Here is a 139,618-nt window from a genome sequence, read left to right as displayed (position 1 = left end):
CAACGGCTGCCCGCGCGCCCCCAACGGCCGCCCGTAACGGCCGTCCGCAACGGCCGCCGCGGCGCCCGGCTGCCCCAAGCCCCGCAGGCCCGGCCCGGCCGTGCCTACCTCGATGTAGCCGGCGAGCGTGGCCGCCGGGGCGGCGAGCCCCAGGAGGAGCAGCAGGGGGAAGCGCAGCGCGGAGCCCATCGCCGCCGCCGTCGCCATCCGCCGCCGCCCAAGCGCTACTGCGGCCTCAGCGCCCCCCTCGGCGCGGCGCCGGGAGCCGCCTCGCCAAGCCCCGCCCCCGCCCCGCGAAGCGACCAATCACAGGCCCCGGAGGAGGGACGGCCCGCACGGCCCCCTGATAGGGACCAATCGCGGCGCCGGCGGGGAAGCCAGCCCCCGCCCCCGAGTGAGTAAAGGAGGCCGGGCGGGGAAGCCCCGCCCACCTCCCCCGCACCAGCCAATCCGCGCGGTTCTGGCGGGAGGCTGCTCCGCCCATGGGGGGGCGAGCGCCCCGCTGCCTGCTGGGAAATGGCGACCGAGCCCTAGTGGGGGAGAAGATCCYAGGGGGCAATTTTGGGGGGAAAAAACACCCCAGAGGGTTTTTCCCCCTTCTTTTAGGCTGACAGAGCAATAAACTGCCAGTACCGAAACGTCATTATACAGAGGAGCCTAGAGCGAAGGCATTGTGGGGATATATGGGGGTATATATGTTACCATTTCGGTGACATATAGACAAAAATCCCTCTTCCCCACCACCACATCAATAAGTTTTATAGTCTGAAAACGCAACGGTCTGTACATCTACCAGGCTTGACAGGTTGATGATACAGCGTCCTTTCCAGAAGTGAGAACCACTTTATTCCTTATTAATAGTTCTTTGGCTTTCCCAATGGTGAGGACGTATTTCAAACAAATCAAGGACAGCAAACGCCCGCCTTGAAGCAGTAACAGCCAAAGCTCCCCTTCGTTCCAATGACATGAACATTTTTCCCCCCACAGATTTCAAATACAACACCTTTAAAAAGCTGATATAAACCAATACATTTTAAACATTTTTTTTTTTTAAGAGTAAAGGTCAGAATTATGTCAAGAAGGTAGTATCATATATATCTATATATTCACTTTCATTTTTTGCATGGAAATACACATGGTGCTTACATGAGGTGGAGGAAAAACATCTTTGTACAAAATGTCACATAGTTATAAAACATTTACACTCTAACTTCCATATTCTTTAGTGTCTCTTACAAGTGCTATTTTCTGAAATGGTTGAAGGGAATATTGCTAAAGTGTTGGAGATGAGGGTAAATCTGTACTATAGATCAATAAGCAGCCCAGTTTTAATTAAAACTGCTGACTGGTCCACTAGTCACTTATTATAGTCTCTCTCTTTTTATAGTATTTGAAAGCCTTTAAATCTCTTTTATTGCAGTCCTCTGGCATATGTAATTTTCTTTTCAACTTGGCCAAATTCAGTTGGAAAATTGATTCAGTGAGTTTTTTTGAAGACTAATACACTTTAATGTAAATATTTTATTGAGCAATATGAATATACAAGTAAATAGCTGAGCATATTCTGAGTTAAGCTTCTGCCTTTAAAAAAAAAAGATTTTTCCTTCTCTTCAGGCCAAAAAGTACAAGCTGTTTATAAATCCTTGGATAGAGCCTTTCATTTGAAAGTATTTTAAAGTACTATATAAGTTAATACACTTTTAATACTTAATATTTACGTAGTGCTTTGTGAGTATCAATTAATGTTCACAACTCCTCTGGGAGGCAATGCATTTTGCACACTGCAAAAAGGCTGTGAGAAAAAAGAAAGAACAGTGTCAGTTTTTAAGGGCTTGTTAAAATTCGGGGTATGCAAAGACTTGAGTGTTTGGGGCACAGCAGGAACTGAGATATTTAGCTACAGGTTACCAAGTACCTCTTGAAATCAAGTCACAAACCTCTTAAGTACAGAGGCATGCAAAATATGAGGGCCTTCATGAGAGTCTGAATTTCTATCGCCACACACGGCACTACTGCCAGAGGTCAGATCTGCAGTAAAACTAGGATATACCTAGTCCTCTGTCCCATGCCCTGTCTATTGGATCACCTATAATACTTTATGGTAGGAGTGGCTGTTAACACAAAGACAGCAGTATGCATGCAGACAGACATACCAAGCAGATACTTGATTCMCTCTGGAATATTTTTACTGAGACAGGGTTGATTAGAACAGCATGGTTATCCTCATTYTTCTGAAAAGCAATTTCAGTTTGATTAAGCTTATGGAGGTCTCACAGATAAGCACAAGGCATGGCCTTAGCTTCAGTTCTCACCTCCAGTAGCATAGCCTTCTCCTAGTGCTACACTGCAGGAACAGCAAGGTCTAAGAGCTGAAGTCCTGGCATGAGACTAGAACACAGCATATTCCAGTTCAAAACAAAGACCAATAGTGCTGTCAGTTTTACCACCTAAAAACAAAAAGATAAATTAAAATTTGAACTCATTAAGAATGACAGACTCCCCTTCATATAGGGATCCAACTCCCCTGCATCTTCCCCAGAAAAAAAAATGTCTTTTTCTTTCCCTGATAGTCACCAAGAGCTCCAGATGCAACTAAATTCATGTGACCATGGGGAGAAAAAAATGCAAGACTGAGATAGGGAGTACAGACCTCTAAATTGCTATGTAACACCAGCACCACAGAACATATGACAGTGAAAGGAGAAACTGTACAATAAGTAGATTTGCTGCTGCCGTAATCCATCAGCTATCATACAATTTGCATGGAACAGGAGTGCCAGATAGTTGTGTGTCAGCCTGCAGCAATGGCTGAAAATTAACTTCTAAAGCCCGTCAATGATACTTCAACTCCTGCAGAATCACTTTGCACCAAGCTGTGCGACCCCATGAAAGTCACTCTAGGGCTGTCTCATTTTGCTTGGCAGTACTGGGGAGACAGTGTTTATTGTCTACTCAGTGAGGCATAGGAAGATTTCATTAATGGCAGTAAAACCCTGTAAGATCCTCAGGTGAAAGGTTCTGCAGAAGTGCAAATAACTAACCATACTTTACCTTGTCTAAAGTCTCTTTACTCTTTTAGTCCAGTAGCTGCAAACATCTAGAGCTTTCTATAGTTCTGGGATGAGTTTCCCTACTATGAAGCAAAGAAACACAGCCCAGACCTGAGCCAGTAGCCTCATGGAGCATCTTCTGGCTCTGCTGATAGACAGCTGTTCTGAGAGCCATCCCCATCCTAATGCGGATGGTCGTCCAGAGCTGCCTAACAGCATGTTTACACAGCAAAATGCAAATGCAAATCTAGCAGCTGGAATCACTGAAACCAGCAGGGATGCTGAAAGGCTTTGGTGGTGGCCACTTGCAGATGACAGCTAGTTCAACACAGTAGCAGCAGATTAAGCTACGACAGGTACGCTGACACATGCAGCGGTCATGGCTCCATTTTCTCTGTAGATATATTCCAGATTAGAACTGCTAGTTATCTGTTGCCTGTGACAACAATACCACTTTGAATTGCTGCAAGGCTGCAGCATTGCCTAAAACACCTTTCCTGTTCTTAACTCCGCTGTATATGTGCAGCTTTCGTTTTCTTCCCAGAACTCTATTTTATAGGCTTGGTTCTAGATTCTCTAGTGCTTCCCCCCCCCCTCCCCCCAACACATCAGTGCTAAAGAAGCACCAAGAATTTCATCCTCAGCTTGGGCCAGACTGGAGAGAAAAATCCTCCAGGGCTTTTATTCTCTAAGTAATGTTTCAAAWGAACCTCTCTATCCATTATCACTGGCAAGACCACAACTGTTAAATAGAAAGAGCATATTTATGATTGCAAAAATCCACCCCAAAAGGGCAACGTTAAACTCTTGATAAAAAGGGTCAGTGTAYAGGATGTGTCTGGTACCAGTACAGTCACTGAGAGCAGCAACTTCAGCAAACATTTGCTGAGATCCAGCCAGTACTTGGAGGATAAGTTCATAGCAAGAAAGTCCTTGAATAYTCTCACCATTCTCTTAAACTCCACAAATGAAAGGATAAAATCAAACTGGCCTACGGACAGTAATGTTATGCAGCTCTTAAAAGCTTGATTGAAGATTTAAGTGGTGGATCATGTCACTTGGACTAGCTCTAAATGAGACACACATGCAACTTAGAGGCCGCAGAGGTAGAGCCGAGCCAGCCTTGGTTTTAGGAGGCAGAATGCAAACTGACCTAAGAAAATGACTGCGACCTGGTGTGGTAGAATCCGAGTGCAAAGGGAAACTCTTGGACTTGGTATTCAGGCACAATTCGGTAAATTCATATTAAACAGTGCTTCCAGAAAAAAAATACTAACCTACCTGCCAGAATGAAATATGGTTAGCTGCCACAACTCATCAAGAGCCATATTGTGCTTAGGACAAGACTTCAGGCTGTTAACAAGCCTGTTCAGGAGACATAAAGCAATGAAAAAACTTTATTAGTCAACTAAAACTTGATTCAACATCCAGCTATATAATAGCCTTTGGGAAAAATAAATAACATCAGAAAATTGCCAGCCTACTTTGGAACTGGACTTCTACACCTGGCAGCAAAATTTGATCGTGAAAGTCTAAGGTTCTTGCAGTTTTGGAATTTAATCTCCCATACGTAACCCGAAAAGACAACACATGGCAGACAAGGTGCAGAAAGTCCATCAGGGTGACATCAGTGAAGGAAGCTTCACTGAAGAAACTGAGGTTAAAATGTAAGATATGCACAGAGGATGAAGCTGTTACATAGAAAAAGGGGCAACAGAAAAGGTACATGGACCTCCTATGCCTTGAAAGATAACACAGTGCAGGCAGTTTATAAAGAAAAGTTGACTTCTACTGGAAGGCAATGAGGTTTAGAAGAGTGAGCGGACAGAGAGGAAATAAGAACAGATGTATTGCAAGTGCAGCTGTACCTCAAAAACAAGGATAAATGTAGTAATTGCAGACATGATGAAAACCAGCACAGGAACACGTGAAAAGGAAGCAATATAGTAAGTGGTAGTGAACAACTGTATTTGCGGACAGTAACAAGCCTTTCTGTTTCTRCTCAGAGGTGTATTTAAAGGGCCTGACAGGGAAGGAAGGAAAAGTCTACCCTGCACTATCTCAAAGAATCCTTAACTCTTGAAGGGCATTTTCCTGCTGCTCTGTTCTGTGCCTAAAGCGGTGCCATGAATTTGGCTTTCACATAGGAACTTCATGGGGTTATTTTAAGATTTTTTGGGGAGAATTTAAGCAGCAGTTTGTGTTAAGTTAATTGCTGACAGCAAGATGCTGGCCTACACCATAGAGCAGATTAAGGAAATAACCCTAACAACCTCTCTCATAAGGRCAAACTCTAAAGTCATCCCTATTTTGGATTTAGACATGCTACTTTGCCAGCTGAAGCATATCAGCACACAAAAGTTAGCAAAGCATTTGAAAATGAGAAGTACATCTATCGAGGGTGCTTAAGCCTAGTACAAGARCGTGGCTGATAAAGGAAGCTGCTGCTCCCTCAATACTCGGCATGTGCCTCTYAACATCCAGAAAGTACAGCAAGTCTACAATTTCTTCTCCTTTTCTAGAATGAGGACAAAAACAATGATCATGGGGAGTTTAACTGGATGATTCACTAGTTTGAAGAGGAAGATTGCCCAAGACAAAAGCAGCAGCTGAAAGATGCAAKTCTTCCTGCTTGGAACAGATCTGCACGTCTGTAGGATTCACTGTCCAGGAAAGGAAATTGTCTCACCCATACATTTCAATTGAGTCATGAACCCGTGCTCAGATAGTTAGAATCCCACAAGCAAAAACAGAGAGCCCAGCCACCTTTTTAGCTAATCAGAAGTTTTCAACATACACAAACTTGGTGTTACACTGCTCCTTTTGGTCTCCAGACAGATCCATGACTTTGGGCACTAGCGGCATCTCCAGACAGAATAAGGCCTGATGCATTTTCCAAGAGCTGTAACAAGCACTTGACCCAAAACCTGGAACTCAAAACTCGGGGGCTCTGGAAACATGGCATAGTCAAGAAATGACACTGGGGGAAGAGCAACATTACAGAAGATAATTAGTTAGCTCTCACCCTTTTTGACCATCACTCCTTCCTACAATGGGATGAAGGTTTCCCGTGACCATTCTCTCTTCCAGTCTGCCTATGAAGATGGAAATGTCATTTAGCCTCTGAAAACAGTGGGATCAGTTGTCCACATAGAGGCCAAAGAAACCATTTCAACTTAAATTGAGCAATACAGTTTGTGGTAGAGMGATCATATTAAGCTTAAAGAAAAAACAATTTAAAAAAACAACAACTGAGCATATTTTGCACAGATACTGGCTCTTTACAGAGCTGGGATGTCTGTTGTCCTTGGACAACATTTCTTTCCTCTCCCCACGTTTGCTTGCCAGTTTTACTCAGACTGTCTCATTTCACTGATGTGAAAGGTTGCTYATTTTGTAGAGGTCTTTCAGATGAAAGATCCAATTTCAAATGTGTTATAATTAGCTGCGATTCCAGAGAAGACAGTATTATTGCATCTTTTATATTAGATCTGAATTTGTCCCACAAATGTGTGTAAAATATTACAGCAGACTGTTTAATGGTATCACACAACAGAAGGATTAAGCATTGATGCCAGAGTATTGCTTTAGAAGAACAATTTTAACTTCTTTCCACTTTATTTATTTTTGTCCTGTACAGTAAAGGAAACCTGAAATTGAAAATAAAAATGGCTTGCATTACTGGCAAGCAAAGGAAGAGATCTGATTCATGACCGAATTCTTCATTCCGTATTCATTGGTGGATTAAACGCCAAATCATCTTAACAAATGACACTGCAATGAACACCACAGAATATAAAAACCTCAGGACTTGTCCTGCTGAATAAATGTAGAATCATTTGCAGCAGCTTTGAAGATAAGGGCAATTCAACATCAAGAAAATTCCACCCCTCCCTCCACAATCAGATCTGATTCAGTGCCTATTACATCAGGCAGCACAGACGAACCTGTGCTAACAAGCTGTTTTATGGCACTCTGAACTTGCCTCTTATTTTTCCCCATCATTTGTTTGTGCAGTTACCCAGTTTGCAAGCAACAGGGTGTGTTAAGTAGTAATGTATGACACAGGGACAGACAATAAGGAATTTTAAAAAGTCTAGCAGATGTCTCATGTCTGAGATTGCAAAGCTTTTATTTATTGCTAGGAACTGCTCTTGTGTCAGCTGCATGATACTTTTAAGCACTTATTTTTCTGCTGCACTTAAAAGCAAAGTAACTCCACAGAAAACCCTCCTTATTCACTTGCGTTGGATATCAGCATAGACACCTGCAGTTGGTATCATTCCATTTAAACAGATATAAGGATACATTTCCTGTTATAATCATCTTTAGAAGCCTCACGGCTTTCAACTACCCATTCGTTCTTCATATGTCAGCACAGAAATATTTCAGTTTCTTGAAGTGAGAACCTTGGAGACAAGGGAGTTTTGCACAAGGTGACATGGTGAAGAACAGGACCTAGAAGCTTTGGCTTCCAGTTCCAGTCACCAGACCACATTTTGGCAAGGAGTCAAGGGTCTTGTGCTAATTAGCAGTCTAGTCTTCAACTGCAATTTAACAGGGAATTGGCGGGATTTTGGAATTCCCAGGTACAAGAAATCATATTAGCAGACCTCACTCCAAAATTGGGACTGAGTTATTTTTTTGAATGCCTCAAATACAGAGAGTACTCCAGCACTATTATTTATAAACTAATTTAAAAGAGTGGCTTCATATTCTGCACTGGAGTTTTTATAGCCTTTGAAAGGTGTAATTCTTTGGAGGACTACAGGAAAATAAGGAGCAGCCATACTTCAGCAGCCTTCAGACTCCTAAGGCAGAAACAAAAGTCAGAAAATAGATTCTCTTGGCAGTAAGAAATAAATACATGTGTTTGAAGTCTACTTTAGTCGAATAAAGACATACAGCAAGACACAGCTGAAAGGAACTGCGACATTTGACTACGAGATGAATCCCAGTGTCTCCAAGGGAAGGAGTGGGCCGCCTACAGCTTCCACCCACAAACCTATGGCCTGAGGGGGAGAGCAGCCCACYTGGCTTTCCTGAATCACAGTTTCTCAGAAGATGAGTCAGCCCTCAAGAGATTTTTGTTTCAAGGAAGCCCATGTCGCTTCTCCTGCAACTTTCCTATTGTTGTTGCTCCTGTCTTGAAAAGGGCCGAATTCAAAGTTTGTCTTTATTTCACAGCTGCTTGCTATGGCTTTTCCTCATGTACCGGAGGGGAGAGCAGCCCTGTGATCTAGCCATCCTGGTCCACCAAAGGTTGAAGGTCCTTTCCCCCCCCCGCAACAAGACAGACATTCTGCTTCACAAAAACACCTATTCGCAGCATCGTGTCCCACAGCTACCAACACATCCTGCATTTTATAAAGCAAATTACAAGGCTGCTTCTGAGCCTAAGTTTTCCTGACTTGTCTCAGTCGTTTGGGTGACTGCCTAAGGCCTCTATCAAGATGCAGCTCGCTGGCTAAATTACATAAAGAAAGCCTTAAGCAGAGCACTCCATCGAGGTTTGAGTTTTCCCTTTAAAATGCAAATGGCTGGTAGATAATTCCCTTTTGGGACTTAACAGCCAAATTTAAAATGAACGATGATACAAAAATATACTTCAGAAAGCATTGCAGTATAAGTAATGTAATGTTTGCTACATGAATACGGATTCTTCTGGTCAGGCAGACATCTTCATTTATCTGCATTTTAATAATTTCCCTCAAAACTGCTCTTGGCTAAAGTTTTCCTCAACATGCAACCCGGTGCAATCTCAGCAGGATACAGGGAGGGCAAAGTTTGACCACATCTGTTTTGTAAAATCTCATATCAGCACATTTAAACATATCAATATTCTATCAGGTATTACAACTATCTCCTTCTGCATTAGAAAGTCTAATGAGACCTTTTCTATACTTGCTATTCTTCCAGATTTTCTTAAAATCGGGAAGCTATAGCTGGATGACAGACCTGTTTGCCAGCTTCTTTATTGATTGAAAAAGGCTAAAAAGCTATCCAAGAAAGCATCTAACAGATTTTTAAGCCACTATTTACTTGCTAATTTCAAAAGGAATATCTTCCACCTCATTCTTTTTTGTAATTACCAGTTTACTTTTAAGGAAGAAAAATAAACACATCATTACATACTCAAATCAATTTATGCTTAAACACATACATATACATGTGCATACCCAGACACACCCCTACAGCCTTACACAGATTTGGGTAGGCAAAGTGCTCTACCCTGCATTTACAATTCAGAGTGCTGCACTCCTCGCAGGATCAGGCCCCAAGTAGCTCAACTGGATTCCTTGCATTTGTTCTCTCTGCTGGAAAATATACCTTTACATAACCTTTCAAAAGAATTCATTTCTGTGCACATGGACACCGACACAAACATATACACCAGTTTTAATAAACCTTATGCCAAAGGATGGGATTGCGTCACCACAACAGGAAACCCACAGATCACATTATTTAAAAGGGAACAGCAAAGTTCCCGGTCCATGCCTACAAGAGCCTAACACTACTATCAAGTTAAAGAACTACAAGTTTGTTTTTGGATATCAGCATGTGCTGCTTCCTTTACAGAGCGGGTGCAAAGCGGGAGCTGGGCCAGAAAAATGTATGCAGTGGTGTGAAACAGGAGCAGGCTCCTGTCTGCATGAAAAGGGACAGAAAATATCAAATACTCAAACTTGTTTTTCTGCCTTCCTTTGGTTTCCACATTTTTCTGCTAATTGCTTATCATAAAAGCTCTCCAGGCTCTGTTCTCTTTATTGCTACAGAGAGGCTTGAATCAAACTTGAGGTCTAGAAAGCCTCCAAACAACCAACAAAGAATGTATTTCAGTACGTTAAATTTGAGAAGTCACAATAAGGACTGTGGTATAATACTGTGCGATATCACCAACAAAGGACTATTACTTCATTGTGGATGAAAACAGCATCTGGCTTCAGGCAGGAAATAATCAAAAAGAATCCAAATATTAGAGAAAAACTAAAATGAAAAACAAGAATAAAATGAGTTTATGGCTACATGAGTTGTTCTCTTCTTTCAAGGTTCCTCCATTGTAAAAATGTTTCTTTAAAGTGAGGAAGGGAAGAATAACACACATGGTAGGYCTTTTTTTCTCCTTCATCTCCAGGGCTTGCCAATAGCTTTTCAACAATTGCATGATTCACTATTGAGTATTTCATCATCAAGGAACCCTACACTCTGTACAGCAGAGGGCTCTTTCATTCATTTTTGTTTTGTATTTATTTTATCAACCAAGATGTCAGCTGTTAAAAATTGATGAAAGACTAGGAAAGTCGGTAAATGTGAAAGGAATACTGTAGTGTCTTTTAGTAAAAAAGACATTGAAAACAACTAAGACTATATTGCATTTGCTCTATTTATTGTAATAGTATTGTGTAAATAKTTTTGCTAGTTTCTTCAACCAGAATAAGAGAAAGTGAATGAGTGAAGAAAATAAAAGCAAAGTGATGTAACTCATTTTTTGCAATTTCAAGTTTGGCATTGTTTTTATTTAGCTTTGAAAACAAGTAAAAAGCAAACCCAACCTGATACTATGAAAAGTAAATGAGGTTTAAGTAATTCCTTCACAGGAAGCAAATGAAGAGTTTACAATCTGTCAGAATGTTACCACATTGATTTTAATACACAGCTAGCACTAAGTAGTTGCATTAGTTTTACTGGCTTTCCACTTCCACAGTATCAACTTCAACAGGAGTTTTGCCCTAGGAAAGGCCAAAGTATCAAGACCGTGCTCTAAGCAGTCTGAATTAAAAGCAAGCATTTTCTTCACACATTTATTGCAAGTTCCCTGTTACCTTCTACCCTCTAGGAAGAGGACGGGATTGTGGTTACTAGCACACCCGTGCCTTGGAGGGGTGCTCTCACACTGACCACAGCAGTCCATTACCCCTCTGCCTCCTCCTCGTTGGAGGCAGCAATGCCCGTAGGTGTTTGGTAAATTGGAATGATAAAGGTAACACAGCTAGTCCAAAACCTGTGGGGCAGCGTGCAAGTACTGCTTTGGGATTATCACGAGCCAGGTATGCTCTCTGGCATTTACCAGAAGGGGTGCCTGAACCTAGAGGGACAAGTTTTCCTCTTATGTATTGCCCATGCAGTCAAAAAATGCTCCTCCTGTGAAATCAATAATATCACAGCTTACCTAGGTCTGAAGTTGGCCTACCGTGTCTGCTGTTTTCTCCTTTTTAGTCAGTAAGCACAGAAGGTTAAGTACAGCGGAGTAAGATTTAAGTTCATCAACATGCTCGAGTCACAGGACAAGAGCCACAACCCAGGTCAGGGCTAAGCGGAACAGTTTGCCCGTTATTACAGTTTCTGTAGAGCCCAGGTTGGTGTGAGAATCCTGACTCAACTCAGCCCTAGAGAAAAAAGTGCCCCTGCTGTGCTGGCACATTTTGATCCGGGTCAGTAAAACTAGCTCTTAAAGCAACCAGCAGCACACTCAGCTCCTCAGGTCACTGACCATCTAGCAAAAGCATGTGGAAAAAAACAAAACAATAACAAAAACCACGGAGTCCCTGCTCTCGGTGCACTCAGAGCTAGTGACCACATCAAGCGCTTGAGCCAGCAGGAGGGACATCAGAGTGGAGGAGACACCGCCCCAGGTACAACACTGGAGAGAGGCTTCATCTCCTTGTTCCACTAAGGCAACCACTTGCGATCATCTGTACCTACACAACAGGCTGGAAAAGCAAGAGCCATAGTCTTAGCTCCGTGTTCAAACAGCTTTTGGCCTGGGAGTTTCTACAGTTTTAAAGTAGCATGGGGTGTTTTGAGGTACCGGGGAGGGAAGAGGGAAACAAAAACCGACATTGCAAGGCAGTTACCTGGAGTTGTGCAGGGAATTAGTGAGCTGAGAGTGGAGAGGAGTCAGGCTCTGGAATTCATTAGACTAGTACAGAAGGAGGAGTTTCATTACAACCTTCGGCATTTTAGGAGGACTGCAAGGACATGAAGTGGCTCATTCAACTTAATAGGATATCTTTGGATGATACAGAACTTACTAGGGAGATGAATTCAGCCTTATCCAACTACTCTGAGAAGTGTAAAATGACCTAATCATCATAGGCATTTTCCCCCTCCTTTACCTTCCTAAATAACTCAGCACCTAAAGAAAAAACTTTTGAGACCATCTTACCATGGCAGAGGGGAGACATTTCAGTGATAAAACTGGCTATGATTGGATGGGCCTGCAGCTGGCAAGTCTCTTGATCCAAATGACTCCAAATTAGCTTTAAGATACCTTTGCTATTACTGTGGCATTCTGATATTCAGTGCAAATTCACTGAGCAAAGAATTTTTGAGCATTTTGAACACCGAGGGTCAAATACTAGAATCCTTTGATAAAACTTACAGCTCTACATGCCCTCCCAATCTAGTTTATCGACTTTAAAGGCAATCTTCTTGAACAAATGGATTTTAGAGCACTGCAAAAATATCAGCTCCACTCAGAGTAAAACTCTTGATACAAATTTCCAGAAAGATCTCTGCAAAATTAAGTCAGAGAAAACCTAATATGCTGCAGGAGACACAAGGACTCTCAGCTGGAACCGCAGCAAATACTTTATTGAACTGCAGCCTCTTGTTCAAGCTAGCAAATCTGTTTTTTCCACTCTATGCAGACTGAGGTTACAGAAGTTCAAAGCAACAGTTGAACAATTCCATAATTACGGAGAAATGCTAGATCTGTTGTAGCTGTGTTTGAAAGTACAAATGCTCTCCTTACCTTGTAAATCTGCTTCTTGGAAGAAAACACCCTTGTTTTGGATCCAGCACAGGGCTGGCCACATCTCAGGGCATGCTTGGCTTACATCACGTTTGGATGCACCTGAACGATATCACATGAGCTTTGACAATCAGAAGTACATTTCCTGTAATAAAAACTAACAGAAGAAAAAGTAAAGAAAAAGAAAGAAACTAGGTAAGAATAACCATCCCGCTTGTATTCTGCTTACTACGCTAAGGATACTGGGGAAGCAGAGTCAAACATTATTTCTTAAAAGAGTACAATATCCAAATCCTTTATACAACATCATTTATCTAAAGCATGATCCAGGATCTGCCAGAATTCCTGGCTCCAGGCAGCACTTCACTCTTCCTCCATGCAGCTAGTTTCCACGTTTTCCCTGCCTGGCTGGCAGCAGAGGTTTTTCATCTGAAGCCATCTACACCGGGGCAGAGGCGGCAGCTTCAGTCTTAATGTCTGTCTCAAATAATACCATTTTCTTTTTGTCAGCTTTAGAGATAAGGCAGCATTGAACTCACTGACAAATCTTGGCACTTGTTATACATTTACTCCATTTGATACCTACTGTTCTAAGACACTTGTTTTCAAAGGCATTCAGATATCTGTCTATACCGTGGGTGGAATACGCTTATCTTTCAAACTCAGTTTAGCTTCAAAACATCCCTTCCTTTAAACTAATCAGTCACCAAAATAAACATAGGTCTTCTACCAAGACAACTATCCTCTTGAAGGACATATCCAACTGCAAAGAACTGCTCAGCAAAAGTGTTTTGAGCATAATCCAAAATGACATCTAAATCAATGGAGCCCCGTGCTGCTGCAGGTGCCTGCTTGCACAGCGCTCGCCGCAGGGTCAGTTAATCACACAGGACACCGCAGTCTCAAGCGCTGAAGATGCTGGTAACACTATGCTGTGCAATAGTTAATACTCTTACCACAAGCTTTTGAAGTTATACAAACAGGGAAGGCTTCCCTCTTTTCCTTTTCAAAGGGCCAGCTTTTTAACCCTTAGGACCAGAAAGCTGGGAAAAAACTTGCCAGCACTGTAGAGAGCAGCTCAAACCCCTGAAAAAGAGCATCTATAAGAGCAGAGCACACAATGCCCCCCAAAAGCCTAGGCTGCTTTTCTGAGCTGTGCCTGTAATTTTGCAGCATTGGGATAATATTAACAATGCCATGACAGAACTGAAAAAAAACCTACCAAAATAACCATTACCCTAGACAGGATTACAGTGAGAAGAAAAGCTAACCTGCAGCACTCAGGCAAAAACATACCACACTGCTGACGACCTGACTGCATTAATAGGGTGGTCTTAATGGCCCTGACCAGTCTCACCTGGGGCTTCCACCCACCCATGGCCCCCGGAGTCCTATTTAAGCTCAGCCCTGGGCAGTTCATCCCTGTCTGAGCTATTGTGTAGGACTAATAGTTTTTAGCTCAGCTATAGCTAGCTCTGTGCCCAGCTGTAGGACTTCATTGTTAGGAGCTTGACCTCCGAGCTGGGCATCACCGTGAACTTGCCTGATGACCTGGACTCTTGGCTGCACCTAGACATCACCTTGGTGTGCTCACCTTGCTCAGGTATTGTGGGTTGGGGCTTTGAGGGATATGGTTATCTTCTCTAGCTCTTCAGCCCTTGCTGTGCCTTGGTGCATACACTGATAAGCCCCCTTGAGCAAATGTGACAGGGGAAGAGGCAGTGCAGATACTGAGTATAGCTATGCCATGGGCCTCTGTTTGGGCACCTGCTTTCCTGCAGCTGTACTGAGGAGCAGGGTGACCAGGCACCCTCTCAGTGGCAATCCCCACCACTCTGCTGAGGGCTTTCACCAGCTGGGAGAGATCTCCATTTGGAAGAGATCTAGAGACTTTCAAGCATGACTCTTTTTTTCTCCCTTTCCTCAGAAATCAACAGAGGTTTCTAAAGTCACTTTAGAAAGTGTGCCATATAAAATGAAAGCTTCCCTTCTGATGCCCTATTGCATTATCCCAGTTGAGGGGGCCAGTAAGACAAGCTGGAGACTGGAGAGCATGTAGTACAAGAGAAGACTAAATGAACCTAGCTTGCTTCCTCTAACAAAACAAAGTCCAGGAGAGGATGTGACTGCTGCCTATAAATACATCAGGAGAATAAACACCGGGGAAAGAAAAAAAATCCTCTATTTAAACCACAGAAAAATGTTGGCACAAGAACAAATAAGCAGGAATGGGCCTTGAATGAATTTTGGCTTGCTAATCCTCAGGCTGACTTTCCAGAGTCTCCTGGTCAAGGCTGCAAGAGTGAAAATCTCAGTGGCTTTTAAGAGAGCATCTGCTCAGGTTATAGGACACAGTGCCTGTGATCAGAGGACATACTGGCTGGGATGACTGCCCCTCTGCCCTTCAAATCCTACATCCCTGAGGAGGATCTGATTTTTTTTTTTTTCATTTTTCACCTTCTGGGGAGAGGAAAGACCTACCATTCTGCAGAACTGTATTTTTATCTTGATTCACATTAAAAACAATTCCCCCAGGTAGGGGGAGATGCAATTTTCAGGCTGACAAAAAGGCCAGACAGAGGCTGTAGTTAGCACATTGGCTAAATTAGGCCATCAGATGTGATTGCTAGAAAGATAATATCTGCTATTTAAATATCTAACAGAAGCTATCAYTGAGAAGGCTTTTACAAATTAGCTTCTTTACTAAATGTATCTGTAAGTAGAAAACATATCTGAAGATCCATTCTTTCCCTGAAGAGGTTGGGTGAGACTGATGCTACATGATCTCACTGTCTTTTTTTTCCTTTGACAGGCACTATCAGAAGGAAATGTATTAACAGGTCCTTTTTCAGGTTTGGAGATGGGGAAACAATGATCCTTTAATCTAAATATTTCATTATAATGCCTAGATACAGTACTAATTTTAATAGAAAATGTGTAACACTTCTATTTCTGTTAATTCAACTTTATAACAAGCTCAGAAATATCAAAAAGCATCATTATTAGGGTTCTGAGTCATCCTAGTCTGCTTAATGGAGAGAAACAAAAATAGCCATTGTGTTTACTTTGCAGTTGATGCACAAATATCTCCTCCTAATGACAGCGCTTCTGCATAATCAGAAATGAATAGCTGCAACACCCAAACTTGAGCAAACAATTGGCCAACAAAGTTCCAGATACTTTCAAGAGTTGCAGGGCTAATTACTTCATGGTATAACATGTTTCCCAGGGAATAGATAGGCATGTACTAAATAAAGAGTAATCCCAGATGAGGGGTGGGCGGTAGCTGACCTGGATTTGGAGTTGAACTACATCTGTCTGCTGCAGATTCCTGGGAACTGTTCCAATAATTGAAAAGTCCTGAAACAAACTCCGCTGCATCGATGTTCCTGTGCTTGCGGGGTGTTTACTGGTGCCACAGCAGAGCTGTGCTGCCTTGCTTATAGGCCAGGACTCTGCAGCAGGAGCTGTGCAAAAAAACAACAAAAACGTGGTCCTTACCCCTAAGCAGCCTGCAAACCAAGGCAGTTTTCATCAAAACTAGTGAAATACTGGATTTTCTTGGTTGATTCCACCTTCCTCTGAACCCAAAGAGACTTCAAAGCTACCATCAGAAGGAGCAGCCTTAATAAATGTCATTATAATGGAGCCAGGGAGATACTGGCATGGAAGGGGCAAAGCGTTTTCCACACAGGGGATCTTGACCAGTTCCTACAGCAYGGCTTCGTATGCCAAACATTTTCAAGGTGAACTGGCAATCCCAGCTTTCCTATGACTTGATGCACTGTTTACCAAATGCACAGCAAAGATTATTATGGGATTATGTCAATTACTTCCTCATTTATTATTTTGCCTGTTGCCTATATTTTTTTAAATTCAATATTGGGAAACAAACAACAACTGTCTGTGCACAGACCAAGCAAAAGGGGTAGCCAACAACGAATGTGTGAGTGAGAAAATGCTTTCTTTAATGGTATGGTTTTCATTCAGTGTTAAGTCAAAGAACTTTTTTTAATTGTGATTACTAGGTAGATGCTATTAAACCACTTACACCCATAATTTTTWAATGAAATTTTTGTTTGCAGAGTAAGGGGATTAATTTACCTTGTTATAAAGAAACTAAACTGGTTTGGGGAGGAGGAAAAAAAAGAAAGCTCTGAGAACCAATATAGGAAAAAAGCTTTGTTAAATCTGTATGTGTCTTTGATGCAGTAATCCCCTTAATTAAATTTATGCTGGCTTGCTCTAAATCAGTAAACTTGTATCACCACCTTTTCCATGCTTGGTATTCTCCGTGCGAGATATAAAGTAATCACATTTCAGTTGCATTATAATTTAAAAGGTTCTAACAGAAGCATGAAGAGAGCTGAAGTTTTTCCATCTTCTAGATTGCTGCTTTAAATTAGACAGCCACTGACTTGCAGAAGGGAAGTTAAAAGATGGGCACTGTAATGCACAGTCCAATTCAGTGCAATTTGGAAATCTCGATGAAAGTACCTACTTGTCATGCACAGATGTAGCCCGGTGAGGTCAACGGGGCTCGTCGGGCACGGCCTGCTTACATAGCTCAAATGAGTTTACAGCATTCGAGCATTGTTCTCTGGCATGTTTTAATCTACATCTTCTCAGAATTAGACAATGTCACTAAGAAAAAAAAAATCAAATAGCTGCAGCAAGCCCAGAAACAAAGAGGTACACACAGGAAAAGAACAAGGGCTTTCTAGGAGAGCTGGGATGAGATGGAGGGTTAGTGAGCAGCTTTGGGGAAAACGGATCCAGATGACAGGAGGTTTGGGGGGTTTCTGTGCCTTTTTTTGCCTTTTTTTTTTTTTTTTTTTTGGCAAGCATGTCTTGTGGCAGGTCTTTCACTAGGCAAAAGCAATGGATGAAGAAGTTCAAGCAGCCAAGTTAGGTCAAAAAGATATTTCAGGGTAAATGAAAAAGGGGGAGGATGCGGCTGCAGCAGCCTTTTCCAGCTGGAGTCGGAGAGAGCAGCGCTCGCCGGGAGGATGTCGGCACGCACGTTTCTGCGTGGGAGAAGGTGCTGCAGTCCAGAGAAACCAGCCTCGCAGCGGCCACCGGGAGGACAAAATAGGCAAAAGCGGCGGAGGCCGTGATGAAACAGCAGCGCATGAAGGAGGTGATGCAGCGATGAAGATGCAGATCTGAAGACCCAGGAGAGGGGATGAAAGAGGAYCCAGCTGAGGGTTACAGCGCTGCTCCAGATGAGACAGGCGAACGGGAAATTATTTATGTTGCTTATTCTGTCTACAAAGGCTAGAAAAGAATAAATTAACCGAACATGGAGACCTCCCTCTCTCTTTCTCTCTGACAACACGAGGCTATTGGAAAAATGAAGCTTATGCTGGAGCATCAGAAACAGCCCATTAAATGGGGAAATGCAGGAGACATTACATCAGATTCCAGATCCTGCGGATGACGAATCAGAGCAGCGTGCGTTTTCTACACCTGGCAGCTGGTTATAGCCTCTCTCCACTTGCACCAAATCACTCTTTCCAGGCTAAGGAGGGAAAGGAAGAAAAATACTGGCAGAGTAACTTTCAGAAGGTGACCGAAGTACCAGGAGGRGAAAGGCTGGCTCGGGACCCTGCCCTGCTCTCTGTGCAGGGCTGGAAAATGACCCGTTTGCATAAAAACATGACACAATTGGGTGTTTGTATCTAAGTYGGTGTTACAATATTGCAAGTCTTCAAAACACTAGGGAGAAGGTCTCCGCAATCCCAGATGAAAATACAACATTCTGAAAATACTTTTTTTTTAACTAATAGGAATAGCTGTTGAGACTCAAGGGAATAAAGCAGTTTTGGTCTTGTGTACTTCCTTGTGCTATTTGCTATCTAAACACTTCAGCTCTGTGCAGCGAAATCTGAAACTGTTTTTATGGGACGGGGAGGAAACTGCCTCCATACCTCCTTCCATCAGTGACAAGGAGAGGACTGCACAGAGGAGTTGAGCAGTATTGKGAAAAACAAAACAAAACTTACTGCTCCTAATTGGTTAATTATTTCTGCTCTCTTCAGTTTCAGAAACTGTCTTTTATAATAGTTTAAGGTTAAGTTACCAGGCACAAGCTAGACAATTTGCATCTCTGATTTTTATCTTGATTACTTGTGGGAGGGACACTGTCAGTACAACAGGAGATGATTTTGGCATACACCTGTGCCTTTTAATTTAAAATGTTGTAACAGGCTTTAAAAAGACAGACCTACTAGAGATGTGCTTAATTGCACCCAGATCTGACCCCCTCGCTAGTCTCCTAGAGGAGAGTATGAGCAGAGCCAGTTTTTAAAAAGCAGTAATTTGCTTGCATTGTTAACCAAAATTTACCCTTCCATTATCGGGTTCTGGGTCAACAGGCTGCAATTGCAGGGTCTGAAACGGCCCACGCTTCAGTGCAACCACGTTTGTTTATGTGTGCACATGCTGCTCACACAGCAATTTGGAATAAACTGAAAAGGAAAGGTGCTAAAAGCAGGGATGCTCTTATTGAAGAAATATCTCCTAAGCTGCCAGGTGAAACAGCCGCCTGAGCGTACGCTAAGCGCAAATAAGGGGTCAGAAAAGCGGTATTTTCCTGTGCCCCCATAATGCGAACACCTTTTTAAGAAAACYAGCAACCACAGCACAGCGGTAGCCCCCCTGGAATGACAAATCCGCTAAATTCCCAAGCAGCAGCGGCTGCGACCCTTCTTGGAGCTGCTGTTTAGGGCTCAGGTGGGAGCGCGGTGCAGGGGAGCAGCAGAGCGTGCGGCGGAGCCGCCCCGCCAGCAGGGGGCGCTGCTCGCTGCCCCCCCCACCGCCTCCCCCAGCGGGGGGGGCGGAGCGCCGCGATAAGAGGCGCGCTCCGATTGGCCCGAGGGCCCCCGGCGGAGGGGAGAGAGGATGAGAGCGGCGCTCTGATTGGCGAAAGGMATCCGGCGGGGGGAGTGAAGGCCCGCGTAGGGGTTTCCCCCCCCCTTCCCCGTGGATTGGGGGGCCCCTTTGCTCCCCCGGCCCCCTGACCTGGCCTCCTCCGAGTCTTTTCTGGCGGACTTTTGTGCCCCATCTTCGCGGGCAGAAGCGTTTTAGCCAATCAGCATGCGGCGTCGCGGACTGTTGCCAGGCAGATTATGGTAATGAGGTCCGGGCGGCCGCCCCCCCCTCCCGCTCTGCAGCTACCATTGTGAGGTGAGGACAGGTGGGGGGGTTTGGGGCTGCAGCGGGGCCGGCGGCGGCGGCCGGGACGCGGCACCCGCACGGGACCCCCTCAGGTAACGCGATGGGACGGTCCGGGAGGGAAGCCCGATCCGGGGGCACCGCGGGGACCCGCCAGGGGTTTTGGACTTGTTGTTTTAGTCGCACCCAAGATGGCGCCCGGAGCTGGCGGCTCCTTAGTGCTGGGGCCGGGATAAACCGTTCGCTCCCGCGAGTGGGGGGGGGAGCAGGGCGCAGTCATTCCCCTTCCCCCCCCGCGGGAGAGGTACAGTCCGTTTTCCCCCCCCTCCCTGCCCTAGTCGGGATCCCCCACCCGCCCCGGACAGAGGGAGAAGGGGCTGCCCCGACCCTTGTTCCCCCCCTCCCCGGATGGTACAGTCCGGATCCCGGCACCTCAGTGGCGCGGGGGGGGCTGCTGGAGCCATCTTGCTGCCCCCCAGCGCGGCGGGCGTTTCACCCCCRCTCCCCGCTATGGTGGGCCGCTCGTTCCCCTTGCCCCGTGGTCAGATCGCCTCCCCCTCCCCTCGGCTGCGGCGTCGTTCCCTCGCCCCTGCCCTCGCAGCGCGCCCTCTCGCCGGCAGCCCGCACCCCCTTCCTTTCCCCCCCCCCCACTCCCCCCATTTCTGGAGTGGTTGGGGCTGAGTGACCGTTGGGCACCAGCGCGGGGGGCTCATGGCGCCTCACGCTTTCTCGGGCCGGGGGGGGGGGGCACGGTCGTTATTCGCACTGGGGAACGGTGGCGGCGTGGGGGGGGGGCACCTGCGGCTCCTGATTGGCCGGGTGCCTCGCGCCCCTTTCTCCCATTGGCCTCGTTAGGGGAGGGGGGGGGGCGTCGCACCCCCTGCCCCTGATTGGCTGCCGTTGATGGAGATGGTGGGGCGCGGAGGGTATATAAGGGGGAGCAGGTGGGTGCTGCCAGACCTGCCTGGGAAGGGTTGGGGGAGGCTGGTGGTCGTGCCCTGCTTGGGGGTCTTGGGCCCCTTTTGGCCAGGGCCTGGCCTGAGGGTGGCTCTTGGGGGTCCCTTGGGTGGAAGGGCTCGAGTAGGGGCTGCCCTGGGGGCTTAGGGATGGCTGTTCCCACGTCAGGGCCTCGTGTGTGGGAGTTGTGCGTGGATGGGCTCTTCCAGGGCAGAGCGGGAGCAGGCCCGGGGAGGCAGCTTGGGCCTCGCCTCCGCCACCTCCGACCGTATGAGGTTGTCCAGTCCCCGAGGAAAGACCAAAACCCACGTGCGGACAAAAGTAATTTCAAGAAGTGAAAGCTGTGATTTTTTGCCACTGCCAAGGTGATACTGAGCTTTGTGACAGCTGTGCGGTTTGCTGCTGTCACATACACCTGTTCTCATGCTCTGTGATATGGTTACAGCATGTGGCTATCTGAACTTTCTGGTCTCTAGCTATACAGGTCTCTGGTGTTGTGTGGCTATGGCTGTTCCTGTGCCACTGTTGCATTAAAAAATTGGAAGCCTTAAAGTTGTTAAGCTGTAATAGAAAAATGAAATTTTGATTCTCTTTCAGGCCTACTGGTCCTTCTAAAGGACCCTTCTAAATAACCCTTTATAGGAAATTTCAAGCCATGTGCAAATCACCCTTTTATCTTAATTGCTCTCTGTAGACTCTTTACAAGGGGTCTTCCAGCAGTTTGTAGAGCCCAGATAAAAACAAAAAACCCCTATGACTTAGGCTATTGAACTTCATAATTCCAAGAATGAAATGGAAAGCTGGTATTTGTGATGTACTTTTTGGTATCTGTACACCAACCTGTCTCGTATATTGCTAATACATACATGGTTCTTGCAGACTTTTAAAGGATGAGCAAGTGTGAGGCTGGGTATCTTTATAAAATGCCTGCCCATGTTTCACTTCCAGTGTTTTAGTGGAAATAGTCTATGCTGAACTCTTGCTTTGTCATCTCTCTCTTTTTTTCAGTGTCCCCTCCCCCTTCATTGGTTAAACTACAAGATGAAATGCTAATGAATCATCAACTGATTTTTAAGAGGTCTCTTCATGAGTCTTATGTGGAAAAATGTAAGAAGGTGTATTTCCTAACTCAGTCCTATAATGGCTAACTTACCTGCTGAATTATGATGCTTTGGGGGATTTTGCATATGCTTCTCTTGTTAGGTGTTTAAAAAGACAATTTTATTACCCTTATAGGTATAGAATGAGCTATTGATGTAACTGTTAATATTACTATCTGGTGGAATAATTAACAACTTGTTTGTGAAGTGAATTTGGTGTGTGTTCTCGCTTGCTGTCCTCTGACACCCTTACTGCTAGCCTGCAAGGAACATCCCTAGATGAGCTCCTTATGTTAATTTGCTCTGTAGTTAGCAGCTACTTTTGAGTGTGTTTCTGGCCACCTGCAGCTGCCCTCAGCTGTGTAAACTGAATTTTAATTGACTTAAATGCAGCTAATTGTGGAGGCTGTTTTAATATTATGAGTTTTGTTTTAACTTAAACATGAGGTCAGATCCATTTGCCCATTTTATTTTCATGTTAGTAAAACATCCAGAAATAGAAGCTGTGTTGTAGCCTTTAACTGGCATTGTATGTTAAGTCACTACCTACTTTAAGATACAGATGCCTAAATTGTTCTCTGTGGTCTATAGTATTTCAGACAAACAAATGTTTTGAAAGATGCAAGTTGTTTATCTGCAGAAATAAGGTGATCTTGTTTTCTGAATTTTAAGAGCTTGAAGTAGTATAGTGATTTAATCAAGAGAAGATATGCAAAGCGGTGGGAGAGGAAGGGAAGAAGCAGCACAATTTGAAGAGTTGCCTGAGCAGGAAAAGGAATAGGAGACAAAAAATGACAAAAGGAGACTGGAGTGACACTGAGCAATGTAGTGCTGTTGGTAGGTTTTTGTTTTCTTTCAATGCTTTCTTGAAAGCTGTATACACAGCAGTGTAGCGCACAAGTTGGTAAAGACCTTTTACTTTCCTTTTTTGTTCATGTTATACTCTGACACAATGTGTTTTCCCTGTTATCTGCTTTATCATACTTCTCCCTCTATAGTTATAAACCAAATCAATTAAGTAGACAGGGTCACTGACTCGCACGGCTGAAGCCTGAGAGTTGCGGTGTATCGCAGTAGCAGAAGGTGATACTGTAGCGACCTCAGAATATGAAATATTTGAAAGGAGAGAAGAAGATGGTAACAAATTTTAGTGGCCTGCAAAAGTTCATGGAGCTGAGGATGGGAGGAAGAAATCAGTCATTGGAGTGAGTATGTAGCTGTTTARCAAATGGAAAGACAGGTGACTAATAACAGCCCGGACATAGCCAGAAATTTGATGAACTTGTCTCTTAGCCTGCTCGGAGAGTCACGAATGGGTATCGTGAGAAACAGCTGGTTATACAAGAATTAGGACTAAACAAAAATGTGCTCAGAGAGGGTGCTCATCTCTGAGTAGATCTCTAGCCTAATCCACAGTAGTCCCCCAGTGGGGTGTTAATCTCTCTTCTTGGAGTTCACCTGGAGTGCTTGATTATCTTCTGTATTTTGTGTTGTAAAGGGTTAGACTGTTAGCTACTTATCTGATACTTTGTGAACAAATAGTTGCAACATAATATCACTTTTGGTGCTTGGGCAATGTCCGTTTATGGAAAGGGTTATGTGATGCGTTGGACACAGTAGCAGAGGACTAGCCTTGAAGATCTAAGAGGTCTCTTCCAGCTCATTGTTGCTTTGATGATGGATGTGATATAATGAATCGATCTATCTACATCCTTATACGCAATTTGAGTAAAGAGTGAGTTTGTGTTTGGCTGAGTTATTCTATTTATTATATGACTAAATAAATTGAAGCAATATTTCCTTTTGTGGAAATAAATAGTCTTTGCTGTCCCAGCCCTATGTATGATTTCCATCTCTAACTCACCAGTAAAACATAAATATTGTGGTCATATATTACCTGATTACTAACATTCAGCCAAAATGCACAAGAGCCAGGGTTCCTTGAAACAATATGTGCTTCTGATGAATGAGAATGCAGAGGAAAAGACAGCAGTTGCGACTCAGCAGTCAATGAGGTTAGAAACCTAGTGCACTTCCCAGCCTTCTTGCTGCAAAGAAAGCATATTCTTGCCAAAGGATCTCAGGAAATGCACCAGCTCTGCCTTCTAGGCAAGCTGGGGTAATTAACTTAAGTGTGGGATATAGCTTTTGCAGGCACATGTGATGTTCCTTTTGAGCATAATAAATCAGTTTCATATTAAAAGCTGGAGGAAGACCCGTAGTCATAAAACCTCCTTTTGTAGCAATCTTGCTGTCCTTGCATATGGTTAGCACTGAAAAAGAGTGGTCAGTGAGCTCAGTACTTAAAGGATTAAGCTAATAACTGCTGCTATTATTGCTGCAGGGAACCCCCATCTATATGCAAGCCTCTTTTACACTAGAGAGTAAATCACATTAGCTGCTTTATGCACCATTATTGTAAAGTGGATTCTCATTTGAGATACTGCAGTGGCTTTATGACTCCCTGAGCAGGGAAGTGGACTTTTTCCCCTTGCCCAGCTTTAATATTCTCTCATCCTTGTTGTTTCAGAGAAGGGACAAAAGTGAATGTTTGACAGCCACTGGGTGATGCTTTCTAGGCAGAATATCCTTAATTAGACTCGGAGAGGTTGCTGCAGATGAAGTCCCCGGAGTTTTTGTCTCTGTATCTTCTTGTGTAGTTGCAGCATTGAAAGCAAGTATCTTTTCCTAATAGCATGTTTGCAAAGAAATTGGTCTCTTAAAAAAAAAAAAATATATATATATATATACACACACGCACACGTATGTATGTATGTGTATATATATATAGTTATAGTTATTGTTGATCTCTTCTTGGTGATGCTTTTTTCTGAATTTCAGAGCTGAGTTTTCCATTGAAGCACTGTACTGGAGGAGTCTTATTTCATCAAAAATCCTTGCATACCAAATAAAAAAGAATACTGGCTTCACTGTTATCTGAGGTCTTCTCTTAAAGCACCATTTGCTCCCATTGCAGCTCTGACCCCATAGCTGTAATGGGTTATAGGTGCACTGAAGAGGTGACATGGCATGGATGCTGTGATGCTGTCAGAGGTTAGATCTTCATAGGTACTGTCACCCTCTGGGAGTTGGCTATGGGGGTGGGCATCACCCACTGAGGACAGCAAGGCTAACAAGGACATTGGTGTTGGATAGGGAGCAAATGAGGTGCTTTGCCCCTGAGCGGTGCTTTCTCATCCTCCGGAGCAGAATGCAGGGAAGGGGGAAAGCTGCTGAATTAATAATACAGCTTCAGATAAAGCAACGTGCTGCAGAAATCGGAGAGAGGGGTTAGAGTGTATCGGAGAGATCAAAAGGAGTTCTCAAGTGAGATTTCCAAAACGATGAAGAACTGTTCAGACAGTGACACAAAGAAGCTTTCCGGGCATCGGGAGCTGCAGAAGAGAAGCATCACAGTTAATGAGATTTTTGGATTGAATGTAAAAGACAAGAACTGAAAAGGAAGGCCATAGGTCTTGGACACCAGCAGGTCCCCAGTGCATACTAAGAAAAGGAAGGTAAATGTGAACTGCATACTGAAATGAATGAGGAACCTGTTTTGGCTTGAGGAGTTTGACTTGCTTGCGCTTATCTGATGAGGCAGGCAGCTGGATTTTAGGGGTGCACAGACATCCAGGAGCATACTCCTCCTGCCCTCTGTGTCTGCTGACCAGGCTCCAACTCTGAATTGGATGCCCTGGGATTATGGTTAGCACCAAGCTGTTTCTGCGCTGTTAAGCCTCGCTGAGGGACAGGCACAGCATAGGCTAGCGTAGCTGCCCAGCTCAGAGCGTGGCTGTTCCTACCTGTGAAAACATGTAGGCACATCATAGGGGGCTCAAGGACTGGGCCTGTGGGTGCTATAACAGATTGAGCTCCATAATCGGAGCTCCAGTAAGCAGAAGCCCGGAAGAGCTTATCTGCTCATTGGGGTAGATACTTTGTGTGTCAGGATGTGCACCAGAATTTGGATATGTGCAGGGTGACATCAGCATTGAATTTAAATGGACCTTTCTTTTAAAGTAGTGGGAGCTGGGTGAGATCCTGATTCTCATTATATATTGCAGTGTTGTTTACGCTGCGTATTGTCACTMCCTTGCCCCTCTGACGCACCAGGGTGATACTGGATTAGATTTGTATCTATTATCATTTCAGCTTATGTCATCACCCAGTGTGGACTGGGTGAGGCATGCCTGCTCTTTTGAGGAAGAAAATGCTGTCGTCTTAGTTACTGTAAGTGGTTTAGCATCTTGCATATTGGCATTGCTTCCTGCTTATGCTCATGCTGCTTCTGAGGTTGTATGTAAATGTTGGGGAGGTGACAGAATGCAGCCAATGCATTGGGTGGCAGGTCTCATTGCGTGCGCGTGCGGCCCCTCGGACACAGCAGAGCCTCCCGGCGACGTGCTTGCCTTCTGAAAATGTCCAGTGCCTGTGATATGTTTGGGGGGAAAAAAAATCAACAGTTCCAAGGGATTCATGGGCAAGTAGCGTGCAGAGCAAGCAGAGAGTATTCCCTTGTATGCCAGCTGTGCGGCAATAACTGTACTTTGACGCTTATTCCTGAAGTTTTACACTTATTGCTGCTGGGAAACTAACAAAGCTTCCAACCAAATCCTTCAAAGGAAAAGGTAGTTTCTTTACATATATCTCCATAACTGCTGTTGCTAACAGGTTTAACGTAGACACTGCATACCCTAACATAGTAATCGTGATTCCTCTGCAGCTAATTTAAAAAAAATATTGTGGCCGTGTGCTAAGTTGGACATCTGTTGCTTCCTTGTGCASTGAGACATCTCTGCTGAGAGAAGACCATAGGGAAATCTTTAAGATATTGAGACACCGTGGCTGTCAGTGTCATAACTGTAGTGGATTTTGATGAGAGGATTTAAAGAAGAAAATAAGGTCATGTGGGATTAATTAGGGAGAGTGTCCTATGCAGAAGGACGAGTTGGGAAAGTTAGTTCAGTCTTTTCTGTCATCAGTGTTTGGAAACTTACTCGGGTGTTTGTGTTTCTTGGCAGTTTCCTTGTCCCTGACTTCGGGGCAGACGATGCTTTCCAACTCAACTGTTTCTAAATATCCTAGCCATAAGGGCGGATCTTGTTTTTGCTGTTGCCTTTTGTACCAGCTAAACTTCAGTGCTTGCTCCTGCCATCCTGGTTGGTGCCTGTGGTTCCAAGTTTYTGGGGAAATATGCTTTCCTGTGTATTTTGGTGGTGATAACAGAAATGATAAGATTAAATGGAGATCCAGTCTTTGGTAGGAATGCACGCTGGAGGGATAGATCTTAAGATGTGTTTTAAAATGCGTAATTTGAAAGCTTCGGCAAATTCTGCAGCTTCTAAAATTGGCTGTTAGTGTTACATGAATGGCTGGGCGCAGGGTATATTTTCTTCACTTCTGTGAAGAACAGCAATAATGTGATGGTGACATTTATAGAAACTGCACCACCGAGGCACTGAATTTGGCTCAACCTTGCCTTTTTTTCTGAGATTCGAGATCAGTGCTAACCTTTAGAACCATGACAAACCTGAAATATACTATCTTCTGCTTTCTCTTCCAATTTTTTGAGCCCCTTTTTTTTTTTTTTTTGAGATTTGAAGTTTAATGTCCAGTTTCATCTCTTAAAGACCTCTTTAGTCTCCTTTCTACTCAAGGTGTAGGAGTTACTTGTGCCAAAATGAGTCAGCAGGAGAGAGTCAGCATCTTCCTTCAGACCGCCAATAAATAGCTGTTTGTCGGGAAAGTCAGCCAAAAATTCTGCTACCTGTTGCACCGTGTGGATTTGGCCATAACTCTGTTTTTCTCTTAATTCAATTACTGGCTGGTTTAATTGAATTTGTACTAACTAGATGATTATATTAAAAACAAAAATCGTTGAAACCTCTAGCATTTATTTTCATTGTTCTAAGCAATTAGGTCCAGGGTAATGGATTAAACTATTGGCTTTTGTTATTGCAATTACCTGAATGGGTTCTTGGTTAATAATGACAACAGTGGAGAGACAGAGCTGTTTGGGGTAAACAGAGCCAAACAAGACTGACAGGATAGACTGTTAATTTTCTGCCAGGGTGGTTCAGATTTTGGTGCTGACACAAATGCTGTCGTGTTTCATGCAGGCTCTTCTAGACCTCTTGGTGACCATATAGCTAACAAAATGAGGGGTGGAGGTCAGTGGAAGGGACAGGATTAGATGTGTGGAAATGCCTGAATTAATACTTGATGATATAGCAAGGGGCTTTGAGATAGCTGGATGAAAGGTACTATGGCAGGACAGGTAATATTTATATATTGGAGCCTATGTGTGCCRGAGACCCTAGCTTTCAGCACTTGGAGAGCAGGGTGAGGTGTTTACCAGTCCTAAGCACTGTTCATTTTTCCTCACTAATGAGATCCTCTAGCTAAAATGTTGCACACGGATACAACACTGTAATTTTTTTTTTTCCTTTTCTCTCCTGCACTTTGTCTGGAGCTTTTATCTAAAGTAATAGCTATAGAGAACATAGCTATAAAGAGATRTATAACAGAGAGCCTATATAATAGCTATAGAGAGCTATTGAGATAGCATTTCTGTTCCTTTATCCCAGAATCTAATGATAAGAGTCTAACGTGAAGTCCAAGCAACCATCACACCTCTCCTCGGTCACCCCTTTTGTGGGAGATCACATGGTACATATATAGTATTTTGGTCAGCATGAGAAAGCCAATGTTTGGCTGCRGTCGCCAACAGCGGCATGACTTACTGTCTAAAATTGCCCAGAAGTAACTTTCCCAAAGTGTTTCTTAGTATATGTGGAAGTAACGTGATTTTTCCCACTGTTCAGTTCAGTGACGTTATCCTGAGATGTCTCTGTACTATTGATTTATATGTTCTGGCTAAGACCAGTGGTACAGTCAGTGCTCAGGTCTGCAAAGCTTATTCGTTGCTGGTGAAATCAGCAGAAGGCAGAAAGTGCCTGCTTCTTTCTCCCTTATCTTTTTTTAGCTTGTCAGTGACAAGCCAACTGCTAGCATTTATGGGAATAAATTATGACTAAAATAATTTGCATTTAAAATGCAAATGAATGAAAGCGTCAGCGAGGAGCCTTCTGCTTTCTTGCTGGTGCACAGACGGGGTAGTGGCATTGGCTCAGCCCAGCGAGGCACTCGGTATAAAATCAAKTTAATTGGTCTAGCTGAAAAATGAAATGGGCTCAGCCTCATGCTAATTCCTGGGCCTGTGATTTAATATGACATTAGAGACGAAGGATTGGGAAGGTGCTGAACCACTGACTAAACCAATCACCTTCGCTGTAAATTACACTTCTGCGATTCCCAATGGCAGATTGAGGGGCTCCGATAAAATTGTAAGAGGTGAATAAAACCTAGCATAGAAGCAATTTGTCAGGATCTTCAGGCTTACATCAGTTAGAGTTTGAATTTCATTGTTTTTCTAAAAGTCATCTATTGCACCACTGTCTGAACACCAACYGGAACTGCAGCTTTGTACAAGGCGAAAACTGCTTGTAAATGTAAAGCTGTTTGATTCTTGGGGAAAAAAGAACTCTTTCAGATGAACAGAGAAAACAGTGATGTCTCTGAACTTTGTCTTTTCTTGTTAGAAACTTAGGTTCAATTTTCTGCATTGTTTATTGATTTCTAGGCATTTAGATGCCAGAAGGGCTGTGCTAAGAGGTCAGGACAAGAGGCAATGGATGCAAACTGAAACACAGGAATTCCATCTGAATAGAAGAAAAGTGGGGGGGGGGTGTTTGTTTTTTCTGTGAGGGTGACTGAGCACTGGAACAGGTTGCTCAGAGTGGTTGTGGAGTTGCCATCCTTGGAGATATTGAGAAGCTGTCTGGACGTGATCCTGGGCAATCTGCTTTAGGTGACCCTGCTGGAGGAGGAAGGTTGGACTAGATTTCCAGAGGTCCCTTGGAACCTCAACCGTTCTGTGATTTAGTGAAGAATATTCTGTGACTGCTTGTGGCTGAGCTGGGAAGCGCAGGAGGAATTCGGTATAGCCCCTCAGTGCAGTTGTTGCAATTCTTGGCTTGTTTSCTCCTCAGTAGGACGTGGAAAGTATTATACAGCAGAACCTGAGAATGGGAGATGAGAATGCACGTGTTCATAAAGCCAAGGCTGCTTTACTCTAGCAGTCTGTTCCTGCGGTGCAGTAGCTGATAACACCACACATCCCCTTTTAATCGCAGCCAAAACTGATTGATTGTGTTGTACTCTGTTTTAATATCTCAGTCTCTTCTTTCTTTATAGCCATGTTACTGAAGATCATCTTGTCCTCTGGAAGTAGAAACACAGTGAACAGATGAATCTATTCAGCCAGACATTCCTCCAGTAGATATCATCATGGAGCACCACAGCAGGGAGGAGATGGACTCGAAAGAGGAAAGTCCTCAGGTGTGGGCTGACTCTGCTGAGCAGGAACAGAATACTGCTCAGGTGACTAGTGCCTTCCAGAGCTCTCGGCATCTGCTTGGAYGGAGTCGGGCTTGCTGCAGTGGCTTAGTGAGCAGGTGTTCCCATTTGCTGTCTTGTAGTCTAGAAACTCAGCTTTCATTTGAGAAGAACTGTAAAGATGTCTGTGATGATTTCGAATGAAAGGTTCAGAAAGTGAACTGCGTACACCACTGCAGTGAGTACACAGGCATCTGAAACTCGAGCTAAATGAAACCTGCCAGTGGCTGTATAAGTGTCAGTGTCTAAATATATGTATAAGCATGTGAGAAAGTGACAGGGTATTCAGATTAATGAATATTAACAAAATCTGTGGTCGGTGGCAGCCCATTTTGACGGCATCAGTTGAATCAGTTTGAGTTGTGGGTGGACCTTGGGAAAGTAATAAGAATAATTTTTTTCCAGTGAGACATCTGGACAGTGGGGAAGAGAAATGTTAATTGTCAGTGACTAAACGTCAAATTCTTATTTATGCAGTTAGCTACTCTGTTTCTGAGACAATGCAGCTGAGAATTTCTAGAGGACTGTTAGCTGGCTTGTGCTTATGAACATCTTATGAAAAGAGGGTGCTGCATGACAGTCAACCCACAATCCTAGAAATCCTGGCTTTCCTGATAATTTTCAGCTTTGAAATTTGCAAAGAAAGACAATTTCCGATGGCCTGTTTCCTTTATCTGTAGGGTGGGATAACCGTACTGTTCCTCGCACATGGCTGTTACAAGGTTTGCAGTGTTCCCTCCAAATGTGAAGCGCTGCATGCATYGTTACCGTAGGGTTTGCATGAGGAGTTATTGTACAGAATCGRTACTTAGCATCCCTGTAAGAGCACTAGGTGTCTTCTGAGACATAGTCTGAAAGGTGAAGCAAAGAAAACAAAATATGTAACRGTGGTTTCATTTTATGTGAAAATACAATATTTGCATATTGATCTGTGAGGATACTTTGAATATGGATATTAAACTAGTTTCCTGCTAACTGTCCCATTTTTGCCATGTGGTAAAAATACTTTGCAATGTGTAAAGGGCATCAAAAGGTAAACATGCTTCTATTACCATTGGAGTTAAGTATTGTAGCTCATTTCARGTAGGCCACTGATTATTATTTGTGATCATAATTTTTGGTCAAAAGCAATTTGGATTTGAACTGCTGCCCTGGAGAGAACTTGTTCTAGTAGTCCTTGGAATCATTGCTTAATGCTTTCAGTTATATGTTTCTGTATTTAAACAGTTGAATTTTTCTACTGATACTGCATGTTCCTGCTACAAGGAAAGCAATCAAGCACATGCTGTTGCTGCCTCATCATAGGTACAATACTATTACTTGAAGTAGCGTCAGAAAGTTAATACAGTGTTAGCCATTCATCAAGCAACAAAATAATTACCTCTAACTACAGAGCTAGCTGAATAAAAGTAATAACATCATAAACCCAGAAAACAATATGGAAAGAAAGAGGGGGAAAAAAACACACCAATAAATCCCACAGGTACACGAGTTCAAATCTGAACTTCCTTTAAAACAATCTATAGCAGAAGTAGTGATCCAAGGACTTTTAGAAGGTGCTCTTTATAGCGGATAGGTCTTGAGTTAAAATGCAGAGTAAAAGAGAGAAAGTGGTGGTAGTTTTTATGTCTGGATTTCTATGTTGCTGGCATCATTTAGATGAGGCTTTTAGTATGAATTATATAATAAGTTTTATGTTGTTTCCAAAACAATTGGCTAGGTAGTTGGGACACAGAGTATTTCCTACTTTCCAAGACGCTTCTGCAGCTTGCGCTTTTAGTGTGGTTTCCCAAAGGCGTATGTCTGCAGAAATTTCAGCATAGGATCTGTTTTTCTTCCAGGTGCACTTTGTCCCTGAAGGGGGGACAGTGGCACAGATTGTGTACAGTGATGACCAGGACCGTCCCTCGCAGCAAGTGGTCTACACGGCAGATGGCACCTCCTACACCTCCGTGGACACCTCGGAGCACACGCTAGTTTACATCCATCCCGTGGAAGCTACGCAGGCATGTGTGGTCCTGAGCCCACCCCTTTCTGGCCCCCTGAAAGAGAAACAGYCTTGTTCAAAACTAAAGCCAGCTCCCAGCCAAGTGAGGTGACTGGAAAATGGCTGGCAGTCGCACTTGCGATGCTTCTATCTGCCCATTGGTGAATAGAGGCTTCACACTGTTGGTTCCAGTCTGATGTGCAAATGTAGTAATCAAAGGATGCTGGGCTATAAACTATGAAATGCTGGTTATTTTGCTAGAGGTGGACGAGATTGTAATTAGATCAAAGGTGTTTTCAAAAGCACTGATAATCTCTCCAGAAATTCTGCCTCTGTTGTATTCAGTAAAAAGCTAATTGATTCAGACATCAATGGCTATAAGAAGGACCCGTGCTTCTTCTGGAAGAGGAGTCCTTGTTTTGCACAGTGCTGTCCTCATAATTAATAGTAGCAATAAGTCTTCTGTTTTTGCAGAGGATCCCAGCATATTTAATCTAATTTTGCAGTCTTTATTCAGAGAAGGTGTTGATTTCATAGGCCTAGGCTTTGTTTTATATAATTATATTAAATATCAAATAGCTTTTGTCTCTGACGGCATGTATTTATCCGGGGAGTTAACACGGGATGCATCCGTACCTCTGTGTGGATAGATAAGAGTGAGGAGCAGACGGATTTTGTCAGGAATGTTTCTGCTGACGTGACAGATCAGTAGCACTACAAAGGGCGCATACTTGACACTCGAAGCCGCACTGGCATAGCCTTGTGTGCCGTGGTCTGTCTGTTGTGCAGTTCCTAGCTAGTACATGAAAGAAATTTTCCTGTGGTGGGATGATCTGAGAGGGTAAGATATTATAAGATATTGTACCTCCGAGGAAGTTACTGACCAAGTTACTCCAAACCTTTTTGGCTTTTATCTTTTTGTCCGAAAGACCTGGAGTGTACTAGTAAGAGACTAACGTACAATGGAGAACAAATCATCAGAAAGCACTAATGGAATTCTTATTATGCAATGTTTTATTTTGTAGGAGCCAGGAGCTCTGGTATTTTCCAGTTTTGGAAAAGTGAGCAAGGCTGACCTCAGTCAATGCTTAGTTTTCCCCTGAGTCTTGCTCTTCCCAGACCCTGTAAGTGGTTGTGATGATTCAATGAGGGCTAATCTTGCAGACTACTGAAAGAGCATTGGAGTTGCCATCTCTTCTATGAAATTGAAAAACAATTTAATGACCATAGCAAATTCACATGTAGGACATATCTGTTACCCGATGCTTTTTTCTGAGGAGGTCTCTTGTGAACTGGCAGAAAGATAAAGTTAATAATTATCTTCTGTCCTGCTCTCAATTATTGTGTAGCTTCCATGCATCTTCTGCATTTCATCCTGTTGAATTGATTCACATCGGCAATCGGCAGTGATTTTTCCATTTTAAAAAAATCTTGTGAAGCTCTGAGTATATGGATGACAAGTGCCGTATAAATATGATACTATCTTTTTATGGAATACTGCCTAATTTTAGTCTAATTTTGATGTATGTAGGCTCACTTGGGTAAGTTGAATTAATTTGCTGTGGTGATAGGCACACTAACAATTAGCAGAATAAATTATTTGTACGTAGATTGTTTCTTGGCGATAGCGCAATTCTTGTGCGAGTTGGGAATAACCAACCCCAAGGCTGGTTTGATAAGCCTTTTTCACTTTGTCTAGACTCTGTTTACAGATCCGTCCCAAGTGGCTTACGTCCAGCAGGATGCTACCACGCAGCAGGTAAGAGACATTGTTTCTCTTGGGCCTGAAACTATAAGGGAACTGTCGTAGAAGGTAAAGGGACATTGTTGTGGTGGTGGAGACAGATAAGCTACTTCTGAATTTGTCAAGTGACAGTCTTCATTCATTTACTGTCATCCCAGTGATAATGAGCAAAAAGCTTACAATAACGAGGCTGTATTATCTTGGCTACCTTGTGCATGAATGGCAGTAAGCTCGGACTCTCTAAACTTTTTAAGCTTTTAAATTCGCGTGCCACAAAAATTCTAATTTCCTGCCCCAGATATTAAGAGAAGTCTTCCAACAGTGTCCCTTTAAATGACTTAATAAACCGATGTGACTAACTTTATTTTAACGTCATTCTGGAAGGACTGGGATTGCAGTTGTCCTCATATGGATTCTGATCCAAATACCTTGAAGTCTATGAAAGACTTTCGAGGGAGAGAAATTGTTTTTGGATCAAGTTCTATATTTATTGGAAATTTCTTAGGGAAGCAGCTGCAAAACCTGAAGAAGTTCAATTACTGGGTCCCATAGCTTACCTCGGTGTCCCAGGTGTTCTGCCTGGTCTTCTCACTAGTATGAAGTGGACTAGAAACAGAATGAAACTGGAGGCTGTTATGAGGTTTTGATAATACAAGATTTTAATTGCCTTTCTCCTGCATGGATGTGAAGGATTTGTTCTTAATTTTAACTAGCATCTTTGAGGACTGGATGGTGATAATCAGGTATAGGTGCTTTCAGATCAAGATCTCTAGTTCAAATTCTACTTGTCGTATTGACTTGAAATCATTGCTGATAGATGACTTTTTGGTGGCATGTGTGAATTGATGTTTTAGATCTGAATCATTACTAAAGTCACTAAAATGCATATCTGTTGGCATGCCTGGGGAGGAATGAAGGGTTAAATATGCATTGTCAATAAGCTTTTTAACTGCTAAAAGGAGACCACCTAAACTGTTGTGGCACCGGCAGGAAACCATGTGACTGACACAATAAAGGTGTGTCGTCTTGTTCTTTGAATGTRTTTGGAGGTGTCACTTTGAATTTTTTTTGCCAGATCAAACTTCTTTCATAAAGAAGCCAAGAAATCCCACTTAACTGTTTTAAACCACGCTTTTCCAACAAGCGTTACTGGTAAATACATGATCCAATTAACTGAATGGCTGTTATATATGCRGTGCACGTGACCCACTGACGTAGCAGCAGAGTTTGGGAGCTGTTACTCTCATATGTTGAATATCAAGGGCAAAAGTACTTGTCTGTATGTTCTCAGCCTGTCCTTCCTCCCTTCCAGCGTGGTCTATGACAGCAGTCCCAGCAGAGATGGTCTTTTGCTTGTGAACAGTTAGTATATCGTTAGAGCAGCTACTGCTTTTTCAGGTGTTTGATTTATACATGTCATGTGTGACACCCCCCGACTAATCATGAATCTTAATAACYAAAATTCCTCCTGTCTTTCAAAATAAACATTAGAGGGAATTTAAAAGGGATTCAGAGGTTTTTCAAAATGATGCCTGTATTTCTTGCAGTGTCTGACATGGAAAAGAAAGGAAAGATGCCTTTGAAGTGCGATTAGTAGTAGGAAATGCTAACGTGTGGTACAAATAGACACAAGCTTGTACGAACTTCTCGTTGCTGGCAGGCCTGGAGGTGTGCCACCGCATAATGATGCCTTTTCTATTGCCACTTGGCATCGGGAATGTCAATACCAGGCACTTAGGTTCAGCTGTTGTCTTGGCGGCTTCCTGTTCACTTTGACACTGTTCCCTGAAGTCTTTTTGCTGTAGTTTTCAAGCAGTTTCATAAATTACTCTTATTACCCCTTTAAACAAAACAACCAGATTCAAAGTTTTAGGACTGTATCTGCTTATGTTTTGGATTTTCTTGCCTGCTCCTTGAGAATGCAGGTTCTGGGYCAGGCTTTTGAAGAACTGGACTGAGTTACTGCTCTGTAATGTCCTGACTTATGTTTCCTCTGAGTTACTGCTCTATAATGTCCTGACTGGTGTTTGCTCTCAGCTGTGTCTGCTCTCACCCACCCTGGAATCTGGGCTGTGCTGTTGTTGCCCCAAAAAAACCAGAATTTCTCCCTTCTGTCTGTCTGGCGGCACGCTTCACTGCTCTCTTTTATTTTATATTTATTAAACTCTGTAGAGGGGCAAGGGCTTTTCTTTTAGTCCAAAAGCTGTTTAACAGTCAGAGACAAACTAGAGCCCACACAATGTTAAGCACAGAGAAGGATGAAAAAGCACTTGGGAAAACAGTGCTGATACCTGTATAGATAAGCAGAACTCAAAAGGCAGGAAAGATAATTCCTGGGATCTTAATTTTGCTTTGGTTTATTGCTGAATAGATGGGAGCAGCAAATTAATGTGTGTAATAGTATTCATTAATTTTCATGTTACTACACAAGGAAATGAGTAGAAAAACAGAACCAAAAATGTGCAGTGTAGCTGAATAACATAATGAAAAATGAGAGGATTCCAGCAATTATTTTTCGAGTGCTTGATCTTCCAACCAGGTTAATACACCCTTTTGTTTCTATGATGTATCCTGGTTTGCTTGACAAAAAGAAACATAGGAAAAGGTAGGAGATATCTCTTGGGATTTTTTGTTTGTTTGTTCCTCTCCCCTAAAGGAAAAAGGGAAAAAGGAGGAGGAAAATTTGGAGAGAGAGGAAAAACCGAAGACTCCATTCACTAGCTTTACCAAGAGCTAAAGAGCTCCTCGCACTTGTTTCTAGTGCAGTTTGAATTCCAGGCTGGATAGGAGCTTAAGTTAAAGCTAAAAGTGGGAGACAGGAGATTCAAAAGCTGCAAAAGCTGGATTGAGCTTTGAAGCCTTTTCCTTTGTCCCAAATGCTTTTTCCCAGACTTGGATGTGTTTGGATCTGCAGGTTTTGTCTGAGCCCATCACMCCTACTAAAAACACCCTTAAAATGCTGCATTTGGGGCCTAGTGTAGGATTCCAGGGAGTTTTGCATGCAGGGCACTGCCCGTATGTAAGTGATTGATGGGAATGACGCAGTGCTAAAATGAGTGCCTATAATTTTAGGTAACTGTGCTCTTGCCTGCTGCTGCTCAGAGCATGAATCCCACCAACCTGTCCGTGCTCGGCAACGTTGCCGAATCCCCCCAGCAAATGGCTCTGGAGCAGGGTCCACAAGCAGATAGAGTAAGTTGCCAGGCACCCTTTTCTTTTAAATGTGAAAGTACACTGATTTCATTGCTGCACTGTCTCAGGTGATGAAGCATGTCTGAGTGATACGGGAGGCGATGCAAGAAAGTTCTAGCATAGGTTTGTACTGTCTTTCGTAGTCTCATCATGGAGTGTGGGKTTTTTTTAGGAGAGATCATGTAGCTAACGTACAGAGGAACCTGTTCTACAGATTGTTTTATCTTGAGCAACCACGTTAAAATATTCCTTTCAGCTTCGAAAATCAAATTTAGCAGAGGGCATAACTCTTGACTGTCACATAGGACCAATATCCTCTGTGTCTCTTTGCCACTCTCTTAAAACAGCTTTACTGTGTATAGTATTTCTTGTTCTCTGAGAAACCTGCGTGAGTGATGGAGTATTCTGTGCATACACATCAATTTATTTTTGCTTTCTTTGTAGGGAAAGTGAAGGAAAATCTTTATTAAAATTAGAGAGAAAATACAATCCCCTTAACTGTCCTCCATGTCTCATAGTTCATATCTAATCCTGGTGTTATCTCCTCCCTTATTGATCTCTACATGTGTGCTCTGGGGATTGTTTTCATTTGATTGTAAAATAGGAGACAAAAGATCGTGTGCCAAAGTGCAGGGTTCTTGCACTTTTACTGAAGAAGCTAAAACATAGCTTTTAGGCTCTGGATAATTTCCACGAGCGTGAGTAGGGCCTGGGCTTTGTTTCAGATCTCCTCTGATTTCAGTTTGCTGTCCTGAGAAATCGGTCCCTGTCCGGGTAAAGCAGGTAGCAACACAGAGCTGTTCTGAGTGAGATTCTCAGCAGCGGAGATGTGAAAGATCCCTCTGCAATCGTTTATCATGCAGTTTCCCTTGCCCTTCTTTCCATTACCAAAGGAAATAGAAAGAGGAGACTAGCAAGAGCTTTCATTGCTTGTCTTTGTGCGAGTGTGTTTTTTACTTTCTCAACGGGGAACTGACTTTGACTGTTTGACTGTTTTGTCCTCAGGCATCACTACCGGTGCATAACCAGGTGTTACCTCCTATGGAGGCAGTGGATGGTTCTGACCCTTTAGCACCTTTGCAGAATCAAATGGGAAGGATGGAAACAAAAGAGGAAGATGAAGATGATGAAGATGAGGATGAAGACGGGGAAGACACTGACATGGATGAATGGGATCCAGATCCACCTCGACCTTTTGATCCCAATGATCTGTGTAAGCATATCAGGAAGCATAYAGTGTATTAGCTGCCCCTTGCCTTTCTTCTCCCTCTTCCCCTAGCCTGTTAGAAAATGGAGGTAAAGGCCATTCAGATTTTAGCAGTAATAACTGGTTCCCTGAATTATACCCAGAAACGTATACTCATATTGGGCTGCCTCATTCAAAGACAGGATTCTCTCTTAGGTGGAGTCTCCAAGCAGCTTTATTCTTTACTTTGCAGAAGGCTGCCCTGTCTAATGTTTTAAAACGTAGACAGGCTATTGGAATAAATGTTCCTACAGCTGAGCCAAAGATGTTTAGAGAAAGATAATGCTGTTAAAATGTTTCTGAGCTGGTGCCTGAATATCTGCCTGATATTCGTGTCCTCTTTGACTTTGTGTTGTAGGGTGTGAGGAGTGTAATAACGCGCATCCCTCTGTGTGTCCAAAACATGGACCTCTGCATCCAATCCCAAACCGGCCCGTGCTGACCAGGGCAAGAGCCAGCCTCCCCCTGGTGCTGTATATAGACAGATTTCTGGGAGGTGTGTTCTCCAAAAGGCGTATCCCTAAACGCACGCAGTTTGGACCTGTGGAAGGACCCCTGGTTAGACAAACCGAACTCAAAGACTGCTACATCCATTTGAAGGTGTGTGTATATGTATGTGTGAGAGAAAAAGGGAGGAATTTGTGCCTAAATTTTGATTTCCGTGGGTTTGAATCTGTTGCTTTGACTTGATCAGTTACTTCACCGGAGACCTTCTGTTACTTCCATCTCTTACTGTAATTCAGCAACACCCAGCTTGCTTTGATGTGAAATCTACAGCTACTCATGTTATTCATGGAGACACAGTCACGGTGAATACTGTGACATTATGGTGGTATGATGTATAGGACTCATAATATTGAATGCAGTGAATCACTCTCACATGGGCTGAAGCAGCATCTGGACATAAAAATAGTTGCTCTATCTCAGGATGTTTTGCAGCCGTAATTTTGTGTCATGCTGTAATTTAAGTTAAAAATATTTCTTCTTCCGCTTTCCCTCCTTCATCCCCCAGGATGTAGGAGAGAGGAGAGCCCCTCTCCTCTCACCCCCACCAAGTCTGTTTGCATGAGGTATAATGGATTTGACTAACTCTGATCTGTTTATTTACTGGTCTGATTATAGCAGTTGGTCCTTTATTTGATGGAGATAAGGTACACAATCCCTAGAGGGACCAGTACCTCTTAAGACAGTGCTTCTATGACAGTCAGTGTCCGACAAAGAAGTCATGACCCCCGGCAGATTCACGAACCCAACAGAAGTTGGGTTGCAGAAGCAGTGCTTCCAGCTTGAGGTGGTGTCATGAGCCAGGAAAGAAAAGGAGAAGTGGGGCTGCCAGTAAGAAACATCTGACAACTGACGCCATATAGCCTACTAGAGCTCCAGCTTCTTGTGCCTCGTCTGTAGTTATGTGCCAAGTACTGAGCCTGACCATTTTGATGAATGCTTCTTCCCCTTGAAAGCCATGGAAGGGCCCACCGTGTCTCCCTAGTTAAATCGGTATCAGTTTTTAAGTATTTTCCTAAATGTTGCCTGTTTCTGAATCCCTCTTAGCAAAGAGAAAATATCAGCTATGCCTTTTTTGCTTTCCTGATGTAAAAGTTGCTTAGTCACGATAAGGTTGTGGGGTTGTTTTTTTTTGGGGGGGGGGGTGGATGTTGGTAGAAACTCAAGATGTTTTGAACCTGTGGTCAGACAGTGACTATTATATGTAATTGGATTTTACTACAGGTGTCTCTTGATAAGGGTGACAGAAAAGACAGAGATTTGCAAGAGGACTTGTGGTTTGAACTTTCTAGCGAGGCTCTTTGTAACTGGATGATGTTTGTGCGTCCAGCTCAGAACCATTTGGAGCAGAACCTGGTAGCATATCAGTACGGCCACCATATTTATTATACGACAATTAAAAACGTGGAGCCCAAGCAGGAGCTCAAGGTATGGCATTGCTCGTGTTTCGTGACTCATCTTTCCGCTGATGGAATCAAGCCTTAGAGTTGCTATGTAATAAGTGCATCTCCAAGTGCCGGCAATGATTGCTGTAAATAGGTGGAACAATTTGTTAGGGTCTTTTTTTTTCCGTAATAAAGCATACAGTGGCCTGAACCAAATGTCACTGAGGTCAGTAGTCAGCCACTGACTTATAGAATTTAAATGAGCTTTGGTTCAGACCTTAAATGAGGAAGTTTAAAGGAAGAGTATGTAAATGATTTGTCTGTCACTGCCATGCTTTACAGCACATATTTTGCAGATGCAATCTAATTTTTATTGCAGCAGTGTTGTTCTCTTCGGTTCTGGATGCCCTTTCCTGTTAGTTCTGCGTGCCCTTGGCTTGTTTTCTGGTGCCTTAAGTGAATATGGTCTCTCGCTTTACCTGGCTTTTCTGTTCCTGGAACTTTCGCAACTTTGCATGTGGAAAATTATAACGAATATTGTAACTTCCCTGTGAGCTACTTGTTGTTCCCTCTAAGAGTGTTTTGATTACTTTAAACTCAAAGCAGGATGGCTGGCTGAGATGGCCTTCATTTTGAACATCTTTTGGGGAACTGAGGATAACTGGAAGACTTCGATATCAGTAAATTGTTTGTTCTTTGAATCCTCTTTTTTTTGTTTTTAACACATAGAAATTACAATAATTTAATTAAAAAAAAAAAAAGATTTAAATTCACTTTGCTAAACCAGGACAAAGCCTTGCTTAACTTGTCTCTGATTTTTAGGAGTAGGATTGTTTTTTTGCTTTCTCTGAAATCAGTCCTGAGTTTGCTTAAGCTAATCACTAGAAATCTGGTTAATCCATTCTAATTGTATCCAAACATCATTTTTCAACTGTTTTTAAATCAATTTGAAATCAGACTTTAATTCAATCTGTGCAGACCTGCCTGTGGAAGCACCATTTTTCTTGCTTCGTGTGGTAGCCGTGCCTTTTGGGGTAAAATTAGTTTGATAATCGGAAGTGAATTACCCAGGCTCTGTAATGTATTTTCTTCTCTGAGTCTACGTAGGGCATTCATATTAATTTCGTTGAAAGATTGAACTGRGTGGATCAGTTAGTTCAAGCTGTGGGAACTTTTGCACTGCACGACAAGTGAGTAGTCTAGAAGCTCCAAGCTTCCTCCTTTGGCCGGCTAGTGAGATGGCTGTAAAGTAACACATACTACTCACGAGTCTTTGAAGGAAGTCAGAAATGTCACACACCACTGCTGTGAAAGCATCTGTGGTTAGTCCAGGTTTAAACTTGCCCAGGTTTTTCGTGCTGAAAATCTGTTCGTGCCTCCTTTAAGTAATGTCTTTTATATTTGAGCCTTTTTAATCAGATCAGAAATGATGCAAGAATTCTCAGTTAAATGTAAGCATCTGATCTTAGGCTCTAATAATCTTTGTTCCCCCTTTCCTAAATCCCTCTTCTCATAATGAAAGTGGGTCCAGCCTGTTGCAGCCTGGCAGTTCTTTGTTCCGGGAAGCAGGACCATATTGCTCCAATCCTTCAGAACTTCAGAAACGTTTTAAATGAGTCTTTGCAGACTGTGCTGCCTGTTGCTCATTTAAAGAGAGCAGGAAAGAAAAGGGAAATCCCCYGAGTTGAGAATTTTTCCATTCCTCATGGTACATCCCCTCTAGCACGTAACAGTACTTCACAGGCATCCATCCTTTACAATCCTACGGTCAGGTCTGAAAAGATTAATCTTATTTCCTTTTGAAGTATTGGTAGCCCTGTGCGAGATGAGCTCTCATATTAGGAAGCTATGCCTTAAAATGAAATGGATATGCTTTCTAACCAAAGCTGTTTTATTCCCTAGTGGAGGCATATTGATCTCAATAGGCTTTATTATTGAGGGTGAAAGGAGCAATGAGAGTTAGGGGTTGAGGCAAGTGGAGTCAATGTACCGCTTAAGGGGGGAAAAAAAACAAAACCGAAAACATTTTCAGTGAATTCCCCTTAGTTCTGGTTCCATCTAAGAAAATACTGTGTCATCTTATATGCCTACTCCAGGTGTGGTATGCTGCCTCTTATGCAGAGTTTGTGAACCAGAAGATCCATGACATATCTGAGGAGGAAAGAAAGGGTAATTTGGGCTTTTCTGTTCTTTCTGTTTTTTTTTCAGGGTGATGGTGGCAATGGTTGGGTTTTTTCTTTTTAGTTTGAAGTATACGGCCTATGTAGCGCTCCCAAATTTCTGTTAGGTTAAGGGATATTATTGGGCTCTGTCGGCTAACACTTCTCATGCTAATATTAAGTAATTTAACCTTCCACCTCAGTTTCTGGGAAGCATTAGGTTGCTGCTGGAAAGAGGTATGTTTCCATACTTGATGTCCTAATATTGAGTCTGTGTGATGAATCTATGTGCAACTGCTTCAGGTTGAGGAATTTGTTAACATCACCTAAATTATGTCAGAGACATAAGTGATCCTGTAGGTGTTCATCCATACAACTTCAGGCAGATTTCTGGAGTAAACTGTTCCAGGCAGTATAAATAATCCATGCAAATTTTCCTCAGTGACCTTTTTGTCTTTCTACAATCAGCTGTAGTCATATCACAGTGTAGAGGGGATAAAAGCGAAGCTGAATGGATGTGTKCTGGGTATTCTGCAGTCAGTCTAACCTTCAAGGGAGAAATATGGTCCACAGAGGACAAAGGCCTGGAAAAAAATGAGGCATTTAGTTGGTGGTAACTGAAATGCTGCTATTAATGTTTCCAATTGAACGCAGTTCTCAGAGAGCAAGAAAAGAACTGGCCGTGTTACGAGTGCAATCGTCGTTTCATGAGCTCGGAGCAACTCCAACAGCACCTCAACTCCCACGATGAGAAGCTGGACTTCTTCAGCAGGTACTGAAAACTTAGCTTTGTCTATATACTGCTGTGGTACTTTTCCAAACTTGAGAAGGAGGGGTCTTTGCCCTACAGGTCTTAACAGGCCAACTTGGGTAACCATGAGAGAATGGTTCAGCTCAAGAAGGCAAGAACGTAGCACCAGAAAGCTGACTGGTGTAAGAAGCTTYGTGAAAATAGTAGTTTGAGGAGAAGCAGTTTGAGTTTGGAAAATCAGTGCAAGTTTTTTCTTATGACTTCAGCAGGGGAAATATTTTGGAGTGTGGATGCTTCTCAAATCTGTCCAGATACAGAGCTTGGAGAGCAAGACTTCTAGTGCTTTGGCTCCCCACTGGGCCAGCAAGACTGTTTATCCTGACCTATTAAAAGCTGAATCTAGAAACATCCATCAGGGAGCAGGCARCAGTGGTGCCTTCTTTTTCCTGAAACTTATCCAGAGKCTGGGGTTTGTTTTGTTTTTTTGACATAGGAAATTGTTCCCTTTAGTCTACTGCCTGACATAGATGGCTAAGTGCCTTTTTGCAGGGGGATATTACGGCTTCAGGTTTTAAATTAGTTTCCTTGTGCACTTGTTCCATCTATCTGAAAATGCTTTCCAGCATGCCATACACTGGGGTGTTGGAAGTAGGAGAGTTGCCATGGCAGAGRACTTGCTGGGAGCCAGTAGTCTTCTCATTCCCATGTTTACTGAAATAAATATTAATATGCTCTGGGCTTTGATTTCTCACAGAGTGCAAAATAAATATGTACTAACCAGTACCCTGTGTTTTTGCTGGCAGAATTTCTGCGGGTTTTATTATTCACTACAAGCTGTTATTACTTAGTTGAATGGGTGAATGGCGATTGCTAAGAAAGAACATATAAAATGAGCGTAGTTTCCAAATCCGTCTCTTTTGTCTCTAACCTGGAGCACTGTGTATTCTGTAGAGCCAGAGGCAGAGGTCGTGGGCGAGGAAAGAGGAGGTTTGGACCAGGCAGACGCCCGGGGCGCCCGCCCAAATTCATGCGTATGGAAGTAACCAGTGAAAATGGCGAAAAGTGTGAAGAAGGGACACAGGTATATTTGAGGATGGGAAGGAGGAAAAAAAAGATGTATGTGGGCTATAAACTCTCTTCTACAAGAATTTTAGGCATCCGTGCAAATGGAGGGTGTACTTCTGATTAAAACCCAAGTAATTCTTGGGTTTTTTAGCTATGATTCTTTGTCATGGAGCACACTACTTTAGTTCCATAAAATCACTTGCATTTTTACAGCAACTTTCATCCCAAAGCACTTAGCAGTGGGATGGGTTATTGCGGCTGTTTAGCAGCATCACAAAAGTAATTTAGACAGTAAAACTGTAATGGAAATTTAGGTTGGTATTTGCCCTTTCTGGAATGTGAGGTCAAAGTCTGCTCTTATAACTCTTGCTGGTAGAATTGCATCAGTTTAAGCTATGCTTCTTTATGATGTTTTAATATAAGCAAAAGGTTCTGCTGTAGGCATACTTATTGCAAAATGTTCTTTTACTAGTGGCTATTGGTTATATTCTGTAGGGACCTAATGTGATGCATTGATGCAAGTTAAATGCTAAATTCTTTCTGGTGCTGACCGTGCTTAGGGTTACCACCATGCCTCTTTTATGAAAGGTGCCACAAGGGATCAGTGGCTCAGTTTTATGACTTAGCTGAAAGCTGACATCTGGAGTAGTAATTTTCCTCTGGCATCTCACTGGGGCACGGTTCAGTGCTGACTCAGAGGGAGGAATGCATGCGTTGCCGATGAATCCCTGCCGCTCATCTCCTCAGCGTGCGGAATTGCCCTCAGTGTTGCATTAAGTGCAGACAGTTGCAAGCAAGATTGCCGTCTTTGCAAGCTGGCATGACACAGGCCAGCTCCATTTAGACAAGTAAGCATAATGCTGTGCCCAAGCTATTAACTCCTGAGAGGTGGGACTTACTGGGCACGGTCCCATGCTAATGTGTCTGAATGGCCTCTGGACTGGAGGTGACTCGCATCCTGCCAGCTTGGAGCGTGGCCCAGAGTTAGCTCATGTGTGTCTATAGAGTCGGGTATGGACATGGTCGTGTCCCAAGGCCTTGGAGGTCTGCCCACCTCACTAATGACTAGGAACGAGTTCATCTGCCTCAATATTTGAAACCTAGGGTCTTATGACCGCAGTTAAGTGTCAGCAAGTATGCTGAAAGGACAGAAATGCCGCAGTCCACTAAATGAACCTTGAAGGCACGATATGTGGACCTGTTGTRTTCAGTATTGCTGAGATCGGGTAGGAGAGAGTCCCATGGAAGGAAGCCGCTCCGGTGAAATCCGGGAGTCCTGCTTACATTTTTAAGCACAGTAAGAGAGACATTATGCCCTCAAACTCACGTTAACTCAGCTTAATGCTATGCACTCACCACTGACCTTGTTCAGCTTCTCTCTACTTTTTATTTTGGAAGAGAYTCTTGTCATCATTTAGCTTGACTTCCACACTTAGCCCTTTGAATTTTCCCAGTTATTCCTATCTCTCTAAAAGCACTAGAAATTTGCCACCTAGGCCAGGACTGGGCCTTTGGCTGGTAAATGGCTCTAAGTCTCTCTGTCCATTAAGTGTTCATCATTTATAACAGCTGCTCTCCTGGCAGCTCTGTCTTTTTCTTCTCCCACACCTGCTTTTGCACTGTGACAGTACCAGCCTTGATCTGATATGCTTTTGGCTCTGTTTCTTTGCTTGTGCTTTTAAATTTCYATAGTTGCACTGTAAGTGGTTTCATGTAAGGGTCAATGGTTTGGTTTTTGGTTTGTTTTTTGGAGGAATTTTTTTTCATTTAACACTGGAGCCTTCCATCCCAAAGGAGTTATTGGAATTTGTAAGGAAAAGAATGCAGGTTTTGGCATGTGCTTCCTGCTCCCAACACCCACCCTTTTCTTTATGATAATGCAGAAAAGGAGGAAAACAGCTTTGTTGTGTGATAAATGTAAGTGATGTATGCAGCTGGCTAGATGAGAACATGCAGATCTTGGCAACTGGGTAGTAAAAAGACAGTACACAGTATAATGGCCTCGTTTGTTGCTCTCCGGTTCATCACTCCGCTTCGTTTGTTAGAAAGGGGAGATGCTGCATATCAATACATGATAATGTTTCACAGTGACAATGATTTCAATGAGACGGTAATTCCCTGCTTTTCCCTCGAGGCCTGGTCTGTGCTAGTAATTTTGTTCTCAAAGTTTCTCACAGGTCAGCCTACATCATGTCTCTCTGGTTATRGCAGTGATGGGGTCACTGGCGTGGAAGGGTTGGCTGCATGTTAACAGCTGGGTCATCCTGATTGTTTGTGCCTAGGTTTAGGCAATATGGCCAGAACACAGTCGCCCATCTGCAGCACTCCTTCCCTAGCACTCTGAATGCTGTCGCTGTAGGTAGAAGCGAACTGCTGAGAGCATCAATGGAAGGCAGTAGAAGAGTTAGCATCGACACAGCTTGTTTATAGCTCGTGATTAAATATGTAGAAATCTTGTCTGAGTATTATCAAGTGTTTTTCAGTGGGTGGGGGGAATAATCACTGGTTGTATGATTTGCGATTTCAGGACTTGCTGCATTTTTCCAGCAAGGGGCAGTTTGATGAGGCCGGACAAACTACACTGAATGGGCTGGAGCAGCAGGAGCAGACTCCAGTGCCATCAGAGGCTCAGTCGGCACTGGATCAGCAGTCAGAAAGCCACCCACTGCAAATCCAGCCGCAGCACGATGAGAGCACGGTGCCTACGCAGAGCACCATGACAGCAGATGACATGAGGCGAGCAAAGCGTATCAGGGTAAGCAAAGAGGATGGTGGCTCATGTCCTCTCTCACCTTCTCAGTTTGCTGTAACCCAGAGGAGGCTGGACCTGCCAGCCAGGACCAGCTGGTCTCTCTCTCTCTCGCTGTAGTAGCCATGTCCAAATCCTGAATAAAGCATCTCATTCCTAGCAAATTTCCTTGCTCTGAGAGGAAGACAAATCTCATGTACAAAGCCAGTATCTCATGAGATGCTAGTGAGAATTTGGTCACCAGTTGGAGCTGAGTCAATTCCAGCACAGTAATTCTTTCAGAGGAACGCAGTCCATCCAAGCTGGCAAGCAGGAGTGCTTCAGGCAGCCGGCTGAATCATGGTACTGTGGCACAGACTAATGGCTTGTTCACGGCACCATCTGTGTCTCTCAGAACTGTTGCCTGGGAAATTGTTGCCAAAAAGGAACCACGACCTCCATTTGGATGTATTTACTTGACAATGATGATTATATTTAATGGTAAAATCCTTTCTTGAAGTAGAAAACCTGCCTCTCCTTGAGATGAAAACCTGTGCTAAGAACTTTGTGTACCGACAGCAAACACTTTGAACTTGAGCTTTGTCAGCTGGGTGAGCTGTGGGTTTTTTCTTCTCTACTGTGTGTGGGAGGGAAATGATTCAAGCAAATAATCCTTGAAGCCATGTAATTGTGAGATTGGTTTATTTAGCCTAAAATCTCTTTCTTTTTTCTCCATGTGTAAAATTTTGATTATAGAAAGGAACAGCTGCAATTGGGGTGAGACTTCATTTTTAGGGGATGAGAAAGAGGATTAAAAAAGAGTTGAGTAACTGTTCCTTATAGGAATATGTTGAGCTGAATTTTGCTCTGAGTTTACAGCAATAGGTGTGCAAGTCTAGGAGTGCTGTTACTCCATACATGCAGTGGCATACCTTGGTGGAAGAATTTGGCTCAGACTAAGAATGCAGAAGTTCTAACCATAGAAAATGTTTATGCTCTCTGAATGTCAGGTTTCTACCAGTAATGTGATTTTTCACATGTGAAAGGCTTGGGGGATTTTTACTGAATGTATTGAAGGGTGCGTAGCAGAGGACAAAGACAGATGCTGGGTCTTGGACAGTAAAAGCGTGGGTATCTAGTTCTTACATGTGATATGTCACAGCTTGCACAGTACAAGGTTGAGGCCTGGGTGCGATGGAGAGAGACGGTGTCACCGRTTTCCCCAAATTTTTGAACTTGAGGTGTAAAGGTCTTTTCTTAAACTGTAAATTTGGGAAGATAGGGAAAGAAATTCGAAAGTTACTTGTTTAGCTTTTGTTCCCTGGAAATTTGTATTTGGATCACAAATAAGAGGAGTGCGGTGGTGGTTTAGTCCTCAGTTACATGTTTGTACCGGCAAATCTCCCCAATTCCCTATACGTCTGGAACTCGTGTTCAGCAGAGTCCTGGAGATGTTTCAAGATGGGGCACTGGCAGAATGGCACGTGGATGGTTGTGGAGCACCTGCCCATATCGCATCAGACTGTGAGCAATGAGAGCTTGAGATAAGAGTAAACTAGGAAGTATAACCTTTTAACCATTGGAAAAAAAAAAATCACATCAGGCTGCAGCACCCTCTCAGCACTTGATCCTCAACGGTTCACAGCACCTTCTTACAATAGCATGCAATTAATGTTATAAACAAGCAAACATTCTGTTTTAAAATGTGTAATATGTCACTCATTTCTGAAGAACAAGTAGGAAGTCTTGATTATGATCTGGACCTGTGTAACTCTAGTTCCCAAGTTACTCATGTAGGATTTCGTTTCTCAGAAGCAATGATTTCCTATATCGCTGTATTCCACTCTAGGAAAACTGTAAAAAAGTATGGCATCTTGCTGAATTGCTTCAGGTTTTTGTTTGGTTGGTTTTTCTAATGTTTAAAACAGTGAAGCTCCGAGTGCTTTCATTCTAGTTGGAAACACAGAGTACAGGTACTCGGGTTCAAGTCCTGATAGGATCAGTTCATTTTTCAGCATCTGCCTTGGAGCCTGTGGAATTTACTTGGAGATCAGAGCTTAAATACAGCAGTCTTGTCCTTGGTGTTTGGACAGATACGCTCACCCCTCAAGATACCCCTGTAGGGAAAAGAAGGGCATATTACGGTCCACAGCCAAAATGGAAAAAAAAAAAAAGAATTTTTTTCCCCCCCAGCCCTGTGCAGCATCCAGAGCATCTGCAGGCTGATTTCAGAAAAGCTTGCATTTCCAAATTGCTTTGTTTGCATACAGACCTGATCCTAAAATGTAGGTGACTTTGTGTAGGTGACTTGTTTGCTCAGGGGACGCAGCTGGCAGGTTAGGGGTGTGGTGTGGAAAGCACAGTAGTTTCCTTCATGCTGAAAGAAGAAATGTAACAGGTTGTATAATGCAGAGTATAAACAGTAAGATGAGGCTAAAAATATCCCTGCTCTTCACCTTTCCACCCTTCTAATCCTTGCCCTACTGTTATCCTGCCCTAATTATTCCCTTGCGCTAACAGCACTTCATCCTCGCTGTGGCTCTGCAGTATGCATTGCATCGTTACTCGTCAACTGTCTAGCTGAGAAAACATGAAAGGTCACAAAACACCTTAAAGATTATCGGTGGTTTTTATCTTTGCCCTTTAACTCCCCTTGGGCAGTCATTAACTACATGGTAATCTTGAAGATCTGCCTAGTGTTTCCTGAGGCAAAACTCCCATTTAGAGTCTTGCCTAAACAAAGAGTGAACTCTAGCTTCAGGAACCGGCCCTAATAGTGCCCCGCAGAAGTCACGGCTTCTGTTTTGCAGTCCATTTCATAACATAAGTATTTTTCTCTCCCTCAATGCTGCCTGCTCAGCTGGAGCTGCAGGTAGGTTTGGGTTGGGTTTTTTGTTTTGTTGGTTTTTTCGCTGTATCTAATCTAGTGGTACGTAACAGCATTGCCTTCCGTGCCATTTTTGTCCAGCTTCTGTTTAGCATCTCCTGGCCGACCCCACATTATCAACTGTCACATTTGTTGTTCTTTAAGCAACCAATGTCCAGAACCAAGTGTCAACAAGTGTCATCTGAATAACTATGTGCATTCTTCTAGTGCTCTTCACACTGATTAATTGCGAATTTAAGGTGAATATTATAGGAGTAAACTACTTAGATGTAATACTATAATATCCACCTTAAGGCTTTGGAGGATTTGTTTACGCAATTCTTTGCACTGGATCAATGTTATCAGTTAATGAGACAACACTTAGTTTTCTGTTTTTATAGCTGATAGTCTGTCTAACCAAAGAGCAGTAAGAGGTTTCACCCTTCTGTAGCCTTTGAGATACCAATGGGACTATTTTGATTTACATGGTATAAAGCTCTGGCCTGTTATCTTGCTACTCGGATCTTTTGAGTTACCAGCAGCAAAATACAGTAATAGTGGAGTTAAGATCTTGTACTGCTTCTCCTTAACTACTTGGTTTATTAGGATATCTGTGTAGTTAATGGCAAATTATATACCCCTGATTCCAAGCAGCATGTTAATTTTTACACAGCATGTGTCTGTCTCTTCAACTCGTGGTGTTACTTAGAGTAAAACCCTGTATCTCCCGTTGCCTCAGTTTCTCTGCTTGTGAAATGGAGAGTGGAGATGACAACAGTTCCTGGGAGGGCTCATTTGAGGCTCTCATCTGAAACTGTTCACGCTTTGTTTTTAAAATAGCAAGAGTTGCTCTCGTGTTCCTTTTTCTGGATTGAAAGTATAGGTTTCCCTCTGCAGTTCAGATGGTGAAAGGGATCATTCAGGTTCACTGATTGAATCTCTAGCACAGCATTTTGCACTATTCCCAAGCTGTTCTCTGATTCCAGCAGAAGAGCTCCTAGCTTTACTTTTTCAGTGTCAGCTGCTTGGCACACACTTAAGGGACACAGCAAATGTCAGCCCAGACGTTCCCACAAGAAAAGGAGAGCGGAAACCAGGGAAATCTGCTTGCTGTAGTCCTGACTGTGTCTCACRGAGAAATATGTAATATTGAACGTGTGTAAGCATAGGTGCCAGCAGTGTTCTAGCACTGTTTCTCTAACCGTGATAATGTAGATTCTGTGTGTAACATCTGACAAGAGAAGGTAACAGTAAAAGGAAGGATGCAGATGTTATTTTGGAGAAGAGTAAATATTCCTCAGGTTTCTTACAGAAAAATGGCAGTATCACAGACTCCTTGGAGTACAGTATGAGTGCCATAGTGTAATATGGGATTTCGTATGTGCAGAAATGTGACTTATTTGTGCCTTTGCAACTAACCAGCATAAAAGTCCTTATGTGATACTGTAATGCAGGCTCAGAGCACAGTTGGCTATTTCTGCAGGCAACATGTCCAGCAGCATCTGTTCCTCCAGCAGACAGTGCTGGTATCAGGAATGGAACGGCTCCGTCGTGCTCTCCAGAAGGAGAAAGGGAAGAGATAGGAATCACAAAATGTTACAGAAAAAGCTGACTGGAGGAAAGCATGCGCTAAGAGAAGCAGGAAGTGAGAGGACAAATGACACATAGTAGAAAAGAAGTGGAGGAAAACAGAAGATCAGCCTAGTAAATTAAATTTTAAATTGAATATTTGCACAACCCATGTTATGCTCAATTCACAATATTCTTACAAGTTTCTTGCAATATCTAGAAAAGCAATTTCAAGTTTGTGTATAATCAAACACCCTTTGAGTAGACAACAGAATTCATCAGAGTTCCCCTTGATTTAGCGAAACTGTTTCTCGTCCATCTTTCTTCTTCATTTTCAGACTCTCATACTTGATATATGCTTAATGGCAAAGTTACGTGGATTGCTCACAAGTTCTTACCTGTTGCTCATAAACCTGCCATTCTGCCCCTGCTGTAATGTTTTGAAATTCTATTCCTCTTGTCCATAATATCAAAAAGGTTTAGGTTGTTGCAGCGTCTCTTGAATGTATATCCCACCAGAAATTTTCCAGGCAACACTAAACCACTGCCGCACATCTCCGCGGTGCTCTTTGATGCAGAAACTGCCTTTGGAATGGGCGGTGGGGTTCTGGCAGCCGTGCTCCTCTCCATAGATAAGGCAGTAACTCACCCTTCTTGTGTGGTGGCTGAACTCACAAGCCAGTCCTGAGAAATCAGCGGGAATTGCAGCTCTGTTCTCAGGCCCAGGCCTCTATGTCAGAGAGGATTTGGTTTCACTTAGCAGAAAAATGCCAGGCTGGAGATGAAGTTAGCTAAATGTCTTAACTAAGCAGAACACAAGAATTTGGAGACTCCTGGGTTTTGTTCTCCTAACTCAGTGTGTAACTGCAGGTATATCCCTGAGCTTCTCTCTGTCACAGCATCTCCTTCTGTAAAATGAAGACAATATCTGTGATTCAAAAGAGCGTATTGAAGTTTAAGTTCATTGTTGTTCTGGTGTACTTAAGCTTGATAATATTTCTATGAGGAATGTATGCGTATAATAAAAACTAGCTGTTTTCTTGGATGTTTCTTTCAGAATGCAGCTCTTCAGCATCTGTTCATACGGAAATCCTTTCGTCCGTTCAAATGCCTGCAGTGTGGGAAGGCCTTCCGGGAAAAGGACAAACTGGATCAGCACTTGCGGTTTCATGGACGGGAAGGGAACTGCCCTTTAACCTGTGATATCTGCAACAAGGGCTTCATCAACAGCAGTGCTCTTGAGAGCCACATGAAGTTCCACATGGACCAGAAAACATACTCTTGCATTTTCTGTCCCGAGTCCTTTGACCGCTTGGATCTGCTCAAAGATCATGTGGCCATCCATGTCAATGATGGCTATTTCACCTGCCCTACCTGTAAAAAGCGCTTTCCAGATTTTATCCAGGTGAGGTGCAGTACTGATTTGGAACACTGCCTTCCAGGTCTCTTGCAAGCACTTTGTTTATTAATTTTTCAGTACTGTCTCTGCATAATGCTGCATGTCACTTCATTCTCACAAGCTAAACGCTACCTGTATCAGTCATAAATTAGAAAGGATGCGTGACCAGGCATGGCTAGGAGTATTCTTATTTCACTGAAGCTCTCTTTTCCTTAAGTCATCAAATGCAATACTTCAATCTGGCATTAGAAGGCTCTGTGCTGTGGGAGGGGCAGTCCCTTGGATAACACCTGAAACAGAGGTCCTAGCTACTTTTGGTTGGTATAGACCCATGTCACAAAAAGAACTGCCTCTTGCTGGATGCAGCTTGTACCCAAATATGCCTTGTCCACTGCTTTTGAAACTCAATTTTGAAATTAAGAAATGTTATGGTTTTGTAGAAGCCATTGCTAAGATCTCAACTGTTTGATCAACTACTTCTAAGCCAGAGCAGGTATCTGCCAGAGCAGAACTGAGAACCCTTTTTTGCTAAGAGTTCCTGAGACTGTTTTCCTATACAGTGTTCTCTTTTGAATAAATTCCTTTTTCCTATGATCCTCAATGCTAGGTAAAGAAACATGTACGCAGTTTCCATTCAGAAAAGATTTACCAGTGTACAGAATGTGACAAGGCTTTCTGCCGCCCTGACAAGCTGCGACTCCATATGTTGCGACACTCGGACCGCAAAGACTTCCTGTGCTCCACGTGTGGCAAGCAGTTCAAGGTAAGATGACTATCGGATCATTCCCGATACCGGTGGAGAACAGCATTCCTTACTCCCCTTCAAGTAGGTAAGTTTCTTTTCCCGAAGGTAGAAGAAAGCAATGTGTGTAGACAGGCTAGACTTGCCTGCGAGTTGCATGCACTGCTTTGTGTAGTGTGTGTGAGCTACAACATTCACTTCTGATAGAAAAGGGGCAGGATTCACCCCAGCATGCTCTGCCCTGCTCAGATCTTTCTTTTAATAAGTTAATTTAAAGGCAAGGGCTCATTAAGAACTGGCTTATTATACAACTCAACTGTCAAGTGCTTGGGTTACATTGCTTTTATCAGTTTAGTGAGGAAAACTTCTTGCTGATATTGTTGGATTAATGATATTCCCAGTTGAGGTGCCTGTGTCTATAGGAAGCATCTTGTTAACACATGATGTCCAGATCACTTTCCAGATCCCTCAAGAATAGATGGAGCAGACTGTGAGCCAGGTAAACTGTGGTGGCAGCAGCCTGCGCCTGGATGCTTACTTTCCTATGACTTTGAGGGGTTGAATGGGCTTAGGGGTGAAGAAGCCCATTCCAGACAACACGTGTCCAGAAAGGCTGGACTGCATCTGGGCAATAGGTTCAGTACCATCATGGGGCATTGGGGTATGTGGTTCTCACCAGTCCAGAGCATAAGTGATGCAAGTAGCTGGCCTAACAAAGTTGAGCATCAATGTTTTAGTTAAATTCAGAGGAAAACCTGAGTGGGGGGGCTCATTCTCACTGAGATCACTCAATTAGTATTAGCTTGGCTTCTGCTTTTGTGGTTGAGCAACGTCAGCTTGATTTGGACCGTAAGCTTAAACCTTTCAAAGGGTTCCTGCTGCACTGTCCAACCCTGAGCGTGCAGCACTGGAGAGGAGAGGCCAAAGAGATCTGTGAACAAGTTACATTGTAGTTCCTGCTTGTAACAAGTAGTAAGGCAGAAAGTGGTGGTGATGCTTTTTTCTCCCCGATTGCTCTACCTGTAGAGGAAAGACAAGCTGCGAGAGCACATGCAGAGGATGCACAACCCAGAAAGAGAGGCCAAGAAAGCTGATCGAATCAGCCGCTCAAAAACCTTCAAGCCTCGGATAGCTTCCACCGACTACGAGAGCTTCATGTTCAAGTGTCGACTGTGTATGATGGGCTTCCGTCGGAGGGGGATGTTGGTGAGGGTCCATGTGCTCTGGCTTCTCTTTCAAGCTTCTGTACTCAATTTTGATGAGTATGTATGGACTTAAAGGTGCAATTCCAGTGGTTGGAACAAAGGATGCTGAGAGACAGAATTTTGTAGCTGACCTGAGTGGGTTTGTTTTGTTTTTTGTTTTGTTTTCAACCTGTGTGTGTGCGTGTTCTCATAATCTTCTATCTTTTCAGCAACTATGTGCCTTTACCTATTTCATTGCCTGTCTTGTATGTCTGCTTGTCACCACCATATTGTCTCAACAGTATGTAACGCTGATTGACATGTAATGCATTTCACAGAATATGAGATTAATGTATTGCATAGTTCAGCTGTACGTCCTCTCAGCTTTTGTGGTGGTCTTTTTTTCTGTTCRTTTCTTTTCTCCTCCTTCTTGAGAGGGGCCTCTCCTGGCCATGCCCTGTCACTGCCGCTGTGGAAGGGTGTTTGCAAATAAGATCTCTTGCTGCATGTTTCATGARGGTTGTGATCTCTGCTAGCAAAGGCCTCTTTGGGCAGAAGTCCTTTATAGTTGTTACCTGCTCTCAGCAGCAGGAGAGTTAGTTCAAACAGGTTATTTTCCCCCTTCCCATCTTTCTTTGATTAGAGAAAGTGTAAATGAGATCCATGAGGACCAGGTTTACTTTCAGCAGCTGGCTGAGAGTGCACAATAGCCCTGGTGGCAGCAAATGCTTTGAGTGCTGCTAGTTAGCATCACTACAGTTTCGGTTTGGCAATTACCCGTGTGCAGGAGAAGAGGCAATTGCTTAGCTTCCAGCTGTAATACGCTCTCTTGTACTGTTTCTTTCTTTTAGGTGAATCATTTGTCAAAGAGACATCCAGACATGAAAATAGAAGAGGTGCCAGAACTCACATTGCCTATCATCAAGCCCAACAGGGATTACTTCTGTCAGTACTGTGATAAGGTATGTAAGAAAGTCACCCATCAGAGGGTAGTTCAGTCCTAGATCTGTATGCAACCAATTTGTCTGTGCATAGGAACATGGCAGGGTTTATAGCTTGCTTGAGAAGCTTGTCAGCAACATTTGTGCCAGCACTGCCTAAAAGGAATTAAGATGAAATGCACTTAGGCTAAGGTATCTGGATGCTAACTGAAGATTTCGATTCTCCTTTTCTGCCCTCTGTCTTCTGAGTTGGTAAAACTTAAATGCTCTCATTCAGCAAGCAGCGACCCTGTATCACTATCTGCAACTCAGTGACTAAGTATTCAGTCTRTCTGTAACTTCTGAACACTAACTTCTTTTGACTTCCTTAGCACTTCTAAAAGTTAGTCTCTAACTCCTTTCATTTTAAGCTGCTTGCTTAGTCGCATGTCATTAATTCCCAGTGTTCAGGCAGGCCTGAATCTTCTTCTGTCCTGCCTTTGTGTTTCTGTTCTTACTCTCTGGCCTTGTTTTTTGTGTGTGTGGACCTTAACTTACCAGGAAGTGTTTTCTGACTATTCTTATCCTCAGTACATGCGTCAGTGATGCCTCCTTCCTTTTGTTTAAAGAAATAATAAATATATTTTTTAATAATATTATGCAGTGTTTGTTGATGTGCCTACACAAGTGATAGTTAAAACAGATTTTGTTTGTTGAAGGCTATTAAAACTTTATGACGCTTTATGCAAGAGCAAAGATATCAGCCCTCATGACAAATTAACCCTGAAAAAATTCCAGCTTTGGTGACTGGTTGTTTCTCTTGACGCTTCACTGTCAAGTATGAGGCAAAACAGATTTTCCTCTTCCCTTCCTGTCCTGCTTTAATGCTTTATTCTGGCGTACTGCATGCTCTCAAATGGCTTTAGTATTCTACACTAGAAGGAGTTGCTTTTACAGGCTGGTTGAACACTGGAATGTGTGTGTGTATTCATGCCTTATGTTGTGATTGTTTGGGGATATATCCAACCATATTGTCTAAAGTGACAAGCAAACTTTCCAGGTAAAGATAAATGGTATCTGTTTTCTGCACTGCCATCAGGGTTATGCCATTCTCATTCCAAATCTTTACTCTGCAGGTGTACAAAAGTGCCAGCAAGCGCAAAGCACATATCCTGAAGAACCATCCTGGTGCTGAGTTACCTCCAAGCATCCGCAAACTGCGCCCTGCAGGCCCAGGAGAGCCAGATCCCATGCTTAGCACCCACACCCAGCTGACGGGCACCATAGCCACTCCTCCGGTCTGCTGTCCTCACTGTTCCAAACAGTACAGCAGCAAGGTACTGGGGGCCTCTCTTAGCCTCAGAGCACAGCCTCTCCCCGCTGATGCTCTGCCACGGTTTTTGTGATCTGTCAGTCCACACGCAGAGCTCCCGAGTCAGATCCTGAGTCACATAGCTGGTTTCATGCTGTGCACTGACAACAYGAGCACAGCCTGCTAGTTTTGTGGCAAAGGGCCCTTAACTGGGGGGCATGGGCTTGAAAGCACAAATGGAAATGTGAACAGAGCGGGATCACAAATGGGGAAGCTTGGAAACTGCCRACTGACCCTGTTACAAGGGAGAGGGGCTTGGAAACAGAGTGCAGAAAAAGTAACTTTTGGAAAAGTTCCCCAAAATATTTAGCTGTGCTGAAGGAAAAAGTTTCTGGGCTGTGAAGTTTGGGACAATAGTTCAGTATCAGGTAGCTCTAATTAGCCCAGACTTCATGACCTTTGTGATCCCTTCTTGCTGACCTGAGCAACCCATGGTGTGAATCCTGATGCCTTCTTGCTGAAGGAAAGCTTAAAAGCTGCCTTCTGCATGGCTGTTTGATTTCAGGTGGCCCAAAGCTGAGTTGCAGACCCTCTCTCTAATACTCTTTTGCATCTCCTTGTAGACAAAGATGGTACAACATATTCGCAAGAAGCACCCRGAGTTTGCTCAGCTCCCTAACACAATACATGCACCACTGGCAACAGCTGTCATCAGTTCCACTCCTGCTGTTCTAACCACTGACAGCACTACCGGAGAGACTGTTGTGGTAAGGATGYGAGAAATGTTAGACTGRGCTTGAAYCTGTGTGTTTTGTTTTGGTTCTMTTGGGAGTGATGTATTTCTCCCTTCTGGAGCTCTAAGGATACGTCTCTTTCCTACTCCACTCCATTCCTTTCCTTCCTTCAGACCTACATGTTACTGACTCCACATGATATTTTCACACATATCTAAGTAACTCAGGAATACAAATCTCATGGAATACAAATAGTTCACTGGGACTCTTCACCTGAGGTGCTTGCACTCTTTGGGATCAAGATGACATGTTTGCCAATGACTGAGGACTGGATCAAACTCCATTCAGTGGAGTCAAGATCTCTGAAATCCTTTGGACAAGGCAGCACTGAGTGATATGAGTCTCCAGTGGTTAACCTCTCTGCTGTTAACGCATCAGCTGCTAACAAAGTTAAAGAAACTAGAAAATCAGTCTTGCATCTCTTCAGGGGTGCTGGGCAGTGATGCTGCAAAATTAAAAAAAAAAAAAAAAAAAAAAAAAGTCCTGTTAGCTACAGTTTAAAACTGTTGAAGGTTGAAACTGCAGATAAAAGACTTTTTCTTAAAGTGGTTAGACTCAACCAGGGTGCTTTTGGCTTTGTAAATCTGATCGGTTAGGTGTAATTGTCTTTACATGTTTTATAAATATAGTTATCAAGAGGAGCATCACCACTGGCCAGGAGGAAGAGAGGGGGAATATGTCTGAGGAAGCAGTCTTCCTTTTTGACCTGGAAAGCAAGACTTGACTCTTTCCAAGGGCATGATTTTTGTTGTCAAATAGAATATTGCCAAGCCAGTAGATTATAATAATTTTATAATTATYGTATGTTAAGTTAACCCTGAATAATGCTGACTAGCATCTAGACAGAACAGAGCARATCCCAGGGGCCTGGTCATTCCTTTGACCCCATCAGCCATGCTCTGTATACGCTAAGCTCTTGGAAATAAATGACGAGTCCGAATGGTGTAAGTGAAGATTAAGTGCAATGAAATAACTACAGGCCTGCRAAAGTGTTCAGTCTAGTAGACAATATGGGATGATGTTCTCTGCTTCTCTCYCCCTTCTCAGACAACAGATTTACTGACCCAAGCGATGACAGAGCTGTCCCAGACCCTCACAACAGACTATCGAACTCCTCAAGGAGACTACCAGCGAATCCAGTACATCCCTGTGTCTCAGTCCGCAACYGGCTTGCAGCAGCCTCAGCATATACAGCTGCAGGTTGTTCAAGTGGCTCAGGTGGGTAACCTGTCGGGGGACTTGATGTGCTTTTGAACCCCTCCATATCAAGCCTGCACTTCCTTGGGGCTATAGTGGTGGGAGGGTTGTTAAGGAGCAGTTACAAAAAGTGCTATGATGAAAACCACTCTTGGAGATAAATGGTTTGATAATGCATAGGGTTCCCCTYATAAGCACTGTGTACTGGGCGTAGGTGGTCCTGCCAGTCTTGGTCAGCTTGGTGGAGRCATATTAACACAGTCCTAACTTGGTTCAACCTGTCTGGGCAACTTTGCTTGAATCCGTCCTAGGCAGTTTTTTGTTTTGATTTGGTTTGATATTGTCCAATGCATAATGTTCAAGGCCGGCCTTGCAGCGGCATCGCCTCTTTCCCACAATCATTCACGCAACTTAAGCATCATGTTTCCTTTCCARGGTATTGGGCAACCAGTAACACGGGTCAGTGGGTGACCTGTATTTTAGCTGTGAGGACTAATTTGTACTTCTTTGTCCTCGGCGAGCCAGAACCAAATTTTGGAAGTACAGAGTGTTTGCTTTCCCTTTGTATTATCTATTAGAAAAGTCATTGTCTGTGACACTCAACAATCTCCTAAAAATAAAAACAGAGCRTAACTAGAGTAATGGAGCTGAGGAGAATTATATTCAGGCAGCCCTAAGTAATCACCCCAGCCTTTATGTCTATTATCCATTGCATGAAGCTGAAATTACCATGTGTTTGTATTTGAATCTGAATTTCAGTGTTTTCTCTGGCCCCTCACTGTAAATTTGTTTACAAATTTGGTTAATAATGGCCTAACCAATGACCCCAGTTAACACTGACTGAGGCTGTTTTAACAGTACAAGTACCAGTTCCTGCAACTAATATTAATTTTATGGAGATCTGAGGCTTGTAATTAAATTACTCTAATTACTATCACTAGCAGATGTTGCTTCAAAAAGCTTTTAATCAGTAAGACTCCAAACACTGTTTTCTTGATGTAGATTTATATCAAACCATGCTTTTGGATATGCAGGTCTTGAGTATGCATACATTACACAGAAGGATGGTCCAGTGGTTGTGACACTAATCTAGTTTTTCCACACACTTCCGTTCAAGTCCAGCATCTGCTGGACCAGGCAACTTCAATGGAAATGACTTGCCTAAGGTCGTTTAAATCACTGAGATGTAACCATCTCCGTGCCTTTGTATCTGTTAAGTGTACTTTTCTATCTCACTGGAGTGCAATGAGGGTAGATACAGCTTAATCAGTAGTGCTCCGTGGCCCCAGTAAGGCTCATACCCCCATTGCTCCAGATCCTGTATGACAGAAGAGGTTTACGTGGCTGCTTCTGCAGAGAATTTGAAGTATACAGCTCTGTTTTGATTTTTTTACAGGCTACCTCCCCTCACCAGTCCCAGCACTCCACAGTGGACGTCGGGCAGCTTCACGATCCCCAGACATACACCCAGCATGCCATCCAGGTGCAGCATATCCAGGTCACAGAGCCATCCCCAGCAACTCAGTCGTCCTCGCAGGTATTCCACTCTTCTCTTGCAGGAAGTGCTTCCCCTACCAGTCTGGCTCAGCTGGCATATTACATGCACGGATGCAGGACAGACTTTTTCTGTAGCATTTAGAATACCACACACTGACTGTCACATGAACATCTTTGAGATTATCAAGTAGTTGCCAGATGTTCCTTTTTTATAAMGTGTACCAGGTAGAGAGAGATGGCCAGGAATGGACAAATTTTCAGCTGTTTCAGGTTAAAGGTAACCAGTTGAAAGATATAAATGAAAACTCGCACTCCTCAAATATTTGAAGTTCAGCTCTTGCGGCTGTGTAGTGTTTAGCTTCTGATCTAAGTTCTCTTCYACAGACTTCTTACGTAACCTTCAGCAAGTCATATCTCTGTATTTCAGTTTCTGGTCTGTGCTTACTGACCAACCAGAGAAGCAAGTGGGAGGAGAGGGAGGAGAGCTTTGCAGTTCTTGTGCTCAATATGCTAAGGAATCCTCTATTTTTCCCTTGATAAGAAGGATATRCTTATAACAGTACAGAGTTATGCAAAATCCTGAGCATGGTGGAGATCACTTTTTTTCTTTTTTTTTTTCTCCTCCCTCCTCTCTCCTCTGTCATGATGGCTTTTTAGGTTGGTGGTCAGCCATTGAGTCCCTCCTCACAACAGTCTCAGCAGGAACTTAGCCCCTCACAGATGCAGACAACTACATCTACACAAAACCCAGCCCTCCAGCAGCAGCAAGGTTCTTCAGTCCAGCACACGTATCTTCCCAGCACGTGGAACTCATTTCGGAGCTATTGTAAGTGTCGGCAGTAGCGCTCGCTGGAGCTCKGGCTAGTATGTGGAACTAGTATATTGTCCACTTCTCCAGCTACCAAATGGGATAGTACTTTCAGAGCTCATGAAGCTTCATTAATATGCATAAAGGTCTAGGAAGATGAATAGTTTTACACAAATGAAATGGTTGTACAAGTCTCTTTTACCATAGGTCCATAATTATCTGAGGTGTGGTTCGGACAGGCAAACTAGGCTCCTTTATTACAAGGATCTTGCATTCAGCAAGAATCTGTGTATTCGATAGCAGCTTGTTCAAATTTCAGATGGATGCTTGAATCATACAGAAGAAGAGGGTGACATGAAATGACTACCTGTGTCCATGCAGCACTGGATAGTAATTTGGGAAATCTCTTCTTGGGGGAGAACAGGATGTGATTTATCAGCTGAGGATCCAGCTCTTCATGCCTATGAACATAATTCTGCATAACAGATGTAATTCTGTTAAGGCCCGTAGAGCTACGGGCTTCTTRCTACTTGAGCTTCTACTCAACAACTGCTGTTGTTTCAAGCTCTGGGCTTGTGTTACACCTGTGCACCACTGTCGCTGTTGTCTTTCAAGGTGGTCTCTGAGTTTATGACTGAAGGTCTTCATTCTCCAATTTCCATCTTTCAGCATCTGAGATTCAGATGATGGCCATTCCCCAAGGCCAGTACGTGATCGCAGAGACAGCTGTGGGTACACCTGTCACCACTGTCAACACAGGGCAAGTGAAAGCGGTTACCCAGGTAAGGAAAATGATCATGCTGGGGTTTGGTTTTGGTGTGGTGTGTTTTTTGTACYCTCGCCCTGGAATAATGTATCAGGCTTAAAGCCTTCACTTTGAAGGTTAAAGGAATGCCAGAATGATGATGGGGCACAGAGAACAGAGAATAGTGCTGCACCTAAACAGGTCCACACTGCGTAGTTCAAAAGAGCAGTGGCTTTCTGCAACRATTGTACTGAGTTCCATGCTGCATAAAATCCGTAGGCAAAATGGCTAAGGAATGATACGATGCGTTGTTTCACAAGCTAAGGAGAAAATGTAGTTCATATCTAGTACTGCTGTAATCTTGAGGTTACAAAAGGCAAGAAATGATCTCATGAGCTTCAGGGAAAATAATTTGGGGGGGGGGATTGTTTTGTTTTTTTCTGAAGTAGCATCATAGTTCTTGATGAGAACAAATAGTGTTCTGCATCAGTCACCTATGAGGCCTACACCTGTCTGACCCTTGTATGTATGACTACCTCAAGCTGAATGTGTTYGCTTCATATTTGCAGGACAGGATATGACTTAGTGATACTGAACAGTTTTAAAAATATTTAAGACTAAGCTGTATACACTGAACTAACTTTCAGACAGTTTCTGGAAACGTTTCTCACTTCCTAATTCCATGTATAACTGAAAGCTGTGAAGGAGCTATTGCTATCTTATCTAGTTAGAGATTCAGCKTAAGGAAGTGGAACTGATGTATTGCTTGGATATTGGACACTGGAAATGCATCTTCTGCTAGAACACATGGAAAATGGAAGAAACTTTCAAAATAGTTCTGTTGTAAATTGCTATTTTACTTTCTATGGATGGGTTATTGCATAATTGGCTTCAGCCATTCATAAATAAACTATATCCATCGTAGTCCAATGTACATCAAAACAAGGGTCTGATTTGGGTTATAATGGTTTCAAATACGTGCTTAAATGCAGTACAACTAAATTTCAAAATTCCGGGTTCATACCAAAATGTTTTCCAGCATAGCAACAGAAATGTTACAGAAAATGTGAGATGAAACACAATCATTGCTTAATTTTTTTTTAATATTCTCTGTGCAGACTCACTATGTGATATCTGAAGGTCAGCCTGATCTGGATGTCAAACAAAACTCTTCGCTCTCCAGTGAGGTACAGGTCGGTGTTTCCCAGCCATCAGCCCACACTGATACCTTGGAATCTCAAACGAGTAATCAGCAGCAAACCACCCAGTACATAATCACTACAACCACCAATGGGAACGGGGGAAGTGAAGTGCACATCACTAAACCAAGAACTTTCTCAGCAGAACATGAATGAAGAAACCCTGTGGTGTCATTTGCTCGTACTTTTGACCTCCCCAAAAAGCCCAAATATATGGGTGTCCTGGAGCTCATATGATTTAAAGTATATGCTCACTTAACTTCAGCTAAAATCTTGGAGCTCTTATTAATGCTTTAAGAGGGTTTAAGTCCCCTGTGACAGTGAAGAAGTACCCTCAAAATCCTTCTGGGATGCCACTTTATGCAGCTTTTAACAAAAAGGACAAGAAGAGAAATGGAATCTCTGCTTGCCCTGGACTTTATTTTTTGGCATGTCTGCTGACGGTTATTTTTCCTTTTTTGGAGGTGTCTCCAGTAAACAACACTTATTCAATGGTATGGGAAAAAGCTTGCCTGACTGAAGGCTAACTGGCAGATTATGTTCTATGTATATTTTTAATAGGAGCCGATGAACAAGAGGACATCATGTAAATTGCCGGAGTATGGCAGAACTGCTTCCTGTGTGTTTGTTTCGGCAGCCAAGGTGAAAGGGAATATACCAGCTTGATAGAGAGCAGACTGCCTGGAGGAAAAGAGCAGCCGCAAAGTGGTGACTCCTTGTGTATGTTTGTGGGGATGGATATAACAATGAAGCTGTGAAGCTGTGCAGAAGCAGTCCATTAAATTATTATTTTTCCAATCCTCTAGAACTGTTTACATGCTGTCTGCCCTGCCCTACTTTACCAAGCAGTTCAGAAGAAGCAAAAGTGCAGTCTTAAACCCTTGTTGTTTGGGACAAACTGATTGAAATCATAGTAGTACATAACGGTAGTACGGAGCCACTGTTATCTCTTTTCCCCTCCAGCGTTTGCAGGGAAATCGCCTTTTTGCCCGAAAACAAAAAAGGCTCAGCTTAGCCTGCAGAGCAGCTCATTCTGCTGTGACCTCTAATGATAGTTGTGTCAGGAGAAAATGAGGGTAAGGGAAAGAAAATAATCCCTTTCTTTTTATTTTGATTTGGAGGTTATGCAGTCAAAAGGCACTGAAACCTCTGGCTTGCAATTGCTGTTTGAGACTTGCTTTAACTTGCAATGTTTGAAGAGAACCTGTCTAAAACCAACTCCTGAGCAAGCCTCTATGAAGTCACAGGGTAGTCGTCTCTGTTGCCACCTCAAAGTGGATGTATTTTTCCCTTGAAGACTGGATGGAGAGCTGGTTACTCTGATTTTCCAAATACCTTCTTAACAACACACTGCAATTCCTTTGGACGGTTTCATAAAATGACCAGCCCTGGACTCAGGAAACACATAAAAGAAAAACGCTAGTGGACCACTATTACAGGATGTAGAAAGCCATCTGCAAGAGTTGCCTGCTTTGGTAGACCTGGTCTGTGTATAGAACTCATGTTATGGTTAGGGACCAGGAGACAGGGGGGGATAAGTTTTATCTTAAGGCAGTGTATTTTTTTTTTTTCTTACGTAATTCTCCTTCACAGGTCTTGTAGGTTGGTTATTTAAAGCATTTTSGTATTTGCAAGAATATGACTACAGCTCCATTTACTATTGATGGGATATACTGTATGTGTCTAAACCTCCTTTCACTCTGCTTGAAAACTCATCCCAGAACATCAGTGCATAATAGGATACATTTATTTAAAAAACAAAAAGAAAGTTTTGTCTTAATGCTTTGAGACCTAAGAGCTAAAAAGGGATCTTGGTTTTTGTTGATTCGCTTTCTCCTGTGCYGCACTGAGTGCGAGTCTGCAATTCTTTTACATAAGTACTCCCACAGAGTTAGATGAGGATTACCATATGAAAGTGCTACAAATGTTTACAGGTTGCGGTATCAGGCCTTATGGTGGTGAAGCTCTTAAACGTGAGAGAATTTAACGCTCGGACTGGACAAGTGGAAGCCTTGTTACTTGCTGGCAAAGCCTTGTAGCACGTATTGCTTTGGTAAATAACATATGTGTTACTATGGTGTGGAAATAGTGACTGTGCATGATGAGATAAATCCTATTTAAAATATCGGCCAGCTCAGAACTGCTTTGAGGTAGTCTGGAAGTGATTTGCCAAAATGTAGATGAAATTGTGCCTGGGATTTTGCTTCTCTTMCTGTACCAGTGTATCAGGGCATTAACAAGTGGGGCATTAACAAGGTTTGTAGAAGTCGATGAGGACCTGAGCTCCCATCTAGTCAATTGTGGTGATGACTGTCTTTTTAATTCAATGGATTTGGGAGCTCATCTACTCTTACAGTGTGGCCAAGCAACTGCAGTTCCCACTGACTGAGCTGAAGTCACGTTGCTGAGCACCTTTGAGCATCAGGCTGTTACAGTGTTGTTCACGTGGGCGAACAGAAGGGAGCTCTTGCCTTGGCTTTGTTTCTTTTTGAAGAAAAGAGGCTTTCCTCAGACTGCTAGATAATTTAATAATGAGTCAAACATAYGGTACAAGTAATAAGAAAACAGGAGACCTGGAAATGGTATGTTCTATAGGAGTATTYTTGAAGTCTTAAAAGGTCTGCTCTTTATAGATGAAGATCAATACTTTTCTCYGTAAAGATATTGCCAGATAGGATCACCAGAATGAGGATGCTTGTTCTTGTACCAGTTATTTAAAGCTGAAAGCTASAGGGTGTTACAGAAAACCATTTCAGGACAGCCTCTTTGAACTTGAATCTTCTCAAAGTTTGCGCTCTGTCCCACACCAACAGCTGTTTACACAAGCCATCAGCTTGACACCAGCCTMGTGATTCACTGCCCCGAGTTAACGGATGCCTCAGCTGAGAGAGAATCTTCCCTAGGAATCAAGTATCATGAATATTCATTCCCAAGCAATGAACGATTACACAGCCTGGGGGAAGAGAGCTGAAAGCCCAGTTTTGTAGCATAGAATAGCTGTGCAACACGGTGGTACTGCAGGGCTTGCATTTAGAAAAGGAAGGGGGGAAGAAAAAAGACAATTCTTTTCATTGCTTTTTTTCCTCAGACTTCTGCAGTGCAGAAGATAGAGGGTGTTTTTTTGCTTTTTGTTTTTTTTAAAACAGCCGACCCAAAGATCTGTCTCTTAAATAATGTCCAACCGGAGCTTAGTTCTGGAGCGCCCCGTTACTCGCCGACAGCTACGTTGCGCGCTAGGGAGGGGAGGCAGGGGGCTCCGCTGGCGGCAGTGCGCTTTTCCATGTCGGTGCAGCCCTTTGGTTCCGATTCCGGACTTTCCCCAGGAAATGCATTTGCGCCTCTCACACCGCTAGGCCGTTTGGGACTTAAAGCCCGAGGGTTTCACGGGGTACCGAAGCTGGCAGACTCGTTGCATCCTCCTGCCCCCTGTTCTGTTATTTAAATGTGTATGTTTATTGTACATTCAGTGACCGTTATAGTGTTAATAGTCTCGTGCTACCTGCCAGGTGTAAAAAAAGAAACGGAATTAATAAATCTTTTCTTCCTTTTTTTTTCTTTTTTATTTTTTTCCTTAACTACTGACCATGCTCGGTGTGTTGCCGCGCTCCTGGCGGTGTCGCGGCGGTGTCGCGGCAGCGCTACCTTCTCGGGCGGGCTGCCCCGCTTTCTGCTAATCTAAAGGTTTGGCTGCGTCATAACAGCAAAAAAACCAGACCCCAACCACCTTCCTCCCGCCCTTCCGCTTCCCCTCTCGCCCCGGGGCGCAGCGCGCAGGCGCGGGGAGCAGCGGCTTCCGCCTTCCGGTGCGGGCCGCGTGCGGGGGGGGGGCGCGCTCTCGGCCGGCCCCTCCCCTCCCCCTCCCCTGCCGCGGCCCAACCGCCGCCCCCGGCCCAACGGCTGCGGGCAGCGGCCGTTGGCGCGCGCCGCGAGGAGCCGGTAACGGTTGCGCGGAGGGGGGGAGGGGCTGCCGGCGGAGAGGCGTCCTCAGCGCGGGGAGAGGGCAGCGGCGCCGCGGGCGAGCCCGGCGCGCCGGCGGCAGGTGGGTGAAGCCCCTCTGACTAAACGCCGCCCCCCCCCAACCCCCCACGCCGCGCGCGTGCAAGCCCTGTCACGGCCGCCCCCGCGCTCCGCGGCCCGCGGCCACGTGGAGGGGGAGCCCGGGGCGCCTTGCATGCGGTGCCCCTTTTCAGCGGTTGCGTACGGGCTCGCTGCGCGACCCTGTCGCCGGGATCTGTCTGTCGTTCGCTGGGCGTTTTGGTCTCTGCAGATCGAGCGAGTCGCGGGCAGGGCGGCTGCTGTCAAATTCTGTTCGAGGGGAACGAGGCTCTTGGCCAAACCTAGACCTGTGTGTCAGCTTGCACATAAAAAACACTTGTACAATTTAGGCATAGATACTTTTTGTGGTGTTTCACACCATGACRGCTCCTACAGGTAAGAAAGTAAAAGAGATCACTTGGGCTTTCCGCTCTCKCTAGGGGTGTTGCATTTATGTGGGCTGGGGCTTGGCACATGTTATCTGGAAAAGCGTTCCTCAGTTGGTGTAATCTGTTTTACTGTCAAATAGTAAATCCACACTGTGAAGATGCCTGTTCTGTATCTTTTGAGTTGATTCTGTAGCTTGCATTTAACCACTTCATTAAATGCATCTCCTAGAACAYTGTTGGTTTGGAGCGTATCTGGATTTGGGACTTCTGAGGGATGCTAGCCGGTCAGCTGAGGGTTTTGCTGTTGTTGTTTAGGAACGTGAGAGAGTGAAGAATGGACTCGCTGGATCACATGCTGACGGACCCGCTGGAGCTGGGACCATGTGGGGAGGGAAATGGCACGCGAATCATGGAGGACTGCATGTTGGGTGGGACAAGGGTTAGTCTGCCTGAGGACCTGCTGGAGGATGTGAGTAGTGCTATGAATACTTTGTGTTTTCAGAGCCTTGATAAACAATATATTTAAYCTCCTCTGTGATGCTTACAGAGGAGAGCAAACTGAAAAGAAGTGAAATGTTTCCAAGCATCCTGGACAAGGTGCTGAACAGCGCTTTGTATAATCTCAGCAAAGCTTGATTTAAATTTTTTTTGTTGTTTTCCTTTAGTAGATAAAGACCTATTTTATAGTAAAGTTCGGTTTGAGAAGGGCATAAAAGTTCTGGTTTTAAAAAATTTAGGTTCTCTCCACTTGTTCGTCRTAGAGTCCTTTATTTCCTTCCTTTTCCTTTTTACGTTGTGTTGTTTTCCATTTTGGTATGAAACACTGTCTTATGCCTTGTATGATTTGACTGCAGAAAGCCTTGAGGGATGGAAGTTTGTTAAGGATGCCGGATGCATTTTCTTCACTATTGTTTTGTGCTTTCTTTAGCCTGAGATCTTTTTTGAAGTCGTTAGCTTGTCTACGTGGCAGGAGGTGCTGACAGATGCACAGCGAGACCACCTAAAAAAATTCCTGCCGCACTTTCCTGAAAACAACCGAGAGCATCAGAACAAACTCATCTCTGCACTGTTCAGTGGCGAGAACTTCCGTTTTGGAAATCCACTGCAYATTGCCCAGAAACTTTTTCGGGGTCAGTGACCATAATGTGTTCAGTGTATTTCTAGAGTCAAGTTTTCGACTGGCAGCTGATGAAAACTGAAGCAATTTTTAACTTTTTTCTTACAGATGGACACTTTAATCCTGAAGTTGTGAAATACAGGCAGCTATGTTTCAAGTCCCAGTATAAACGCTACCTAAGCTCTCAGCAGCAGTACTTCTACCGACTGCTCAAGCAGATCCTTGCTTCCCGTAATGTGAGTGTCTTCAGGGTGTAGTCATCCCTTTCTMGTGTTCTGTGATGAATGGGCTTTCTTTGCAACAAAGTATCTCGGTATTTGTGCGCTCACAATTCTTAGAGGTGTCCCTTTTAATAAATGCTGCTTGCCTGATTTTTCAGTGGCCCCTGTAAGATACGATCACTAGAACAATTTTTATGTTTGCAAAGATAGGTATCAAACTTCAGGTTTTGAAATTCYCATCTCCTTCGCTTTTATGTAGTATATTTTCCTATGCCCACCTCTTTTCCCCACCCTTTTTTCCATCTGCCCCTTTATACCTTATTGTTCTATTAACAAACCGTTCTGCCTTAATTTTTCTACCTTTCCTGTCGTTGTGAAACAAGGAAGCGTGCCCTTTTTACAGGTTGGTAAATAGATAGTTGTATGAATTCCTCAGCATCATTGGGGCTTGGTATAGAATAGATACAAAAGTCTGATTCAGGTGCCTGTAAATCCCTGATGAAGTCTTCCTTTATCGGTACTGCTGTCAGACAATTACTACCAACTGAAACGTGTCTGTTGTAAATAGTGCTCTCTTTATCCTTTTGTTAAGCTTAGACATTTAAATGTGTGGATGAAGAAGAAAGTCTGTCCTTATAAAACCCCTCACAATGGTATGGAAAAAGAATACAGAAGTGAACAAGAAGTTATTTCCTTTGTTACCATAAGGGGTAAAAAGTTTTCTCAAAAGAAACTGRTTTTCATATTGGTATTATATATTTGGTATGAAACTTCACAAGTGCATCCCGGTGAGATATTGTAAGTGCAGATGAAGGTGTAAAGATCCTTTATAAGATTCCTTCAGTTTTAAAATTGCTTTCGTGGTAAATACTGATACTTTGTAGGGATTATTATCTTATAAAGAACTGAGGTAGTTACCCAAATCTTAAACCGTACTGAAACTGTGTGAATTGAGCTTGACTTCTTATAATTTACAGAGCTGTAGCTAAGACAGCTTAGTCTTTCTGATGTCATGYCTATCTCATCTTCCAGTACTTGCTGGATTTAGCTAGGAAAGGAGGCCCTGATATGACCGTGAGGAAAAAGCACTTCTCACCGATGTGTGACACAGAAGAACGGGACAGACGGACACATCGGCGCTACTTGAAGATTCTGAGGGAAGTGAAAGAGGAGTGTGGAGATACTACCTTGTCTTCTGATGAAGAAGGTAATGCCCTGCACTGAAGTAAAGGTTTGAGGTGTGAATGGGGAAAGCTAAATTTTTGATAGGCAGACAGTGTCTGTGATAGAAGAATCGAAACTGCACTCCAGTTTTATTGGCTGTGCTCTGATGAGCGTGAAGAAGTAGAATTAATGCAATTTTGAGGTGCTTTTACATAAATTTGTTTGTTTGTTTGTTTGTTTGAGATCTAAGCTCCTGGCTTCCAAATTCTCCGGCTCGTTGTCCAAGTCCAGCAGTTCCACTGAGAGTGATCCCCACATTATCAACCTCGGACATGAAAACAGCAGGTGAGAACCAAAGTAGGGGTACATAAGGATTTGGGGGTGATAATTACTTCTGGACTCTCTGAAAAATCGGATATGAAAAATGCGGAAATGAAGCATTGCAAGTTTTCACGTGAAATAGTAATCTGCAAAACACCTGGATCATCTTCTCCCAATTTATTTAAATTTTTTCTCCTTGGAAAAGTAATGTTTTAACACAAGGCTCTGCAGCTTGTGTCATACTAATGAATTTTCTATTGTATTTTGCCTTTAATGGCTGAAGCATCAGCATAGTTTAGTTTGAACTATTTTACCGTATGCACAAAGGGAATCCATCCTAAGGTTACTGTAATCAAGCTTGTATATCCTTACAGCACAGCTGTTTTTTCCCTTCTTTTCACTTTCATCCTTGCATCAGCAATTATATCTGGATGACCCAAGGAAGAACGTAATGAAATGAACTGGTTGATTAAAAGTCTGAATTTCAAAAAATGAAGGAAGATTTAGTTACTGAAATTTGGAGCTTGTTGAGAGCATAAAAAAATGGCAGTCTAAGAAGTCTAAAGTGACAACAGAAAAATGGGAAACTGTGCAAACAATCTTGGAACTTTTTTTCATTGCAGATAAGATAGAACTTGGGGAAAGCGACTTGAAGATGATGTTGAAGAAGCACCATGAGAAACGAAAACGTCAACCTGTAAGATATCAAGAAATCAGAGGGTTTGGACTGGAATATTGCTCTTTTCTCTGTTCGTTGTGAAGTACAGGGTGCTTCTGGCTGACAAAGCGATAGCTATGTTTTTATGTGTGCCTGCCCTTCAACCATTTATCATAACCTCTGTTTATTTAGAAGAAGATGTATGCCCCCTTTGTTTATGCTCCTCTCTTTAGCGATGAGGATGTAGAGAGACAAAACTCTGGATTCCGGAGTTAAGAGATTTCCCTACTTTGCTTGCAGTAAATAGCTTTATAAGCTGACCACGGATAAGTTTGGGGCACGCTAGTGTTTAGTTATCTGCTGTACCCCTGTTGCTATCTTAACACTTTTTTCTTTCCTGTTTTTCATTTCCGTGTCATTGTGCTGTGTAGGACCACCCAGATCTAGTGACAACAGACCTGACTCTTGATGATATTATGACTCGTGTAAATGCTGGCAGGAAAGGTTCCTTAGCAGGTCAGTGGCTTGTGTGTGGTGCTTGCGTGGTCTGTGTGTGTGAAAAGCTAAGGATGGAGGCAGCCTATGTGGAATTTGCTCTTTAAATAGCTGGCTAGCTACTCTGGGTTGTAAATTACCCCATCTGAGTTGCACAAAGATAGCTCCGGTTTCCACTGAAGGTACTTCGAACTAGTTGATGAAAGCTAATTTGTATCTCTACTCGACGCAATTACATTGGCCTTCCCAATCTCAAATATGTTGGTTTATAAACGAATTTTCCTATCAAAATGGAGCGCATTGAGGAAGAAAAGGACTCRTAAATAACTGTGAGGGTGGAATGAACTGGTGAATGAGTGCACAGTCAATACGTTTCTGAATATATGTTTAAATGTATAGTTAGTTTATAAACATTAAAATCTAAGAAGATGTTTTCTCATTATTCTTCTTACTGTTTATTGTATCTAAAGCTTTATTTGACCTTGCAACCCTGAAGAAAAAGGTGAAGGAAAAGGAAGACAAGAAGAAAAAAAAGCTGAAGATGATTAAATCTGAGGTGGAAGATTTGGCTGACTCCCTAAGCAATGCAGACGGGATCCCACCAATGTCTCAGGATCCTTCCCCCATCCCTCTGTCGTCTGTCAAAGAGGAGTAAGTGCTTCAGAGGAAGTGGGTGGAGATATGCGTGCATATTTGTACCAGAGAGATAGTGGCCACCTATGATTATGCAAGTTTTAAGGTGCTTTTGCTGAGTACCCATTTGGACATCGTGCCGCTGACTGTAGTACAGAACACGGATAAGCTTTTAAATACCAGATAATTCGCTTTTCTCTGAGCCATGTTATAGAGGTAGCTATTTGCAGGAGGATTGATAGAGAAGTGTTGCTGTCGTCAGATATTCAAAGATTCCCATCTGCCTTGTGTGGGGAAGGACTGCATGCGAAGGAATTGCTGATGGCTTGAAAATGTGCTTCTGTCTGTGTGTGCCTGATTTGATCTACATTCCCACCACACGCAAGTCAATAATCTCAGTAAAACTGGCAATGACAGTTTCAGCGGAGGTTTACTTTATCAGATGCTTGGGACCCTACACTTGAGCCCATTTGCCAAACTGAACTGGCAGTATTTTTTCATACATATCGAAGTTGAAAAAATGAAGTGGGCTGTGGATCCTCTAGTGGAAGCTTAGTGACAGGGCTCTAAACACTTTGCAGAGACCGAGACAGCAACAAAAGTTGCAACTCGGGTTTTTGTGGTATCTTTGCAGAGCTGTGTAGCTAGCTCTGTCTTTGCTGTGTCTGGCTCTTTCACCATTGATGGGGAAAGCATCTCAGCTGTGACCTGCTGTTGTGAAATTCTGCTGCTGCCTAAGAATAGAAAGTTGTTGGCTTTGGTTTTCTAAAGCGTGGGATGTGTAAAATGCACAGTGTTCATCTCTGTGTATGAAGGTGAATATTTACTCAGTAAACTTTACTTGTATTTTCTTTCTTCTGAAGACCTCTTGAAGAGATGAAGCCATGCCTTGGAGTAAATGAAATCTCTTCCAGCTTCTTTTTCCTTCTTTTGGAGATTTTGTTTCTGGAAGGACCTGCTAGTCTCTCTGTGGTAAGGAACCACCCGCGCATCTTACAGGAGTCTTTGCAGAAAGGAAAATTGGGGAATAGATTCTTGGACAGCTGTGTAACAGAGATTTTCTCTGGAAATATCCTGCTATAAATTATGTAAACATAAATTACAGATTAAAACCCCCTAACACTTTGGGAGTGTGTACCGCATTCTATTTTTAACATATTTCAAAAACCGAGTTGATTCAATTTGTAAATATCTCTTTCCTTACCCATTTTTTTAGATCATGGTTAGCTATATTACATATATTAGGGCCAGCGATGGTGTGGGATGTTTTTACGCCTTTTCAGTGTCTTTTCAGTTGTCTGAAATACCATCTTATGATTACTTGAAAAAGTCAGGTGATTTTTTTTTTTTTGTATGTGTATATATAAAATTCTTTTCCCTTGACATGTGTAGCTGTTCTGTTTTCTTCTTCTATTAAAACATTCATAGTTCAAATTATGATATCTGTAATAGGATTTTTTTTCCTCTTCAGCTTGAGGATAAAGTTCTAGATTGGCAATCTTCTCCTGCCAGCACACTAAATAACTGGTTCTCCTTTGCCCCCAACTGGTCTGAACTGGTTTTGCCTGCCTTGCAGTACTTGACAGGTGACAGCAGAGGTAAGAATGGCTGCTAAAAATAATATGATGCTTGTAACTCACTTCTAATCAGTGCTGGTTTATATTGTAACTCCGATCAACTTTTAATTCATCGCTGCAATAAATCATTGCATTTTTGGTTGTACTTCTGTTGTGGGTATTCTGGCTTTTATTTTCTTGATGGTGATAGACTTATTTTGCATGCGTGTACTAGATTAGATCCAGCTTCGTTTCTGATGATGCAAATATATATGTGAATTGTTTTTTTTTATTGTTAAAGAAAAGTTCTTGGCAGTCAGCCCTGTAGACTGGCCTTTTATGTAAATATCTGCAAAGACAGGCACTTTTAGGATTGTGACACTGCCATTTTCTCCTATCTATGATCCTGTGCTTGAAACGAGAAGAGATTATTCTCTTCCTGGTGCCAAGAGGTTGTGGTTGTCTTTGGAGATAATCAAAAATCAACTAGATGAGGCTCTGAGCAATCTACTGGAAACTTGAAGTTGGCCCTGTTTTGACCTGGGGGTTGGACCAGTTAAGCTCCAGAGGTTCCTTTCAATCTAAATTGTTCTGCGATTCTAATTTGCTTTAGCTGGGAGTTTTAAAGGGGGAGACGGTGTAGATTGTAATGATCTTTGCAGCATGGATACCTAATATTGTCCACAGTGCTGGTGAATACTGTAAATCTCAAGTTCACGTCACGTGAGCCCAAGAATTGTTACCGTACAGTAGCAATATCTGCTGCTTCACTGCTTGAAAAGGATCTCATCTGACAGCCTGTATGTGAAAGGCTCTTTATCCTGCTCTGTTCTTTTCTTCCACTGCACTGTTACTCTGAGATGCTGACCTTCCCTTTGGGCAAGTAGAGATGCGCTTATATAATCACTTAAAATGCTTTATCTATCATTATGAGTCTAACTGAACAGCTTGTAATATAACAGTAGGATTTTGAGAGTGCACCATTGAATGACGTCTATGAAATGCATGTCTTTCGTTGCAGATGTTCCTTCCAGCTTCTCCCCTTTTGTTGAATTCAAGGAAAAAACTCAGCAGTGGAAATTGCTTGGTGAGTAAGTTGTACTCTGCTATGATTTCTACTATAATAAAGGTTGGCTGTTTTCTCCAGGACTCTACTTTTCAGCTTGCTGCAGCCAGAGAGAGACAAGCAGAGTTGTTATTCCATAGGTTAGGGCTTTTCTCTTCTTCTAGCTACGCAATGTTGTGTTTACCTTCAAGACTGTCTCCAGATGTAAGTGTCAGCAATGGACAGAGAGTAAGTGAGCAAAGGCACTGGACTTTATTTCTTTGTGTTGCTGATCTAACCGGATTTATGCACACCCTTCAAAGCTGGCTAAACATCTTCATATTTTCACTTCTGTAGATCATACCTTCTGAGTGTTCACAGGAATTATTAATTACTACAGTTCTTAATGAATTAAGGTTCTCTGTGGAACAAACTCGTATTATTCTCATTTTAAAAGGGGGAGTCAATGGACAAATGAATAATATAAAAGAGGCAATCAAAGAACAAATCAATAATAAAGTGCCCAGGCTCGCAGTGAGTTAATTGCAGATGTCTTGGGGTTTTTTTGTGGCGTTAGCTACTAGGCAAAATTTTCTATTCTGTAACTATCATGATTCTTGATCATATTTGCAGGCTTAAACGGGCTGAGATTTGGAGTCAGGAAGGTATTCCTCCAATCCCTTTTACCATTCTTGGTGGAGGTTGTGGTGGCACCTGTTTCTGCTTAGGGATTGGGTGACTGGATTTACTTGGAGAGTGGGACCCATCTGCCAGTATCAGGTGGCTGTGTCCCAAAAATACCTTGCCTGCTATGCTGGAGTTGAAGCACAGCCCTTCATATCAACATAGGGGACTAGCTCGGCTTTAGCGTGTTCCTGAGCCTGAATGTGTTCAAGCAGCAGAACTGGAGCATCTGTGAAGTGTGGAAGTTGCTTTGTAACGGGTGATGCATAGAGATGGGAAGGGAGTGGCAGATGATTGGGAAGTATAAGCAGCAGGGTGCTGGCTTCATAGCAAATAAAGGCAAATAAAGAGCAAATAAATTTTCCTTGATTTCTTGGACTAGGTTCTTGCCAAGATCACGAGAAAGAATTGGCAGCACTTTTTCAACTCTGGTTGGAGACCAAAGACCAGACTTTCTTCAAGGTGAGTCAGAAGAATCACCTTTTAGCAGCACAGAACCTGAAAAATATTGAATGTTGACTTTTCTCTTTTTTTTGATAGGAAAATGAAGACAGCTCAGATGCCACAACACCAATTCCCAGGGTGTAAGTATATATTATCAGCTGAAAACTTGTTTCTGCAGTGCATGTTATAGCTATGGAGTTTGGTCCCTGCGCCTCTGGATCTGAACAGCTAGCTGCTTGAAATACAAATACTTTGTGTCATGGGGACAGGAGGGAATTGCATAGTCTGATTTTATAAATGTGGTGACTAGACTTCACAAAATCAACTAATTTGTCCCCAAGTTCATTTATGTTATCTGAGCAGACCCGTAACTTAACTTGTGTTCTGATTACTAGATTATTTACAGTCCCTGCTTACCTCCAGATAGGGCTTAGAGCATATTTTAAGATCTCTGCAGGACTTTTCATTTTTATTAGCATAAATGCATTCAGAATTTGTTCTTTGGTGTGACAAGAAGTTGCAGAAAGGTTGAGATGGCTAATCCTTTGGGATATCCTTTGGAATTGTGGTTGGCTTGTTGCACAGAACCGATGGTGATCTTTGTTTCAGAAGGACTGACTATGTAGTCCGACCTAGCACTGGAGAGGAGAAACGTGTTTTTCAGGAGCAGGTAAGAAGAGAATCTTCTCAATTTTAGACACGCATGTTGAAACACTGTTGGCAACTAAAACAAGAAAATCTTTMTGGGATGGCAGTTGTATACTCTCCACAAACTTTGTTAACACAAAAGTAACAAATTTCTTCAGCTTTCAAGTAGGTATCTCAGCCTCAGGTCAAACTTGCTGAAAATACAGCCTAGTTCTTTTTTTCAAAACCCTCTGTTTCCAATGGGTATGGTGCAAAATTAATTCACATTGGTAGTGCCAACATTTCTGTCTCCTCTGCAGTCTCCCACCATGTGAGGATGACTTGTCTCTATATTTTTGAGCACGTGTGTGTRCAAGAGGCAGAAGACAAGTGGGAATAAGTGTACTCGTACACTTAGTTGTGCTGTCTGTAGTAGACACAAGTTCCACTATATTTTTAAGGTTTGTGGCCTTACTGTAAGAATGCGTGTTGTAGGGTAAATGTGTGGTGAGGGTTCTCCTCCCTGAATACATGTGCTGTTTTCTTGGTGGGATATACAGGTTAAATTTTGGAAATCTGTCTTTTGCCAGTTTAGGGGAGGAAGAAATGGCAAGTTGTCACTGGGCGAAGGGGTGTTTGCTGGCTGGGAGACGTGATCTTTCACACCTGTGTAGTCTGTGTAGCAGCTTAACAATGAACCTAACGTGCTGTATCTGGGCACTTTGTTCAGGTGCTGCTTTATATTCTGCTTGAAGAAGGTCAGAAATGAGTTTATACAGCAGTATTTCAGCTTCTAATTTTAAAAGAAAAAGTATTTTTCTCTCTAAAGAATGATACTAACTTATTTATACAGTGTTGTAGTATATTATAGTATAAATGCTCTGTCTCTTCTCTTCAGGACTTGTGTGGCACGAGCTTCAAGACTTTTCTCTATGTTTCCTGCTAAGTTGTGTCCCTCTTGTTTCCAAATACAGGAGCGTTACCGTTACAGCCAGCCCCACAAGGCTTTCACCTTCCGTATGCATGGCTTTGAGTCAGTTGTTGGTCCTGTGAAGGGGGTGTTTGACAAGGAAACCTCATTAAACAAAGCCCGAGAGCATTCTCTCCTGCGCTCAGACAGACCAGCATACGTCACCATCTTGTCCCTTGGTAAGGTGATGGCATCCTCTGCAAAAAAATTAAAGGCATCCCCATTCCCCCAAACAATGGGAATCTCCATTATAAAGGGAAAAGGTGGGTGGACTGGGATGACAAGTGAAGAAGAAATAAACCACATGGAGTAAAGATGGTGAAATACTGGGAGCAGGAATAGCTAGAAAAGAAGGCTTCTCTATGTTTCCTGTTGATCTGAGAGAAAATGGGAAATGGAGAGAAGCAAGAGTCCACGAGGCTGGCTGGAGCTAAGGCTCATATAGTTGGAAAACCATGAGTACTGGTTTAGGTATACTGTTGTGAAGTTGGGGCACTACATAGTCATTCAGGGACAGAGTGCCAGTCCCCAGCTTCAGCACCAAGCCAGCCCAGCTGATGTACTTTAAAATAATCCTTTACAGTCTCTGCTCATACAGTCATCCGGGGCCCTGGGGGAGCATGGGGGCTAGATTTTAGTGAGCAAGTAAGCACTGTGAGAGTGAGGATAAGAAAGCAACACAGAAGCATGTCTGCTGAAGAACTTGAATACAGCTACCTAGTTAAGGCTGTAAATTTAAGCTCTGGTTTTCTATCTCAGTTCGTGATGCTGCTGCTCGCCTTCCTAATGGAGAAGGAACTCGTGCTGAAATCTGTGAGCTGCTTAAAGATTCCCAGTTCCTAGCTCCTGATGTCACAAGTGCTCAAGTAAGTTGGATGTCACGTCTTGCCTCCAACAGGCTCTCCTAAAATACGCTATGCAGACTCATGCAGTATTCACTGACTAAGATCCAATAACTCTTATGCCTCTTGTACTTGCAAAGGAGAGTTTTTATACCATTCTTGTGAGCTACAGCTGCATGGAACTCTGGATGGTGGAAAACCAGCTAGAAAGGCCATGCAATTAATACCACGTCATATAGCTTCTCTCACTTTAGATTGAGGAACACTGTCAGTTCTCAGAGACCTCAGCCTTGGCGGAAGTTCTATTTAATCTGAGTAGGAAAGCAGCACCTTCTGCTGCCGCATCTGCTCTTTAAGAACAGTCAGTCCTTACTCAAATGAACATTGCTAGCAACTTTTTACAGTTTTATGCCAAATAGGATTGGCTTTCCTGTTCGTGACCTTTGGCTGGCCAAAGTCAAGACATCTTGTAATACTGTGAATTCTGAATTTTCAGGTTAATACTGTTGTTAGTGGTGCTTTGGACCGATTGCATTATGAGAAAGATCCCTGCGTGAAGTACGATATTGGCCGCAAGTTATGGATATACCTGCACCGGGACAGGAGTGAGGAAGAGTTTGGTAAGCCTGGTCTGGTGGCACTCCCCCGTTCCGTATCTTCCAAAGTGAAGATGTTTATAAATCTCATTTTGTGTTTTGCTTTCCATACTATTGAGCTTCTTCAGTCCAGCTGGATAATGAACATTAATTTATCAGTCTAGCTTTTTTCTGTACTCAGTTTGCTAATGGTAGTCCATCAGCTGTTAAGTCCAGTCCTGCAGATTAATGTGTCAATTTGAAATGAGTATTTGTTAGAAAAATAGCATCCTGTGTACAAGAACTACAAACCTGTGTGCATTGGTAACTTCCAGCACATCTTTGTTTCAGCCTTTTTTTGGCTTATTTTGCTTGGTATTGTTCTTTTGGCTAGTAACTGACTCTGTGTACATGTGTGTTCAATTTCTTGTCTGAAGATGAATTTACAGTGTTGGATGGCCACTTTCTTGACTCAGTTTGCCTGTGTTTGGGAACTGTAACTGGTAATTTATATTTGCAGAACGGATTCACCAGGCTCAAGCTGCTGCAGCAAAGGCCAAGAAAGCCCTTCAGCAGAAGCCAAAACCTCCGGCTAAAATAGTGAGTTTCTTTGCACAGGTTTTCTCAGATGCTTTTGGGATTGGGAATGAGATAGGGGCTTAACTATTAACTAAAGTTAATCCATAAATTCTGCATCCACAGTAGCTGATGAAAATTACCTCCTATTTGATTGTCAATTCATTGTGCATGTGAATGCAAGTGTTAGTCTTGTACCAATGAACTAAATGAAGAGGGAAGGACAGAACTTTTGCTCCTTGCAGCTTCCGCTCTTGTCCTTGCTGATCTCAGCAGAGAGGTCAAAGGAATTGATTCGTACCCCTGTTTTAGGAATAGTCCCTTTGATCCAGTTTTGAGGTTAATCTGTGGCACAGTATGTAACAGCACATCTGCTGCCCCCTTGGTGTGCTTAAACTGTGAGGGTTTGGATGTCTTTTTTTTTTCTTGATATTAATGTCGAATATCTTTAAAATGGTTGCAGTTGGCAAACTAACCAAGGTGGAAATCTGAACATTATGAACATCTGTCACTGCTGAAATGCATTTCTCCCTGAGAACAGGGGCAGTCAAGCTGCCCAGCCCACTAGTGGCTGTGGTGGAGGGAGGACAGTCATTCAGCTGTGATTTCAGGATTTTGCATCTCAGGATTTTGGACATCATTCACATCAATATAGATCTCAGTTTAAAATGCACAGCTCCTTCTCTGCAGACTGTACAATCAAAGCCAGTTTCTATAAAGACCTCATGCTTTATGTGGTTCCTTTGCAGAAGTCTAGTAACAAGGAGAGCTCTGTGAAAGCACTCCCTAGCAGCACATCAGAGCCCAGTCAGTTGAGCCTTAGTGACTCCAGCATGCCACCAACTCCTGTGACTCCTGTGACACCAACTGCACCAGCATTACCCGCAACACCTATTTCACCCCCACCAGTGTCTGTGGTTAGCAAGAGTGTACCTAGCGCTGGATCAGAGCCAACAAAACCCAGCCAAAGGTATGCTATCCTTCTGTTTCTTACATCACTTCTGAATGTTCTGATCCTCTCTCAGTTGTCTCCTACATCTTTGCTGACCTGCTGGCTCTATCTTTTCCGTAGCGTTCTTCTGGTATCATCCCCTACCATGCCACAGCTTGGGACATTGCTTTCCACAGCCCAGAGTTCACAGACGCAGCCTGGGCCGCAGCCAGCTCCCCCCCGGGTGGTAAGTCATACCACGTCCTCAGGACTGCCCCAGGTCCGAGTGGTCACTGCCCAGTCCAGCCTCCCAGCTGTGTCTCAGCAAGCCCCGGTGGTAACCCAGCAGCAGCAGCCTACGTCAGTGCCTCAGATCCGCGTTCCAGCTACAGCCACGCAAACCAAAGTGCTGCCTCAGGTGAGACTGGGCGTCTGCATAGAAACGGTGAAGTAACTCTGATTTCTATCCTGTGGGGCTCCCTGGTATTTTTGAAACGGTGAACAGGGTTTACTTGCTTCCTTGGAACATGCAGTTAACTGCAGGACAGGAGCATAGAAACAGTTGCGCATAATACTGTTGTGTCCCTGTTTTTCTCCCCATTCTTTGTTTCTGTGACCCTGTTAACATAGCATAACAGCAAAAAAGTCCATAGAACTTACAAGCTAAGGCATGAGATGAAAAGAACGAGTATTCGTCTGTTAGTGTTGTATTAGTCTGTTCATAAGCTGCCTCTGTGTCTTGCTGTAGGCTGTGATGACTCTACCAGTAAAAGCTCAAACCAGCCCAGTGCAGGTGCAAAGATCAGGAACCTCTGTGACAGGACAGACGGGCATCGCTGTGGCAGGACTGTCTGCAGCACCCAGTCCTGCTGTAAAGCCAGTAACCAGCTCTCCAGGCAGTTCTGCTACAAGCACCTCCTCTACCGCTGTCATCCAGAATGTAGCTGGCCAGAATATCATCAAGCAGGTGAGAGAGGGAGAGGCGAGGAAGTGGACTCGGTGACTCAGCTGTTTCCTGTTTTTGACAAACTTGATAGGCAAATGTGAAAAAATGGTGAAAGCTATAGTGAGCCATACTGTTGTATGAATTGCTTCACCATATAGATTTAGGCCGTCGCTGTTTTGCTGTATTTGAGCCCCATTTTCATGTGCTAATAGCAGACCAAAAACTGCATACTATGCATCTGGACAATGTACCAGTGAGGAATATGTTTGTGCAGGTTCTTTGACGTAGCAGCTTAGGATGTTGATCTCTTTTTTCCTTCGGCTTGTTTGGAAAAGAAACCAACTCCGCAGTATTTCATGCTTTCATATGGTTTTGGAAATGCCATCTAATGAGCAACCAAAACCAGTTTCAGCAGTGCAGTGAGTGCTAGCATCCTGCTGAAATGTAGTTTCAGTTTTCATAGCCACTGAGCAAACATTACCCTGTTGGGAAGTTTTACTTTGTGTCTTGGACTGTGTCCGGGTTTGATATAACTGTCTCTCTGATTTCTTCCAGGTGGCTATTACAGGACAGCTTGGTATGAAGACCCAGCCGGGAAGCGGTATACCACTCACAGCTACCAATTTTCGGATCCAAGGGAAGGATGTGTTGCGCTTACCCCCATCCTCAATCACCACGGATGCGAAGGGACAGACTGTGCTGCGCATCACCCCGGACATGATGGCCACGCTGGCCAAATCTCAAGTCACTACTGTCAAACTCACTCAGGACCTTTTCACAGCAGCTGCAGGAAGCAGTGCTAGTGGGAAAGGCATCTCTGCAACTTTGCACGTGACATCCAATCCTGTTCAGACTGCTGATTCTCCAGCCAAGACTAGCACGGCCACTTCTGCTTCTTCCAGCCCGGCTGGAAGCACAGTGGTTAAAGTGACTCCTGACTTAAAGACTGCAGAGCCAACAAGCTCCGCTTTCAGACTGATGCCTGCTCTGGGCATGACTGTGGCAGACCAGAAGAGCAAAGCCATTACTACAGTGGCATCCACTGAGGCCAAGCCGGCTGCTACTATAAGAATCGTGCAGGGGCTGGGGGTGATGCCGCCCAAAGCTGGGCAGACTATTACTGTAGCTACTCATGCTAAGCAAGTACCCTCTTCCTCAGCAGTGAGCGTGCCTGGCACAGTCCATACCTCAGCTGTCTCATTACCGACCATGAGTGCCACGGTGTCGAAAGCAGTAGCTGTGGCCTCAGGGGCTGCAGGGACTCCCATAACTATAGGCACAGGAGCCACTGCTGTGCGGCAGGTACCCGTGAGCACCACAGTAGTATCCACGTCCCAGGCAGTAAGTAATACTAAGCTTTTTCTGGAGGTGGGTGAGAAAGGGGAATGCTAAAGATGCTGATGATTTATGTCTGAAAATGTCTCTCTATATCCACAAGGGCTCAAATTAAGTACTGTAGAACATGAGTCTGCAACTAATTTCGTTGTGTTGGAATTGCGGTGAAATGCTGAATGACCAGAACAACAGTCAGATGTCTGTCTTCCCTTAACACCTGTTGAGAGTAAATAAAATAAACTTCACTTATCTAAAGTCCTACCTCTTGCAGTTAAGCGTCTTGCCCTGCACCTCTGAAATAATTTCCCTTCCTGATGGTATCAGAACTGGAAGTGCTTGTTACTTGTAGTAACTTTTTTACTGAATTCCCAGTTTAATACAGTTTTAATGCCCAAAGCTGACAGCACCATAAACGGTATCTCGAAAGCTGAATACACAAATTGACATTACTGTCGTAGGATAAAAATCATGGACTGATGTGATGATCCTTCCCTGAGAAATCTTGTGGTGTAAAGATGATGCAGGTTTGCAGGGTTGAGGCACTGTGAAGCGAATGAGATGGAGGTGAATTTTAATGAGCCTGAAACGGAGCACAGATTTCATCAGCAAATCTGCTGTTGGTTTCTATTCCCAAGATTCCTAAAAAGCAAACTGCACGGTAATTGCATGTTGTCAAGCGGTTTCTCTGCTGAACTCCCCACTGCTCCTCACGCGTTCTTCAACTTCTCTAGGGTAAACTACCAGCACGAATAACAGTGCCTCTGTCAGTGATCAGCCAGCCAGTGAAAGGCAAGAGTGTGGTGACTGCCCCCATCATCAAGGGCAACCTTGGGGCCAAGTGAGTACTTTGCATATACACCAGCAAGCAACGTCTGGTAGCTTTGCTTTAAAAATAAGCTGAGGAAGGTCTGTGATCAATCAGGTTCCTAGAGACCAGAGTATGGAAGTGACCTCAAGTCTGTTTATAGGTCCGTTAACTGCAAGAAATTAAATTAATTCAATGTCTTGTGATGAGAACTCAGTCTCTGTTTAGGTGCCCTGAGATGTAGGTTCTTGCGATATGCTGCAGAAAAAAAATGTTCTCTGCTTGAAAATAGTTATTAGATGAATTCTGTGTGTTTGAGCAAGAATTAACCTGGTGACATACCTAAAAATATTTGTAATCTGAGGCCATCTCTCTCTGTTAAAGAAACTAGCTCAGTGTTAACCGCATCTGTGCAAATTTGTCTGGCATTGAGGTATTGAAGTCTTTTTGTTTATTCTTCCATGAATTCTGGTAGTGTCTCCCTTAGTTAAATCTTCCGGGCAGAACACTGTGTGCCTTGCTATTTTTTGCATTCCTTGGGAAGTGTTCAGGTTTGATCAGACTAACCCAGTGATGTGCACAGCTCAGAGTTAAAGGGTTTGATTCATGTGATAAAATAATTTTCTCTTGTCATGAGAATAGTTGACATAAACTTGTCACTTTTGTATCAGTCAGTATTGTTAAACAAAAAGCTTAAAATCAGTAGTGAATTAGATAAGTAACTTTAATCTCTTAGCACCTGAAGAACAGTTTAGGCAGACCTGAGAAAGCACTTTTTGTAATAGATGAACCAAAAATTAATGCATTTATCTCATTATAGGTTGTCTTACAACATACCATATTACTGTATACACATTATCAGCTTTTATGTGACTGAGTTGGATAGTTTCTATGAGCATTTCGAGGACAGGGTTGTATAAATACTAGTGGCAGTGGGACACACAAGTCACTAAGGAGCTTCTGAAGGTTGAATGGGGTGTCCGAAGTTGCACGTTGTGATCTGAGAGATCCGGCCTGCTGTGCTGTTTACTGACCTTTCAACGATCTCTTTCCTTAGCATCAGTGGATTGGGTAGAAATATCATCCTGACTACGATGCCAGCAGGGACAAAACTGATCGCTGGGAACAAACCAGTGAGTTTTCTGACTGCACAGCAACTGCAGCAGCTGCAGCAACAAGGCCAGGCCACGCAGGTAAAAACACCTAAAATGATGCTATCATTTGCTTTTTGCTGACTTAACATCTCCATGAGAACTTTATACTTGATACACGAGGTTCCATAAAAAGTACAGGCAGCTGTAGTGTCTGCATTAAGCATGTGCAGTGTATCACCTCCTTTACCTTCCTTGCATCCAGATATGTTTTTAAATGTTTTTGAAGTGCCAATAGTATAATGAATGTAAAACCAAAAATCCTGTCAGGAAATGTTTCTGACAGATTAAAGGATTCTTCYTGTACGCTTGGCTTTTTTGTAGTACTCTCTACTTTGGGATCTGCAGGTTTCCATTTCTTGGAGAAGTTACATCTCTTCTTTGTACATCCATCTCTCTGTCTACAAACTCAGTGTTCAGTAATTCCAAACAAGTAATCTGCATTGAGAGCTGTTAGTAATAAGCCTGTAGAAGTGAAGTAGCCAATAGATCTGAGTCATTCTTCTGAAAACTTGTAAAAGCAGTTGACATGTAGGTTTTCCTTGAAACTAATCCTTGCTCTCTAATCTCGAGATCTCTCGCCACCATCCCACTGATCTATCTTCTTGTGCCAGAGTCAGTTCTTGATGTATTTTGCTGCTTGGTCTTGATCATATCACTGAATTTTTGTTGTGATGGAAGCAGGTGATTTACCAGTGCAAGAGTGGGATGCAAGTGCAATGTGTCATGAGGTTGTTCTTGACATGAGTTGAATTTTTTTCTTTCCATTTCAAACAGGTGCGAATTCAAACAGTACCAGCCTCCCATCTCCAGCAGGGAACAGTGTCTGGCACTACTAAAGCAGTTTCCACTGTGGTCGTGACAACTGCTCCATCTCCAAAACAAACCCAAGATCAGCTRTGAACACTGGTTTGAAAGTGGATCGCTTTCCAGGAACTTGCCTGATTCCATTGTCATCCTCCATCCAACCACCCAAGACTACCTAACTGCAGTCATAGCTAGGGATTGGACTGAAATCCATCACGTGCCAAAAGCAACACGCATTGCTTGTCTGGAGTCAGCATTGTGATGTCTAGGTAGAAATTCCACAGCAGAAGATGCTGTGCTTACAAAACAAAATGTTTCGGTCCAGATGTGTAAAGCCAAGTTCTATGGCATTGGTCATGTAAGGAATGTCTTCCTTCTTTGTTCTCTTCCCATCTGAATGGCTTTTCCCAAATGGCCACCTATCATTTCTGTGCATTTTGGGTTGTAGACAAAGCAGTTAATCTTGGGTCTTCCTTAACCAGTGAAACTTGCTTGGAAGGGGTAATTCATTGGCTTTTCAAAGTCATGACGAAGATACGTTCTTTTGCTGGAGACTAGCTGTCAAGACTTTTATATAAGTGACTTAGGACGGTGGCTTGGACACCAGAGTTTGTTTGTAACATAGCCTGGAGGTAGATCCCTAACACATTCACTTCACTATTTATAGACTTTTTTAATACCTCTCCCCTGTCTCTGAGCTCAAACTTCACGTTGAACAGATCCCACTTCCATGTCAAATTTTTGTCAGTCTTTGTTACGCTTAAAGGCAGGAAGAGTCCCTCGTCAAGACAGTTCTTGTTGTAAAAAGGCTAGGAAACATGGGAAAGAGTGAGAACTGGAGGAAATACAGAAAGTCATTGTGTGAACAAGTGTGTCAGCAAATGGAGTATATTGAAAAGGAAAAAGAAAATGTTCACTGGAAACTTCCTCCTTTAGTTTTCTTCAGCCACCTTTTTATCAGTCAAACAAGACTGTAGCTTGTTTTAAAAAATTGGAATATGATTTCAAATATACCCAAACTGTAGTCTCTTGGACTTGGACAGAAGAAATATTTTAACCCGTGAGCCTGGCCTTTAGTTTGATTTTTATTTTTGCAATTTTATCTTTCTATATAAATTGTTTGAATTTTGCACATAACCGGAGATGAATTTGTTGCTGTTCTGACATGACTTGGAAGCATTCTTTGAATGAGATCAGAAGAAATGTTGGACTAGGAAAAGAATAAAAGTGCAGAAAGCCTTATAAATCTATCCGCCATCTCTTTTCCGTTTTGTACAGCTTGTGGTTTTGTGTACAATGATTGTCTAGCCTGTCAAGGGCTAATAGATTGTCCATCTTCCTTTGTAAGATGGTACTTTTTAACRTATTTTCTCTTGTGTTCTTTTTTAAAATACATGATTTGCTCTGAGTTATACATTACTGCATATAATCTGTTTAAAGAACCAAATCTTACAGTTCAGTGCTTTCCAGTGTTAAGCTGAACTTCACGGCAGAAGCCTCAGTTGGAGCTACGTGTGTTGCTGTTCGGAACCATTGCACCTGAGCAGAGCAGGCAGCTTTGCTGGGCTTCAGGCTGTGCGTCTCAGCCCTTCTGTGCGATAGCTAACCGAGTTCAGGGGTGGGTTGGAGGAAATCAGGTATTTAAATAAAAAGAAGTGGATAGCTGCAAGTATTCAGTAAGGAGGCCACACCAATACACCATTTTAAAGCATGCGCTTGAATTATGATTTATATGCCTCAGGGATAGAATTTGGAGTGATAAAGGTTTTCTGAGCACCTTCCCTGCTTTGTCAATTTTTGTACCTATTTGAACCTCTTTTGTATGTTTAATCTGTCAGCTAAGCAGACAGCAGGAAGACCTGTGGTTTGGGAGGGAGGTGCTGAAATTTTTAAGTCCTTTTATCTGACAAAGGACACCAGAGCCAGTTGTAAAATTAAAACAAGAAATGGAAGAGACAACTAAGCATTACCTTGTGCTGCTCATGTGAAAAAGAACCGCTAAATTCAAAACAAATTCAGGATCCTGTTATGCTAATTCTCTTCATTATTAATAAAATTCTTAAGCTTCAAAACCTAAAATCAAGTGCTGCAAGATGTTACAGTGTGAAACAACTTAAATTTATGTGAATCCTCTTGCAACTAACTACATGAATGTGACATAGGAGACTTTGGCTGTGCCAGGTTTAAAAAAAACCAAGAAGCCTGCATCTAATCACATAGTTTAGTATTGCCGTGAGATTCTTGTTGCTGCAGAGTTCTTGGAGTCTTGCTGTTCTGGATCCTCATCGTCTCCCTTCTTCCATCACTGTCTTTGCTAAGCCAGTTGCTAACGTGTGAGCTACCTTTGCATTCGTTACTGCTTTGCTGAAGCCTGTTCTCTTTGCTTTTGAAGTCTGTGTTCTTTGAGGAAAGAGCATCAGTCACTATGCGAGCTTCGTATTTGAAAGACCTATGTGCTGGATTAAACAGTCTGTGTTTACTACCAGCTTTCAAGAACAAAGTACAGCCTGTTCTATGGTTCAACTGCTACCCGTCTGATGAGTTGCTTCCACTCTGGTTGAAAAGTAACTCTTAAACTATTGCAAGTTAAAGCCCTTGTTTTTAATAAGTAACTTCTAACTTCTGCACAATAGGCTGAAGGGCAGAGAAGGACTCCAGTTAGTTTGCTGGTGTATGAGTGTGCTGGGCCTGGAGGAGGACATGCTACCTCGGCTGTGTTCCAGGTGCTGTTTGCTGCTTTGTCCTCTTCCTCATTAGGATGCCCTGATAGTCCAGTGAACTCCCCTGGAGCCAGTGTTCGTTTTTAAATGCAAATAGTTAAGTAGAAAACAACTTGCATGTTTTTAAGTTGATCTTCATCTTCCAAATTTGTTAAAGTCATTGGCAGAGTTTTTAGGTAAATACAAAAAACGGTTACTTGTTTTTCACATGGCAGAACTGAATCATAGAAACTGGAACAAAGTGGCAGTAGACTCGGCTTTAGTACCTGGTCCTGCCTGATGGGAGTTTGGTACTTGTTGCCTAACTTCAGGACCCTTCGGACTGAGTACTGTTCGCATAGCACTACATGATGGCAGTCTGATGTTTAGACTTCTGCCCCACAGCCTTACGCACGGTGACTTGTTACAGACCTGGCAAATCAGAGTGGGCAGAGCTATGGGGAAAGGAGAACGTGCTGTTGTGTGCTAGGAGAAAACAGGGAGTCTGCCTAGAGCAGAAAGCTCTTTTAATACTGTAGTTATTCTAATGTAGGAAAGTGGCGAGCAAGAATAGAATAGTAGTTTGGAAAGAAGGGCTTGTATGCCTGTAAACTTACCTGTCTTGTGGCTTTAATGCTGTTCTTGTGCCTGGCTTATTTGTAAATAATCGCAGCTGCAGCATACCTCTTTTCCCCCGTAACTTTAAAGTGTTTAAAGGAATTAGGAGCTTTCCCAACTAAATATTTTCTGTTCATGTGAACATTACCATGCCATTAATAAACTATGAACATTCATTATTTGCAGTAGAGTAGCATCTTGAAATTCTGATCAAGATCTGAATTTCTGCTCTGCTGTATTCATTAGAAACTGTATAAGCTCTGGGGATCTTTCCGTTTGAAATTGGAGAGCTGGATGGCATCAGGAAGTAAAAAAGCACAAGTCTGATAATGAAATGAGAGGTTAAAAATTACTCTTAAAATTGCATAGGAATGCTGTGGAGAAGTGGGAATCTGATCTAATCTCTAAAGCTCCACCAGCTGTTGCAGTCGGCAGAAAATCCTTTCTTAATAATCCATCTGGATTCTAGAGTGAAGAAAGGGCTGTTGGAGCTATCCCCTTCCTGGTCTGTTGCTCTTAAGAGTGGAGCGTGAGAACTTCTAACAAAATTCAGTCTCTCAGTATCTTGGGGTCTGATACACTTCTTCCATATTTTAGTGCAACTGCAACAGAATAATATTGACATAGGTATAGTTAATATAACTTGTTGCTGGCTAGCAACCAAATTATATCAATCTGAAACTGTTACTTGAATCATGGTTATGTGGGTAGATACGTTGTAAATCAAAGTGGATCCTCTGTGCTACATTGGCCCTTTCAGGCGTAGCCTAATATTTCACTCTCTCCACTGGTTATTTGTATCCAAGTATAGCTGTGTGAATTTGCATTTTGGCACCAGCAGAGTGATTAAATGTCAACACTGTCCTCTGCTCTAGTCTTTACTGACTTCAAAAAAGAGACATACTTCTACGCTTTGCTGTTCAGCGTGCATTTTGAGTTGCTCCTTGGGGGCTGGTTCACCTGCTTGTACAACTGTGCAAAAAATGGGGAGGGCTAGGCAGCCTGTGGGCGCTGGAGTTTGTCATCTTCTCTCTGTTTATCTTGTGCGCCCCACTGTGCTGAGTTATTGACCTGCTAGCGCGTTTGATAAAAGCTGCAGGGTGATGTCAGTAGAGCTGATGCCTTGCTGTGATGCTTTTGAATTACAGCTTCGTATGGTCATTTAATGGGGGGGGTTGTGGATGTGTATTGAAACATGGGGTCATTTTTGCAAACCATGGATTACCAGTTCTCCYACCCTGCCTCCCACCATTCAGCCCTGCTATGTACCAGTAAGCGATGGCATAGCTGAGGGTAACAAGGAGCAGAATAACCATATAATGCCAGCAGAAGCAGGTGGTAATGAACATGATATTTTCATGATCAGACCTGTCCCAGCCTGACCCACCCCAYGGTGGGTACAGAGCAAATACGATCTGCTTAGAAGAAATGGCATTTTAAGCAGGCTGGTAAGTCAGTGATACCCTTTTTCTTGGGACTGCTATTGAAAAACAGATTGTATTGACATGTTTGCTTAGCTATTATTGAGGCTAGGTCTAAAAAGGAGGTCTAAATATCTAAATCTTGTGCACTGAAATTCTTGGTACAGAAGTCTGAATTACTCACCGTAGGCTGCTTTTGCAGCCAATGCTGCCTCCGGAGGGCCATTCATCTGAGCTCTAAGATTCCTCTTATAGCAAGAATTGTTCGCTCGATATAGCTGTTTCTTTCTGTTGACTGTTAAAAGAACCATGGATGACAACCTCAAATTTAGGCTTTTAGACATTTAATTTAGGGATGATGAATCTTATGTAAAGTGACCCACCCAAGACTGTGCGGGAAGACTGTGGTAGACAAAGGTCACTCAGGTCTTTCAGRTTCCATTTAGTTTTATTGTTAAATTGCTCTCATTTGTCTGAGGCACAAGCCTGTCAGCTGAGAGAGAGCTCTTACAATTTTTAAGTTTTGAATTTTGCCAAAATAGCATAAACACTTTGCCTTTAAAATAATCTCCGATATTTGCTTTCCCACAAGTCCAACAGAATTCCCATCTGTGGATTGCGATGGAATACTGTGAAATTCTCCTTCAGCTTTGAGAGGAGTCCTAATTCCTTTTCAATTGCAAATGCTATCAATTTTCAGTTTGAACATGAGTTAATCTTGACATAATGCTTTGAGGCCTAAAAACTGGTAAATCACAGGTAAATTGTTTTAAGAACCAATTTGTTCACCCTTAGAACCTAGAAATATTCACCAAACTAACTTGGTAAGCCTTACAGCCGTATCTTGTAGTGTTGCTTATTCTCACTGTCTGCCAGGTCGCAAGTCCTAGAACAGAGTGACTCACCTGCCAGAACCAGGATCCTCGCAGAAACATGCTGGTCTTTAAGAGCTCCAGGATCAGGCGATTTTGCAAGAGCACTTCCAAGAGAGAACAGAAGACACCACCGAATATGGGAAGGAGCATCAACAAGTGGATGTGCTGATCCAGAGCAAGGTGGTCACGGCTGTGAAAACAGAAGAGCAAACCTGCCAAAGGTCACACTGTTTTCCCTGTTGTGCTAATGCTTCATAAAGAGTTAACCAGGACCTGGAAGGAAGGATCTGGAAAGATGATGGCGTTTGAAACTGGGTAAGTGACTTTAGTGTGTTGATGTGCCATTCTGAATGAATTTTCAGCAGCAGGGGAAAATTTTTTTGTTTGTCCTTGTGGGAGCAGTGGCTACTTGGTATGTACAAGACAGAGAGAAACACTCGTTCATACAGAAACCTGCTTGATTGCTCAGACAGCGTACGTGCACTAAGGACTTTTCACCTGCTTAAGCAAGCTGCCTGAAAGTCAGCCTATGTGAGAGTTGTCTCTTCCCTTTCTTCCTGCGTCCTCAGTTATACAGTGAAACTATGGGTATGGGCAGACAGTCAAAAGTCATCGAGTCTCTGTAGCTGTATGAATTGATGATCTCCTGCTGCACTGCCTTCCTTGTGGAAGGAAATGTGTTCTACTTCATAGCTGGGGTGGCCTGAGTGACAAGCAGTAACTTGGTAAGCTGTTGTACTGCGCTTTGTTTCTGCGTGTTCCTGAAAGAACGCTTCCCACTTAGGCTGGCCTGTAAACCTGTGAAGCATTCTTAATGCTGGTGATAAGCAGAGAGGGAGGCTGTTAATCCAATCAACCTGTTACCGCTTTTGTCAGTTTTATTGTCGCAGCATCATRTGTGATCTCTGTACGATTCTAGCAGCATACCAGAAATCATAAAATGCACTGGGTTGTTGTTCCAAATGTGTTAGGATACCTGGGCAGGACGGAACGTGTTAATCTTCAAAGCTGGGCTTTCCCAACAGAAATGTGAGGCGGAATGGGTGACAAGAGCCTTGCAAAGCCATGAGTGCTTCATTGTCACAAAAATAACACCCTATTCCTTGAAAGGCGACGTGAAGGCTTAGTCTGTGTGTTTAGGTAGCTGTGACCAAGAATCCCCAGTCAGAGGGGTGAGTCCAGCAGCTACAATGCTTCTACAGTCTCTGTCTGTTGCTACTAACCTTGAATGAACATAGCTTGGGAGAGCATGAAGTGTCCAGCCCAGGCAGCATCTTGAGTGGGAGAGCGCTGAGCACTTCTGCTACGCCAGAGAGGCCGTAGCCAAGGTACATGGTTCCATGCGTCCGGGCTAACAAATTCACCCAGCTGTTATCGTTCTTATTGTAGAGATGCAAGCAGGGTCCCTCGGGAATGAACTGCCCAGGAARAAATCCTGACCAAGGGCAAAGAGCAATCAAGGGAAGGGAAGGAGAACAGCTTTACCATCTGGGATAGGCCAGGCTTGTACAGAGAGTTAATATCTCTTTTAAGACAAATGGATATATTTGGAAAAAGTAGGCAAGCTTTGAGGTTTACTACAAAGAGGGGCAAGTCAAAGTTCAACATACAGGCACTGTGCAAAAAGCCCTTCTCCTAGGCTATAGCTGGCCCTGTACACTACGTGATATAGTCAGGTAAGCATTGGGCAAGTGCTTTTTCAGTATTAATTATTATATTAGTCATTATTAATCACACATGGAGAGGACCTGTACTGCTGACAGAAGCAGTGAGACTGGTTGTCTTAACTGTACAAATCTGTCAATCTTTCTGAAGTTAAAAGGCAGATACATCTTCTTAAAGCTAATCTATGTGATACGACAGGAGAGGTCCTTCAAAACCCAGTAGGCAGATTCTCTTTCCTTTCCCATTATGTAGGAAACTTGGTATTTGTTGTTTGCGATGACATACGCTGATCCCAAGGTGCTACCCAGATGGGAGAAAAAACATAGTGCTAGTGGTGAAAAGCTGATCGTGTGATAGAGCACTTACCTATTAGAGAAAGGGTGGTCTTGACTACTCTTTCAAGGACCTCCAGATACTGAAAATACTTATTGGTGCTAAAGTTTTTACTCTCTTTTTGCATGAAATGCTTGATGGGGTGTTTCACAGACCACAGGAGTCCTAGTCCTAGGAAGTCAGAGCCTGGAAGGGCATGGCCTTCAAAGCTTTTCATCACTAGATGTTATGAAAAGATAAAAAGATCTCAGTGTCAAAAAGCGATGGTGTTTCTTTAGTTTTAAAACTCTTACACAGAGCAGGCTATTATGTTATGTTGGTATTTATAGCAGACCAACAGAGTCGGTGATTCTCCCCTGCACCAATCCATATCGGCCTGATTTTTTAAGTTGTCCAAGCAGCTTTCRTTGACTACATCCATGCACCTAGATTTTAACAATTTTGGCAAGAAGGATTAGGGTTTGTTGCATTAATGCTGGATTTAATCCCTGCTTATGTTTTTGCTGTTTTTTTGAAATATAAGTCAAGCATCTCAGAGAGCAACAATTAATTGGCTTCCAAATAAGTTGTTTCATATTATTTCCAGGTAGACATTGGCAATAGAACCAGAACAGGTGATGGATTTGCAGATGTTAATTACTTCCTCAGAAAGGATTTCTTGTGCTGGCAATTACCAGTTGAATGTGTGAGGCTGTTATTTTCCCGAGAGCCAGAAATACTAGGTGGATAACAAGGTGGCAGTTTTAAAAAAGAATATTCTCACTATCTCATGTAGCAATAGCAACGGATAAGGTTGCTCAGTACTTTCCACTGTGTTTGCTTAAAATTTCACCAAGCTTTAATTGTTTGGGCTGAAATTTTCCATGCTAGGTATCTGCCTCCAGCTGAAGTTTGGGGGAAATTTTCAGGCAAAACAGTTCAAAATTTTCTATTAATGGGATTAGGGAAAAATAGTGCTTTGCCGTTCACTCCTTCACAYGGTGCCCGTTGTGACCTTGGGGAAGCCACTTGGTACTTCCTGGCCTTTATTCTCCACCAGCTTACTCCATAGGGAGTGGAGGAAGTGAAAGCAGGGATGAGTTTGACAATCACATGTTATGTTGGTGAGGGAAGATAAATGGAATGATAGGATTTCATGGGAAAACCGGGGGAAGGAGTTGGCAGCAAACCAGCGAAAGAAAAGGAGGAATACCAGGCAGAGGGCAAGAAGGCTGCAAGAGACGGGGCAGTAGGGATGTAGCCACACTTTCCCTGAAAGTCGTGTCAGTTCCTTGACTCCCGTTTCCACATTCCCAAGGTATGTCCTGTCAGCAGAGAGCTTAACAATCAAGATCAGTCTTGATTTGATGATCATGTATGAAGAATCATTTTCCTTTCAGAGTTACAGCTTAGCTACATTTGGATGGTTTTCAGGCAGGTTGGCAAAAGGCATGTCTCCAGCACCAGAGCTTGCTCCAAGGTGTGCAGGAGCAAGAGCTTACCAAGGGAAGGTTTCAAGAGGCTTGTTTTTATCCACAGCTAAACAGTGCAACTCTTTTGCTTAAGCAGCAGAAATATTTTAACAGAAATATAATGAAAAACTCTAAAAAGAAACAGATAAAAACAGATTTCTTGCTTCATTTGATAGCATTAGCAGCAATGCATGAAGGAATTGGTGTCTTTTTCATAAAATTAATGCTATGTTTTGCCTCTGACAAAACCATAAACATCTCAAACCTTGAACTCTTACTTTTCCAAAGACCACTCCTGAGCTACTTGAAAGRAATTGAGAAATAGAGCAGGCAGAGTTATAACATTTTCAATACTCATGCTGTTTATTGCAGTGTGCTTGGCAGTGCTAAGCAAGGAGGGCCRTAACAATTTCCATTAAAGTTAGAAAGGTATGGCATCTGCGATGCTTTAGGGATTAAGCTYGTCTGATAAAATGCGCCTGCGCCTCACATCATACTGTGCCCTTGTTGTGCTTTATTAAGGGCATTACTAAAAATATAAGACTCATGCTCCTTCTRCTTCTTTACCTATTCACTCCTGTGATCTCTGCTCTCACTTTCCCACCTCATTAGTTTAGCTCCTGACCCCCTGGTCCTGCAGGGACTCTGTGTGCCACTGTCACCAGCCCATTCACYCTTCTTGCCTCTTGTGTTTCCTTAAAGTGGTGCAAGTGTGAGATCCTTTGTTACCTAAATTCACTCTTTCAGGTGTTTGTTGCTTGCTAATGGCAATGCAGAGAGGGYTTGCTGCAGACAGGACAGTGTTAGTAGATTCAAAACATTACTAAGGAAAAAAAGAGCATGCAGCCAAGATTTTTTTTTCCTGCTCTCTTTGCTAGCTTGCTATTGCCGAGGGCTGTAGAGAGAACCACTAGGAAGCTKGGAAAAGAGCTTTAGATAAAAGATGTCCTGTGGCTACAGAAATGGCACTGGAAAACAGTTCTTCCAAACACTTCCAAGGGCTCTATTCTCACAAAAGCCTTTCCCTCCTACTGCCAAAGCTTCTTGGGCAGTGGGCAGCCCTGGCCTGCCCTAACTCACCTTCCAGTGGCTGGCCTCTGCCACACAAATGCTTCTGCCCCTTCGCAGACCATGCTCAGTCTGACCAGCTCAACCCCAGGTAACTACGGAAGAATAGAATTGATACCATTCATTCATGGAAGGAAGAGAAGGGATTTACCTGTATGATTTGCACCAGTTGGTTCACTTTCTGTCCCGTCTGCTGCAGAGAYAAAAGTACACTTCTCCTTAAATTCTGGGTTGTCTGTGAGCTGGGGCTGGTGCAGGGCTGGGTAGTTCTGCAATCTTAGGGAGCGGGGAAATCYGTGAAGTAACTCTTTCAAAACAGGCCATGGCAAAAGGTGGTTCCTCATGCCTGTAGTTGCTATATTCCCAGTATCTGCAATAGTATATAAAAGTCTCCTCCAGACTCCTGGTTATAACACGCATTTGTAGCGAGAGGGAGTGGCTGAACTGAGTGAATCCAATCCCCACCGAAGAGCGAGTCCAGGCAAGAATTCTGGCCATTTGCTCAGTTTTGCATTGTAGCTGTCTGCTGGCACAGCTTGCTTTTTCTGATTCAAAGTCATCTGCAGAGGCTAATTGTTTTTAATTAGCTTCCTTTCCTATTCTGTTAGAGTGCCTAGGAGATATTTAGGATGATGGGAAATTAAGGCTTGGTTTGGGGATAGGGATAAGGAGGCCTTGATTTTTAAAAACTTGTCATTGTGGATGTCTAGCTTTTTTTGCCAAAGATCTTTGGCTTCTTTCAAATAAAACAAGCAAGAAATATTAGCAAAAATCGGAAGTTTAAACAGGCTGACCAAAATTCCTGCCCCTTCCAGCACATTTGAGTTTTCCACATTCTCCAATTTCACCAGTCTGCAAGGGTATAGCATTTCCTAGGCTGGCTGGAATTTGCAGCAGAACTAGCAGAAAAAGAAAGGCCATTTCAGGCCACATGTCTCCACTGTTAAGGCCATTTTTTGTGCTTTTTTTGTGTGGCACAGCTAACATTATAAAGAAGAGAGCTACTGATAGGTTTTGACACAAGCCAAGAGGGAGGGAACTCTTTGGTATGCCATCTTCTGCCACTGTTGCTTAAGGTCATTTGGCTGTTTTTCCTTAAAAATTAAAACCTGGATTTGAATTATGACACTCTACAGGCTCCCAAGAAAGGTCTGCTCTCTGTGACCAGCAGTACTTGCATGTTGTCTAGAGTGAAGCTGCAGTTTAGGAATCATTACCACCAAATTTGCATGTAACAGGTTAGATTGGATCTAAATTGGGTATGGCACATGCTTGTGTTTCTGTTGGGTCAGCCAGAGCACCCCACGGAGCATCTGTGCCTGCTTTGTGCTTGTACGTTTGAAAGAGCTCTGATCAGAGCGGTGTGCGTGGGTGGGTATTAGGTGCCCCAGCACGAAGCCTGCTGCAACCCACTAATGATTCAGCTGGATTGGCACTGGGATCACTTCATCCTGTGAAATAGGTGCCTGGATGAATTTCAGTTTGGTGGTATGTCAGACACATTTCACGAGGTGTTGAACTATCTGCTGGAGATGCTTGTGTCCCTCCGTGAGCTCAGGTGTGACTGGCTAAGGAATATCCACTGAGGGGACAAGAACCCGCTAAGGCTACATGACACGAGTCACCGATGCAGTATAAACTACCGGCTGCCACTTGTGGTTTCTCCACTTGCCCTTCTGGCACTAATACATTGTTCTGGAAATTACTTCACTACATTCTGCTGAGCAGCAAACATTCATTGGGAAGATGAGAAAGAACTTAACCTGAACTCGGGCTGATAAATAGGGATTTTAGAGAGCGCTTGGAGGAGAAGGTAGGAGTGTCCTGTGTAATGACAGATGGAGAGGTCGAGCTGGTTTACATATGCTGAATCGTTTTCTGGGAACAATATAGCACAGCACTTCCAAACCATACTGTTGTTGCCCCAAAGGGTAGCCAGACTGCCTTACCATGAGATTGGTAATTCCAGAGCTGCTGATAGACTTGTGACTTTGGTTGAATTTCTTGAGGACAGACTGTCAGTATTTGTGCAACTTGTGCTGTAAGGCTAAGTATTTTCTCTCCTGATGAAATAGGTGATGTGATAGAGTTGGATTAAGTCCTGTTCAAAGGGCTGTCAGTGATTTTATGGAACTYTGTCATGTTCCTGTCAGCCAGCAGTTTGCCACAGTCAGGCTGCCTTTCTCCTGCTCAAGCGGAGTTGTTCAGGTTGCTGGCAATGAGATACTGTTTGCCAGTGACTCTTCCAGACCACCCAGCTCCTCTGTCTGTCCAGGCTCTCCTAACTTGTTTAGGACAGAACTCAGTGCTGGCCAGTGGTCTGATTCTCACAGAAACACAAGTGAGATGCTACCTCACATCCGTCGGTCTAAATCCTCCACGGAACAAGACAGAATGGAGGATGAGGATTACTTCTGCCCTTACACAATAGGTGAATTATTCTTTAAGTCAGGTGTGGTCACCCTTTTGGCTGCGTGACCTATCTGGAAATGCTGAGATCAGTGATTCTTTTCTTTCYTTTTTTCACTAGCCAAGTGTTGTCCTCCTACAGATGTTCAGTAAAGTCTCAATTTACTAGGATTTAATTGCAGTTCATCTACTACTGTTCTGGAACAGCGCCTATATCTTTCTCTCACCTTCTTGTCTTGATATCAGATAGCACYGCTCATTTTGCACTTTCAAAAGCCAATGAGAAGAATTAGTCTTTCAGAAACAAACTTCAGGGATCTGGATGTCAAAACTTCCAGTAAGGARGTCTGCCTTTAAAAGAAGAAACCCAGCAAGAAAAAGCTCACCCTGTTGCTATGGAAAGGGACAAGATACAATTTTGGCCCAAACAAGTTAAAAACCTTTAGTTAAATAGATACAATATTCTGGGTGAGGATCCTCTAGATTTTTGTGTCCCCTCCAGAACCTCACCAGGAGAAAGTTATAGATGAGGTTCTTTGTACTGCAGTAACTCCGCGTTTGTTACTAGATGAATCAATGGCTGATGACAGATGCTGCTTGCTTCCATGCAGGTTTTTCTGTGAGACCTTGTGCTCTGGCTATAGGTCCAAAGTGAAATCTGTCTACCGCTGGCTTATCTGAGCTCTCTGCTCTCAGGCATTACTTGTGTTCCTTCCTTTAATTCAGTTTCATTTTACTGTCCTTTAACTTGACTTCCTTTTGTGGCCTCAAGCCAGAACCTGTAAGTCTGAGTGAAGTCTCAACTCCAGAATCCAAGCCATGTCCATGGCGTGTCCGACTGAAACTGGCCCATGAGGTGGGTTTCTCCTGGGCCATGCTGGTGCTGCCCTGCGAGTGCCTGCCACGGTGAATGCACCTTGCTCTCAGGTGCACACTAGTGACTGCAAGCCATGAGGGTCACATTGGCGTGAGCAAAACCTAAGTCCAAAGCATTGAGCTACAACATTGCGGGCAGGTGAACTGTCCCCATACACTCCATCTCTCCTGCTGGGGGGAAAAGGCCCTAACAGTGCCTGCTGCAGGGACAGTCAGGCTGTCTTTGTACAGAATGAATGCCTTCGGCTTAGCCACGGGCATCTTACAGGAGGCGACATGGGTGTGTGGAGATGGGTTGGAGAATGCTGAGCTTAGRGGGCTTCCTGGTCCACACACTGGGGAGTTAAGATAGGAAGTCTATTGTATGTTTTTCCTTTGGGTAACTGGGTTTAAATGTAGGCTATAGCTTCATGCCAAAATCATACTGATTCCCTAGTTGTCGATAAAGTTTTTCAGGGAAAGTAGTTAGAGATGACTTTGTTATGAAAGTGTGAGTCAAAAAGCCCCGAAGCAAATACCCAAAGTTACCTGTGCCCTACAGAGAAGCCGGAGAAACCTATTCTGCTTCCAGGAAGGTCATATTTAGCTCTTCACTTGTCTTTGTTAATCTGCAGTCTCCACCACTGTACTTTGTACTGCTGCCTCCTGCTGTGAACGCTATTGCAGATGCTAGGCACTCCCTCAAAACATGTTTTCCTTTGCAGCAAGATCTGCACGGCTCTCCCTGGCTTTTTTGCAGTCACAACTTCCCTGTGAATACTGAGCACCTGCCTCACGATGCAGCCCAGACAAGTGATGATTCAGATGCCACGCAGGAGAGTTGTGGTGTGACATGAAAGCAGCTCCACTCTGCAGTGGTACGTGGTACACAGCCTCTTCCTGCATGGTCCTTGCACCCCTGTGGCAGAGGTTCACCTTTGCCATGTTTGTCATTGCTGCTCCATCCTGGAACAAACTACGTTTCTCTTCCACAGCATAGAGGTAACGTGTATTAGTTAGAGGAGAGCTGCTGCTGCTCAGTGGGTTCGCAGTACCTCATCTCGTGCACAGCAGTGGTTCCCAGCTCCTGCTGAGCCTGRAGAACCCTCCTGCAGCTCTCTTTGTCATCCATGCCAAAGGCTGCTGGTCAGTGAAAAGATCAGCTTTTGTCTGGGGCAGTGTCCCGGTTCTCCCCAGGATGCCTTGTTCTGCTTTTGCTCCTGCAGCACTAAATGGAAAGTTTCTAAGGAAGGGGATAAATAAACAGCATCAAGGCAGAAACAGTGTTCCCCTCATAGCTATTTCTGCCCAAATAATGTCGTGTCCCACAAGCTTTTACTACTGTTGTTGCTGCCCAGGAGCTTAATCTCGTATATGACTTTGCTCACACTGTTCCCAGCCCACTGATAGTTCAAGAGACATGCTCTCATGTCTCTGTAGCTGGGATCAGTTGCAAGGTGAGGCAGGTTTCCCAATGACTCCCTGTCCTCTTCTGGAGGGAAGCTGGGGGCTTTCCTTCAGTCCATGGACAAATATTATGTCTCACCTCTGACAGACTGAACTCTGCTGGGTGAGTTTGCTGCCAGTCTTGCTCCTGGGCGTGTTAGCAGGTGCAGTCTCACCATACCCCACTAGAGGGATAGTTGGAAAAACATCATGCAGTTTGTGGTTTGAAATATGGCAGAAGCCGAATCGTGGAACAGCTCCAAAAATTAAAACTAGATACCCCATCCCCTGTCCTCCCCACCAAAAAGTGAGGGGAATAAGAGGAATAAGTGATAAGTCAAAGCTGCATGGGTTTTTTTTTTTTTTGGGTTGTAAACAGTTGAGGTAACATCATCACACGTTCTGAACTTTATTTTTTGTACAAGTAAAGCTCTTCTCTGTGACCAGCCAAGGCAAGGCAGGTGAGCACCGGCCAACTCCACTTTTTTGTAATAAACAGAAGAGAAATGGGTAACTCGGAGGTGTTGTCTGCATCCTTCACCCAGCTAAGTCACGGCCCCAGCTTATGCATTTGCAGCTTGTTAGGCAGACAGGACCTTAACTGACTTTGAAACTTGGGTGTGCCTGTGTGCAGCCAGGTTTCAAAATACACAGTGCCAGAAACCAGGCAGTCAAGCCTGTCCACTCTCTTGCAGTTACAGTTTGGTTGGCAAACACTTGCTGTTGCTGATTCAGAGCTCACAGAAGAGGTTCTGCTTTCACAAGTCATGGAAGAGCTCATGAAAGGACGCAGCAAATAGTATAGTCCCAGGAGCAAGCTTGTATCCTGTGATGTATTTTCTAGTCTTTTGCATTCCCTGTCCCACAGCTCTCAGCTGTCTGGCATCGCTAGGGACAGAGACACAAGAAATGAGCCCCCCGGCTCTAATCATCTCAGGAAGGCACTGTAAAATGGACACTCTTTTGCCTGAGTGCTAAAGCAGGACAAACTGGCTGGTATTACTGGTGCAAAGGGCAAAGCTACTTTTGATCCCTGCCAAGGTCATGTTTTGGAAGCAGGACTCTCACTCCAGAGCTTTTGAGAGAGGCAGTTGAGATCAAAGGATAAGTTCACATCCAAATTACACAGCAATCATTGAACAGCTTTCTGAAAGTAGCAACACTACTCGGCTCTGCCTCACAGCATCGTGTGGCCAATTGAGGGCAACTCAGTGCTCTTTTACAGGTCCCATTCTCCAAGGTCAGTAACTGTTCTCTTTGCATTACAGATGGAGAGACTGGATCATGCTGGGACAACTTGCCCCAGGCCCCAAAGCAAGGAAGAGCGGTCCCCGTGGAGATCGTCAGTCGAGCAGTACCCAGTGTTCACCACCAGACCATGCTCCTTTGCTCTCCAGGAGCTGCCAGTTCAGCTGGAAACCACAGTGCTTCTGGATGACGTTTTCCTCTCCTCCCAGTGAATCAGCCTTTTATTTACTCTTTGGAATGCAAAGTAACAGGACACCCTGTGAGTCTTATCTCTCTCCATCTTTTGTATCCCTGTCCGAGTTGCCTGACTGGATTGAGTGTTTTAGCTGCAGACACAGATGGGGTGGTTTCAGGGCTGTCTGGCAGGAATGTAGGTGGGAGGGCACTGCCAGTGAAATTTGAATTTAGGAGTCTCACTGAGAACAGAATCCTTGAGACATACGGCAGTGAAGAAAACGCTTTGTCACTGACTGTTTGAATCCAGCTCTTCACTGGTGTGGCTATGTGGATGGATGGTGCTCATTTTTGGAGCTAGAATTACTGGGAACTGCCTCCGTCAGAAGACGTTTCCCCCTGCAGGCAGCCTGCCTTCACTCCTTGTGTAAGCAGCTGCTTTTTCCCCTCTTTTCCCTGCATGGCATTTCCAGGGCTGGGAGCTGATGCAGAAGTAGTCTGCCTGTTCGGGTGGTGATTGCTGCTCCGGCAGCTAATCCCTGGCTCCTTTGGGAATCTCATGGGGGTTGAACTCACCCTGATTTAGCTCTTGCAACTTGAATACAGTTATAACAAAGACGGACTTGGTTCTCAGAGTTTAAATGGAGCCTAAAGCAAGTGATCTCCTTCCTTCTAAAGGTGTGTTAAGCTTCATTGTGCTGCTGCCAGAATACCGTTGTGGCCACACTGATATAAAAAGACAAGCTGAGGAGGAAGAGGTGACAGCTTTTATTTAATGAACCAATATAGGTGAGAAGAAACCGAGGCTTTGTTTGTTGCTGATTATTGCCACTGCATGTGGGTAAGTTATTTGATCTTTCTGCTTCAATTACATCCTTCTTCATACCAGAGTCTTGGCTGGGCTTGGCATCCTTCAGTCAGACTAGAGACCCATGCAAGTATCTGTCACTGCAAAAGCACGTGACAGACTGCTTATTGAGAATTGCCGCTTCGATGATCTGGGTCTGTACAGTGCCTAGAAAAACGGGGGCCCTGAGCTACCATGATGACTTAGCCATTACTGCAGCACAGGCACTAAATAAATCATTGCTTTAGCAGCTAAGAAACAGAAATTCATTTAGGGCTCTAAAACAATTGCCTCCCAGCTAGACAGTATTTTATACTGCCACATATATTGCTTTCTCCTTTCCCAGCAGTGATTGCATTCCCTTGTTCAAAGAGCCAGTTGGGCTAATGAATTAGTTTTAAAGTGTGAGTGGCTTGAATGACAGGAAACACTGAGCGTTCACAGCTCTACGTGAAACCAACAGGAGTTGTGGATCTTTGCGAGAGACACCTTAGGCCTCAAAGGGGGAGTCTGCGTTTTGTCCTCATTAGCCACATCCCAGAGCACAGTGTTTGCCTGGCACCTGCATGCCAAAAAAGGTGAAGAGGAGAAATTTGCAGAAACAAAGAGCAGTGGTTCGGTTCAGAGCAGCTGCTTTATACCTAAAATATGCTGTTTCACTGGGGTATTAAGTCAAACTGAAGCACCTGCAGTCAGCTAGGGAGGGAGTGGCTGTAAAACCAGAGCGCTGGGCTGGGCACCGGTGAGAAAGCTGAGAGCAGCTCCTGACATCAGCCAGCCGGGTAGTTTCAGCRGACTGACTAACAAAGCCACCTTTGAAAGGGGAATGCCTTACTCTGGAGATACTTCCTGCTGTGCTGTGCTCGGGAAGTGAATGGGATTCCAGTAGTTGATGAGGGAGCAGGGAAGGTGGTGGCAGAGGTATTTCTATAAAAGCCCAGAAGTTATGCTATATTTCTCATGTAGAGAGAAAACAGCAGGATCACAGATCCGAGATCACCCCTTTCTCCCAGACAGACACCTGCAAAAGGAACTCAAAGCTTTCGCTCTGCGCGAGACATTTCAGAGCAAGGGGAAACAGAGGTAACCCAGCAAGCATCTCCCTGCTGCATATGAATCATTGGGCAACTTCTGTTATACTAAAAACAGAAATTTAAAGATACAAGTGTGGAAAAAAAGTCAGTTTCAGGGCTGGATGGGGTTGGTGTTAAAGGATTCAGAGCGGCAGTGGGATGCTAGCTAAGCCTTCGGATAGTTTGACAGGCCTATCGCTTGTTGATATAGACTATCACGTGTAACACTGAGAAGGGAAGAACTGAACTTAAAGTCTTCCCAAGAAAAATGTTGCTGGTCCAGCTACCTTTTATCTTGATGTACTCTTGAATATGAGAAGCCTAAAAACTGGGGTGTGKGGGGGAGTCACCTTTCCAGGAAAGGGAAAATGATGGCATAAGACCATGTCAGGAATGTGGATTTCAATGCTAAAAGCCCTCTTTCGAATCTATATTAGAGCTTCTCAAAACCCAGACCTTTGCCTCAGGTCCTTCCCCTTCTTCTCTGGGAGCACAGCTGAATATTAGATCGTACCATCACTGGGAGCTGTTGCTGATGTGTGAGCAACGCTCGTGAGTGCCAAGTTTGGATACATGTGCAGTTTCTGCTGGACCGCTGTGTTGATTGTTGTTTTGCATATGGTCTCCTCTGCTTGGTAAGAGATGGCTCCTCATTAAGGTGCCGCAGCTTTGTTGAGAGCAGGCTTTAGTCTGGGATTAAGGGAATGTTTTACTTTGGCAGACCTTGAGCATGCAAAAAGTTAGTGAGGTTTTATGAACAGCAGGCTTGTCCCTGGGGCAAAAGCGCCTGTGCGTGCTGGAGTGCCTTCTTTAAGGCGAGGTTTCATAACGCCATAGGTGGTGTCACCCCAGGAGGGATAAGACCTGGGCTACGCTGAAGGCTTGTTGTGCACAAGGGTGCTAGCCAGCCCTCCCGCCGGCTGAGAGGCAGCTTGCGTTGGTCAAAAAGAAAAGAAAGACTTTCCTGGTTTACTTTGCTCGAGCAAAACGGCCAGCGGAAGGGCTCCGGCAGGAAGCAGAGCCTGCTTTGGGGGGCGCGCAGCTCGCCTCGGGCCGGGCAGCCGGGCGCCGCCGGCCCGGGGGAGGCGAAGCGCGGTGTTTGCGGCTGCCCGCACCTGCGAGGAGGAGGGACCGGGAGGCGGCGCGCCTCGCCTCGCCTCGCCGCGCCTCGCCGCGCCTCGCAGCGCGGGGCAGGGCAGCGCGGGGAGCGCCGCGCCGTGGCGGCCGGAGCGGCGCCGCAGCCGCGGCTCGCCATGGAGCGCGGCCCCGCGGCGCCCGCCGCCGGCATGAAGTACAGCGCCCGCGCCGAGGTGAGCACCGCGACCGGGGGACGGGGGGGGGGGGGGGCCGCGGCGGGCGGCTGCCGGCCAAAGAGCCGCCCCGCTTCTCCCACCTGCGCACCTCCGACCGGCATAGCTCCGGAAGGGACTTTTGCTCTCTGCCTGCGCCGCGTGTGCCGGTAAACCCGTCCCCTGGGCTAAGCCCTGTTGAGCTCAGCTTACTTCGATTCCTCTCGGTCCCTTTGGTGGATCAGGCCCGACTGGTTCGGCTCCAGGGCCGTCAGGCAATAGGGGTAAGTGGGTGAGCTGTTACAGTCGGCAAGAGGCGGGAGGTCAGGCTAGACAGAAGCTGTCGAGCARGGATCGGAGGCACCGTTTCCCCCTCTGCATCCCTGATCTGATTTCCGCCGTCAGGTAAGATCAGGAGAATAGGGCGCTTTGTGGCCTCTGAGCSCAATTTTCCATTGGAAAAGGGAAATTCCTGACTGTCGTGATGTAGCGGTTCGTTCTGATGTTAAATCGTGTTACTGTCCTTGTTAAAATAGCTTTGATGATTTTAAATTCAGCTTAAATAAACTAGGCTGTGGTGACATGAGTAAAGATAAACTACGCAGAGCTGAACTGTTTACGGTGAATGAACCCGTGTTGTTTAGCAACAGATCCACCTAAACCAGTTCTAGTCTTCAGCAGGTCTCGCTTTTTAACCGAGGGCTTTGGGGCTTTGTTAATTAACTGGTGTATTATTTGTGTGCGCTGAAAGTAATCGAGTTTAAGCCACAGTTTTGGCTCTTCTTCCTGGTTGAGGGTCACTCAGGACAGCCTTCAAAATCATTATGTTTTTGGGTTGTGCGTACAGAGCTTGTTCTGTGCTACAGAGCTGTTTCAAAAATGGACTTACAATATGAAAATAGTKCTTTCCGGCTCACCTGGGAGCTCTCTGTGGCAGATCTCTGAGGCCTGGCTTTAGCTGTTGTTATCTGACGGTRGCAAAGGAGCCAGGTCCTTTAGCGCTGATGAGAAAGTTGGCCTACAGCAAGAAAAAGAGTTTGCCTTGCCTCCAGCCATGTGGTCTTTTGCGTAGCAGGGCTGCAGTGACTGCCGAAAGTAAGGACGGAATTGCTCTCACTGATACTCTTCTGCAGGAAGTCCCTGTCACCTGTCCGGGCTGGGGTGACATCACTGTGCAAAGTACAGCCATAGCTGTCGGGGGCGTTCTCCTGACAAAATGTTGGTTTGCGAGGCTGGCGGAGCTGTGTTCGTATGGGGGAGTGCCCTACTGGTACAGTAGTGCCGGGGGGACAGACGTGCCTTTGAGAAATCTTCGTTGCAGAGCTGGATGCTCGAGGGACACATTCATACTAAGGCTGAGCCGCGAGAAGCAGCAGTGTGCTACGTCCTTCCCTCCTTGTACAGCTGATCTGATCTGGGAGTCTCCCCCTGCAGATGTAGAGAGAAGGTACCAGCCCTTGCTGGGCATAAGGTAGATCTGGCTGAGGTAGATCTGARCGCTGAGCTAGGCTGCCCTGTGACAGTGCAGGTGCTGGTTTGTGTGTGTTACCAGCTGGAGCTTTGCTTGCTTGCTCGCTCCCACAAAGYAAGCTAAATCGCGAGGGGTGACGCCTGTGGATGGGGATGGTGGAGCAATGCCGTGTTCAGCTCTGCGCAGTCGCTATCTTCCTTGTGACTCATTTCCCCTGCTCCTTTTGGGGTCATAAGGGGGAATGTCTGTCCAGAGTCAGTAACAGCATCCAGACYTTGGCTAGCAGGTCAGCTGCTCCGTGAAGACCTCTGCTGCAGTCACACTGACTGCTGTGATGACTTTTGAAGGTCTGCCTTCAGATTTGAACTCCCATCTGTCCCTGTGTGTCCACCCAGCTCCCCGTGGCTGGCTAGGTGATGATGAGAACGGGAAGGGCTTAGGGCTGCCCCCAGGGTGCTGCCCCCAGTCTGGTCTCCACCTCTCTTTAGTTGTGCCAGTCTTTGCATGCAGCTGGTGTGGRAATAGTCATAGTAGCTGCTGCTGACTGGGCCCAGTGAGCAGTTGGGCATTTACCATGTTGGGGGAAAATACTCAGTAGAAAAGGACGTACTTTGGCAAACCTCCTGCAAGATTTCATCTGTATTGGCATTAACTGCCCTCCTCAAAGTAAGTAATCTTAGCTGAGGAGTTTGTCCCTTGTGGGCCAACCGTTGTTGGACTTGGCTCCCTGTAAATACGGTGGTGGAGCAAATCCAAGTGTTTTGCAACAACTACATTTCCTCCTGTGGCAGARAAGCTGTATAACTCTTGTGCACGGTGTGAGGGGAAGCTGTTACTCCTCCTTGGAAAGGTGCAGAGCTTTTCTCTCGCGTAGTGTGAAGTGACTGGTGGCTGAGCTGGTGCTCAGGCCAGTTTTACTGCTGTTCTTGCCAAAGGCAAACAGGAATAAGGAAGGCTCGATGAGAAAGGGGCTGGGGCCGATGGAGAGTGTGAGAGACCTTTGCTCTGCAAACAAAAGATCACTTCGTATAACTCTTGAGGGAACAAAGAGAGAGTGGTGAGGGCCTGACCATGGGGAATGTGTTGAACCAAAGGTTCTCGCCTTGCCCAGGATGGAATATGCCATTTTCATCCAAAGGGCACCAGGGCTAGCCTGGCAAACAAAGGTCCTGTGATATCTGACTAATATACTGGGGCAGAAGGGAAGGCAGCTAACGCAGCTGCTGATATAGATTTGTCCCAGAGCAGCAGCGTGTTAAAGGTGATGGTTCTGCTGCCCTGCAAGGGACCTGCTCACTCTGCCCACCTTTGGAGCCCTGCCGGAGGCAGGGAGTTTGAGAGTTTTGTTTTGAAATAATTACATATTTGCTAGCCSAAAGATGCATTCTGCTGAAGAAAGTTGCTGCTGGTTGACTGCTTCCTGTTGAGTGTGATGCTGAAGTATTAGCAGACAGGACATTTGACCTGCAAAAGATGCCTTGACTGAGATTTCCTTCATGAAAGCTCAAACCAAGAGGCCCCTTTGAGCTCATGCTCTGCTGGTAGCACAAGGCTCTGTCTAGTAGGAGATGCTGGCCTTTCCCTTGCTTTTGGCTCCAGGCATTCAAACGTCTTGGGCCAGATGAACCTTAAAACTATGAGAGTCAGTAGAGAGTGCGAGTGAAATGCAATGATGAGCTTGGAGAAATCCATCAAGGTCTGGAGCACAGCTGTTTTTGTTAGGCTACTTGAGGGCATTTTTGTTGTTCAAACAGTACTTTCTGTACCGAGAAAGATTTAAGAGCATTTTAAATAAGCTATTTACATCCGTGGCATGTTTCTCTTTTCTGGTCTTTGGAAATAAGTATACTGTAGAGAAGAGTTTCATGGTTTACAGCTGCATGTGTCAGGCATGTAAGGTGGGTTTAATTCCCACTTCCCCCCAAGAATTATGAGGTCTTTTATGTAAAAGTCTCTGCTGCAACAGAAACACAAATAGAAGTGTGGGCGCTTCCATGAGCTGCTGTGTTGCATGAAACAGCTGCCTTGGTAAGCCTGATCTGGGGCAGTGAGCTAGGTCTGTGCTCTCCTGTGCAAACATTAACTTAGTTTCTTCTGTAATAAACATAATGGAATTCAGTTTCTCATGTGACTCAGGATGGTCACAGGGTGATTGAATGCTATAGAGAATTGAGCCTGTGACTTGAAATAGGTGTGTGACTTATATCTTTCCCTATTGCGCATACCCTCTGTGCCAGGAAGGTGGGCATTCTGGAGGACTGTATGTCCCTTATTTCCTGCTCCATATTTCCTCTTTCGGTCAGATGCCATCATTTTATAGTGCAATTGCCCTTAATAAGGAACTGAAGAAGAAAAACAAAATGCTGGCAAAGTTTCTTCAGGGCTTTACTGTCCATGTTGGTGCAACACAGCATGACTATGCCTCTGCAAAACTTAGTTCTRTGTGTGCTATTTCCATGCTTTTCTTATCAAGAGTTTCTGAGAAGTTTATTCTCATGAGACTCTGCTAAACAATAATGATCTCTTCCTGAAACAGTACCAGGGTTTTCTGCAAGGGCTGGGGCAGGAGTTGATCTCAAGAGTTGTGCAGCTGTACTTTGAGGTACTTGAGTGAAACGAGTTGCATACTGGGCAYGCCATGTATCAGCAGCTTTTAGATCTTTTTCTTATGGGAAATGGGTCTTTTCCCATTATGCCAGCACTACAAAGCTGGTGTCAACTTTCAGTATAATCTGGGAAAATTCAGACRAGTATTGTTTCGGTCAGGCTTTGAAAATGTAAGTTTCTCATTTCTCTCTGCCCTGGAGCAGGTTAAATTTACATAGTAAAGCCTTGGAGGGTGCCCAGGATGTGAATTGCCCTTTGGAAAGGTCCGTTTCTCTTCSTTTACTGGGCTCCCAACTTAGCCACCTGAACGCGGACAGTTAAAGTATCACTTAAGTAATGATTTCGATTTCTAAGGGAGTTGTGCCACTGATGCCAAAGGGAGCACCCTTGGTTCAGCTAATAAGTTGGATTTACTTGGATGTAGGTCATTCTGAGACGGGCAGTCTCCCTTCAGCAGGGATGGGGGATCTACAAGCCCAGCCCATTGATCTCAAAGGCTGGTGTGTGCGCCARGGTCTGAGCCTGGCTTGTTGGAGGTACCCTGAGCTGATTGAGGAGCTGATGGGTTTTGTTCCTCTCCTTTCCAGCACTGAACTGCCCATGTGATATTTTAGTTTTTATTAAACACCAGCTGAAGCAGGTGTGGCTGGAAAAGGGGAGGTGGGAACTGCCTCTTGGACACACAGGCTACGATCTGAAGGGTGTAATTACTAGACAGGAATCAAGCCACATAGTCCAACTACTGTACTTCATCCAAGCAGTCCTYCCCCAGGCCATCTCCGACTTTCAAATGCATGGGTTCCTTTTCTCAGCCAGGTACATTAGCCTGAGATGATGGGTCTTGTGCAACTTCTTGGTCCCTGCAGACCCGGAGTAGAGTGAGTGACCCAGGCTATGGAGAGGCAGCTTCTTAGGCCATGCTGGCTGCAGGGCAGGTTGAGCCTGCCCTGGTCGCACACATGCTCTTTTGCTCTGTGATCTGTGCGTCTTGGCCCTGAGCACCGTTGTGACAGATAAGCTGAGACTGGAATACGATAAAGGTCTGGGGAAGCAACTGAACCCCATAACCCCGTTGTCCTGGGCAAATAAATTAACCACTGGTGATAAAGGGTAGGTGAAACTAGCCAGGAGCCCAGTAGTTCTGTGGGCCAGCATCCAGTGAGCTAGGCACAGACTCTGAGTGAGAAGGGTAGTACACATCTGGGAGGGGAAGGAGGAGAGGAGAGCACTGAGGGCTTCTGGTGCCTGGGCTACATCAAGCTGTCTTGCTGGAGCCTTCAAACAAGCCAAAAATCACCTTGTGTGGGAGATGCTGATCCCAAATGGACCAGTGCTTTGTAAACATCCCAGAAACCCTTATCCTGAGGAGTTCTACTCTGTGACAYTTCCTAGCCTTTGCTGGAGGATATTTCTGCTTTCCAGTAAAGCATTTCCAGTCCAGAGTCTACTGTGGCAGTTCCCACCACCCCCGTATGCCTGCTGGATTTCCTGATGACAGAATTAGTCACTTCTGCATCTTCTGGTTTGTCCAGTCAGGCAGATTACAGTTCCTGTCTAAAAATATATTATGYGTCTGGTTTACAGAGGAGGAGTGGGGAGGCTTGTTTATGCACAGGATTYGCTGCTCTCCGCGCTCTCTGCTCTGAGGAGTTGCGCGCAGGAGACCACCAAGCACTACATAAATCTATCTGTGCACACTCCTTTTCCAAGTTTCCTCATTGACTCTCCACTCAGGGAAACTGAGGCACAGAAGAACTGGTGGACCCAGTAAAACCAGATGAAGAATGTGAGATCCCTGACCCTTGGTTTTGTTTCAGTGGAAAATCAAAGCATTATAGAGATGAGAAGGACTTGTTTGGGGTCACATAGGATACTTTGTTTCCCCACAACACAGTTCCCAGCCTGTGGCTCTGACCGCTAGACCATCAGTTCTAGGCTCAGCTTTTGTCAGCTTGGACTGTCACTTGCTCTTCCAGCTCAGGAAAAGGCTGTATATTCAAGGCAGCCCAAGCGAATTAAGCACTTTAATTCCTACCTCTTCTTCCTCCCCCCCCCACCCCGCCCTGTCCCTCCCAGGTATTTTCAAGAATCCCAGGCACATTCGGGTGTAGAAGATGCTCCCTTTTGTCCTCCCAGAGCCTTTGCTGTTGGAAGTAAAATGGAGTGTGACATGGTGCCTCGGAGAAGTGTATCTCCCTCTGTGTCTCTGCGGGTTACCGTTGTTCAGAAAACCTCACTCTYGTACAGAGAGAGCTTTTTGCTGCCAGGGAATCCTGTGCTGATGTGTCCTGTCTCCTCGTCCCAGCAGCAGGAGCTTGACTGCGGTGCTAAATGGCTGGCTGATGTCTTTCTCATCCTTTCACTTGATTGGCATGTGACTTTCCTCCCAGGACGCTGCGTGGCTGTAGCGGTCRAACCAGCCTAGCTGATGCTCTGATCTGAAACCTCCCTTCCTACAGTAGGGATCCCCRAGGTGATTGATGGTGAGGACTGAGCGAAGAGGAGCAAGAGGAAGTAACTGAACCTGTGACTAATATGGGGAGAATATCAGGGGAGGTTTTCTATTATTAATTTTTATTGAAATAGTTTCCTTGAGAWGGATGGGAGACTCAGACCTTGAGTCACTTTGTGCTAGTGACTGGTTCTTGGAGAGTCACGGATGAGGTGAGAGCAGGACATGCATTCAGATCCTCTCTCCGATTTACATCTGTACATGCTGTTGTGATGAAGGTATTCCAGAAAGGGAATGTGTGATGCAAGGGAAATGTACTTGCAAGCTTGCAGCTAAAGAAGWTAAACTCTTAGTTGTGTCTCTCTTGCTATAACTATGATCTTTTGACCACTTCTTGCTTTTTGTCTCTGGTCTCTGCTGGTTTCTGTCTAGTTTTGAGAAGTGGTGGCCAGTGCCCAGAGGAGCTACTGTTCCCTGATGGGCAGGAGTGGCAGCAGCACAGGGGCTGTGTAGTGCAGTAAGGAGCACGGCGTGTGGAGYGGAGGCTTGAGCAGTGCTGTTTGGATCCGGTCATGTCCGACACTAAGGTCAAATGGGTGCTTATTTGCGCTGAGCGTGGGCAGGGAAGATTCAGCCTCTTACTCAGAGCTCTGGACATGGGGCCTCGTCTGAAATCTTTCTGGCCTAATCCGGTTGAACATTCCTGTAGTGCTTGGGGAATGCTTCAGATCCTTTRCCTTGTACTGGCAAGATACTAGGCTGGGATCACGGTTGCTTACCCAGCCTGCAGTATGCAACAGCTTTCAAAGTGGCTTCATACAAATGCCTGGGGAGGAGGCCGGGGAACATAATGGTGTATATAAGGGATCAGAAAGGGAGAAGGTGGAATCTTGAATTCAAAACAGAGGGCAGGGAAAGAAACCTCTTTGGATCCATTCTCATATACCCCTTTGATCACTGGGCAACTTCTGGCAAGTAACACAACCTCTGTGACTGCTTATGCACTTACACAAGGGTAATAACAATAACAATAATCTCCTAAGAGTCTCCACACTCCTTTAATTACCCTTGGTGCTGTGGGTGCCATTGCTGTCTCAGCTCTGGAACTAGGACAAAATGAGAGTGACATGCTGGAAACATCCTCAGGTTTAAGATCTTTAGTTCTTTTTTTCCAAGAGGAGCAGAGAAATTCTCAGAAGAAAGGTCGGTTTGTGAGATTTTCTTGCCTAACTTTCTTTGGTTGTGCTGCACCCCAGCAGGGGTGTTCATGTTTCTATGTGTAATGGGGGAGGGGACCTGTATTTTCMTTCCTGTTTAATCACAGTGGTTAATTGCTCCTGTCCAGGAGTTTTCTCWTTGCAAAGACACAACCTTTAGCTCTAAGAGGGTGTTAAAATGCTTCAGCCATGGAGCTGAGTCCTGTGCAGCAGGATCTCCTGCCTGTAACTGAGCCCCAGATTTGTTTGAGAGACAATTTGGTCCCCTCACCTTGCTTGCTGAAACTGAATTTTGGGGGATTTTGCAGAGGGCTGAAGGTATGTTCAGCCCTGGGGCTGCAGGCTGCTGAGCAGTCGCAGCCGTGGAAGATATGGCCACGTGTCTCCTCATTGGAAGGACTGGAGCTCTGGAGGCTGGAGTACATCGCTTCCACTTAGTGACGCTGTCCCCACGGTGAGCTCTTTTGGAGTAGGACTCTGGCGCTCTGTGTGTTCGGTGTAATGAGCATCTGGACACTGGAAGGGCTGTGGGCAGTACAGATTGCGATATACCATTACTATCGTGCTTTCCTAGGGAGACRAGGCTTTGAATAGGGTTTCCTTTGCTCTCCCGGTATCCGGAGCAGGCAGGCCTGAGTTCTTTGTGTCATTTTGCTGCTACCACAGCCCTTTAATGCCATGCCTCTCCTGCCAGAAGTGCGGGATCCCTCTTTCAGGAAAGAAACGCCATCTGGTAGAATTCAGCCTGCCAGAGGAGTGCATTATTAAGGCAGAGATTTAACAGCWTGTGCCCAAAAATTGTTCCTCAGAACAAATATAGACACTATCTTCCCTCCCGGAGCTAAGGGCAGGCAGCTTTTTCTCGCTGACCCCAGGAAGTCTGGGAAAGCTGCTGCTTTGTGAATAGATACATCATTTAAGCCCTGGGGGCTGTTTCCTTGCTGCAGGCTCCCGCAGGTGTTAGAAGCAAATTAAATACCTTTCTTCTGCAAACAGCAGCGGCTTATCGGAAGTCATGGGAAGGCTTGGCTCTGCAAGCAGCACCACAGTGRGAGAGGGGAGATGCTTGCGAGATCTATGCCCAGATCATTCTCTTTACCTGGCAGGGCTGGGCTAGAACGGTCCCAAGCAGAGGGCTTTCGGGGGATGCCTTGTATGCTTTGAAAACTGATGAGAGCCAGATGGCTCCTTCTGAGTGTTCAAAGATGGGGAGTCAAACTTAAGGCAATCCTGACTTTAAAGGACCAATTTCTTGATTTAAGTTTTCTTGGTTTGCATTTTCAAGTTTTTTCTGTGTGATTGTGAGAGTTAAACAGTTATTTCCATTTTAAGAGAGCAGCAGTGGCAGTTTGTGCATTAGCAGAACTTAAAGGCCCTGACAGAAGGGGCAACACAGGTAAAGATACACCTGGGAGAGTTGGCAGGGTTGTAGGGTCAGCAAAAGAACTGTCTCGGGATCAGAGCAATGGTGTGTCTTGCTCAGTGTCTGAGAGCGGTCAGTAGCAACTGCGTGGAAGAGGCTACAGCGATGCGTCCCTGGTGAATGCTCCCAGGATCCGGTGATCTGCAGCTCAGCGACTTCCCAAGCCAGATGGGGGGAATGGCTTTGTGGCTAATATTCCCCGTGGGATTTTCTTCTGTGACTTTGGTAGGTCTTTTCTTCTGGTGGTGGCTCGATATTGAAGACAGAGACACTCTGGCACCTCAGAGAGAGTGTGGTTCACATCCGTTTCTTCTTGCTCCASCTGATGAAGTAAGGAACAGATACACAAATGAACGAGGGCTTTTTTCACCTCTGCCATGCTGTGGTGGAGAGCTGTTGAATGATAAATTCAGATTATTCTGAAAGTAAACGATGTGAAGAATAATATGTTCCTCTAATCTTGATGGCTTTTTAGTAGGTGTTCGCAGAGGATTAAATTTACACAGTCCTTTGCAAATGGGGTGTAAGGTGCCTCCCCTGCCCTGTCYCTTTCTATTGTAAAGGGCCCCAGGCCAATCCTTAAGGGAGGAGAGGCTTTGGTGAGGTGAGGAGGGTGGGAGGAGCTGTGGAAAGAAAGGACATGGCAGGAAGGGGCAGAGGCTGGGTTAAGAAAAGGGCAAAATGAGTGGGAGAATGATATAAGTAGGAGCTGGGCTATCCTACAAGGGGAGGTTTGGGAAGATAAAGTAATAAAGGCAGGGCACCAACCAGAAGTGCAGAGAGGACAGCTTGTCACCTGGGTCTGGCGCAAGAGCGTGGTGGGCTCAGAGGTCTCGCTGTCATTGGTGACTTGATGCCCTTTGCTGATTTTTTTTTTTTTTCCCCTGACTTTTGGGCGTTCATGACATTTCAGTCAAGTTAGCTTGAGTGGTTGGTATATGTTTTTGTCAGCCCTGGGCTCTCATACTAGCTGAGAGAGGACTGGCAACATCTGATCTGGCATCGTGCATGTGGGGACAAAGTTACCTCTTCCAAAGTGTAGGAATGCGTTTGAGTGCCGTGAATTTGTGCTAGTCGGCACTTTGCGGTGCTGCGTTGTTGCTGCCATCCAGGGCCCAGCCACGGAGCCGGGAGGCTGCTGGACACCCTGCCGGGTAAGGCCCAGGAGGGGAACGACAGAAGGGGAAACGAGGGTGGTGGCTGAGAAGGTGAGGTGTCCTCATGGTCTGGGCAGTCCGGACGGAGCCTGCAAGGGTCTGAGGGCCGTTCTTGCCTGAGGGGCCCTAGACAGGCATGAGAGAGGCCTGACGCAGCAGAGGACGTGGTCGGCTCTCGCCACGTGTGTTAGTGCAGGAGTGTGGCCRCCTCAGAGGAGGAGAGGAAGCAGCCAGCAGTGCTGGGGTAGGGAGTGAGGATCCAGGCTTCCCAAGTCTGCCTGTAAGGATGCTCCAGACCTTTCTGACATCCTCTGGAGGCAGTCAGGTCTGCAGCTGTTTGCGGGAGCTCTGCTCACGTTAGAGGACAGGGAAGGAGGGATTGAAACCTCTCTCAGGTTTCTGGTTTTCTCCAGACTACTGATCTGTGGCTTGGCTCTCTCAGCTACACCCTCCAGATTTTGTAAGGAGGGCATTAGGTAATGTCTCCTTTCTCTGTGGTCTGAGTGGACACGCGACGCAAGCTTTTCTCATCAAGAGTGTGCCAAGATGGGAAGTAGGTTGTCTCTCTCCTCCTTGCTCTGATTGGAGGATGAAAAGTGCTACTCCGATTCTCTCCCTGGCAGGAGTGTTTACTGGCAGCAGGTACGTGGGCAGGGCAAGGATGGGGGGCAGATGAGCGAGGGCCAAGGGCTGGTGAAAGTGAAACTCCGGTTAACGGAGGGCTCGCTGACGCTCCCTGCTGCCCCGTCCCGTGTTTCTGCCTGTGCGTGCATAGCTGCCACAGGGCTCTGTGTTGTGTCCGAGACCTTCCTCTCCGTGACGGCGGCGTGGGGCAGCAGCTCTGCGTGTGGGCTCAGGGCTAGAAGTTCAAGCTCTGTCCCTGCCTCTGAATCACTGGGCTGGGAGCCCCGGAGCGTGCGTGCCCGCAGAGCGGGACCCCTGCAAATTCAGCCCGCCTGCTTGCGTGGCTGGGCTCCGGCTGCTGCTTTCCCTGAGCTGCTCCCTCCCAGTGGGAGGCACAGCTCCTGAGGAAAATGCCAATCCCAGGAGAGCTGAGAGGCTGCCTAGCCCAGGGCCCTACAGACGTGGGAGGTCGAAACCAGGAGTCCTGCCTCCCAGCGCAATTTGTTCACTGAGCCCTGTGATAGCTGCGCATGGCAGATGTTCTTCCTCCTTACTGGGCGGCTGCCTTGAAGAGCTGTTGTTTCTTAGCCAGAACGTTTGCTTCTGGAAGGCTGGTTGGTTATGGGCTGTGGGGATTTGTTGTGTGTTTCTTAATTTTTTTGCTTTATTTCTTTTAACTGGTGTTTGCTCTGAAGGGACATCCCAGGCAGAAATATAGGAGCGCTGTGTCGGACCAGGAAATGTGCAAAGAATTGTGTGAATGTAAGGGTGGAAGTAGCTTGGTTTCTTTTACAGGAATGCTATTTATAGCTCTTAAGGTGACACACCTGTCACATAGCGAGCGTTTTGGAGGGGTGAATTTCTGGCAGCAGTTTCATCTGCCGGAAGGCAGAGATCTTGGAGGTTCTGCGTTTGTGACGTGCCACGGTCATGGGGTGTGTGTGGACTTGCCCCAGAGCTTACTTGAACTGATCACCTTGGATGAGGCCCAAAAAGGAAGTAGGTGTCTGTGCGTGAGGAAAAGTCACCTACTGCTGCTGTGTGTCTGCAAGCAGAATCCTTCAGGGTTCATCCTGTTGGGGGGTGACCGCGGAGTTGCTGGCACCAAGGGACGCTTTGTGCTCTCGTGTGATGCTCTGAGGCTGCAGGACGGGAGCTGCGCTTGACAGATAGTTCTGCTCTATCCTTTGTGCGTGACTTGGGTGCTAATTTCATTCACTTGTTGGACCTCTTTGAACCGAGCTTTAGGAATGGCCTTTTCATTGCTCTGCCGTCTCTCACCTCCTAGGACATGAACAACCTGGACGAAGGGGTGGAGTTCCTCCCTGCCATGAACTCCAAGAAGATGGAGAAGCGTGGCCCAAAGCGATGGGTGGTCATCACCATCATGCTCGTCGTTTTCCTACTCATCTCTCTTGTCACTGGCCTCCTGGTTTGGCACTTCAAATGTGAGTGTGATGTTAAGCTGTGGTTAATTCTGGAAGGGTTGGGTGGTGGCATGTCGGGCAATGCGGTGGATCATATCCTCACTGCCCTGAACTTGGAAGTGATTCAGTTACCACGTGTTGCTCACGTGTGCCCTTTGTAGCTACTGCAGTAACAGCCAGAGGCCCCAGGCAGCTCCAGAAAGTGGGGGGATGCTGTTTCTCTCCCCCTGCCCTGATCCCTGTCACTGGGGACTTGCTGTGCTGCAGTCCTTGCCCTGACAGCCTTTCTGTCTGTGAAACGTTACCTTCCAGTCAGGAACATGGCCATCCGGAAGGTTTTCAATGGCCACTTGCGGATTCTGAACTGGGACTTCCTCGATGCTTACGAGAACTCCAGCTCCCCAGAGTTTGCCATCCTCGCCAAGAAGGTGAAGAGCACGGTAAGAGGTTTCTTGGATCCCTCCCGCTATGAGCAGGCCTGGCTGTTTCTCTTGCCTTGTGACTGCAGGGATCCTGCATATAAGGCTGCTGGGAGCTTTCTCACACCTCTAAGTCTCCCCTGTCCTCATGAGTCGCGTGATGCACAGGGCTGTGTACAGGGAGCATGCCTTTTAGTTAGGCCTCACTGTCAAACTCCAGCCCAGTGCCACGGTATCTCCCTGCCTCTGAGAGCTAGAGTGCCATATGAGGGCAGCTGGGTGAATCCCGGGCTCGGCAGTTCAGTCAGGTCTGGTGTTTAGGGTCAGAGAAGAAAGGCAGCTCCACAGCTGAGCAGGAGGAAAGGCTTTGGGGCTGGAGGCTGAGGCAGGAGCCAGCTACAGAGATGCCCGCCCTCAGTGCTGAAGACCTGACAGGTCTTGCCTTTCCCCTCAGATTTACGTTCTTGTTGTGCTTCCTCTGGAGAAGAGCAGGGAGAGCTGAGTCAGAGCAGAGCAGGGCGGTAGTGTGCAAGAGTCTGGGGGCTTCTGGGGCTTTCTACTTCCCCTCTTCCGCCCTTTGGCCCCTGCAGATTCCTGCACCCCAGGAATGCCTGGTACATGCCCTGACTTTCATGACAGGCTTGAAGCTCTGTCTGTCTTTAGCCTTTCCCCCCTCCCTGCTTCTAGACTTGCTGAACATCCTTTTTTAAACTCCTTTCAGGTGGAGGAGATCTACAGGAGTCATGCAGATATTGGTCCTTACCACAAGGAGACAGTAATAACTGCATTCAGGTGAGCACAAGGAGATGCTGTCTGAACCTGGGTTGGGAGTGGAGGAGGGTGATGCTGGGAGTCTCACACAGCTGTAGACCCTCTTTCCTGGACTGCTGTGGATGGACGCACCTCAGTAGCCATCCGGAGCAGCCTGGTGAAGAGGTGGGCAGGGAAAAGCAACCCGAAAAGCCTTCTGCTAAGCCAGAGTATTGTTTTCTGGCAGTCTGCCTCACTTTGTGCTGAGGGAGACGTCTTGTGAAACTCAGGATATGGTGCAGCAGAGCCTCACGAAACACAGTGGATGGTGCCTGGCAGCTTGGAGAGGGACTCCCCAGGCTGGCAGGGGCCTTTGCTGGCCCGCAATTTGTTTAGCTTATCATTGACACTCTCCCTTCCCCATGGCCACTCTCCAAAAATGGCTTATCAAGGAGCCTGACCCCTTCCCGTGGTGCTTCAGCCCTCCCATGTCTGTCCTTGCTCTCACTGCATAATTGCCCTTCCCTGCAGCGAAGGCAGTGTCATTGCCTACTACTGGTCAGAGTTCCTTGTCCCCAAGTACCGGGAGAAGGATCTCGACAAGGCCATGGCTGACAAGCAGAATTTGATCCAGAGGCTGAACCCCCGGCTGCGAAACCCTGTGTTGAAGGTGGAGTCGGTCGTCGCTTTCCGTGAGTGCTGGCTCAGCGATCACTGGGCCTCAGCGTGAGATGGGGCAGGGGAAGGGGGAAGCACTGAACACAAGGTGCCTGGCATTTCACTGGATGGAGAAGCTACTCATCGCACCCCTCCTTTGGGTGCCTTTGGCTGCAGGGATTGACCTGCTGTACCAGCACAGCCTTGATGGCTCATGCAGACTGGGGATGCCTGTGTGGACTGCTCCCCTTCAGTCGAACTCCTCTAAGCTGGTCTGCAGAGGAAAAGCTTGATCACTCGGGTCCCCAGAGCCCACAGTGGGGTTCTCCCTGGGGAGTGCGGGAATGGAACAGCTTCCCCTGGCCAGCTTGCAGGTAGACGCCCTGCAAGCAAGGCCAAATGAATGCAGATCCCAGGGACCTCTGCAGCCTTGCACGCAGGGACTAACCACAACCCAAAGGATAACAACACCTCTGTTTCCTCCTGCAGCTGTTGACCCCAGCATAGCTCGTTCCTCACGAGACAGTAAGTACAGTTCTTCAGTCTCACTGGTAATAGTCTCTTTGCATCCCCAGGCCTCTCTGGGATGGTTATTTCTTTTGTGAGGGTGGGGAAGGGCCTGAAGAAGGCTGCACCGTGTGTGAGGCAGACCTGCATGTGCTGCTCAGAGCTGGTTTGGGGTTGGTCAGATTGTGGTACAGGCCCTAGTGTTAACTAGCAGTAGTGGGTGGCACAGTCTACACTTCCCAAGTGCCTCACTGTGTAGATGGAGGGAGATGAGGAAGGGTGCTCCCTGGGAGAGAGCACGGTGCTGGCATCTCACTAGGGACAGCCTGCAGGCAGGCGAGGGATAACATGAGTGCCGCACTCTGTGTCACGGAGGAAGACAGGACAGAACACTCATGCCTCAGCTGTCCTCCACTTCTTACCCTGCACCTACGTGGAGGAAAGATCTCTCTTACACCTCTTTTGCCCTGTTAACTGTTCCCTGTTCTCCTGGGCAGATAGCTGCATTTTTGCCCTCCATGCCAAGGAAGGGGAGATCACCAGTTTCACCACACCAGGGTTCCCCAACAGCCCGTATCCCAACAATGCTCTCTGCTACTGGTCACTGAGAGCTGATGCCAACTCCATCATCAGCCTGACCTTCAAGACTCTGGAACTGGAGCAGTGCACAGATGGAAGTGACTACATCAAGGTGTACAACTCTCTGAGCCCTGTGGAGCATCATGCTGTGGTGAGGTGAGTCCCCTGGGGCTTGGCCCTCCTTCCCCCTTGGGTGAGGAGATAGGAGGGAGAGGGGTTCACGTTAGCTCCCAAGATGGGAGGAAAAGGGGTTCACGTTAGCTCCCCATTAAGTTCCTGTATGGCACTAAGTGCTGGTGTGAAACGGCGGAGTGATGCTGATCTTCAGGAAACTCCTACTGGTAACTGAGCTCATGTCCCTGCTCTGGGGTCATCTGTGCTGCCCAGGGCTCTCTGTGCAGAGGTATCTAATGGATTTTGTCCGTTCCTTTTTTTTTTTTTTTCCCTAGGCTCTGTGGGAATTACGCCCCTTCCTACAACCTGACCTTCCTGTCTTCCCAGAACGTTATGCTTGTCACATTGGTTACCAACAAGGAGGGGAGATTCCCTGGCTTTAAGGCTGAGTTCTTCCAGCTCCCGAAGATGAAAGGTGAGTGGAGGCCTTGGCCCAGTGCCCCACCACCTCTCCCTGCCACGGGCAACTGAACAGGGAGGCACAGCTCTGGCTGCATTCAGGTTGCCAGGGATGTTTTCAAGCCTAGGAGACCTGGAAGCAGGTCATCTTCTGGCTCTTAGAGCTTGCCTTGCCCACAATGCTCTTGGCTGCTGTAATGATGTCCCCCGAGGAGGGCAAAATAAGAATTATGCTGGATTAGGCATGCAGACTGATGTATGCAGGAAGCACCTAATTGGTCTCCTGAGTTTACTCCAAGCCTTGGAGCAGAGCTGCTCTCTCCAGAGATCAACTTAACCTTGTTAGAGGCTGTTGCTTGTGCCTCCCTTCCTGCCTTGGGCAATAGCCAGCTAAGGCTTGGGAAAGCCGCATCTCTTTGAATGTCTAACCTGTTTTTGTCTTCCTGCTCATCTTCTAGTCTGCGGTGGGACTCTGAAAGGAGAGAGTGGCACCTTCACCACTCCCTATTACCCAGCACACTACCCGCCGGTCACGGACTGTGTCTGGAACATAGAGGTAAGAGGCAAGGCCCCCTCTTTGCCTTAATTACTCTGTCAAATGGACCTGCTTATACAGTACATGACGTAGGTGAGCTCGCAGCAGCGAATGTTGCCTAGAGGCCAGGAGTCTGGCATGACTGGAGGGAAACTTTAGGACAGGTGTCAAAGGCAGAAGAAGCTGTGAGAGGCCTGCAACTTTTGGCATTTAGTCCGTGATAACCTGTAGGCAGAGCAGCCCAGTCCATAACTTTACCCAAACCACGGAGCATTTGGACCTTGGGACAGGCCAGTCACTTGGTGGCAAAGCTGGCGGTGGGAGAAACCTTCTGCCCTAGCAGAGCAGGCGTGTTGGCAGAGGTCTGGCTTCAGCCCCTGCCTGTATGCTTCTTTAATGTGGGATCCTGGGGTCAGCAGGGCAGGCGAACTGACTAAATGACAAAGTGAGGAATAGTGGCTTTTTGGGAAGCCGGTTTTTGTCTGTTTGCCTTCTTTCCTCCTTCAGTTCCTCCCTCCAAATGCAACCCTTTTCCCAGGAAGCCTGTTCGCATTTTCTGTGCTCCAGAAAACAATGTGCCCCTGACTCTGCTCCCTTTTGCCCCACGGCCTCCTTGCAGGTCCCCTCTAAGAAGAATGTGAAGGTGCGTTTCAACATGTTCTTTGTGCTGGAGCCCGGGGTCCCAGTCGGCTCCTGCACCAAGGACTACGTGGAGATCAACAGCACGAGGTAGGTGTCAGGCACTCTAACTCACAAACAGGGTTGGTAGTGGCTGGTTTGGGCCCTATGAGGGGAGGGATTGTGTTTAGTTATGTGGTACCTGTGGTTTCCCTGAGCAAGTGTGCTGTTGCTTTTTGGGATATCATCAGGCAGGGGGTGCTTGGGTCTGACCTGCTCTCCTAGTTTGGTGCCTGATGGAGAAGGGGGAGCCACACACGTGGTTCTGGAGATTAGCCCGTGGGCTTGTTGTGTGCTGCAGCTGAAAAGAAAACCCAAAACGCAGGCTGTGAAGCATCACATCACATGCCTAGCGTGCAGAAAGGCAGATCTCTACAGAAACATCTGGCATGATTTTACTTGAATGAGCAAATCTCCGTTGTTAGAGTAATCGCATTGCGTTATGTGATGCGTTTACTGTTACATTTGCTGCTTCCTATTACACAACTTAGTGTAAGCTGGGCCAAATATACCTCTTGGTGCTGCACAGGGGAAGTGAGCAGTGTTGCTTCACAGTGTTTTGGGCAAGAGAGCTGACCCTTCCGTGAAGAGATGGAGTTTCAGAGTCAGAGCCTGGATGCACAGTCCTGGCTAGTTCTTGCAGTGAGGCCTATCTAAGAGTGATTCCTACTCACCCACCCGATGCTGTGGCATTAGCCTGCCCAAATCCAGAGACACAACTGATCCAAGATCAAAGAGATGCAACGATCAATGTGTCAGGCAGGGTTCTTGATGAACTCGCTCCTAAATCATTGTCAAGGTCACAACTTGGTGGTGTTTGCTATTGGTCTAAATCTTCTGATGACTGCAGTGAAATTTGGCTCCTCTGCACAGACCTCAAGGTCCAGCGATCCATGTTGGGATCAGACCCCTTGTTTTCCTGCCTCCTTCGCTATCAGGGTGTGTGAAGTGACCCCATGTGGTGATGGAGGATTCAGGAATGGAAGAAAAGCTGCTCARTGCTGACTCTGTAGCATTAATCTTTGCTGTCTTTCCCTCCAGGTACTGTGGGGAGCGTTCCCAGTTTGTGGTGGCCAGTGCTACCAGTAAAATACAGGTCCGGTTCCACTCAGACCCATCCTACACAGACACCGGCTTCTCTGCTGAGTACCTGTCCTACGACTCCAGCGATCGTGAGTTGAAATCTCGAGCCTGCGGGGGGAGCTAATTTGCCTCAGGTCTGCTGCAGACTAAAGAACTGTAGGGTGTCCCTCATCTCCGCTTACGTTGCCCTACAAATTGGGAAGCACACTTTCCTGGAGCATTAGGGGCATGTCTGTTTAACTGCAAACCTCCTTGTATTCCTGCTTTGTTCTGAGAAAAGGTATTTTTAATGTTGGATTCTGTAAGCAGGCTACCCTGAACGATGGCAAAGTTGTGTGCTTTGCGGAAATTTGGCGGGGGGGACCCAGTTCATTCTCTGACGTTAGTCACAGGCAAGCTGGTGCGTAGCCCTGCTGAGTGTGTAGGAATAGATGTGACACGATAGAAATTACTAGCTTGGTGACCCCTTGGGCAATGCAAGAACTAAGGGCCGTGGTGTGAAGTGAGCAAGAACTGGATTCAAAAGGAAGTTCTTGTTGAAGCAGGGAGCTGGGCTGCAAAACTTGCCAAAGGATGCTGAAAATTGGCACGGGTGACTGGACAAGCTAGCGAAGGAGAAATCCGCTGAGGGTTGTAAAATGCACAGAAACCATATGCACTTTAGGAAATCCTGGAGCCGAGAATGGCTGGTAGCTGGGGAGAGCACAGAGGTGCTGCCTTGTCCGTGCTTTCCCCCAAGCATCTACTTGCAGCCACTGTCAAAAACAGGACCCTGGGCTTAAATGGACTTGCTCCGACCGCTGGTGGGCCGTCTCAGTTACCCAGCTCAGGAAGCAGCAAGGCTGGGCAGTGGCAACCCACTCCCCTTGGAAGTAGAGCAGGCTGCTAAGAGCAGCRCTCCCACCGGCTGTCTGGGATTGGTGACACTCGGTGCAGGAGAAGGGGACAGCGGGAAGGCTCACGTGTTCATCACGTTCATCCCTTCCCTCCCTCTCAGCCTGCCCTGGCCAGTTTGCCTGCAACACTGGCCGCTGCATCAACAAAAGCATGCGCTGYGACGGGTGGCTGGACTGCACAGATGGCAGCGATGAGAGATCCTGCGGTAAGTCTGTCCTTTATTTCYTCTGGCTTGTTACGGGAAGGGCTGTGCTACTCGAGGGTGACCGGGGGTATGTGCTCTGGCCTTGTTCTGTTTAACTGCTGCTGATCTGGAGGATGTAGGAGGGAAAAATCAGGGCTGGCTGTGGCCACGTGCAGCGCTCTCTTATAATCTGGGCATCACGAGAAGAACTGCAGAGAGAGAAACCCCTGGGTGGGCTCYCTTTAGTGAGGGTAGTGCAGTGCGTTCTGTGGCTTGCTGAGCTGCTGTTTTGCCGGAGAGGAGCTTGCGCGGAGGTGATGAGCCCAGCACTTGGTGGCAAAGCTCTGCTTTTGCCTCCTTTCCAGCGCCACTCCAAACGCGCCTGCCTGAGGGGCAGGTCAGCTCTCGAAAGATGCTCCTAAAGTATCGCACAAAGTATGCTCTGGCTCCGTGTGCGTATCGACAGATGTGCCGCCATCCGGAGGGGCACCTGTACGAACGCACCTTAGTGCTGAGGGTTGCAGACCAGCTGCCGGCCCCGCTGGCTGCCTTGCTCGCTGGTGCAAGCACTGCCTTAGCCCTTCAGACTGCAGGGAGCAGCAATTGGCATGAGGATTAGTCTGGGATCCTTCCCAGTGTGGGAGCCGTGGGCTCCTTCTAATCAAATCCCCTCCAAGGGGAATCCCCCTCCCTTTCTAGTCCCTCCCTCATGTTTTTCCATTTAATCCTGCTGGCTCTTGTGCGTTTGGCTGTGCCTGGCTGAGCTGAGAGTTTGGTGTAAAGATGTGTTTAGTTACTGAGCACAGGCAGGTATCGCAGAGTACACGTGACACCTTTCGGCTGGAAAACCTGTGTGATTCGTGGGTGTAGTTTCTTCATGAGGTAATTTTTCCCCTTGGATTAACAGAGAAATCCCAGAGATTGTGCTGTTATCCCGGGCCTGAAGTTAATTAGAGGAGATGGGATCCCCTGGTTTGGGATCTCGTTCTGAGGGAAGGGACGGTAGGTTGAGGAACGGTGTGCTGCTGGTCTGGTTGCCTTCCCGTGCTGCCCTGGGCAGAGCATGGCCGCAGCGGCCTGGGTATTTAGGTACTTTCCCACTGGTTGTAGCAATTGCTTTTTTTAAGTAGTTGCCTCTGGCTCTCCTGCTGCCCTTAGGCTTGTTTAAGGTTGGCTTCATCGTTACCTGGGTGAGACATTGCAGCGCTCCAGATAGCTGCGTTCTCCAGAGCCGTGGAAACGCTGTGTTTTAGCTTAGCGCATGTGTACGTATGTACGCACGCGTGGCCCCAGCTGTCGTGGTGTTTTCTGGTGCGCTTGTTCCTGTGAGCTCGGATACCTGCTGGGAGAGCTGCCCAGATTTTCCTGTAGTGCTGCGGTAGATGCGATGGCAGATGTATAGCTGGTGGCTCCACGGGTGCATCTGCAGGTCTGTCCTCTGATTTCTCATCCTGATTTCTCGCTGTCCCTTTCCAGCCTGTACCGACCAGCAGTTCAGGTGCCAGAATGGCTGGTGCAAGCCGAAGTTCTGGGTCTGCGATAATGTGAACGACTGCGGCGACAACAGCGATGAGCTGCAGTGCAGTAAGTGACTTGCCCCATGGGYGGAAAGGTCTGAGGGCTTGAACAAGGTGAAGGGGAGGGTGGAGGCACACTAAGCAGAGGAAGGCAAGTGCCGTGCTGGAGGTCTGCACGTGAGGAATCCAAAAGGTCAGCCTGGCGCCGGGCACAGCGAGGCCTTGCCTGGAGCGCTGCGTTCGCAGCTTTCCTGGAGCCTGCGCAGGAGCCCTGAGCAAGACCTCAGAGGAGAGAAATGAGGATGAGTAGAGATGGAGGTAACGTGGGCTCTTGGGAAGGAAAGGATTGCATAAATTGGTGGTATGCAGTGTGAAGAAGGAAAGACCGGGGACACAGGAAACAGATGTTTATATGTGGCTGCTGCAAGAAGAAAGAGGATAAATGTGTGTCTCTGTCTGCTGTAAGACAAAGAGGCAAAGGCCTTATGGTTGTGGCAAGGGGGCACAGGGGCAGGAACTCCAGGTGAGACTGTTCTGGGATGGGATCGTGTCACTGCAGGCCTTTGGGAACATGGTGAGCAGAGGCTCTCCCTACCTGGGAGGAAGAGATACGGGCACGGCCATGTGTTAAGGTACTGTAGGATTTGTGCCCGGTCCTTCTGTGGGAGCGTGTTTGTGTCCTGCCACTTCTCACAAGCTGCTCCTTCCCCAGGTTGCTCGGATGACAGCTTCAAGTGCGACACTGGGAAATGCATCCCCAACACRCAGAAGTGTGACGGCAAGGATGACTGCGGAGACGGGAGCGATGAGGGCAGCTGTAGCAGGGGTGAGGATGGGCTGTGGAGGGGTCTTCCCTTGAAATGCAGCTTCTTGCAAATTTGCTCATGGCTGGGCATCTCGTGCGTTTTTGCACGTGGTGGCAGCATCCTGGGGATGGTGGAAGGGTAGAAGAGGTGAATGGCTCTTGAGCAGCGTGACTTCTCCAGCACTGGGACTAACCCTTCTCCCTTTGGCCTACCTGCAACAGCCCCCGCGACAGTCTCCTGCAAGGACTACACGTACAAATGCCGCAACGGAAAGTGCATCAGCAAGCAGAACCCGGAGTGTGACGGGGAGAAGGACTGTGAAGACAATTCTGATGAGGACAACTGCAGTGAGTACCCCAGGAAGGGAGGAGGCGTTTCTGGGCTGGACCTCTTAGACGAATGCTTAAGCTTGGTGGAGAGAGCTGCTGGGCATTTCAGGTTGACAGTTTGGGTATGAAAATAGCCAAGCCGTGTTCTATAGCAGTGTGCAGGGCACCTGTGTTGTTCACGATGTTTAAGGAGGGCTTGTGCAGATAATACAGGGGTTTGTCTGCACATTAACAGACAGGGCCAGTAAATCTTTTAGCAAATTTGGCAAACTGTTTGCGCTCCTGAGCTGATAGCATCAGCCATCCCTGGCGTAGGTAATATTTCCAGAGGAAGGAAGGGGAGGTGCTGAGTAGAAGCAGCAGTAACTAAGTGCCTTTGCTCCTTTCCCCCCCCCAGACTGCGGGATCCCCTCCTACACTAGGAAGTCACGGGTCGTCGGCGGGCAGAACTCGGACGTGGGTGAATGGCCGTGGCAGGTCAGCCTCCACGTCAAGGGCCAGGGCCACGTCTGCGGGGCCTCGCTGATCTCGGAGCGCTGGCTGGTGTCCGCGGCGCATTGCTTCGGGTACCTGCAGGGCATCAGGTAGGCGGGAGCTGACGCTCCGCTTCTGCCAGGTTCGCTGAATCGGGGGCCGCCTTGCTAAAGAGCGAGGAGATGCTTAATGCGGCTGTTTTGTAAGACAAGCTGCAGGGTGCTGGGAAGGGCTCAGCCGCTGCCCTCAGACAGCTGGACTTTGGACAGTTTCTTGTCTTAAAGTGGAAGCAGCCATTCGAAGTAGACATGTATTTATTTGTTAAAACATCGCCTCAACGCCCTGTACTCTTGCAGGGGCCTCTGCAGGCACTGCAGTGATTCATGGATGGTGGGTTTCAGGGTGGCAGGATCAGGGCAGGACGCCCAGACTGTTGCGCTTCCATTTTCAGGCATTTGCTTGTCTGAAAAGGAAAAATCAGTTTCCACCAGGACATGTGCTTCTCAAGGAAACTTTTTAAGATAGAGGGCATGTTTTGTGCATCTCAGTCAAGCTAGGACATCTGCACCGGTTCTGCGACTGGACTTTTACGCTGCCCTGTGTGTTGTGACTCTTGCAGTTACTCGGAGCCCAAGTTGTGGACAGCCTACCTGGGACTGACCGACCAAAGCAAACGCAACGGCGCCGACGTGCAAGCACGAACCRTCAAGCGCATCATCTCCCACCCCAGCTTCAACGACTACACCTTTGACTATGATATTGCTGTGATGGAGCTGCAAGAGCCCGTCACCTTCTCCTCCGTTGTCAAGCCCATCTGCCTACCCGATTCCACCCACAACTTCCCYGCTGGCAAGGACCTGTGGGTGACTGGATGGGGAGCGACCATGGAAGGAGGTGAGCACTGGAGGTGCCTGGGGGGGTTGCGGCTGGGAAAGGGCATTGACATATTTTAGCATATGGCTTCAGCGAAAAGGGGAGCTGGCTGTAGCTTTGCCTCTCTCTGAGAAATTTACAGCCTATATATATTAGCTTGCCTCGAGACCGAARGCAAACGAGATTCTCTTGGGATTGCACAAAGATAATATCTCAGTCCTGCGGGGAAACCGGTGTTAGGAAAAAGCGGGTTGTTGCGCTGGGGACTTACCTGGCAATTAGTCGCTTGCTCAGCGCCTGGGGCCTGAACGCAGYGTGTAGGTACAAACCTGCACAGGGGAGGGCCTGGTGGCTTAAAAATGCCACGCGCTTTTAACCCGTGCTCGCCCTCCATCCTCACAGGCATCGGTGCCACCATCCTGCAGAAAGCAGAAATCCGCTTGATCAACCAGACCATGTGCAACGAGCTGCTGTCGGGCCAGCTGACGTCGCGCATGATGTGCGTGGGGTTCCTGTCGGGCGGCGTGGACGCGTGCCAGGTAGGAAAGCAGCGCAAGAGCACTAGTTTATCGCTGTTGGTGGGCGAGAGCCTCCATTAGCAATAGGGGCCAACTGGTCAGGCCTTTTTATTCTGGTGCCTTTGCACATATTCCCACACTTAATATAGTACAAATTTCCACACTTAATATAGTACAAATCAGCGTGGCTCCATCTTGGTTCGGACAATGGCCAAGTTGGAATGGGCATGAGCAGCAAATTATATAGACGCATGACTTAGTCTCAAAAACTGCACCCCAGGTCAGAAAGCAGAGCAACGGTACTCTACTCTGTTGCTGTTACTGGGGGGCTTAGTATTCACAGCCCATTTATTCAGCCCTTTTTATTCTGGTACTTTCACTCATATTTCCCCACTTAATATGTGTTCCAAATCTGTACAACTACTTCTTRGCTGACACAATGGCCAAACTGGAATGGGCACAAACCGCAAACTGTATTGACGCATGACTTAGTCTCAAAACCAGTTAGAGCTGTGTTACAATTCTTAGAGCTTTTGAAGGAAGCCCGGCTATCCCTGGAGTTAGTTAGTGATTATTTCTTATGCTTGGCCAGCGTTTTAGATTACTTATCAATTTTTTTTAATTACTTAGGAGCTTTTGTGATTATTTTGATAACACTTTGCCAGACTTTACAATGGGACAATATGCTGGTTGGTGCTTATGGTAACATTTAACATTTGTTTCCGCGCAGGGAGACTCCGGAGGGCCGCTGGTCAGCGTAGAAGCCAGTGGTCGCATGTTCCTGGCTGGTGTCGTGAGCTGGGGCGACGGCTGYGCGCAGCGACGAAAGCCTGGAGTCTACACCCGGCTCACCAAGCTGCGCCAGTGGCTCAAGGAGCAGACAGGCCTCTAGGGCCACGTTCGTCTTCACATGGATGCGTAAGTCTTGTACGCTGCCGGCTGGGGCTGCCCCAGCCGCGAAGAAGGGACACTTTGTGGGCAGCGAAGCACAGAGAACTGCCTCCCTCTACCTCGACACAGGCGCCTGGGACTCCCAGCCATGGACTGCGACTGGAGCTCTGTTCATCACAGCAGCAAAAGGCTGGAGACAAGCGCAGAGGACCTGCTTGTCTGTATTTAAGATGTGTGTGTACCACCGAGCCAGATCTGGTGTTTTAGTTTAGCCCTTAGTAATCCCACCCTGAAACCAAAGCTCAGTTTAGATTTTAATGCCTGGCCAGAAGTTTCCCATTGTGGGCAAGCCAGTGTGGCTCCCAGAAAGAACGTGAATGAACAACCATTCAAGATACATATAATTAAAAAAAAAAAAAATCAATTAAAAAAAAAAGAAAAAACACTCTGTGTTTTTAGAAGCAAACTTTATTGGGACGGGTTCAAAAACAGCTTTTAGAATATATTCTATCTCCTGCGTTTGTTTTCAAACTGCCRTCCGCACCCCTTTTTCTGGTCATGAGTGATGGGGGGGGGGAATTCTCACCATGGGGGTGGTGGTGGATCCCTTAGGATCCCTCCCTCGGCGCAGTCCCGGGCGGTGGCGTCTCCTCCGTCCTTTGGCCGACTTAGTTCTTGTTCTCTTTGGGTGGGAGGCATCGTAACAAGTCCAGGGCTGGCAGCACTGAGGGAGACAGTTCTGGCCGAAACCTGTGTTCACTCACCTCAAGGGACAAGTGTGCAGGTCTACTTGCGCCCGCAGGTTCTCCATCTTCTGACTCGAGCGCTGGTCAGATTGGCATTACCACTATGTGCCTTAACACTATGCTGTGGTTTAGCCGCTACATCTTCTAGCTTTAGCTGCTTGTTCTTGCCAGGAAGTGCTGTACCACCACAGTGCCTGGGCAGCAGTGATGCACARGACCGGACACGTGTTCTGGTAGAGCCTGTGGTACCCAGAATACACTTGATGACTTCCCCTTCCTGGGCGCAGCAAGGTGCTTTGCTTCGCACGTGGGGCAGAAGTGATCGACTTCCTGGAGCTCGTCTCCTGCCCTAGTAACCTTGGATGGCTCTGCCCGCTCCGAGCGGAGACAGAGTCTTTTGGCCCTTTTTACTTTTGTAAGAGAATGCAGCAATGTGACTTCTGAATGTGCTGATTTGATCTCCTTTCTTCTGTGTAGCCCGTTCCTTGCCATAGAAGAGCACACTCCAGTTGACTTCAGTTAGCCATTCCTCACCTGTAAATACATTGTTTTGTAAATCTATGAAATAGAGATGCTCCAAGTCTATTAAACTGGGATATTTTTTAATACTCTGGTTGCGTGGTTCTTTGTGGGCTTCTCTGGAAGGGTTCCCGAGCTAGGGAAACCTGCACAGATCCCTGGTGGCACCCACACCCCAGGTCAACAGCTGTCCCCACCAGGAGGTGGAGTTCCAGGAAGGAAGAGACATAAAGCCTGTAGCGCTCCTACTTAGTGCAGCTCCAGCGTGCTGCCTTGAAAGCGCCCAAACCAGCCCGATTCAAGTGTCCTCCAAGTCAGGGGGGTTGTGGAGAGCTCCTAGGGGATCCAGTAGGGTATTTTTCACACTGCTCCTTTGAGTAGGATGTGCAAGGAGAGGTGCTGACCATCTCCAACACAGGGAGGCTCTTGAGGCAGCTTCCCAGCTGGAAATTTGTAGGTGTCACCACCCCCTCCCCCCCCAGCATGGCAGACTCACCTCCCATGTTTAGGCCAGATGTGCAGCAGCTGCTGTGGGTCACCATGCTGAGCTGGTCTGCTTTCCTCCACGGCTGGTGTTGGGTCCCATCTGCACCCTTAATTGTGCTGCTTCCCTTCAGGTGCAGGCAAACGGACCCTGAGGAGGAGGAAACAAAAACCAAAAAGAACACAAAAAAACACAAAAAACACACCACGTACCACAACCCAACAACAAAAACACAAAACAAAAAACAACCATAAAAAAAACACCCACACAGAAAAACCTCCAACTGTTTCCAGCATCCTGAAGTCCAGCCTAGGAACATGATGCAGTTGGTTCCTGCAGCAGCCAACTGCTCTGTTCCCCCCAGATCCCTGCTCCAGGAGACAGGATGATTTCTAGCTGCTTTGTCATCTCCTCACTGAGCTTTAGAGGTAGTGAGGACTGGTAAGTTGGCTTATCACCTACAGCATGCCAGAAGCAGGGCTGCGAAGCCTTGCAGTAGGCTACTGCAACAACAGCAGGCTAGTGGGACAGCCACAGCCGTCGTGGCCTAGCGAGATTCTCTAGAACCAAACACAGACAAGGAAGCGCGTTTAGATCCGTGCTCACACGATGTTGCGGCAACATGAAAGCGCTTACTGTGGTCGCTCTGCTGACCCCTGATCTCCAGCAGGAAGCTAGTGCATGGGTGGAGCTGGAGCAGCACCCAGGGCTGGGCCGCAAGCCCGGGCATCCCAGCAGCCACAGCTCTGTTCCAGCCGAGCTCTCACAAGTGTGGCTTCCCACCACGTTTGGGGAAAACAAAAAAATAAAAAGCCAAAAGCAACAAAAAACCCACCACACTTGTTCTGGTACAGGTTCCCTGAAAGTATTTGCCAGATGACGAAGTAAAGGGCTCCTCTGCCTCAAAGCACAAAATACTCTAGTGTTTTAAGCCAGTTACCTGCAGTAGGGATGCGTGGAAGCCGCTGTACAGCCCAAGGGTTGGACACTTCCAGGATGCAAGAGCCAGGGCTGCAGCTAAGTTGCACTGCAGCTTGGTGCACATGGAAGCAGTGATTGCAGGGTCCCAGGCTCTGCGTTGCCGTGTTTCTCCCCAAGATCAGCCAGACTCAGCACTCCTGCATTCCCGGCAGAAAGCAAGAAAGTTGCCTTTGGCACGACGTGCAGTTCTGCAGCCGTTTGCTGCTTTGGTATCCAAACCTCATTCTGCTAGAGGCCAAGATTAACCCTGTCCCTTTCCCCACCCACAAGCTCCCATTTCCTGCAGCTTTTCTTACCTCTGTCCAGCTTCAGTTCCCATTTCGCTGCTCGGGTGGGCTCCAGGGCACGGGTGCAGACGAGTGCCATGCTGGCTGCGCGTTGCGTGCAGCAGAGTCATCTGCTCCATGACAAGGCCAATGCTATCACTGGAATAGAAAGGGGTGGGGGAGAGGAGAAAGTCAGCCAAACCCCAAGTTGCTGCACTCCTGCCATCAAACTCATAACCAGAGTGCTCAGCCCTTGTCGTGATGGACTTTCTGCTGAGCAGGGAAAAACCAGCTGCGTGGGGAAATCCCCTCCTCATTATTTCTTGTAAGCGTAAGCACAAAAGCCAGTCCTGGGGGTCCAGCTGCCTGCCCGGGGTGGGCGCTCAGGGGTTTCCTGCTGCATGTGCTGCAGCAGGGGCTCCCTTCCCAAAGCAGCACTAGCTTAAGCGATAGCACCAGGCTGCACAGACTGATACAGTTTGCCATAGGGGCCAAGTGTCCCTAAGGTATCTATCCCCAAATCCCTGCTAGCATTAGGTAGTTAATGCTGGACAGCAAGCAAAAATATGGCCAAGTTATTTAGCATTTCCTGCTTTCTCATCCAGGTGGACCAGGCAAGCCAGAATCACTCTGCTCCCACCACCCTCGTGAGCCACAGCAGGGAGGTGGCACACAGTTTGGTGGGGAACCAGTTCCCGCAGTGCCGGGCCCTCCTCGCACTTTTCCATGTTCTGCGGCAGGCAGAAAGGACACAGACCTTTTCCCATTGCTTCCTACTCTTGTTTATGGCATTAGCGATTCCAGACAGCCCCCCATTTCACCTGGGACTTGGAGACACCTCTTACTCATGCAGCTGGACAAAGCAACCTAGCTTTAAAAGTCAGAAAACAACACAAGTACCTGACAGTCTGTGGCTGCATCAAGATGTGGTGCAGGAAGTGTTTTTTCTTTTCTCCGCAGAGTAGACAGGAGCCTTCATTTCCCCTTTATCTTCGCAAAGCATCAGACTTGCCAGCTAGCCTCCGCCATCAGCAACAAGCACGGCTTCGCCCCCTGTACCTGAGGCCAGCACCACCTGGGGAGAAAAACTGGACCCTAAGAGCACATCAGGCTGCGTGAGCAGGCACAGACCTGCAGCGACTTGTCACTGCCCACAGCGAGGTGGCACGGCCAGAAGGACAGCAGTGCCAACAGCTCCAGTACACCTTGCTTTCCTGTCCTCAATTTGACTGTACCTTGCATGAGAATGGGGACAAGCTTCCCACATCCCCTGCCCATCTTAACCGCTCTGAGTCAGAACGTCCAGGTTTGCTGCAGATCAGTTCCCGCAGTGGCCAGGAAACAAGTCAGGTTTTCACAGAAACCAGAATTTTCTAGGCGGGCCTTCGCTGGTCGCATTCAAATCGCTGCCGCAGGAAGGTTGGAAGTTAAAGTACGTACGTTTCGGTTGTCGGAGGGATGGAAACTCTTACGCAACTTGCCAGCCACGTGTGCGGTCAGGAGCGAGGTCCCTCCACGCTGCCGGCCAGTGCCAGAGTCGGGGTCTGGGCAGAGTCTCTCTGCTGCACCGCGGTCAGGCTGTACCCGTTCCTTGCAGAAGTGACTTATCCCCTGCTGCTTCCCACAGCCCCGGCCCGCGTCCTCAGACAAGTCTGACATAAAACCAGGAAATCACACACCGAGAAGCTGAGGCAGGTTGTTACTAACAAGCCATTTATTTAGGACAACACAATAACCAGCAGGGAGAACAATGTCCCAAGCAACAACTTAAGTGTCATTTGTCTGGCCTTGCACTGAGCRTACACTGCTCTTACAGAGACGAGCAGCAGCTTGCAGTGTTGAGCTATCACAGCAAAGAAAAAAAATAAAATAAAGTAAGCACGACCACCAGTTTGACCCCACACTGTCCCCGTCTGCAATTCGCCCACGTGCACACACACACCCCACAAAACATTTCCCCAAACTTGAGGGCTTATGAACGTGGCTTGTCCAGGCAAGGCAGAGTGCCTAGGAAAGAGCAGTGCTTGACTGGGGACTCCACCCCGAGCACCTAAATCCATGTCCCTGCAATGCCAGTGTGTGAGAGCCTAGGTCCTTTCGGAAGCAAAGCTCTTGTTAACTACCAATAAATTTAGGGAAGAGAAAGCAACCAAACCAAGCAGCGTTTCAAGACAGACTTCACAGATGCAGAGTCCTTCACCCCTGCCCTGCGATTCTGGGCTCAGCCGAAGCTCTTAATGGAAGGCCATCATGGTGGACTGTGCTGGTGCCCTGCTGAGCATCTACCAGTAGCTGACATAGTAGAAGATCACCACGCCTAAAGCCACCAGCCCCAGCAGCAGCGCCATGATGTTGAGGATTTTTGCAGTGTGAGAGGCAGCACGCGCTCCGTCAACGTCATGGTGCATCAGGTGATTCTCCACCTACGGAGGGAAGAACAGGCCTGAGAGATGGAAGAAGTGTGACCGTCCCTAACGCAGGAGACTGAAGCTAGTGCTAAGACTGAGGGAGCAGCAGTCCTGTAGAAGATAAGCCATACAAGGGAAGCAGTAGAGGAAAGAAGAACCTGGGATCTGGTTTCCAAACCTTGGGACTCATCCATCAATATGCTCCTGAGAGCTCAAATGGAAACAAGTTTTGGGTTTGGAAAACAGTTTTCAAGGTGCTTCCAGTACTGAGCAGGACAGCAGACACAGTTAGGATGAACAGGTTCTTCCTGAACCAGCCAAAATTGACAATTGTTCTAAACCCCCAAACAAAAAGCCTCCCTCACTTCAACAGTGGATCTCACAGCCACCTCGGAGCTGAGGGCTCGCCTTGGCTCGACTCTAGAAACCCCCTTTCAAGTTGTACGTTTCCCAACGAGGTTCTGAGCTGAACCCACCTGCAGTGCAATTACACACTAAATACCAGTGGCACCACCAATAAAGTGCTGTTACCCAACTACTGTCACAGCAGCACAAGGGTGGCTGGCAGAAGAGATGGCAGTACTAGTGGTATAGAGAAAAGCCGTGCAGCAAGCCAGAAATCCTTCCTCAGATGCGCAGCCCCTGTAGCTCAAGGCAAAGGCATTAGACTCCAGGGAGAGGTAAGAAACATGTTAGCCTCCAGCCTGGGCCAGGGATCACTGCGGGAGGCAGGAGACATTTTCAGCGGCAAAAACAGGCTCCAGCAGCCCTAGAGAGAAGCAGCAGCCCACCTCTTTTCCCCCACGTGGCAACGGCATCTTCCTACCTGTCCCGAATAGTAGAGGGCAATCAGTCCCAGGGGCAGACAGCAGCACAGGATGTTAAAGATGGACCACCCCTTGTAGGTGGACACAGGCACAGCGCTGGGGGCTTCCATGGATGCTGGGGGTGACAGCTGGGATGGGGAGCTGCAAGGTGCCTCTCCTGGCGTGCAGCGAGGGATGGGGAGCTGCAAGGTGCCTCTCCTGGCGTGCAGTGGGAGGCAAGCAGAGAGGAGAAGGGGCTTGGCCAGGGCAGGAGGAAGGAGGGGCCTGGGCCGACTTCCTCAGGGCAAGGATGTGCAGAGGAGGCTGAGGGCAACGTTGCAAGGGCAAAGAGGCCAAGAGCAAGGCGGGGGGAAGGGGGAACCGGACGTGGGAAGCACTGTAAGGGTCACTTGGGGCGTTCGCTCCCATTGCTGCGGTGGTACCAACAGCAGTGGTGCTTTAAAGCCCCGCAAGAAATGTCGGTGTTAATGGGACAAAGCGCAGGAGCCCAGGAAGCAAATTGAATAGGTTTGTACAGCACTGCCGCCTGCTCCAGCCACTAGCTCTCACCAATATACCAAGCAGTGCTGAGACCAAAGACCTCAAAATGATCATCTCCGAGCTGCTTAAACACGTGGGAGGTGGGAGGTGCTGATCCAAGTTTGATGGGAACTTGGCGAGCCTCTTCTTCCCCAGGCCAACACTTACTAGCACGAGTTAGAGTTAGTTCCTTTTTGGCTAACCTCTCTACTTTCACCTAATATCCCCTTCTGTTTGGAAAGTCCCCAGCAACATTCGCTGCTTTGCTCCATGCGCCACACACACCTCCATTGGCCCACATGCCTTCTGTGGCATTTAGAGGCCAAGAAGTTCACAGAGGCTTGCACAAAACCAGCGTGCAGCTGGAGCAGCCACGTCGCCTGCGTTTACCACGAACCGTCCTTACGCTGGTACCGATTACGAGAACTTCCTCAGCGCCACCATGCTGCTGGCAATGCCCCATCGTTAATGTTGCTAGCCACAGCATTTCTGTCCGGTTTTAAAAGCAATTTGTAAGAAGGTATTTTACAGACTTCCCTCTCCCATTTCTCTTGACCTACACAAGAGAGTTTTACTGGGCTGTGGAAAAACCTTGGCCCAACACTGCAACACAAGAAGCCGTTAATAAAACTCTCAACATCTTAAGATGGAAAATGCACTTATTTTAAAGATGTCCCTTCTGTAGAGTATCAGTTCATAGAAGAACTCAGTCCTACCTCTATAACCGCTTCTGAAAATGCTTTACAACACAGCTCCGAGCAAAACACAAGACTCGAGGACTCTGCAGCCATTCTCAAGGCAGGTTCAGCGTGAGGTTGATTTGGTTTAGGCCAGTCCATTCTCCTGAAAAAGACCAGGGAAAACCACATTAACAGACAAGCTGGGTTCAGGCCACCGCTTTCCAGGTTCTGGCAATGCTGGCTTTGGTGCYGGACATTAGGATGTCAGAGTTGCTGCTCCCCGCTAGCTGTGGTCACCCTCCACCCCGACGTGGCACAACAGGTCCATGTGGGCACCCCAGCTACAAGCAGAGATCAACCCAAAGCTGGTGGCAGGGCTGGGGCAGCCAGCGGTTATTGGAGAAGAGCAGCAGCCAGCCGCACTCCTGCTTGGGTGGGACGAGGCTGCCCAGCTTCACCGCGTCCTGGGAAAGGGGTGCGTTAGCTGCGGTGGGCTTCAAACCACCCCTGCTCCAGCTCATGGCGATACAGGAGGCCTGGCTTCTCCTCCTGAGCTGTGGGTGACAGTGGCAAAAACACGTCCCCGCTTTGTGCCTCAGTTTCCCCACATGGAAACGTGGCTAACAGTGCCGACACCACTTACTTGGCGGGCGGTGACCTCCGCCCAGGCGCTCCCGGCATGTCCCCTGGCATGGGGGTTTGGTCCTGACGGATGTGGGCAGCCTTGCCGCTGGGCCCGGGAAGATCAGTGCTGTGCCCTGGAGCGAACGGCCTCCGCGGCAGAGGGAACGGCAGGAAGAGCCGTGCCGGCCGCCCCATCTCGTGGCAGATTCGGGAACACCAATTCCTCCCTTCCCATGCAGCACCAGCTCTGTCCCTCCAGGATCCTGCATCCCGCCAGCCTCAACAGGGTGGCCAGACATCGGCGCGGTTTTGCTAGCGAAGCGTCACGGCCAGCCAGGTCCAACCCGCCTCCTGGGGCTGCATCACCGTCCCCGCGCTCACGTGGCTGAGCTGCCCTGTTCTCCCCTTGCACCATCTCACCCGCAAAGGTCCTCGCGGGCTGACAAGACGGGGCGTCTATTCTAGAGCTATAGCTTTGGCCGCCCTAGTGCTTTTGCTACAAAAAGCTAAATGTCCTTGGAGACRCTCTCTAGATGGATGGCGAGACTGGTCCAGCCAGAAGCCAGGGTAGCTCCTGCCCCTCCAGGGCCTCTCCCGGGGGACAGCAAGGCGCAGGGTGCGGGAGAGGCACAAGCGAGGGGCAACTCGCGTCCTCCCCTCGCTTCTGGGAGGCTCAGCCCCGACACCGAGAAAAAGTGCAGGCTTACAGCACTACCACCACACTCGCACCTGAATTTCCCAATCTCCAGTACATTCAGCCGTGCCTGCCTAACGCTCGTGCTGTAGCGCTGGTTTGGAAACAGCAATAGCGTTCCAGTCATGTTTTCCACTCCTAAATTACCGATATATCCTCTCAACCTCAATGCCAGGGGAACATATCTCTGTCTGAGCGTACGTGTCGCAGGCAAGATAATCTCTCCCCAGCTTTGTTGACGCATTCTCCATTTACGCTCAGAGCTCTTTCAGCCGTCAGAAGCGTGCACAAAACGTAGCTGGCACTTCCCTGCTGTTCTCATATTTGTGTCTGTTCCTTAATACCTTCACATCTTGCCCGCTTCGCGAGCGTCGCCCCTGCTCCCCCCGTGGTGCCCCAGGCGCTCAATGACATCAGTCACACAACAGTCCTGCCTGGACAGGAGGCAAAAGAAGAGGAGGAGGAGGAGGAACCCAGCTCGCTTGAAGGCATCAAAGCCTGGTGGTTGGCCCCAGCACACCCGCACACAGAGGAACTGCAGTTTCATCACCTGCTGAGCACGGGATGCAGTGTTTACTAGCTCCCACTTGCACCTTGTCTCCGCCCCAAACTCCTTAAGGGTCCTCTCAAAAAGTAGTGGTTTTTTTTCCCCCTCCCCATCCCACCTTTCAGATGGTTGTCTGCTCCTCCCCAGCAGCCTGATCCTGCTTGTATCCGACACAGCAAGCAATGTCTCAAGAGGGAAAGACGCACAGCTACGGCTTTGCATGCAGAGAGGGCTCTGGAAACCCTCACAATAGGCCCTTTGTGGGACAGAAGCTTTTACTCTTCCTCATTAAAAACCCACCAAGTCAGAAGTCTCCCACCGCTGTTTTTGAATAGGTAAAATGGTGTGGTGAGATCAGCCAGCGGGACCTTGCGGGAGCTTTCCCAG

At 45.7% G+C, this 139,618-nt stretch overlaps 4 protein-coding genes and 1 long non-coding RNA gene across 28 annotated transcripts in view; 3 read left to right on the top strand and 2 right to left on the bottom strand.

The window, feature by feature from the left end:
* The window catches only part of APLP2 (amyloid beta precursor like protein 2), a 50,611-nt gene extending 50,346 nt beyond the window's left edge, over positions 1–265 (bottom strand). For 3 of the 6 annotated variants that reach the window (XM_026071659.1, XM_026071660.1, XM_026071662.1), the window contains exon 1: positions 109–243. In XM_026071659.1, coding sequence (XP_025927444.1) covers positions 109–207 — 99 coding nt within the window. In that variant the 5' untranslated portion in view covers positions 208–243. Of the gene's footprint in view, positions 1–108 lie in introns of all 6 variants that reach the window. The other 3 variants (XM_026071657.1, XM_026071663.1, XM_026071658.1) reach the window with 3 other exon arrangements.
* Positions 266–19,930: 19,665 nt separating this feature from the next.
* Positions 19,931–68,318, top strand: PRDM10 (PR/SET domain 10). Of its 14 annotated transcripts, XR_003254496.1 has the most exons (26): positions 19,992–20,075; positions 21,946–22,044; positions 30,297–30,482; positions 32,339–32,503; positions 34,184–34,243; positions 37,301–37,420; positions 38,426–38,633; positions 39,025–39,266; positions 40,395–40,598; positions 42,652–42,724; positions 43,369–43,486; positions 44,417–44,546; positions 47,058–47,285; positions 52,751–53,098; positions 53,700–53,855; positions 54,861–55,040; positions 55,870–55,980; positions 57,075–57,275; positions 57,874–58,017; positions 59,092–59,262; positions 60,638–60,778; positions 61,396–61,564; positions 62,216–62,328; positions 63,410–63,484; positions 64,052–64,210; positions 68,230–68,318. XR_003254496.1 is itself a non-coding variant. In XM_026071691.1 (25 exons), the coding sequence occupies exons 3-25, from the start codon at positions 30,390–30,392 to the stop codon at positions 64,154–64,156; spliced, it is 3,555 nt and encodes a 1,184-aa protein (XP_025927476.1). In that variant the 5' UTR covers positions 19,992–20,075; positions 21,946–22,044; positions 30,297–30,389; the 3' UTR covers positions 64,157–67,042. The 14 variants fall into 14 exon arrangements, 13 of the variants coding, with proteins under 13 accessions (XP_025927474.1, XP_025927470.1, XP_025927473.1 ...); XM_026071691.1 differs by lacking the exon at positions 68,230–68,318 and having other exon boundaries at positions 64,052–67,042; XM_026071687.1 differs by lacking the exon at positions 68,230–68,318 and adding an exon at positions 22,710–22,874 and having other exon boundaries at positions 63,410–67,042.
* On the top strand, positions 67,427–87,067 carry NFRKB (nuclear factor related to kappaB binding protein). Of its 2 annotated transcripts, XM_026071678.1 has the most exons (26): positions 67,427–67,529; positions 68,230–68,383; positions 68,843–69,044; positions 69,140–69,267; positions 70,285–70,459; positions 70,660–70,761; positions 71,361–71,434; positions 71,827–71,911; positions 72,361–72,541; positions 73,387–73,495; positions 73,995–74,121; positions 75,101–75,166; positions 76,191–76,270; positions 76,349–76,392; positions 76,862–76,922; positions 77,854–78,028; positions 78,609–78,715; positions 79,188–79,311; positions 79,787–79,866; positions 80,592–80,812; positions 80,915–81,191; positions 81,522–81,740; positions 82,275–83,060; positions 83,786–83,892; positions 84,917–85,052; positions 85,788–87,067. In XM_026071678.1, the coding sequence occupies exons 2-26, from the start codon at positions 68,249–68,251 to the stop codon at positions 85,911–85,913; spliced, it is 3,927 nt and encodes a 1,308-aa protein (XP_025927463.1). In that variant the 5' UTR covers positions 67,427–67,529; positions 68,230–68,248; the 3' UTR covers positions 85,914–87,067. The 2 variants fall into 2 exon arrangements, with proteins under 2 accessions (XP_025927463.1, XP_025927464.1); XM_026071679.1 differs by lacking the exon at positions 67,427–67,529 and having other exon boundaries at positions 68,234–68,383; positions 76,865–76,922.
* Positions 87,068–88,518: 1,451 nt separating this feature from the next.
* ST14 (suppression of tumorigenicity 14) lies at positions 88,519–131,288 on the top strand. 5 transcript variants are annotated; one of them, XM_026071696.1, is made up of 24 exons: positions 90,567–90,582; positions 91,432–91,745; positions 99,937–100,089; positions 101,926–102,164; positions 102,758–102,920; positions 103,893–104,009; positions 117,528–117,687; positions 117,979–118,106; positions 118,807–118,877; positions 119,367–119,527; positions 119,982–120,017; positions 120,497–120,734; positions 121,028–121,167; positions 121,610–121,707; positions 122,306–122,415; positions 123,406–123,536; positions 124,445–124,549; positions 126,005–126,112; positions 126,758–126,871; positions 127,073–127,198; positions 127,578–127,764; positions 128,274–128,548; positions 128,930–129,066; positions 129,776–131,288. In XM_026071696.1, the coding sequence occupies exons 5-24, from the start codon at positions 102,915–102,917 to the stop codon at positions 129,935–129,937; spliced, it is 2,610 nt and encodes an 869-aa protein (XP_025927481.1). In that variant the 5' UTR covers positions 90,567–90,582; positions 91,432–91,745; positions 99,937–100,089; positions 101,926–102,164; positions 102,758–102,914; the 3' UTR covers positions 129,938–131,288. The 5 variants fall into 5 exon arrangements, with proteins under 5 accessions (XP_025927483.1, XP_025927481.1, XP_025927485.1 ...); XM_026071698.1 differs by lacking the exons at positions 90,567–90,582; positions 103,893–104,009 and adding an exon at positions 88,519–88,540; XM_026071700.1 differs by lacking the exons at positions 90,567–90,582; positions 91,432–91,745; positions 99,937–100,089; positions 101,926–102,164 and having other exon boundaries at positions 102,880–102,920; positions 103,940–104,009.
* A 1,364-nt stretch (positions 131,289–132,652) lies between these two features.
* LOC112968919 lies at positions 132,653–133,951 on the bottom strand. Its single transcript, XR_003254497.1, has 3 exons — positions 133,833–133,951; positions 132,963–133,091; positions 132,653–132,803 (listed from the first exon to the last, which is right to left on the bottom strand). It is a non-coding gene; the product is annotated as an uncharacterized LOC112968919 (long non-coding RNA).
* Positions 133,952–139,618: the final 5,667 nt, after the last annotated feature.

Source organism: Apteryx rowi, unplaced genomic scaffold (assembly GCF_003343035.1).
Source record: "Apteryx rowi isolate R43461 unplaced genomic scaffold, aptRow1 scaffold_33, whole genome shotgun sequence".
Classification (NCBI taxonomy): domain Eukaryota; kingdom Metazoa; phylum Chordata; class Aves; order Apterygiformes; family Apterygidae; genus Apteryx; species Apteryx rowi.
The sequence above is the reverse complement of the archived record's forward strand: the minus strand, read 5'-3'. Positions and strand labels throughout refer to the sequence as shown.